At 43.3% G+C, this 144,179-nt stretch overlaps 5 protein-coding genes across 9 annotated transcripts in view; 4 read left to right on the top strand and 1 right to left on the bottom strand.

Moving 5' to 3' along the window:
- The window catches only part of LOC115148800 (homeobox protein cut-like 1), a 253,639-nt gene extending 213,559 nt beyond the window's left edge, over positions 1 to 40,080 (top strand). Inside the window, exons 12-24 of the mRNA XM_029691038.1 lie at positions 926 to 974; positions 1,070 to 1,163; positions 4,929 to 5,714; positions 8,325 to 8,405; positions 11,380 to 11,481; positions 11,915 to 12,004; positions 12,478 to 12,992; positions 13,784 to 14,161; positions 15,917 to 16,076; positions 25,837 to 26,136; positions 32,991 to 33,179; positions 35,193 to 35,496; positions 35,669 to 40,080. Coding sequence (XP_029546898.1) covers positions 926 to 974; positions 1,070 to 1,163; positions 4,929 to 5,714; positions 8,325 to 8,405; positions 11,380 to 11,481; positions 11,915 to 12,004; positions 12,478 to 12,992; positions 13,784 to 14,161; positions 15,917 to 16,076; positions 25,837 to 26,136; positions 32,991 to 33,179; positions 35,193 to 35,496; positions 35,669 to 36,116 — 3,496 coding nt within the window. The 3' untranslated portion in view covers positions 36,117 to 40,080. The remainder of the gene's footprint in view (positions 1 to 925; positions 975 to 1,069; positions 1,164 to 4,928; positions 5,715 to 8,324; positions 8,406 to 11,379; positions 11,482 to 11,914; positions 12,005 to 12,477; positions 12,993 to 13,783; positions 14,162 to 15,916; positions 16,077 to 25,836; positions 26,137 to 32,990; positions 33,180 to 35,192; positions 35,497 to 35,668) is intronic.
- Positions 40,081 to 62,391: 22,311 nt separating this feature from the next.
- Positions 62,392 to 77,412, top strand: LOC115148799 (SH2B adapter protein 2). Its single transcript, XM_029691037.1, has 9 exons — positions 62,392 to 62,736; positions 69,208 to 69,934; positions 70,224 to 70,325; positions 72,578 to 72,669; positions 72,946 to 73,031; positions 73,124 to 73,270; positions 73,364 to 73,560; positions 73,943 to 74,114; positions 75,519 to 77,412. The coding sequence occupies exons 2-9, from the start codon at positions 69,443 to 69,445 to the stop codon at positions 75,839 to 75,841; spliced, it is 1,611 nt and encodes a 536-aa protein (XP_029546897.1). The 5' UTR covers positions 62,392 to 62,736; positions 69,208 to 69,442; the 3' UTR covers positions 75,842 to 77,412.
- Positions 77,413 to 79,441: 2,029 nt separating this feature from the next.
- LOC115148798 (uncharacterized) lies at positions 79,442 to 82,216 on the bottom strand. The gene has a single exon (XM_029691036.1). The coding sequence runs from the start codon at positions 82,198 to 82,200 to the stop codon at positions 81,022 to 81,024; it is 1,179 nt and encodes a 392-aa protein (XP_029546896.1). The 5' UTR covers positions 82,201 to 82,216; the 3' UTR covers positions 79,442 to 81,021.
- Positions 82,217 to 82,968: 752 nt separating this feature from the next.
- Positions 82,969 to 126,966, top strand: LOC115148797 (syntaxin-1A). Of its 5 annotated transcripts, none has more exons than XM_029691032.1 (10): positions 82,969 to 82,981; positions 99,019 to 99,096; positions 101,767 to 101,866; positions 105,634 to 105,708; positions 110,600 to 110,673; positions 110,806 to 110,914; positions 124,549 to 124,622; positions 124,840 to 124,977; positions 125,124 to 125,234; positions 125,445 to 126,966. In XM_029691032.1, exons 2-10 carry the CDS (start codon positions 99,058 to 99,060, stop codon positions 125,709 to 125,711), a joined length of 987 nt encoding a protein of 328 aa, XP_029546892.1. In that variant the 5' UTR covers positions 82,969 to 82,981; positions 99,019 to 99,057; the 3' UTR covers positions 125,712 to 126,966. The 5 variants fall into 5 exon arrangements, with proteins under 5 accessions (XP_029546892.1, XP_029546893.1, XP_029546895.1 ...); XM_029691033.1 differs by lacking the exon at positions 82,969 to 82,981 and adding an exon at positions 91,008 to 91,155 and having other exon boundaries at positions 126,601 to 126,966; XM_029691035.1 differs by lacking the exon at positions 82,969 to 82,981 and adding an exon at positions 91,008 to 91,155 and having other exon boundaries at positions 125,895 to 126,966.
- A 15,554-nt stretch (positions 126,967 to 142,520) lies between these two features.
- LOC115148796 (BTB/POZ domain-containing protein KCTD7-like) overlaps positions 142,521 to 144,179 on the top strand; it is a 15,098-nt gene continuing 13,439 nt past the window's right edge. The window contains exon 1 of the mRNA XM_029691028.1: positions 142,521 to 142,835. Within this exon, the coding sequence (XP_029546888.1) occupies positions 142,674 to 142,835 (162 nt within the window). The 5' untranslated portion in view covers positions 142,521 to 142,673. The remainder of the gene's footprint in view (positions 142,836 to 144,179) is intronic.

Raw genomic sequence — 144,179 nt, 5'->3', positions numbered from 1 at the left:
GCTCAGTAAATTATATTTGTTAATATAAAAAAGGTTGAATAAACCAAGGAAATCTGTTATGATAAATGTCATTTTTAATCTTCACTCATTAACAACATTCATGTCCTTAGCTTTATTGCGGCGTATTTCGTTTTTTTTATGGCAGTGGCTTGTATAAGCTCTAGCGTTTCTGGTCTGGCATCTCAAGACGGTGAACAGTTTCTTCCGTTGTTTGGTGTTGTGCTGTGTGTTATCTCTGTCCAAGCCAGTAACAAGAAGGCTGACTATGTTAAGTTTGGCCGATAAGATAATTGCCCATGTTTAGGGAACTGGGGCGTTGTCTTGCCAGGATTTAACAATCTCTCCGCTCATCTGAGGAAGGGGCCGTCTGGACATTAATTTGGTGACTGGATTTTCAGGCATTATTTTCCCAATTGGAAAAAGTCCTAAAGGTAGTATCAGTGAATGGTTCTGTTTGTGAGAGTTTTTCGAGCCACTATGATGGTCAGCCAAAGAGCGGTTTGTGTGAATGTGTATTGATAGCCCGTCTGGAATCCCAAAGGGAAGCATTCCTCTCCTAATAGGACCAAAGTGTCTTTATTTGCCTCCCAACCTTTTCATAGACGCTTTTTCCTTTATAGATAATATCGCCTGGAATCCAATTGGCACCCAGCACATGATTGAATAACCCATTTTAATTACTATGACTGGCTCTAAGGATTTCATTGCATTATCAGATTTCGATGGTCAGAGAGGAGTGAAGGACTTGTATTGAGCCGACTCTCTTTGTGACATATCGCTTTGCCACTGCCTGTCGCTGATTTAGATATTCTGTGGGGCTGGTAGCAGATATATTTCAGTCCTATGGTGCTGTGTCTATTTGTGATCTCCTTTTTGTAGTGGGTGCAGTAATCAAGTGGTCCATTTTGCCTTGTTCACTTCACAGTTTCCGCAAGTCCGTAGAGTTCAGCTCTTCAAACTGCTCTTCAACACAGGTATGGAGGCTGAATGTTGCATTTGATTTGGATTTGAACAATATTTAGACAGTATATCTTATCAAAACAATGTTTAACAATGTACTCTGTGTCAGGACTCTAAGAAGCCTCTGCAGTTGTTGTTGGAGAAGAGTCGAGGCCTGCATTCTGAGAGCTCCTCCCTGCGCCTGAACAACAGTGAGCTGAGTAGTGAGTCTTTCAAGCCACCAACACACGCGTACACAGATACACACATACACAGACACACACATACACTGACATGCATATGCACATGCACGTATAGGATTTATGAAGGTGACTTATCAATCAGACATCTGCTGTGGACTATGTAGTGTTTCTTTGCAACCTGGGAACTTGCCAACTGACATTAGTGTTCCCTGTTAGTGAGCATTTCTCCTTTGCCAAAATAATCCATCCACTTGACTGGTGTGGCATATCAAGAAGCAGATTAAACAGCATGATCATTACACAGGTGCACCTTATGCTGGGGACAATAAAAGGCCACTCTAAAATGTGCAATGCCACAGATGTCTCCAAGTTTTGAGGGAGCGTGCAATTGGCATGCTGACTGCAGGAATGTCCACGAGAGCTGTTGCCAGAGAATTGAATGTTAATTTCTCTACCATAAGCCACCTCCAACCGTCGTTTTAGAGAATTTGGCAGTACGTCCAACCGGCCTCACAACCGCAGACCACATGTAACCATGCCAGCCCAGGTCCTCCACATCCGGCTTCTTCATCACCTGGAAAGCTGATGAAATTGAGTAGTATTTCGTGGAGAAAAACTCATTCTGATTGGCTGGGCCTGGCTACCAAGAGGGAGGGCCTTCCCAGGAGGCCGTCAGCAACAACAGTAATTGTGTGATGGCGGGGATGCCAGGTTGCTCTAGATACCCTCAACGGCACAGCTTGGAGAGCTAAATAATACACCTTATAGATGAAGACTCTTCTTTGAGTCATCTAAGTGCATTGACACGAGTTCCCTTTGTCTTTTTTTGTCTTACTTATGTTGCACCTACCCCAGATGTTACTGAATGTATCCAGAGTAGTTTCAGATTTTGATATTAACAAATGCGGCGCAAAAGTACAGTAAATGTAAAATGCGCATAAAATCAACAGTGTAATGTCTGGATTTAGTCTTGTCTGGTGAACTCTAATCATTTTCCCATGATCTCCAAATTGTTCCTTTTCACTTTCTACCAGGGTTATGCATTTCATATTTATTCTGTTAAAAAAAACATTTCAATTAGCCCTATAGGCCAATTTCCACAAGTGTAAAGGGTTAACCAGTATCAGAACAGTCGATCACATATCAGCAGATTTTTGTTGTTGTTGTGATATACATGTAGACACAACCACGAAGTCAATTCCTGGTGTGACCTGCCCTCTGTCAAGGTCTTATTCACAGGCTGGAACAGAACAGGCCCTTAAGCACTGATAGAGTTGTTTACAAAGAGATGGCTGGTGTTTTGTTGAACTCATTGAGCCTAATTCAGTGATACACAGAGCCCTAGTATTCCACCTTTGATCTATGATCCCTTATCGTCCTCTCTTGTCACGACATGCCAGCTCTTTGAACCGCATACCCCATATTCAGTGGCCTTACACAGACCCATAGACGTACACTAATAAACTCACAAACTTAATGGCTTTTTTCATCTGTTAAGTCTCCTTGTCTACAATCCTGAGACTGAAGGATATCTGTCACAAAGCGCTTTTTGATAGTGTACACATTGTCTGAGCTGAATTTACCCCAGACCAGACTGTAATGGGGAGAAAAAGTACATCTTAGCCTTCATGGGCCTGTGCCTCTGTGTGTGTGCCAGGGTGCTTCAAACTTAAAAGGACACACTCCTTTTGTTTCTTTACTCTGTCAGTTGCCTAGAGGGGTTATAGACAGGAAGTCCAGTAGTCAAACAGGAAGCAGCGCCAGCTATCTCCGCCAGCAAAAGAAGAGACTGTTAGACTCAAATCAAAGACAGTTATCTCTCTTGGAGCATTTTCTTTTCTACAAGTATAGAGACACACTTCTAAAGAATGTGTCAACTGTTTCCATTGGCACACTCCCACATTTGATACAAAGAAAACAAATATCTGTCTGGCCCGTTAATGTATAATAGATTTGAATTGAAGGGTTCGATGCAGACAGTCTGCTCACACCATTAAGATTGAAGTGCTGCTGCTTCCTCAGCGCGGTACTCGTCTTGTCTGGCTTCTCAATTTATCTCATTCAGAGAATCAGCCCTTTAAACATGGGGATTTGAGAGAAACTGTAACATTTTCTGTGATACATTTCAACAGGATCACTTTCTGAAGTTCCTTGTTATCTCCATTTCTCTAAACGCCTTGACTTTACATCTGCTACCCAACTGCTTAGACTGGGGATGAAAAGATTGGGGACTTATAGGTCCTTGGTGTACAATACCAACCTTTTGGTACTAGTTTTACACCAGCTGGTGATCAGTTTGCCTTTTTTGAGTTGAAGAAAAGTGTCTTCCACTTTGGAGAGCTTTAGCTTTCTGTCCTAATTTACCACAGTATTCTCTTTTAAAATCTCTCCCTAAACTCCAAGATTTGTCCTCTCCAAAAAATGACCTAACCACACCACAGGCTAGGGGTCTCTAACCACACCACAGGCTAGGGGTCTCTAACCACACCACAGGCTAGGGGTCTCTAACCACACCACAGGCTAGGGGTCTCTAACCACACCACAGGCTAGGGGTCTCTAACCACACCACAGGCTAGGGGTCTCTAACCACACCACAGGCTAGGGGTCTCTAACCACACCACAGGCTAGGGGTCTCTAACCACACCACAGGCTAGGGGTCTCTAACCACACCACAGGCTAGGGGTCTCTAACTAGACAAACAGGTACCGACCCCTGCTTGTGTTTGGAGGCTACATCTCATCTTTACGGGTTAAGGTCAGTTTGCTTGCTTCCCAGGGCTGTTTGGGTAGTGCATCTGTGACAACACAGATTGCAGTTGCGTGTCGGGGGGTTGGGGAGTGGAGGGGCAGAGTGCAGCCCACCCTGGGCGAGGAGAAGGGGGCCACTGGAGGTCAGACGCTGGTGGAGACAAAGTGATCCAGTATGCTAATGAAGCCCCGTTAGTCTCTCCTACCAATGTGCCCTTTACCACTCGGTCGCTCTGGAAATGTCATCCCAATTGGCTTCGGCTCTCCTCCCTCCCCCGCCCTCGAAAATGAAGCATTTCATTTGTATTCCTAATGGGATCTCTCGTTGTCCTACCAGATCATATCTGTGAAACCAAAGGTGCTGTTTGGCTACAGGTCGGACCGGCATCTTACTTGGTTACTTCCCAATGTGATTTTGGATTAATTCATGTTAATGATTGTAAAATGTTATCAGTTTCATGAGAATAACTAAATGTTATGTGCCTGATGATCATGGTCTCTTTTGCAATGGTGTTGGGCCTATGGCTATACCTGACATTCATCAAAGCGCACAAGGAAAAGTACCTAAAGAGCAATTATTGCTTGGCAGCCATTGTTTATCATTGCTGTATAGTAAGTTTTGCTACTGTCCCGACACTCTGATGAACACACCACTGATGTTAACCCACCATGAAATATGCGAATCCCAACTCTACCTTTAGTGAGTGGTGGCCTGGAGATGGTGAGATGCAGTGGCAGGTTAAAGGAGGATAGGCAGGGCATACACCACACAGCAGGTAAGCTAGGCACCTTTGCCTGTGTCCATATCCTGGGACATGCCTGCCAGATGCTTCCCTTCACTACTGCTCAGTGTCCCTTTCCACAGCCAGAAGCCCAACTGGCAAATACACACACTCCATCAGTGCCTCTCCACTCTAATGTTATGCTACTCCACTGGAGTACACTGCACCCCCCAGTCTAGATATTTAGTTTTTTATTTTGGACTTTGTTGACGCCACATGATGTATTGATCTGTGTCATGTTTTGTCTGGTTACACAGGTTTGAGAGAGCGAAAGGTCAAAGAGTCATCAGAGGGACAACAGCGTCTTTGCACCACACCCATGGGCACCAACTTGAAGGGCTCCCCTCCCCCTCCCTCCTCTCAGCTCCTCCTGCGCACTGGCTCAGGTGGTTCCTCCGACACCACCCCTGTCACTGCCGCCAATGGCACACACCACTTCTCGCCCACGAGTGGCGGGCTGGGGGGGCAGGACTTCTTCAGCCCCTCCTCTCTGGCGTCGGCGGGCACCGCTTTCCCCCTGGGGGGCAAGGTGGTGCTCAACTCCCTGCTGCAGCGCCAGCTCATGCAGACCTTTTACTCCAAAGCCCTGCAGGACTCAGTGTCCGCCTCCGGCCAGGCCCTGCTCTTCTCCCCTTCCAACTACCCCACCCATAACTCCCTTTCAGCCAGCCCCCTACCACCCCATCAGTCTTTGCAGTCGCAATCCCAGCACCCGTCAGCGGGCAGCCCGGATGTCAACGGCCTAGCCCCCTCGCCCAGCCAGTCAGAAGGGGCGGGGAGCGTCTCGGAAGGCGAAGACATGGACACGTCTGAGATAGCGCGTCAGGTCAAGGAGCAGCTGATCAAGCACAACATCGGGCAGAGGATCTTTGGCCACTACGTGCTGGGGTTGTCCCAGGGCTCGGTCAGTGAGATACTGGCCAGGCCCAAGCCCTGGAACAAGCTGACGATCCGGGGCAAGGAGCCCTTCCACAAGATGAGGCAGTTCCTGTCCGACGAGCAGAACATTCTGGCACTGCGCAGTATCCAGGGGAGGCAGAGAGGTGAGACTGACGGAAATGTATACACACACTTCACACATCAACTGCTCTCTCACACACACACACACACACACACACACACACACACACACACACACACACACACACACACACATAGCTGAGCACATCACATATACACATTTATTTTAGTGATGTCTCTGCCTCCAGGTGCTTTGCATCACACATCAAGTTCCAATTCCTAGGTGAGATATTTCTGATGAGTATAGAACGGTAACCTCGTAATTACCAGACTGATTACCACTGATTCCATTCATGTAACCTCGAGAGATTAGGTGGCTTGCGAGGCTAGTAGAACGGCCCCAGGTTCAGGCAGGTGTTCTGTTTCTGTGTTACAGTAGCTTCAGTATGGTCATGCTCTGCTATCCCAGAAATATATGTACTCAATGGGAAAATTGGTGCTGAATGGTACATTGAATGTTGTCAGACACACTGATGCTATTCAGATTAGCAAAAGACAAACTTCAGAACGTCCCCGTTCAATGTGATCCTCAGTTAGTGCACGACCCTAACCTTAAACCTTTGACCTCACAAACGGGAGCATTTTTGGTCACTGGTGGTAGCGCTGTCTCTTTAACAGACCTTTAGACGTCCCCCCCCATACTTCAGCAGTGTGGCCATAGCCCGGGCCCTTGATGAATGGACAGCGATCTTTATCGCTCCTGTCGCCAGTCATGTCGCCTGCTAAAATGCCCAGATTAACCTCGCAGACATGTTTCCTTTCCGTTGTTATCGTCTTTCGCCTGTCGTCATAGCAACCGTCCCAGGAATCAAACCCAGTAGAGGGAGGGAGCATTTACAAGCTAGTCTATCAAGATGTCATCGTCGCACGCGCCACTCAGGATTCCATCACTTAGCGCTGTCGGCCCACTGCTTTTTGCTATTGATTTTGTTACCGTCTTAAATGGCACATTGCCGCTTGCTGCTTGGGAATGCAGCCTGTACTGTTGAGTCAGTGAGTGGGAGGCAAGCTGATCCCGTCAGATTGCAGAGAAAGATCTGTCTGAATAGGCTCAAACAGCAGTCAATAACATGCATGTCTGGACAGGCAGTGGTGCAGAGGGGTGTGTAGTGTGTTTGTGTGTACTGTGTGTTTGTGCCAGTCATGCAGAACAGAATGTTCTGAGGATAGTGCTTTAAGTCTTTGAAAAAAGCATGCCCCACAGTAGTGACAGTACACATGGCGACTCAGACTGTAGCTGCACCCCCCTGCTGCAAAGCCCTCATTCTTCACCCCAAACTGCTCATAATGCGGACACTTTCACAAGCAATTACGTCAAATTTGAGACAGATTAAAACGCAAACCTGTACATTGGGTTCCTATTAAATGACTCCATATTTCTCCTCTTTGCTCTCTCTTTTTCCTTCTGCCCCCCCCCCCCCCCCCTGTAAATCTCTCGATCTCTTTGTATCCATCCCTCTGGCTGTGTCTGTTTCTCTGCTCTCCCTCTCTTTCTGTCTCTGGGTGAGGAACTGATACATTTGGAGCTTGGTGCTCAGTCAGTAGCGTCACAAGGCAAGATGAGAGCTGCTGCCGTCAGCAGCCCTGGACGAGAGCGATGCGAAACAGACGGGGTATTAGGAAACATGACCGCAGTCAAGACTCTCCGCGTTAAACGGCACAGGCCCACTTGGCAGTCAGGGCAGGGGTGATGTGAAAGTTTGCGCTCGGGCGAAATTTGTTCCCCTCTGTGTTAAAGCAGAGTAGTGAGTGTAGATGAATGTGCACACTGTTGCTCTGAACTCTTGTCTATTGTACTTGTTTGGACGGGCTTCAAGGAGTTGGTCTGGCAGCAAGCACCAAACCTGTCGGCCCAGGGGAGAAGTCTAACAGAAGTTTAATAGAATCATGCTGGGGAGAAATGTAATGTGGTTCTTATGCGCTGTAGCTAGTAGTTCTGTTCCGTTTCAATCATTTATGTTCTCAATAACTGAACCCACAACTCACGGTCCAGTGAGTCCAAATCCCCATCAATGTCTGTTCTCGAATATGTGGAGAGTTTGACATGTGGGTTTCAATGGTAGAACATGTGGGTTGACTCAAGGGTTCTCAGAAGGCAGTTTAAGACCGTGTAGAGTGGTCTTCAATCCACTTTTGTTTCTGGCTGTTTGACAATAAGATACTGTTGCCTACTACTGTGTGTATTACTTTAGCCGAAGTGCTAACAAAGAGCATGTGTGCGTTTCCAGGCATTGTATTCTGACATACTGAGCCATATGGCTTCTAGCTATATTTGCGTTCTTAAGTAAGTCACTTAAAGGTTTTGTCCTTGTTGAATTGGTTTTGCCCAAATGTTAGGGTTTTTGCTCAGATGACTAGATGTTGAGGAGTTGGCCTAGTAACTGTAGATCTATAGCTCTATATAGCTAAGGCCCTGACTACCACCACCATATCCTGTCTCAATTTGAGTAGAATGAAGCTGCTCCTAGACACTGATCAATTGTCAATTTTGCGTTTTCACTCTAATGGTTAACGGTTCGGATTTGGGGAGAGTAAGCTGATCTTAGATCTGTGCCTAGGGGTTATATCCACCTCCATGTGGCAGTTCAGGGTTCTGACACTTATCTTATCTGTCGCCACTTGTTTTCCAACAGAGAACCCAGGCCAGAACCTGAACAGAGTGTTTCAGGAGGTTCCGAAGCGAAGAACCGGCTCCGAAGGCTCCTCGAGGCCAGGTCTGTTCTTTGCCTTCCCTATCGTGGTTGGTTTAGTGTTTTGGTCGGCTTTTATGTTGTACAATTTGTTGTGTCAGTTAGCCATTGTCAAAGTCACTCTACCACTTCTGGCCTGGAGTCTGGTTGAAAATAGAGGGAGGAGGTTGATGTTTACCCTAACCACTGATACAGGGTCAGATATTTTTTCTTCCCCATTAAGGGGTTGGTTTATCTGATCCTAGATCTGTGGTTAAGGACACATTCTACCTCAGGCAGAAAAACGGGATTAGGCAAACGTGAAGGGGGTTATAAAGGCACCCTTTCGACGCATAGGGTGCGTCTTAAAACGTTCAGTCCAAACCAGCCCACGCAAACTCTCCCTGTCTGACATCAGGGCGAAACCTCATTTGTATAATTTAGGCTTTAAAAAGCTCCTTTATATGCTTTGCTATGTACTTTCCCCAAACCCAGGCCTTATGAAAATGGCCAAGGGTGTGGTGCTTACATGCAGTTTGGCACTTCGGAAGGCCACATACACAATCATTTTCAACCCCCTTTTCTTCACAGGCGGTGGTGGCCTTGACAAAACTGTAAAACTTTAAAAACAGAGGTCCTTAGAAAAACATAACATCCTCTCCCCATGACCCAGCAGCTGTGCCTGTACACCACCATGGTTGTGCGTGTGTGTATATCACTGTGTATGTGTGTGAGTTAGAACGTGCTGGGAGGGGCTTACGGAGTCCCCCATCCTTGCCCTGTCTGACCCCTTTTTTGTCATGATTTACTTCCAGTTCACCCCCTGTACCCAGCTGCTCCCCCCCTCACTCACACACATGAGCGAGCGCGACCTTGCCCAATTACTCTGACCACTCACTCAGGACAAATGAGAGCGAGGAAGCTGGGAAGCTCGGGAGCCACGTTTGTCAGGCCCCTCCATGTTTAACTCCAAACAGCAATTAGCCCTCACTTCTGAAGCCCATCCAAAACACCAGGTCTTGTGTTTCTTATGGAGTCTGTCCAAAGTCTGTTTTCCATTGTTGCGTAGGGTAGCTGGCTGGCTGGCTGCTGGAAGTGTTCTGTTCAGCGCTCATGAGGAACATGTGTAGCCGTGGCCTCTTGTGTTAACAGGATTGAGCTGTGTTGTAAAGGGAGCCCCCAGGGGAGTATTGCCAGCAGACACACACACACTGGTGCTGTTGCCAGGGTGAGCCATGGCGGTTTGATGTCAGAACTCACTGAAGGAGAAGGTTCAACATCACCTTGGGTTCCTTTTAGACAGGAGACAGTCAGTAGACTCAAACTTCAGACTTTTTTACTGGATATTTATTGGAAAAGGAGCACTTTTCTCTAACTCGAACATTCAGCTTTAAATTTCACTGGCTATGTTATGACTGTGAACCTGTGACATACTGTAGTCAGACTCAAAAAAGTAAAATACTAGCAACATAGGGCCTTCGGAAAGTATTCAGACCCCTTGACTTTTTCCACATTTTGTTACGTTACAGCCTTATTCTAAAATGTCTTAAATATTTTTTTCCCTCATCACTCTACACACAATACCCCATAATGACAAAGCAAACAAGACATTTCTGCTAATTTATACAAAATAAAAACTGAAATATCACATTTACAGAAGTACTTTGTTGAAGCATCTTTGGCAGCAATTACAGCATCTAGTCTTCTTGGGTATGACGCTACAAGCTTGGCACACCTGTATTTGGGGAGTTTCTCACATTCTTCTCTGAAGATCCTCTCAAGCTCTGTCAGGTTGCTATTTTCAGGTCTCTCCAGAGATGTTCGATCGGGCTCTGGCTGGGCCACTCAAGGACATTAAGAGACTTTTCTCGAAGCCACTCCTGCGTTGTCTTGGCTGTGTGCTTAGGGTCATTGTCCTGTTGGAAAGTGAGCGCTCTGTAGTAGGTTTTCATCAAGGATCTCTCTGCCTCGATCCTGACTAGTCTCCCAGTCCCTGCCGCTTAAAAACATCCCCACAGCATGATGCTGCCACCACCATGCTTCACCATAGGGATGGTGCCAGGTTTCCTCCAGACGTGATGCTTGGAATTCAGGCAAAGAGTTCAATCTTGGTTTCATCAGACCAGAGAATCTTGTTTCTTGTGCCTTTTACTGAGGAGTGGCTTCCATCTGGCCACTCTACCATAAAGGCCTGATTGGTGGAGTGCTGTAGAGATGGTTGTCCTTCTGGAATGTTCTCCCATCTCCACAGAGGAACTCTGGAGCTCTGTCAGAGTGACCATCGGCTTCTTGGTCACCTCCCTGACCAAGACCCTTCTCCCTTGATTGCTCAGTTTGGCCGAGTGGCCAGCTCTAGGAAGAGTCTTAGTGGTTCCAAATGTCTTCCATTTAAGAATGATGGAGGCCACTGTGTTCTTGGGGACCTTCAATGCTGCAGAAATGTTTTGGTTCCCTTCCCCAGATCTGTTTCGACACAATCCTGTCTTGGAGCTCTACGGACAATTCCTTCGAACTTATGGCTTGGTTTTTTTCTCTGACATGCACTGTCAACTGTGAGACCTTATATAGACAGGTGTGTGCCTTTCCAAATCATGTCCAATCAATTACATTTACAACAGGTCAACTCCAGTTAAGTTGTAGAAACATCTCAAGGATGATCAATGGAAACAGGATATATCTGAGCTCAATTTCGAGTCTCATAGCAAAGGGTCTGAATACTTATGTAAATAATGTATTTCTGTTTTTATTTTTTATACATTTGCAAAAATGTCTAAAAGCCTGTTTTTGCTTTGTCGTTATGGGGTATTGTGTGTAGATTGCTGAGGATTTTTTTTATTTTTTTAAACAATTTTAGAGTAAGGATGCAATGTAACAAAATGTGGAAAAAGTCAAGGGGTCTGAATACCTTCCGAAGGTACTGTATATTAATTACCCAAAGGTTTTATCACCCCCGTTGCCTCCTGCCATCCCTCCCTTCGGTACAATCCATTGACCCCTGACCTTTTTTGCCCTTCCCTAGGTAACATCACCACGCGGATCCGCACCTCGGAGAGTGGCTCAGATGAGGCCATCAAGTCCATCCTGGAACAGGCCAAGAGAGAGCTGCAGGTTCAGAAGGCTGGTGAGTGGCTGCTCTCTCTCTGACAGACACTACTCTACAGCAGGGGCTGGTTATTGATAGAGCTAAAATAATTGACCTCAACCCAACTTCAACCCTGCTGTATAGTTGTCTGATGCTTCTTGTCTGACCCCCAGCCCTCATACCACACTGCATGACCCTTGTACATAAATGATAGGGATGGTGGGTATTTGCAGTATAAAGAGTTTCCTTCCCAGTGTTTTGACCTCATACAGCCCGTAAAGTGGATGAACATACAGTAGGATGTGATGTGGTTGACTCAAGCTTTCCCCATTTTGTATCTTATTGGTCATACAATTATTCCTAAATTGCTAATGCCAAACAGTGCTAGTGAGTGCCCCATACACTGCCTTTAGAATGTCTAAGAGATGTCCCTCGTGCTAACCCCCTCTTGACGCCGTGCCACCCACTACAGATGGTGTGGAGGACAGACAGCGACGACAGACAGGTTACCCCCGAGGCATGGGCAACTATTTTGCAAAATATGCACAAAGTCTCAGACTCGGTGAGGAATGGATTTAACCTTACACACTGTGTGGCCCCACACCGGGAATATACAAACCAAATACAGACTGCAAGACCACCTTTTTCTGTCAGGGAGGGAGAAAACATTTCCCTGACCATCCATGTCTTAAATCTAAGGGATATGATTCTACTAGGGAGCAGTTATTTTCGCCTCAAACACATTATAAAGACGAATGTGGCTGTATTGAAATTCTTAAGTGATGGACTGTTATTGTATAAATTATCAAGCACTTAGAATATGTTTATAAGACTTCGTAAGAAATCCCTTCTTTTCAAATGTTACGTTTTCCTTTTGTTTTGAACTTCAGACATCAAACAGAAAATCCAAAACCTCACAGAATTCTTCTCTACTTCAAATAGTGTGGCCATGGAGCGTCATCTGTGGTTGAGTGCAGATGGCGTTCGTAGCCTTGTCTGATGACGTCTGTCTATCCTCTCTGTCTCTGCCTGCAGTAGACTCGTCCCAGCCCCCTCCCTCGTCCAGCATTGGTGGTGGTGGAGGTGGTATCGGCTCAGGCGGATCCTCCAGTTCAGACGAGACCATCCGCTCCATCCTAGAGCAGGCCAGGAGAGAGATGGAGGCCCAGCAGGCCGCCCTGGAGCCCATCCTCAAGGCATCCTCCATGGGCCCCTCCGACCTGGCCCTGCTCTCCCCCAAACTCCTGGGCGCGCCAATCCTCCCGGCCTCCTACTCGCCCCTGGCCCTCTCCCTCAAGAAGCCCTCCATCCCCCCAACCTCCTCTCCCTCGCCCTCCTCCCTCCTGGATTTCCACTCTGCCATGGTGAAGAAGGAGGCAGGAGAGGTGGTGGGAGAAGGCGGGGGAGGAGGAGGGTTGCTAATGGATGGTGGGACCAAGCAGGGGCGAGGCTCCTGGAGGGATCAATGGTGGAGCAGTATGCACCCCGGGGGGCAGGGAGCCACGGCTAGCCTGAATGACGATGCGCGTAGTCAGGAGGACAGTAAGGAGGTACAGTAACATTAATACCACACACACTCTCTGCCTTCATGACCTCTCTCTCACCTCTGAACCATGGTGTCCCCCACAATGTTCAAAATGTTTTGAGAATGTGTCATATCATTAGAACTCATCACTGTTCTACACTCAAGGCTCATTCCCTCTGATGGAACATATACATGCTGTTTGTGTAAGTTGTTAGCTACTTCTCCTTAAACTGCTGAGATTTGTTATGCACTACTGTCGTTTTTGTTGGTTGCCATCACTCAAATCAGCTTCTGTGTACACAGCCCTTGTGCAACTGAAATGTATCTGGAAAGTCGTATTAGAAGACAAACAGAAGGCCATTGTCTATGTTCATCTGTAGCGTCCAGCTTCTCCGACAGGACGAGGTGCTCGTAGTGCGTATGTGTGTGTGTGAGGTCCATGTCAACACCACAAACCGGATATTAGGCTCGCAGCTCTCAGAGGCAGAACATGGCCTAACCCAGCAACTCATGGGAGCTACGTTTCTTCACAACATTGAAATCATCGCCATACTCTCTCCCCCCTATCTTTTGCTCCACATACCCTCCCTGGATCCATTCAATGACAGTGGCTGTGTCCTACTCCTTTATGGGGGGAAGAGAAGCCACCTACCTTCCACTCATGCCTATTCATAGCCAGCGACAGCCTGACACTGGCGTTAGAGGGTGGCGCCCTCCCTCCACAGTGACTGTGCCGTTAGCAATTAGCTGTTAGCCTTTAGTGGCCAGCCCCATCCCCACTTCCCCACTGACTGTGCCTCTCTGTGTCTCCGCCAGAAGCCTCCCCGGCTGGCCGGCTCGTCCTCGGTGCTGGCACCGTCCTCCGTCTCCATCTCCTCCTTGGACTACTGGAAGGACTGGCCCCGGGCCGAGTCCCCGTACTCCCAGGCCAGCTCTGAGCCTGGCGGGGGCACCAAAACCCAGGGGCCCAGCCGTGCCGACACACCCCAGAGCAGTCTCTCTCCCCTAAGCTTGGGGCCTCTGGGGTCCCTGTTGACCCCCGCAGCCAAACAAGCCAAGCCTGTGGTGGTGCCGCTCACTCCTGAGCAGTACGAGTTCTACATGTACCAAGAGGTGGACACGGCCGAGCTCACGCAGCAGGTCAAAGACAAGCTGGCCAAGAACGGCATCTGCCAGCGCATCTTTGGAGAGAAGGTGTGCAAGACACAGACCGCCCTACCGCCCCATACCCGTGTCCTTATACTGCCTAATATACCCATCCTGCGCCAGTATAGTGTCAACTCACATCCCCCCCCTGTAATACTGCTCCCCTTCCCTCTCTCCCTTCCTGTCATTTCCGCCCAACTGCCTTCCACCCTCAGTCAGCACATTTGAAAACTGGGTGTACTATGCTAGCTCAGCTCTCTGTTATAGTGTGTTTGCTTAATGAATCCATTCATACGTGTGTAAATAGATTTGTGTGTAAACAGGAAACCGTCACCTTTGACATAAAACATATGTGATCCTCTAAGCTTCAGTTGTCACATCCATTTAAAACACATCCAAGCCTGTGTCTCTCTCAGCAGTCAGCTAGTTAATAGTGTTGGGCTGCCAACCAGGATTCCACCAACAAAAACTCCTTTCTACACCCTGTTGGTACAGATGGTGTCAGGGTGTACAGATCTCAGTGGTTTGAAGGAATAAGTGCATGATCTCAATGCATGTGTGTTTTGTAATTGGGTGATTACATGCCAGCATGTCCCCAAAATATTTTTGGTATCACAGATTGTTCTGGCAATTCTCAGATAAAAAAAACATTTTTATGGGGTGTGTTTAACATGTGTTTTACATTTGTAACACCATTTTTGTAGGGGATATCATGACAAAAGTCAAAAGGCCATTCTAGGACCTTTTTATACCTATACATGCCTCCTGTAAGACCCTATGATCTGTGAACAGTACATGATACAGACATCTTGGTGTCATTATACTCCTTATAGCATGCTCTAACATATGGAGTATGTCTATATATGAAATAAAATGTTCACATGAATTTATTCAACATTAAGAATATTCATATCTCAAAACTCTATTTTTTGATTTGTCTTATTTATAAACATATTGTTTGTAACAATACACTCTTCAAACACATCACATTTCCAGAATGACTCTCTGCTACTGTTAATGATATGACCCATTTTATACGTCGAAATGACATTATAGGTCATTAACCAATCACAGCCATCCTGTAGGATTGCACATTCAGCAAATCACCAGCAGAGGGAGTTGGCTTTGAACCCATTTTCCCATTCACTGTGTTGGTGGTGGTGATAAAATGTATCATAACTTTAAAAGTAGCAGAAAGCCCACTCTGGAAATGTACTTGTAGATTATATTGTTTAAAACAATATGTATAAAAATGAAGTCAAAAAAGGGTGCTTTTGAGATATTCATATTTATAGTTTTAATGTTGGATAAATTCATGAGTAACTTTGTATTTCAGAATGTAACAATATTCCATAATTTAGCGCTCACTATTATGAGAATGTTGACACCAAGGGGTCGTCTATGTCATGTACGGTTCACGGATCATTGGGTCTTACCACTTTCATCATGATTTTCTCAAAAATTCTGTTACAAATATAAAAAGCGTATAAAAACATCCTTCATCCCAGTAAAGTTTCTATGTGAGAATTTCCAGAACGAATATATTTTTGGGCCATGCTGGCATGGAATCGACCAATTGTCGATATGTAATGTGCAGTAAGGACAATTGTTTCAACTTTCTTTTTAACTCTATCCTTTTGTTTGATTACTGTAGCTAATATTATGCTTTATTCTGGCATGTGTTCTGAGCAGTATAGTTACACATTAGTGTTGTTTTACTGTGATGGTGTGCTCAGGTATATTAAAATATTTATTGACTGACGTGTATGTGTGTCTGTCTGTGTGTGTGCGTGCATGTTACAGGTGCTGGGCCTGTCTCAGGGTAGTGTGAGCGACATGCTGTCCAGGCCCAAGCCCTGGAGCAAGTTGACCCAGAAGGGCCGGGAGCCCTTCATCCGCATGCAGCTCTGGCTCAACGGAGAGCTGGGCCAGAATGTCCTGCCTTTACAGGGCCAGCCACAAGGTAAACACACACACACACTGGACATGCACACCAGGCATACACACACACTGCTAGAATGTACTGCACCTACAGGGCCGACCACAAGGTACATGTGTACACAGAAGAAGGAAGCCTGTACAGAATTTAAAAAATCCAAATCATGCGTTGCAACAAGAAACGAAAGTATACAGAACAAAAATATTAACACAACATTTAAAGTGTTGGTCCCATGTTTCATGAGCTGAAATAAAAGATCCCAGAAATGTTCCATCGGCACAAAAAGCTTATTTCTCAAAAATATTGTGCACACATTTGTTTACATTCCTGTTTAGTGAGCATTTCTCCTTTGCCAAGATAATCCATTCACCTGATAGGTGTGCCATATCAAGAAGCTGATTAAACAGCGTGATCATTACACAGGTGCACCTTGTGCTGGGGACAATGAAAGGACACACAACACAATGCCACAGATGTATCAAGTTTTGAGGGAGCGTGCAATTGGCATGCTGACTATAGGAATGTCCACCAGAGCAGTTGGCAGAGAATTGAATGTTAATTTCTCTACCATAAGCCACCTCCAACGTCATTCTCACAGAGAATTTGGCAGTATGTCCATCCGGCCTCACAACCGCAGACCACGGGTACGGCTTCATGTGGGCGAGCAGTTTGCTGATGTCAACGTTGTGAACAGAGTGCCCCATGGTGGGTTTATGGTATGGGGCAGGCATAAGCTACGGACAACAAACACAGCTGCATTTTTTTGATGGCAATTTGAATGCACAGAGATACCGTGACGAGACACAATCCTGTCTCGAAGCTCTACGGACAATTCCTTCAACCTCATGACTTGGTTTTTGCTCTGACATACACTGTCAACTGTGGGACCTTATATAGACAGGTGTGCCTTTCCAAATCATGTCCAATCAATTGAATTTACCACAGGTGGACTCCAATCAAGTTGTAGAAACATCTCAAGGATGATCAATGGAAACAGGAAGCACCTGAGCTCAATTTTGAGTCTCATCGCAAAAGGTCTGAATACCTATGTTAATAAGGTTTGCAGAACATTTGCACATATTTCTAAAAACCTGTTTTCATTTTGTCATTATGGGGTATTGTGTGTAGATTGATGACGGAAACAATGAATTTAATCAATTTTAGAATAAGGCTGAAACGTAACAAAATGTGGAAAAATTGAAGGGGTCTGAATACTTTCCGAATGCACTGTATCTGTGACCAACAGATGCATATCTGTATTCCCAGTCATTTGAAATCCATAGATAAGGGGCTAATGAATTTATTTCAATTGACTGATTTCCTTATATGAACTGCAACTCAGTAATATCTTTGAAATTGTTGCATGTTGGGTTAATATTGTTCAGTGTAATGCTGTGAACAATGTGACAAAGCAGTTAACAACTTGTATTCAGAACAAAAAGCTATGTTTGGGGCAAATCCAACACAACACATTACTGAGTCCTACTCTCCATATTTTCAAGCATAGTGGTGGCTGCTTCATTTTATGGGTATGCTTGTAATCGTTAACGTTTTGAGATGATGCCGCGGGACTTAAAGGTAATGTGTGGTTTAGTATGTTACCCTGCGTCACTGCTTCATTGCTCCAGACCACCTCAAGAGGGAGTTAGAGTGCTATTATGCTTTTGGGTACAGTGTAAAGGGTTGGTCTCAAGGCGCTAAGGTGTCTCTCACCGAATGAATGGGCGATATAAACCAAATAGAAACTTAGAATTCTCCACGACTTCACAATTGAATTTGAATTAACTGAATGATGAGGCTGAAGAGGAAGAGGGTGATTCAATTTAGAACAATAGTGTAAGAATTGCTATTCCTCTGTCCCGCACACACACCCAAAAAAATACACATATTGTTTTGTTTCTACTTGGTCAGAAGAAGCTGTAACTAGACTGTAGCATATTACTTACTAAAACTGTTACTCTAAGGTTTTTATTCTAAGTGAAATTAAAATGTTAATTTATATTCCACGATATTCTTAAAATATATGTGTTGACTGAATATAGGCAGCCAGTGATGTCTGCTAAATAAACAAGCTGATGGCGCAGTCATATAGCCTCGGCTACTAGGCACAGATAAAATACAACTCAAAAAAAGGTTTCACATATTTTCAAGAACTAATCTATTTAATTGATTTGTTTTATTTATTACATTTACTTGTGGAATGTTACCGAACAGATAACAACAATAGAAAGAAGCGTCTGGTAGAGCATGGAGTGAAAGGGCATCGTACTGTAAGTACGCCACAACGCTGTTGGCCAGGTGGAAATAGTTTAGCAGCCTTTCCAATACATTTCAATAGAAAAGATGCCATCCACCCTTGATGTCAATGTCAGATTTTTATTTTCGTTGAATCTCCGTTAGGATATTGGTTAGGCTACAATTAGGCTGTGGAAATGTTAGGATTATTTTACTCTTCACTCACAGTCGTTTCGTAGCCTGTGTGTGTGTCCCAGTGTGTGATCTGATTGATGGCCACTGAGAGCAGGGAGAGCCTCTGTCCTTGCCCACCGATTAAATTCTCCCCGGCTGCTGTCCTTGTATTGAAATGAAAATCTTTTCTAGCTTTTATTCCCTGTCTGGAGCATTGGGCTTAAGCACAGAGAGGGACTCATCCATCAGCCAGGGGTGTGTGTGAACTTGTCCGTCAGGCCTCCCCACAGTCATCTGTCTGTGTCCACCTCCTGACACCACCGTCACACACACATACCTACTCTCATACATACTGTAAACGCACACACACCACATACAGTACGCTCTCTCTGTTGCCTTTCTAACTCACTCTCAAACTCTCCTTGTTCCCAGTCTCAATTTTGATGCAAAAAACTGTCCCAGGAGCCGTTATCTGATTGGTTAAGGTTTGGAATGGGTCACGAAGAGCTGATCCAAGTCTGCTTTCAGAACTGAAAGAAACCGATGCCTCTTACCCAGACTCTTTAAAACTAGCCTAAAATACATCTTTATCAAACGCAATAAATCATTTCAGCTAGATTCAATAAACCGTCTCATTTCGATACAACATTAAAAGGACTAGTGCAAGACTTAGCAACACCATTGAAATCAAAGGCCTGTGGCCTCCACTAATTTCTCATTAGCCAAAGAGTGATAACGTATGTGCTAGGGTGAGGGGGTTTATGGGTAACGCCGCCATCCCGTCTGAGCTAGTGAGTCCCGACTGGTCGGAGCTGGAGCTAGCTACCACAGGGATTCTAATTATGACTAGCTAATTAAAGAGCGGGCGCTAGGGAAGTGATGACTGCTAAAAGACAGCCAGGAAGACCCAAGGACATTGTTGTTGCCAGCCACCGTGTTGGTGTTGTTATTGTCCCCAGGTTGATGCGAATAAAGCTACTGGCTAATCAAATTTGGGGCCTCTTTTGCATCGCTGACCCTTGGTAGATCAGTTAAAATGGCACTGGGGTTTTTAACGAAGATGATGAGCTTTTTTTATGCAAAGTCTTTGTGGCTTTTCAAACTAGGTTAAGAGGCAATGAAGAAAGTGTTTTAAGTGTTGGTAAAGATAAGAAAGAGAACTCTTTCCGTTCAAAATCCAAGCCTCTTTTGAACTTGCAAGCTCTTTTCTCGACCGTTGCTGTTTTGTCGGGCCGGTCACCTCGGGGAGTCTTCCAGAGAGACAGTGAGATTACTATCCCAGAATGCTGCAGTGCCCAGTGTGTCAGGGTAGATCTGGAGTCGTCATGGCAGCTTTCTGCTGAGCAACACACAGCGACCCGCTCCACATGACGGCGAATGGACGCGACATGAGCTTAGCCAGCCTGGTGTTTGTGGTGTGTGTGTGTCTGGACTCGTCCTGTGTAAACACATATCATAGCCGCGATAAAGACTGACAGTGAGTGGTTTTTGGACTTTGACTAAACCTGACTTAATTTACCAAATCTTCGAAAAAGACCATACACTGCACCCCCAATCCACAGTATCTGTAGAACCATACCTCACACTGATACATCTATAGATACACAACATGGATAAATATTTCCATCCACATATGCACCACCAGCATGTACGCACTTCATACACTCCGAATCTGGTAAAGGTTGATCTTTTTATAGCGTGCCAGCGCTAGCTAAGCTGACGCCAGCTCATTTGTGGTGATGAAGTGGCACCAGAGGATAGTCAGCCACGCCTCTTAATGAGCATCTAATGTGAGGGAGCACCATGCCCTGTTTCCAGAGCTGTCACACCTTCTAGATGAGAGGAGGGGAAGCGGCTCGATGACAAACACACACAGGCCAGGGATGAGGGGGAGGCAAAGGGGGATCAGGATGAGGAGGGAGGGCATTGTGGGGGGTTGGCGCTCTCTCTCCCGAGGGCCTCCCGCAGCTGTTGTAATCAATTACAGCATCAGAACACTGATGTATGATAATTACTATGAGCCCCCCCCCCTCCCCCCCACGCTCTCTCCTCCCAGACAGACCCCCTCCCCCTCGCAGACGAGCACACACACACATTCATACGCACGCACACACACCGACTTATAAACACACACACACACAGCCTCTCTGCTGTGCAGGGCTACATCACCCCCCACCTCTTACATATATACACACACACACCCCTCTCTGTCGGCACCGGGGCAGAGGCATGATGAATTACATTTACTGGCTGTCCTACATTAAGTACCCTTTCTCCATCATTTTCACCACAAATTAGCCACGACAATATATAGATTAAAGAGACTTTAGAACCGAAGAGGGAGATCGGGAACGCAGGGAGGGAGAAAGGGAAAGAGAGAGAGAGAGAGAGAGAGAGAGGAAGGGAGAGAAGATCAGAAATTAATGGCTTTTAAAATGGGCCGTAGATTAGATAGAAATGTAAATGTCAGCTTGCCTGTCTGCTTAATCCAGGGCTGGCCAGAAAATGTCAAAGTACATGATGTTCTTGGGATGGGGTTTAATGGGACACTTGTTAGATATGGAGCAGGGCAAGCAGACAGGGCAGGGGAGGGGAAGGCATTTCCTGGAATAAGAGGAGAATCCCATATATTCTGTCACACACACACTCTCCCCAATAGATACACCCACAGACAAACACAATCAAAACACTTAATCGCACACACATTCTCACACACAAACACACACACTCTCAGGCAATCATGGCAGTGGGGCCCAAAGTGTGTTAAAAAAAAGTCCCATTTGGTGGAATATGTGACTAGCCGGTGTAATGGGCCAGGCTTTAGAAGCCCATAATGCATCTCTCACAGGACATTGTCCCAATCTGTGTCTCTGAGCTCTGGCAGAGGGGAGGCCACACAGCCCTGTTAAATAGGACAGCCCAGATGGATGGAAGAGAAAGAGATGGAGGGAGAGAAAGAACAGAAAGAGGGAGAGACGGCTCCATTGTTTATTTACTTCATCCAAATGTATTCTCAGGAACGCATATGGAATGGACTGTAAAAACACTGTGGGAGCACTGTAAAAGTACCCTCTAAAAGCTGTGAAAAGTGATCAAAAGCTTTTAAAACTACCACAAGGCCATATTGTGTTAGTTTATACCTCATTGTGTAGGAGTATGTTAGTGTGTGTCAGTGTATGCTCTTCACCAAGCACATATAACGTCCTCACTGCCCCTCATTAGAACACAGCACAGTTTGCCCAGCTATAAGTAGCCCTCCCCAGGGGTGTGTGTGGAAGCTACATACAGAATACACACCCTCCAGGTGTGTGTGTGTGTGTGTATGTGTGTATGTGTGTATGTGTGTGTGTGTGTGTGTGTGTGTGTGTGTGTGTGTGTGTGTGTGTGTTAGGTGAAGTGTTCCCTTCCCCCTCATCTGTCTCTGCTCATCCTTTCCCCTCAGTGCTAACATGCCCTCACTCTGTCAGGAACACAGATAGATTCACTGGGAAGGGAAACATGAAGGTGCCAGCTTTATCCCGGACACTAACCAAGGGTCATATGACTACCGTGTTGCATGTTCAACGTTATTTCCAAACGCTTTGTCCGTATATCGGAGTTGAGTGTTACCTCATACAGATATTTGATCTAAAAATGTAGTTTGGGGCGAAATGTAGTGCTGCATTTGCATATGCAAATGTTTATATATATCTAGTGTAGGCATACATTGGTATTTAAATTGGTGCCACGGTACAGTATCTTTGGAACTAAAAGCCTTTGGTTGCAGTTGAACAGGGCCAGTCATGGAACAATGTGTTTATCTAAAAGCCAGTGAAAGCCGTTTTAGGTATTTTTAGTGTCACCAGTGTCAGAGTTAAAAGCAGCAAGCAGCTGTACATCCAGATGCAGCTATCTCTCTCTTTCTCTCTCTCCCTCATCCGCTCTACTATCAATCCATCTTCTGGCGTGAAGACAAAACAGAGTGCCCTGTGAGGGAAAGCAGAAAACATTGCCCCCTCTTTCCTCCCTCCCTCCCTCCCTCCCTCCCTCCCTCCCTCCCTCCCCCATTGCAATGTCCCCCTGGGGGCCACTGGGGTAGTGACATGGCTGGGCTGTGGGTCACTGGCACCATGTCACAGGACAACCTGTCATGTGGAGAACCCCACCCATCCCTAGTCCTCCCTCCCCTGTCCCCCTCTCGTCCCCCTCGCGCCACGCTGCCAGATAAAATGTCACCAGTAGGCTTAGCAAGCCGGGCGGGAGATGCGAGCTGACTGCTTCCCTCCTCCACACACCCAGACACACACCCACATACTCCCCCCTCAGCTGTTTCCCCCAGCACGGCAGGGAGGTAATCACTAGTGACGGCTCCCCTCGGCTGCTCACTTTAGGGCCGCAGCCAGCCGCGCACACACAGAGACACACAGCTCATGCACATACCCTCACACAAATACGCATAACATGCACACGCACACGCACCCTCACACTCACCCCGCACATACGCGTGCTCACCACACAAACACAGCATACACATACCCCACACACGCACACATACACCCTGCCACACAGGGTGGGCAGAGAGAGGGAAGGAGGGAGAATGGAGAAAGAGAGAGCGGGAGCTTCATTTGGAGCCTCTGACTCATCAAAATAAGTCATTGTTTTCCCAGACTTCAGAAATCATTTTAGCAAACAACTGAAGCCTCCCTCCTGGCCTCGGCTGGGGATAACTGATGAGTTGTCCCTCCTGTGCTGTGCTGTCAGCCAGGCACAATGTAGTGTAGGCCCTCTCACTGTAGGATGATGTCTGTCTGCTCTATCCGCTATCCCTCTCCACAGAGCAGGACAGGAGAAAGTCCTAGTATCGTGCGCACACACACACACACACATACAGTTTAGGTCGGAAGTTTACATACACTTAGGTTGGAGTCATTAAAACTCGTTTTTCAACCACTCCACAAATTTCTTGTTAACAAACTATAGTTTTGGCAAGTTGATTGGGACATCTACTTAATTTTTCCAACAATTGTTTACAGACAGATTATTTCACTTATAATTCACTGTATCACAATTCCAGTGGGTCAGAAGTTTACATACACTAAGTTGACTGTGCCTTTAAACAGCTTAGAAAATTCCCAAAAATGATGTCATGGCTTTAGAAGCTTCTGAAAGGCTAATTGACATCATTTGAGTCAATTGGAGGTGTACCTCTGGATGTTTTCAAGGCCTACCTTCAAACTCAGTGCCTCTTTGCTTGACATCATGGGAAAATCAAAAGAAATCAGCCAAGACCTCAGAAAAAAAACTGTAGACCTCCACAAGTCTGGTTCATCCTTGGGAGCAATTTCCAAATGCCTGAAGGTACCACGTTCATCTGTACAAACAGTCGTATGCAAGTATAAACACCATGGGACCACGCAGCCGTCATACTGCTCAGGAAGGAGACACGTTCTGTCTCCTAGAGATGAACGTAGTTTGGTGCAAAAAGTGCAAATCATTCCCAGAACAACAGCAAAGGACCTTGTGAAGATGCTGGAGGAAATGGGTACGAAAGTATCTATATCCACAGTAAAACGAGTCCTATATCGACATAACCTGAAAGGCCGTTCAGCAAGGAAGAAGCCACTGCTCCAAAACCGCCATAAAAAAAGTCAGACTACAGTTTGCAACTGCACATGGGGACAAAGATCGTACTTTTTGGATAAATGTCCTCTGGTCTGATGAAAAATATAACTGTTTGGCCATAATGTCCATTGTTATGTTTGGAGGAAAAAGGGGGAGGCTTGCAAGCCGAGGAACACCATTCCAACCGTGAAGCACGGGGGTGGCAGCATCATGTTGTGGGGGTGCTTTGTTGCAGGAGGGACTGGTGCACTTCACAAAATAGATGGCATTATGAGGGAGGAAAATGATGTGGATATATTGAAGCAACATCTCAAGACATCAGTCAGGAAGTTAAAGCTTGGTCGCAAATGAGTCTTCCAAATGGACAATGACCCCAAGCATACTTCCAAAGTTGTGGTAAAATGGCTTAAGGACAACAAAGTCAAGGTATTGGAGAGGCCATCACAAAGCCCTGACCTCAATCCTATAGAAAATTTGTGGGGAGAACTGAAAAAGCGTGTGTGAGCAAGGAGGCTTACAAACCTGACTCAGTTACACCAGCTCTGTCAGGAGGAATGGGCCAAAATTCACCCAACTTATTGTGGGACGCTTGTGGAAGGCTACCTGAAAGAAAAGTTTGACCCAAGTTAAACAATTTAAAGGCAATGTTACCAAATACTAATTGAGTGTATGTAAATGTCTGACCCACTGGGAATGTGATGAAAGAAATCAAATATTAAATAAATCTTTCTCTCTACTATTATTCTGACATTTCACATTCTTAAAATAAAAGTGTTGATCCTAATTGACCTAAAACAGGGAGTTTTTACTAGGATTAAATGTCAGGAATTGGGAAAAACTGAGTTGAAATGTATTTGGCTAAGGTGTATGTAAACTTCCAACTTCAACTGTAGCTACACACACGTCAGGGTACACAACTTCTTTCCTTTTTGTAGTCACGGGCCTAGGAGTGCCAAGACGAGCGTGTTGGACATGCTCACATCATCAGCTCTGAAATGTGACAGACAAGTCCATTTTAATTCACGTCAGATGTTTTGTGTTCAAGTTGATTTACTGTAAAGCACGCTGCTTGAACAGAATCATAAATCTCACTCAGAACGCATACAGCCAACACGTACACACGTATCTGATCTACTGACGGGCGCTTTCCCGTCGATGCAACTCAACGTGCACTTTTCCTACTGAGGCGGCGCAGAGGAAGAAAATTGCACATGCGGTGATTTTCTACTCAACTGCTCCACGTTCTCTCTCCCTCCTCTCTCTCTCTCTCTCTCCCCCCCTCTCTGTTCATATCTGACAGACTGCTGTCTCATGGGGAGAGTTGATTGTCCGTGCAATGGGCCATCACACAGCCATTGGGTAGAGGGGGGGGAGTGGGAGAGGGAGCTGGTAGAGATGACAGAATCACAGCGACAAGTTAGCGCCAATCATTCTGTCTGTGTGCATGCTGGAATGACTGCTTGTTTGACGGAGCATTGGAGTAGAGTACATGTAGCCCATAGAGTTAGCTAGAGATTAGCTGACAGACAGAATGAGTAGTAATGTTGTAGGGGCACTAGTGTAGTTGTTGGAAATACAGTAAAAACCTCATCATACTGAGTTGCTTGTGATTAGAGAATAACTTGGGTCCCAATTCAATCAATTGCAGATTGAGAGTCCCCCCTCCTAAGGGTTAAAATGTGCAAATTTTGAGTGTCCCCCAAAAAATTAAGTTGTCTGTTTTTAACTGCCTGTCTCTCTCTGACCCTTGGTTCTTTCTCTCATGTCTCCACAGAAAACACCCCAAAGACCTCAGCCAGCTGCAGCCCGGCCCCGGAGTCCCCCCTCAGCTCAGCCGAGGAGTCCGTGAAGAGCCTTGGGGAGCAGGGGGGAGGAGGAGGGGGATGTGGAGGAGGATCATCCCATGTCCCCCCCAGGGAGCCCAGCGAGCCCTCTGAGTCCCAGCCCGGCACGCCACTGCCCGTCCCCGGCCACTCAGGTCTCAGCATCCAGGAGATGGTGGCCATGTCCCCGGAGCTGGACACCTACGTCATCACCAAGAAGGTCAAGGAGGTGCTGACCGACAACAACCTCGGTGAGTTGGAGTGGCGTTATCATACCACTCTGGTCTTGTCTTTCAACAGTCACTCCTTCAAGTCTTCTTTTCTAATTGATCAGCACAATAAAGCATTCAGTTCCCCCCCTTCTCCCCCGAGCTGTGCAACTCGCCTTATTCACCTCGTCTGCTACTAATGTGTCTAGCACCCACCTGGGTGATGCTACGGCAGCCATTTTGTGCCAGAGCATTCACCGGTGACCACACATGAGCTATCGCAGTGGAGAGGTGAGGAGTGATTGTTACATTGTGCCAATGCTACTGTGTACTGCTCACCAAGAAGCACAAACTCCTAACAAGCTTTTCTCCCCTCCCACTGATGATAATTAGTTTAGATTAGAGTTGCAACACATTAAACTAATAATGTTGTGCTGGGTTCGGTGCATGTGTCATCATTTTACACAGTATCTCCGCTCCAGAACGGGGAAATGCTCTTTACCCCACCAGCGTCACACTGGGCTGCCAAGGCAGACAGGATTAAACCAGTTGCCATGTTCCACAAGCTGGCCAGCTAGCTCGTTAGTCGTTCCCTCAGCTAAAATTAACCAGCCCAACTATCAACTCACACAGCAAAAGAACAGAGAGCACAGTTTACACACTGTCCTGGGAGGACCCAAATCTGGAGCCAGCTCCTATCACAGTCTGTGTAGCAGCACTACTGGGATGTGGTTGTGCTTCAAGACTAAGTGTTTCCTGGTTAGCCTCTGAGCCAGTTGGATAACTTGGGTCACTTATCTGTTGAACATTGAGTTACAGTATGGTCGATACTATCAGATGATACTAGCCAGATTAATATTGGGACAAAGCCTGGTTGTCATAGGGCTGCACTCCACCTCGTTCCCAGACCTCTCAATTAGCCCCACAGAGAAGAGCTCCCTCCATCTGTTCCCTAGACCTAGCCACAGCTCACCTCCTCCTCCTCTCCCCTGTCAGGGCAGTGAGGCGGCCAGGGCCAGTGATGGATGGTGTCATTTAGCAGCTCCCTTCAGCCAAACTCCCATGTCTGTCAACTACTGTAGCACTGCACCCTTTTGGCTGGGTTGTTGTAAAATGCAATGTTTTCACTTCCTCACCTGAATATTTAAAGGTAATACAAATAGTAATGTGTATAGCCTAGTCACTCTTCTACCTTATATAGTTCACTCCTTGATATCGGTAAGGCAATCAACAATGTAGGTATCCATTTTGGTGTGGCACTCTATTGGGGGAATTAGGAGCATGATTTCTTAGCTTTGTAATTCACATGTTTTGAGATTCACACCGACACCGATGATGCACACAGCCAAATCAGATTTGTTTTATAGGACTCGAAGTGGTGCGTGCAAATGTGGCCAATCATTGTGATTTTTTTCTTTCGCACACATTTTAGGAAATATGGGCACAAAGGATGCCTCTCAATGAACATGTTTGCACCTGCTGCTTGTACCCAAATCTAATCTTTTTTAGTGGCACATTATATTAGCTGGTGGTCAATAATGTATTTTCTTTGGTCCTTTGATTTATGGCGTTGGAATTGTGTGATTTGATTTAGACCTTAATGGTTCATTAAGAATAGATGAACACGTTTACCCCTTGTACTTGACTTTACTTTCATACACAGGCTGAGCTCCACAGGGCTGCTGTGTGCATCACTGCATCCAATTGCAATAAGAACAGGGCTTGAGGTGTGTGTGTGTGTCTGTGTGTAATGTTTCTGTGTGTGTGTGTACTATAAGAGAGAATGTGTGTGTTCGGCGCAAAACAAAGCCCTGTCGGAGTCAGTGAGAGAAGGGAATGGTGAAGCAGCCCTTCCATCTCCGTGCAACACACACGCACATACCCCAAGAGATTCTCTCAGCGGGACTGGCGTCACCTGTTCTGTCTCCCAGCCTCATGCTGTCTACTCATCCACTTCTCTTCCCTTTAGAGGAACTGCTCCCCAAATCCCAGCGCCTTTCAGTAGCGCTTCACATCTCTGCCTCTCTCTCACCGCCACGCTGCCTGCGTTTGTTCAGCTGCCCCAACGCTCAGCTCCCCGGCATGAAACACTGTGAGAAGCACAGTGAAGAGCAACACCACCCTCCCTCCTCGCTGCCAAAGGCATGTTTGAGGGGTCCCCTGGGACATAGTGTGCTGAAATGTAGCTCCACAGCGCTCTGTGTGAGAGCTCGCCAGCTTTGAAGCCTTTCAAGAACCTGAGGTTCTGCTGTGGTGAATGTTTATGCTGCGAACCGAGAGAGAGGCCTCGGTTGTTGTTTTTTATTTATTTATGTGAATCCAGTCCTTTTTTTTAATGCCTTTAAAACAACTCAGGCACTCAAACGCAAGTCAAAGACTATTTAAACTGTCTCTTCTCTGATTGAAGTCAGCCACAGTTGCAACAGACTAAACGCTGCCAACTTCTGATGGCAAGTTTTCAATGCTGCCCTGCCCTGTACCTTGGAAACTTAAAGGACATGTAATGTTGATGCGTGTTCGTGCGTGGAATTCAAGTTTATTCCAATAGCAAGCAAAATGAAAAAAAGGTGAATTAAATGTTGAATGTTGACAATAGCTTTCCAGATAACATTTTTGTAATGTTACCCGTATTATTACCCTAATATTTCAGTGTCCAGTTTTCTGTTAGTTAGGGGAGCATTCTAACTACCGTAAATTCCGGACTATAAGCCGCAACTTTTTTCCCAGGCTTTGAACCTCGCCGCTTAAACAATGCTAATATATGGATTTTTCCCGCTTTCAATTTTTTATTTTTTTTTAAACACATTCTGTGACGTGCTCAGTTTTTTTGGCGGCATGAAGCTTTCATTAGACCAATGAAATTGCCGAACGGGTTAAGGTCAAACAACTTTTTTGTTTACTGTTTAGATTAAATCGAGCGCTCTCAAACTTCCCATCATTCTGATTACGGTAGTCAATTTGTCACCCTCATCATGGCAAAGACACGGAGAAATGCATATGATGCAGCTTTCAAGTTGAAGGCGATTGATCTGGCTGTTGGAAAAGGAAATAGAGCTGCTGCACGGGAGCTTGGTCTTAATGAGTCGATGATAAGACGTTGGAAACAGCAGCGTGAGGAATTGACTCAGTGCAAAAAGACAACTAAAGCTTACTGCTAATTTTTTATTTTTTGTTACAAGCCGTGTTTCGTTAAAGCCTATTTATTTTTGTTACAAGCCGTGTTTCGTTAAAGCCTGTGTAAAGTTAATTTGTTTCAATGTACCGGTAGGCACCTGCGGCTTATAGACATGTGCGGCTTATTTATGTTCAAAATAATATTTTTTTTTTAATTCAGTGGGTGCGGCTTATCTTCAGGTGCGCTTAATAGTCTGGAAATTACGGTATGTTTGCAAAAACCTTAAGATAACGTGTTTTGGTGTTAAAGTTAGGAGAACATTCCCTTAAAGTTAAGCAGAACTTATCTACACTGAACAAAAATATAAACTGAACATGTAAAGTGTTCATGAGCTGAAATAAAAAATCCCAGAAATGTTGTTTACATCCCTGTTAGTGAGCATTTCTCCTTTGCCAAGATAATCCATCCACCTCACAGGTGTGGTATATCAAGAATCTGATTAAACAGCATGATCTTTACACAGGTGCACCTTGTGCTGGGGACAATGAAAGGCCACTTTAAAATGGGCAGTTTTGTCACACAACACATAAAGCCCTTTAGTGGGGAAAAACTAATTCTGATTTGGTGGGCCTGGCACCCCAGTGGGTGAGTCTGTGCCCTCCAAGACCCACCCATGGCTTCACCCTTGCCCAGTCATGTGAAATCTATAGATTAGGGCCTAATGAATTTATTTAAATTGACTGTGTTTATATTTTTGTTCAGTATGGAACGTGGTTGCAATGTTCTCAGAATACAATATGACATTAAAATACACTGCTCAAAAAAATAAAGGGAACACTTAAACAACACAATGTAACTCCAAGTCAATCACACTTCTGTGAAATCAAACTGTCCACTTAGGAAGCAACACTGATTGACAATAAATTTCACATGCTGTTGTGCAAATGGAATAGACAACAGGTGGAAATTATAGGCAATTAGCAAGACTCCCCCAATAAAGGAGTGGTTCTGCAGGTGGTGACCACAGACCACTTCTCAGTTCCTATGCTTCCTGGCTGATGTTTTGGTCACTTTTGAATGCTGGCGGTGCTTTCACTCTAGTGGTAGCATGAGATGGAGTCTACAACCCACACAAGTGGCTCAGGTAGTGCAGCTCATCGAGGATGGCACATCAATGCGAGCTGTGGCAGGAAGGTTTGCTGTGTCTGTCAGCGTAGTGTCTAGAGCATGGAGGCGCTACCAGGAGACAGGCCAGTACATCAGGAGACGTGGAGGAGGCCGTAGGAGGGCAACAACCCAGCAGCAGGACCGCTACCTCCGCCTTTGTGCAAGGAGGAGCAGGAGGAGCACTGCCAGAGCCCTGCAAAATGACCTCCAGCAGGCCACAAATGCGCATGTGTCTGCTCAAACGGTCAGAAACAGACTCCATGAGGGTGGTATGAGGGCCCGACGTCCACAGGTGGGGGTTGTGCTTACAGCCCAACACCGTGCAGGACGTTTGGCATTTGCCAGAGAACACCAAGATTGGCAAATTCGCCACTGGCGCCCTGTGCTCTTCACAGATGAAAGCAGGTTCACACTGAGCACATGTGACAGAGTCTGGAGACGCCGTGGAGAATGTTCTGCTGCCTGCAACATCCTCCAGCATGACCGGTTTGGCAGTGGGTCAGTCATGGTGTGGGGTGGCATTTCTTTGGGGGGCCGCACAGCCCTCCACGTGCGGCCCCCTCCATTAGGTACCGAGATGAGATCCTCAGATCCCTTGTGAGACCATATGCTGGTGCGGTTGGCCCTGGGTTCCTCCTAATGCAAGACAATGCTAGACCTCATGTGGCTGGAGTGTGTCAGCAGTTCCTGCAAGAGGAAGGCATTGATGCTATGGACTGGCCCGCCCGTTCCCCAGACCTGAATCCAATTGAGCACATCTGGAACATCATGTCTCGCTCCATCCACCAACGCCACGTTGCACCACAGACTGTCCAGAAGTTGGCAGATGCTTTAGTCCAGGTCTGGGAGGAGATCCCTCAGGAGACCATCCGCCACCTCATCAGGAGCATGCCCAGGCGTTGTAGGGAGGTCATACAGGCACGTGGAGGCCACACACACTACTGAGCCTCATTTTGACTTATTTTAAGGACATTACATCAAAGTTGGATCAGCCTGTAGTGTGGTTGTCCACTTTAATTTTGAGTGTGACTCCAAATCCAGACCTCCCATGGGTTGATAAATTGGATTTCCATTGATTATTTTTCTGTGATTTTGTTGTCAGCACATTCAACTATGTAAAGAAAAAAGCATTTAATAAGATTATTTCATTCATTCAGATCTAGGATGTGTTATTTTAGTGTTTATTTTTTTGAGCAGTGTATATTGCTATGAATGTGAGAGTAGGGTGACTCCCCTAGTAGGTATCGAACCCCTAACCACTGTGCCAACAAAGGATGGACCAGTATATTTAGGCTCTGTCCAGAAGTAACCCCTAACAACTTGATAGGTGTAAGCAATAGGGTAAATGCATTTAAAAAATCTCAGCTCTGTTAAAAGTACACTCAAGGAAATAATTTATTGATCATAGTGATTCAGGAGTCATTAAAACAGGTTAATATACCCCACCAACCTTAAACAACTATACAGAAAGCCCTTCAGTTGTTGAAATGGGCTAAATCAATGATGAGAAGAGTCAGATGAACTTATGCATGATACGGACATGGTGGCATAGCAGGAAGATCAGAGTACCGTGAACCTAGAGGTTGTGAGTTCAAATCCCTGGTGAGGACATGTTGAATAATAATTACTGTATAAATGAACATGCACAATGTAATTATGTATGTCACATATGGAAGTTGAAAACACTATGTTAAAAGCACTGTGTGTGTGAGTATCCCTAACATTGCCAACAGACAAAGAGCTGTGATTGGATCAGTGGTTCTCAGGGCCTTGATTGGCTCTGCAAAGGTAACAAGACGTGATGTGTAATAAATGTTTCTTTGGACACATAATTGAACAATTTGTGTTTGGTGGGATATTAGTGGAATATTCTCCTAACCCTCAGAAAACACATGGGCCTCCCGAGTGGTGCAGCGGTCTAAGGCACTGCATCGCAGGGCTTGAGGTGTCACTACAGACCCGGTTTCGATCCCAGCCTGTGTCACAGCCGGCTGTGACCGGGAGACCCCTGAGGCAGCGCACAATTGGCACAGTGTCGTTCGGGTTAGGGGAGGGTTTGGCCAGCTGGGCTGTCCTTGTCCCATCGCACTCTCGCGACTCCTTGTGGCGGGGTGGGTCGGACGCCTGCAAGCTGACTTCGGTCGCCTGTTGTACGGTGTTTCCTCCGACACATTGGTGCGGCTGGCTTCTGTGTTAAACTCGCAGTGTGTCAAGAAGCAGTGCGGCTTGGCAGGATCGTGTTTTGCAGGACGCATGGCTCTCGACCTTCACCTCTCCTGAGTCCGTACGGAAGTTGCAGCGATGAGACAAGACTAACTTCCATTTGGATATGAAAAAGGTGTAAAAGTTTTAAATAATTCAATAAAATGAAAAACAACTGGACACATGAATGCTTGTTGTTAACTGGGTCATGCCCTAATTATCATCCTTTTTATAAGTGATTTCAGGCACTGTTTAAGAGTTGTACGCTCTTCTTACAAATATTGCTCTATCCATACTTCAGGCGACGTGCTCTACTGATTCTAGTTGCCTTCCAGTGACTTTCCCCCTCTGTCCTTCTCTGAGTTGTGAATCTAACCCCCTCCTCTCTTTCTCTTTCTGACCCCCCCCCCAGGTCAGCGTCTGTTTGGGGAAACCATCCTGGGTCTTACTCAGGGCTCTGTGTCTGACCTGCTGGCGAGGCCCAAGCCCTGGCACAAGCTCAGCCTGAAGGGACGCGAGCCCTTCGTCCGCATGCAGCTCTGGCTCCAGGATCCGCGCAACGTGGAGAAACTCATGGACATGAAACGCATGGAGAAGAAAGGTACTCCTTTTTTCCTTTCCATCCCTCTTTCCTCCATCTCTGTTTCTTTTTACCTCCCTCCCTACCTCACCTCTGTAACCTAGCACTTATCCTTTTACACAGTATGGACAGTATGGCATTTTCTCCGCCTGGCACTCTGAAAGGCAGAATTTGTGCCACGTTGTCCTTGGATGGGATTTAGAGTTAGGCATGAGTCTGTCCTTCATGTCCTTGCTTTCAAGACAGAGACTAGGATAGAGAGAACACTGATGTAGCTACAAGCTAGCTACCTCCATAGGCCATGTTTTTACCCACCAACATCTGTCCCTGCACCCCTCCCTGGGAGTGTACCATCCCTCAAGGCCGCCAGGCAACCGTCCTAAACACTCTGTGGGGCTTGAAGTAGAGAATAAAGTAAAACAAGATGGCAAGAGAGAACGAGATGGAGTGAGAGGACGAGCTAGCGAACAAGGGGGAGGGACGGAGAGGAAGAAGAGCATGGGGGGGCATTTCTGATTGCTCTTTTTCCTCCTCTAATAGCCCAGATGTGTCCCCGGGCTGCCGAGTCAAACAGCACATGCCCAGTGCTCCTGGTTAAAAAGAAAAGGGGGTGGAGACGTGTGTGTGTGTGTGTGTGTGTGTGTGTGTGTGTGTGTGTGTGTGTGTGTGTGTCGGAGGGGTGGGGGATATGTGTTTCTCGGCGCTGTCGAGATCAATCTGGGCACGAGACGTCAACGCTCTCATCAGACATGACGGGCCCCAGTCTCTCCGGGGCCTGCTTATTCAAAGTCCAATGCACTCATCAGAGCCCTCTTTTCTCCCCTTCCCGCTCTCCACTCCTCCTCCTCCTCTCCATAAGCAAAGTGAACATTCTTGGAGTGATTAGGCCATTAACACTTCTCCCGGGGTAAAAGTGGCATATATTGGTCCTCCGTTGGGGCTGGGGCTGATGCTAGGCTGGTTATGAGTCAAAGCCCAGTCTGGCGAAGTGTGTTGGGTAGCGTTACCGTAGCGAAGCACGGAGGATAACTGCAGGGAGACTCCTCATTAGCCTGCTAACGCTACGGCCTGGATGTTCTTTTCCCTGCCTAACCCCCCGACCAGGCGACAGGGACTTCTGCTCATAACACAGCTAGGGCTACGGGGTTTTGCACTCTGTATGCGTGATGATAATGATGTGTGTTTTATATAGTGCTTTTTTGTTAGGTCTAAAAGCACTTAAAATTGTGTGGTCAAATGATAGGGCAGCTGATATGGATGGCTATTAAGGCGTAATGGAAGCTCTGTTTCCCCTTAACAGATTATCTTGGATAAGCTTAACACTAACCCAGTCCTCTCCTCACTATAACCATTTTGGAGGTAAAAAAACAAACAAGGCTGACCTATCGCCACTTAAGTAAACTCGTCATACATCTCAAGCTTAAGGGTAACAGGTTAGCCAATAGCCATTAACCATTAGCATGTTGAAGCTAGCATCTTAAATGTACAGTCATGGAGCCTTTTGTTTAGATTATTAAGTGTTGCTGCTATATATACATGAAGACGTCTCATAAATCTTGTTTATATTTTGGTCCGTAATGTGACTTATCTGTTACTTCCATGTCACACATGCCATGTGAACATGTTTAAACGTATCAAGCAGGTCTCAAGAGGAGTCGAACAGTCAATTTCCTCTTTCAATTGTTCTTTATGGTAGGGAATCTGTCTCCTGAGCAATGTGTATGGTAATACTGCCCCCTGGTGGCAACGTTTATCTTTGATTTTGTGACTCTTGTATTAGTGTATTTAGCTACACCTGTGAACCTTATAAAAGATCATATCCACATTTGTTGAATGCTGTAATATTTCAGTTGCTGTGGACAGATATCATGTTGTCATGTTGCTTGTGTGAATTTAAAGCGGAATTGAAAGCCCTGTCAGGCAAGTCTACATGGAGTTTACATGGCATCCTCGTACTATAGTTAACCCTTCCATCTCTCTCTGTAGAGGGCTCATATATTTTCAACCCTTTGCCCTCCCGTCTCTCCCCGCCAGCGTACATGAAGCGGCGCCACAGCTCTGTGAGCGAGAGCCAGACGGCGGACAGTGGGGGCCTGTCAGGGGGAGACTTCAGCCAGGGGGGCAGCCCCCAGCACGGCCTCGGCCACCACCTGCACCAGCAGCAGCCTCCCCAGCAGCACCTGAAGAAGGCCCGTGTGGTGCTGGCCCCTGAGGAGAAGGAGGCCCTGAAGAGGGCCTACCAGCAGAAGCCCTACCCCTCGCCCAAGACCATTGAGGAGCTGGCCTCACAGCTCAACCTCAAAACCAGCACCGTCATCAACTGGTTCCACAACTATAGGTGGGTGGAGAGGAACAGGGGGAGAAGGCTGGGAATAGATGCAGACCTGGGTCTAAATAGTTTTTTATTTTATTCCAAATACTTGCTTTTTGCTGTGTTGATGTCAGCTCTGTGTCTGTGTCTGACTGAGGGATGTTGGGGTTCCTCTGCTCTCTTTCTCTCTGGCCTCCAGGTCTCGTATCCGACGGGAGCTTTTCATCGAGGAGATCCAGCGAGGTGAGGGCGGCTCCCCGTCCACCAGGGCGGGCAAGGCCAGTGAGGGCGACAGCTGTGACGGTACCGAGTCAGATGGCACGGTGGAGGGCACACGCCCCGGCCACGAGCACCACCCGGCCTCAGAAGGCGAGGGAGGGTCCGACCACAGAGACGAGGGCACCACGTCAGCCACCGGCAGCAACGCTGCAGGTACCAGCGGCCACCACAAGGGTGGCGCCCTGGACAGCCTGTTCAGCTTCCCCGAGAGCACCCATGTTTCCTCTGCGTCTGTGGCCACCACCACTGCTGCCCGCAACCCCCGCGACAGCAGCCTGCGCAAGAAGAAAGCCGCCAACCTCAATAATATCATCCACCGCCTGGAGAAGGCTGCCGGTAAAGACGAGCCCCACGAGTGGGAGTTCTGATACGGTACCCCCTGCTGCTGGGGAGAGAGAGAGTTACTATTTTTCTAGTGCCCTGACTGCACAGTTCCAAGGCCAAGACTGGAGCAGTGCTGCCAGAGAAGAACTGGCATCTTTTACGAGTTTTCATATCAAAGAGGGTTCATAGATTTTTTTCAAGAAGCGAAACAACAGCAACAACCTGGCTTTGTTTGGAGATAAAGCACTTAACAGCCCTGCTGGCCACAGGGCCCTGACACCACCGGCCAAAGGTGCGAAAGAGACGAAAGACTTGCGCTACTCACAAAGAAGCGTCACTCCACAGGAGGAAACTCACGAGAAGCAATTATGTGTTTTATTTGTGTGTGTGTGTGTGTGTGTGTGTGTGTGTGTGTGTGTGTGTGTGTGTGTGTGTGTGTGTGTGTGTGTTTCCCTTTGAGAGATTTATTCACCACCTCAAAGTTTTTCTAACCTTGTTCGCTCAGTGAGTTTTCACATCTAGTAGACTAACTGTTACAATGTTTTCCCTTTTTTCTGTTTTCTAAGAGGTTCTTTCTCCTCATAACTCCATTGCAGTTCTTTGGCTATCTGATAGGATCGTCAAACAAAAAAAGAGAATGAAAAGCCAAGCATTTAGAAAATTAGTCTGTAGGAGAGGAGAACCCTTTCCCAAGCAATGTTCCTTTCTGTGCCCCAAAAGTTGCCATGTAATGGCACTGGAACTCTTAATATGCTATGGACTCTATTGAGAAAATAATTAACATTTTTATCAAATTACTTTTCTCCGCTGAGAAAGAAAAATAAACTTTATAGCAATTTGGTTGCCAGTAAGAGATTGCACAGTCGGTCGACTTTAAACAATGCTATTTCAGATTCCTAAATATTTGGGAAGGGTAAAATCTGAAGTGAAATACTCATTATCAGTTGAAAGGAACTTTGAAAAAAAAGTATCACTTTAATTCACAGTTTTTCAACGTACAACATAAAATGCAACGGTCATGTCAGGAAAAAGGAAAAATCTGAAAAACATCTTGTGGTAGCTTACTTTGTGTTCTTTCTCGTGAGTGATCTAGAAGCTCTTTGATAAGTAGTGTACATTTCTTTCATAGCTTTAACTGACTTCCGGGGGACGCCATTTTGGTGGCACCGGGAGCTTTTGTTTAATACACTCCATTTTAGGCCAAAATCAGGTTTGAGAAAAAAAGAAAATAAACAAAAAAGTTGTATACAAGTTCATGGAGAAAAAAAACAATTTCAGTCTAGATATTAAAAAAAAAAGAAAAAAAATTGCGAACTTGCTTTTTAACCTATTTTAACCACAAAAACCACACTATTAAGACCTCAGAACCAGGGTGTACAGTAGAGCCGACGGCCGCTGCACTTCACAGCCTGGCCCTCGGATGGGGAGGCTTGCGTTTCATTGGGTGAAAAAGCCAGGAGATGCACAGCTCACTTTACTGTATATTCCAAGCATCTGGCTCTTTTGCTCTCAACTCTTTACCTACGGTTGTGTGTATATATGTACATTGTATAAAGAAAGACAAGAAACCCCAGCTGTTACGTGTCGGTCCTCACATGCGGTGCACTACGAGTCTGAGGAAGAGATGGACTCTCCTCTGCTTGTGTGTTCCCATACAGAGCTACAAGACTGACCTGGTCATGGTCAACCAGTCACACGTCCCTCCTTTAAAACCCTTTGACATATATTCTCCACAGGCTGCCATGTTGTGTTGCTCAGAGGTCAAATGTACGAAACAGTGCCAAGGCTTAGTAGAGATATTTCAAGGTCCATTTTTACTAATTGAATAACCAATACCAAACGTTCTATCCACAGTACTGTCGATGTGACATCCCCCATCCAATTTGGTTGTCTCTTTCAAAGTCAAGCTGATTCTCCCACCAATCTTGATGCGCTCACTCCTTATATTATGACCAGTTTTATGATCAATTCATGACTGTTACGTAGCATCTCCATTCTCCACTGGTCACAACAAGTCCTCTTACCTTCAGCTGTAACTCTTGGCCTGCCCCATGTGAATATATCTCAGAGGTTAAGATCACTTGACACGGGTCAATGGAAGAAAACAAAGACATTAGTTTTATACTTAACCCTCAACCCACCCTCCCTTCCTCAGATATGGTAGAACAATAGCCCCCCCCCCCGCACACATCGCAACCTCTTCCCTTTTCCCCCTTTTCCTCCTCCTATGCCACAAGCTCACAGTGCCTGCCCGCCCACTGCCTCTCCCTGTGTGTTTGAGTGTGTGAGAGCACACACGTACGTGTACTTAAGTAGGTGTGTGTGATTTTGTATCCACGTACCGTAAGAAGGGGGTGTGAGGGTGTGAGCGAGGACTAGCTTCCCTGCTCTGCCATACACACCCTTGAGTGTGTGTGTGTGTGTGTGTGTCTGTGTGTGTTTTATAAGTCTGTGTGGCTTTGATTTGTATATACCTGCACACACGTAGAGTGCACAACTGCCACCCTTTGTTTCTTCTAAGCTGTTTTCTAAATTATACGGCTTACGGCATAGCAGACTCACAAATACAGTAGGTCCCCTTTATTGCCATATTAAAGACGAGCAGTAGATCACTTCAACATAAAGTTTTTTTGTTTCATGTTTTTGTTATGCTTATTTATAGGTGCTGTATTTGACATTTTAATGTCTTATTTGATTTCTGTTCATTATTGTTGTTGTTATTAATGTATGGAAGGGACTATAAGGGGTCATATAATATTTTTTTTGACTGATAGACTGCCGGCAGTATTGGGTTATATGTACGAGATTTAGTTGTCATACATGTATATTTAGTGATCTTTGAAGACGTTTTGACAGTGTCATTTATGTTGTTTGAGCTGAAATGGGAGAGCAACCCGACAACGTCGTCTACAGCATTATGGTGCATTCACCGTTCATGATTTGATGAGTCTCTGCATTTCTATTTTCCTCTTTCATTTCATCAAGCATGATTGAAATCAGGTTGACTTATATTCTATTTTGTACATTTTCCGTGTATTACTGAACCCAGCACAGGACGGAAGTTGTGGTGGGGCTCAAGAACCAGTAGCATCTGAAGGCCTGGAACTGCTGTCCTTTGGCATCACCTCTGAATCTGACATTTATCTTAAGATTTCCTAGTTTTGTTTGAGATGCATAAAGTCAGGTAGATTTGATCCAAAATAAGCAGTGATCACATCACTATACATGTGCTTAGATCCAGCAGGAGTTTGACTTTGGCATTTTGTGAAGGTCTTACTACTATGTACACCGACTATTTAGAAGATTCATATTTCCTCAATTATTATTTGCTAAATATAGGTTTAGTTCCTTCAAACAAAAAAAAATGATCAAATGACATTTTTATACTAACAATAACACAAACAGGTGTGTAAAGCACAAGCACTACTGACCAAAAACCTCTTTAAAAAGGGGGGAAGGCAACTTTACCTTAAAAGATTTAATTGCACGCTCATGAATATTTTCTATGCCGTTCTGACTTTACAATAAGTTTAGTCTTTAAAGAGATTATTGGATACTTTTTCAATTGTGAGCATTTGGAACACAATTGGGTCCTGAATGGTTACTGCTCAGCTGCCCCTCCTACAGCGAAGCTGGTGGTGATTGGATCACCTCTGGAGGGGAGTGATGTTAGCACACTGTTAAACAGCCCTGTGTCCTGCATGGTTCCAAACCACGCTCCCTCAAGTGACACACTGCCAGTCTGGCCAAGCCACAGCAGTCCCTATCAGCTGCTTACACTTTTCTACTGAATTTCATTGAAAAAATGTGATCAATTGAACAAAAACTAAAAAAATCAAGGAGTGTTGATCTTTTGATAAAAGCACAAGTACATCGACAAGTTTAAGCAAAAAATATTTATATATAATGGCTTTTGACACGTAAAGCTTAAATTGATCATACCCAAAAACATTACCTTTCAAAAAATGTATTGATCTTTTAGCACTATTAAAGAGACATCTTAGCACTTAACCGTCTGCAAGCCTTTTCCTTCAGTCTATATTTTCATAGGATTGCCTTTGCCTTAAAGTGATCCAGACCGAACTGTTGCTATTCTTTTCAGGATTGCTCTTAAACGAATGCAGTAAGCTGGCTCGGTCTCTTGGACTGAAGTCTTGTGCCCATCGCGTCGTCGTTCTCATGAGACTTTTCATCACTGTTCTCCAAGTCTTGTGCAGGCACCACATGGAAACAAGCAATCATTTTGATTGGTCTCCCACATGCTGCGTCTTCAACGCAGCTGTTGACATCTGTAGCAAAGTTGTTTTGTTTGGAAATACTTCACTGCTGTTGAACAAAGGGGGAGCCAGTTCTGTGACTGTCTACAGTCCTGGGCTGGCTCCTCCAGAGGTGATGCCAAGGCAGACTCTTGTAGGCCACAGATTTAGTAGGAGGTCCACAATCAAAAGCCCCCACGCAGATAGTTGGTATGGCCCTCATTTAAGAACGATGCAGGCTTGAGTGTCTGGTAGAGGCACTAATGGAGTTGATCAACGGTATGCGAGGGTCCCAGAGGGATTTCACTTTGATACTATTACTAACATGTCAAGTTGTGCTGTCATGATGTCAACTGTTCCCAGCTATTGCCCGGTTAGAACAGGTGACATACATGACAGGCAGTGCTTTTTGATTGGGAGTTGAGTTTGTGTGGATTTGTTTTCCTTTATCTGTTTCTCATTTGATGCTAATTGAAGATTTGAACAGGAGTTCTCTCACTTTTCTCCCCAAATCATGTTCTGCTGTCAGTCATTTTGGAAACATTGCATGTATACTGAACAAAAATATAAAGGCAACATGCAACAATTTCAAAGACTATACTGAGGTACAGTTCATATAAGGAAATCAGTCAATTTAAATAAATGAATTCGGTCCTAATCTATAGATTTCATGACTGGGCATGGGTGCAGCCATGGGTGGGCCTTTGAGGGCATAGGCCCACCCACTTGGCAGCCAGGCCCACCCACTGGGGAGCCAGGCCCAGCCAATCAGAATGAGTTTTTCCCCACAAAAGGGCTTTATTACAGACCGAAATTGTCCTCAACACCCACACCTCCCCCTCAGGCGATCCCGCAGGTGAAGAAGCCGAATGTGGAGTTAGCGGGCTGGCATGGTTACATGTGGTCTGCTGTTGTGAGTCCGTTTGGATGCACTGCCAAATTCTCTAAAACAACATTGGAGGCAGCTTATGGTAGACAAATTAACATTCTCTGGCAACAGCACTGGTGGACATACCTGCAGTCAGCATGCCAATTGCACGCTCCCTCAAAACTTGAGACATCTCTGGCATTGTGTTGTGTGATAACAACTGCACATTTTAAAGTGGCCTTTTATTGTCCCCAGCACAAGGTGCACCTGTGTAATGATCATGCTGTTAAATCAGATTCTTGATAGGCCACACCTGTCAGGTGGATGGATTATCTTTGCAGCTGAGAAATGCTCACTAACAGGGGTTTAAACAAATTTGTGTACAACATTTGAGAGAAATAAGCTTTTTGTGCGAATGGAACATTTCTGGGATTTTTTTATTTCAGCTCATGGGACCAACATATTACATGTTGTATTTATATTTTTGTTCAGTGTAGTTTGGTCTTTTGGCCCAGAGGGAAATGTTTTTGATCAACCATCATGAACTTTAATTGGATTTTATTATTCATAGGTCAATGTGTTTTGGATTATTATTTTATCGTGATCATTAAAGGGGGGTTGTGCACTCTGAGCTAATGGAAGTCGTTCTGGTTGTAGTAGAAGCAAAAGTGCTTGAATGAGTTTTTACCTTTTCCCAGTTTTCAAACCGTCTGAACGTCATTGGTTGTTGTTGATGTGTACCACACCTCTTTTCCCCGTAGGTTTGGTTCACATATATGACATTGCTTTGTCAGACTCCAGTATTCAAGGACACAATGCTCCTAAAGGCCACAGTCATGGAAATAATGCTGATTACAAAGGCACAGAACATAGACAAGGACTGATATAACACACCAATGCATGAGCAATACAACTTCTGAAAGAGGACCAAATCAGGCTTGACTACCTGTCTGTGAGTTATTGTCTATCACATGTCCATGTAAAGATCATATAGAACAGGCTACTCTTATCAGTCACAAGTTAATAAAGTGTTTATGTTGTAGGGAGTCCAAGAGCTAGAGGTCGATCCTCTTTTCTCTTCTGTTCATGTGTATATTTCTGCTATTGACAGGGAAAGGTTTTCTTTAAGTGTTGGTCAGTTTTGTAGACACAGAGTTGTTCTGTAGCTTTCTGAATGAATGGGTTAGATTCTGAGTATCATGAAGAATTAGGGGATGGGATTTCAGTGGAACCCTGGAGGAAGCACCCAAAGCTACACTGGTTTATACAGTACAATAGGGCATTTTGCATGTGTTTGTGCAGTTATTTTGTGCTACAATTCCCTTCTGTGTTTTCATGTTATTTTTCTGTTGCTAAGAAAAACACAGTTCGTTCCATTCGAGTCCAATGTTCAGTTAATCAGTGTATAATTTGTTGCAGAATCTATACGATTCTTTTGGACGAATTTCAGGAATTTGCCCTTTGCAAATATTTTTCTATAGAACTAAAGCAGATTGCTATCAATATTATATACACTGTCATATAAAATTGTACAGATGAAATATATCCTTATAGCAAGTTGTTAAGCATTACAATGGGTTTGTTTTTTGTTATTACTGTCACCGTATTGGTAGTTCTCTCTGTAGGGTTTGTGTCCATTAGGATTTAAATATTTTCTTTTTATATTAGGACTATGAAAACCTCACACTTCTGTAAGATCGACTACAAGGATTGTTGCAGAAGTTTTAGCATTAGCCAGCGTTGGTCTCATGGTGTTTGTGTGTCATTAATTCACATTTCTAATATGACCCTTCAATCATTTCATAACCTTGCGGTATTTGTGAGACAAACTTTAACCTAGTACACATTAAGACCAATGCCTTGATTCTCATAGAAGCATATACAGAATCATATAATGTCATTGTACATCACCATCCCCAATCTATACTTACTTTTATTTATACTATATACACTCCTTTTGCCTTATTGGATCTCCTTATTCAATGTCAAGAGCCACTGGTAGTGACAAAAGATTTTTGACAATGTTTGCCAAAAGTTTGATGAAAATCTGAATTTATTTGCTTTTGATTTGCCTTCCCATTTTTATTGAAGATTTGATTTGAACATGAATACGTTTCATTCTTACTCTCGTATCTTTTTGTTTGTGTTTAGTCTCAGAAGTCAGCCAGGGACAGTAGGCTTATTGTGATTGTGAGGATTCAGAAGTGGCATGTGAATAGAGTTTGGATGCCAGTGACGTTGGAAATGGAGACTATAATAATGGTCAACAACAACAGCATTAATCATGTCATATTCAATTTGGATTATGTAAGTAAGGTTCATAATACTCTATGCATTACAGGTCAACCAATGTCCATTGAATCCATCACTCAGTGGTAGTTGACATATAAGTTACAATGAATAACTAACTATATGATACATTGACTAACTGTTTTTTGTGTTCCATGGGTTTTGAACCATTCTCCATGGGTTTTGAACCATTCGCCATGGGTTTTGAACCATTCTCCATGGGTTTTGAACCAACTCATTTGGCTCCCTATAGTTGACAACCAATATTGTGTTTTTTGAAAGATGCGTTTTTAGAGCTTTAGTGAAGGAATCATGGTAGAACTACATCACCCACGGTCCTTTGCTGCTACCTTGCTGTCTAGTCAAATGAGAAGATGTTTTGATGGCATTGTCTAAGACCTATATAAGATGGGTGTCTATGGAGTCCCCTCCCTAAGTTCAGATCTGTCTCCATACTCACATTTACATGCTCCCAAAGCTTCAACTGACTGTATGAATTTAGAACCAGACAAAATGTTTCTAAACTGCTGAAGTCATCAAGTTTGTCTTGGTTTCTCAACTCCTATTCACCTTTGTTTAGCCATGTGCTATATCCGAGTCTAAGATAATTGATTTTGTTGTCGTATAATCTGATTCTCATTGACTAATTTAGTTCAGAACAAAGCTAGCCATACTCGCCAATGGTTTTGGCTCCTCGCCTTTACTATTAATTGCCCTACCAGGTTTATAAGCAACCTTCCTTTATTTTCAGCTGATGAGTTTGAAACTGGGACTCTACTTTTACCAAGCATGTGGAGAAGTCTGAGAGTGCGTGTGCCCACTCTCTCCTTCAAAGTGCCAGAGGTCTCCAACTTTCTTGTGTTTGGTCAGGCTGCCATCTCACTATCAGTTTATCTACTGTAATGTCGAGTTGCTGACTTTCAGTACATTGTATATAACATCTGATTATACATAGGTCATGTTGTTGGTCAACTGTCATTCAATAGCAGAACTTGAGAATGCCTGTTAAACTATACCGCTGTTTCCCAACTCCAGTCATCGAGGACCTCCAACAGTACCCATCTTTGTTGTCGTCCTGGACAAGCACACCTGATTAAACTTGTCTACTAATCATCAAGCCCTCAATGAAGTTAATCTACAACAGAAATGTGTGCTGTTAGGTGTACTCGAGGAGTTGGGAAACACTGCTATAGACACTTGATTTTCGGAAATAACTGAGACAAACAGGTTTTTTGTTTGTTTGCGTTTCCTTAAATGGGTGGAAGAAGATCAAGATTTTATACCGTATTGTTTGATTCTTTTTCCACAGCTGGAGAGAACTTTAAGTCCCTTGAATGATATGTTTATTGCAGAGCTCTTGTTTTGGCAAAATAAATGCCAGTGTGATTGGAGACCTGAGTTGTACAGATATGGCTTCCATAGACATTTGATTTGTGCAATTTCATTTATTTTTGAAGGTTATGTGATTAGTTTTTTTAAACCAAACTTCACATTGAAGCTACCCTATGTTGCAAAATAAATGTTAAAAATCCCCAAAAAGTGTCTTTCTCAACGAAGAGTTGGCACTTCCAACTGAAGAGTTACAGCGCAATTCACTTTTTCTCCAACACTTAACTTTTGAATTCTAGCTTGACATGGGGTAAAATGACACCCGGTGGGGATTTAGGCATTCATATGACGTTGCGTGTGTATATGTGTGTGGCGCATTGAGCGGCTCTTATGCAGTTAAGGGCTGTAGTTTCCTTATCTTTTAGTTTGTGTCCTCTCTTTTACTGACTGCTTTTGAAGTGAGGAACACTCCCACCATCTCAGCTGGTCTAATTGTGTCTCTCTCAAAGCTCAGGTGGAAACTACTTTTAGCAGAGTCCTTGTCACTATCACTGGCCACAACAGTGCTCTTCCTCCCCCTCTTCAGTCCAGAGAGAGGTGTAGCTAGTTGCTGTCCGCTGATATATTTTTCTATGACGTGATTCTAGGCCTCATGATCATTGGCAATGAGAGGGTGACTCTTCCTTCACAGAAAAACATGTATCTCTTCCAGTTTCAGTTGTTCTCTCGTTTGTTGTTTTCATCTGGTTCCTTTTTATTTGGTCATTTAAGTCATGTAGTCTGTTCTCAGCACTGTAAGACAGTCCCTATAGAATATGGAGAGGCAATATCACTGTATGAAACTCACAATGTATTATTGTTGTTATTATTATTGTTATTATTATTCACTAGCACCCTAGGTGTGATAATTGAAGTAAATATCTTTTATACAAACACAAAGTTGGTGTGGTGTCTTTTTTTGCTATAATATTACTCTGTCTTTGTTCGGTCTGTTGCATGTTATTAACAGGTATAAACAGTTTTACATACAGTGCATTCGGGAAAGTATTCAGACCCCTTGACTTTTTCCACTTTGTTATTCTAAAATTGATTAAATAAAAAATGTTTCTCATCAATCTACACACAATATCCCACAATGACAAAGTGAAAACAGGTTTTTAGACATTTTTACAAATGTGTGTGTATATATATATTTTTTATTTTTTATTATTACCTTATTTACATTAGTATTCAGACCCTTTGCTATGAGAATTGAAATTGAGCTCAGGCGCATCCTGTTTCCGTTCATCATCCTTGATGAATGGAACTGGCCCAATGCTCTAACCACTAGGCTACCTGCCACCCTATATAAAGGCAAAAAGGCAATATTTGAACAAAGTATGAGCCTTTATTAATAATCTACTGGAGAACCATTTTGGGTTGAAGTATAATTTATGTATGAGTGAAGCTTTTAGTGAGAGGTTTAATGCTTTATTATTTAATAATTTAGCCCCCTAAACTCATATTCATATAAATAGGCATGTTTAATTTTGTCTGGCTTTGCATTCCAATATTTTTTTGCTCATATGCTTTAAAAAAACTAGTGGAGTAGGCAGTGCCATTAGTAAGTCAACTGTGATAGGAGTTAATAAAATACCATTAATAGACAAGTATTTACCTCTCCATGGTTGCAGAATCTTATCTATTTTTGCAAACTTTCTATTGAAGTTGGTTATGGTAAGTTAATTTATATGTTTTGAGATATGAATACCAAGTATGTCTACTTCACAATCTGTCTATTTAATTGGTAAACCAGGGGCGCAATTTTCACTGTCATTGATACAAAACGAGGCGACCGTGTGCTTTAGGACCATGCGGACCCCACCGAGCAGTCGGGTAGGCGGTTTGGAGTGTTTATCCAACTGGATAAAAAAATATTTAAAAAATATGTCCCCCCCACTTCTAAAACCAAAGTTGAACCCCTGTGGTAAACTATAAGGTAGTGTAAACATTGTCTTTTAATGATCCAATACGCATTATAGTACACTTGTCATAATTAGGTTTTAGTCCAGAGGCTATAAAAGTGATCAAGATCTTCATTGAGACAGTGCAGGGATCCAGACTTAAGAAAAAAACTTGAGTAACTCCTGGATACAGTGGGGGAAAAAAGTATTTGATCCCCTGCTGATTTTGTACGTTTGCCCACTAACAAAGAAATGATCAGTCTATACTTTTAATGGTAGGTTTATTTGAACAGTGAGAGACAGAATAACAACAAAAAATCCAGAAAAACGCATGTCCAAAATGTTATAAATTGATTTGCATTTTAATGAGGGAAAAAAAGTATTTGACCCCTCTAAATCAGAAAGATTTCTGGCTCCCAGGTGTCTTTTATACAGGTAACAAGCTGAGATTAGGAGCACTCCCTTTAAGAGTGTGCTCCTAATCTCAGCTCGTTACCTATATAAAAGACACCTGGGAGCCAGAAATCTTTCTGATTTAGAGGGGTCAAATACTTTTTTTCCCTCATTAAAATGCAAATCAATTTATAACATTTTGGACTTGCGTTTTTCTGGATTTTTTGTTGTTATTCTGTCTCTCACTGTTCAAATAAACCTACCATTAAAAGTATAGACTGATCATTTCTTTGTTAGTGGGCAAACGTACAAAATCAGCAGGGGATCAAATACTTTTTCCCCTCACTGTACATTTTACTTACAATCGACACTGACATAGTCATGGCACGATAGCAAAGAAGCTGTGCAGTACTGACAATCTAGAGCGAGTAATCATGTAAAACCCTCTCTCCACCCACACACGTTGTTTTTATTCCAGGCTGTTTTACACAGTCCTATATCACTAGGATCAAGAATATAAGGATAGCGTATATAGCTCATGTACAAATGTAATTTACTTCTCACTAAGAGAAGTACTTCCATAGGCCAGTTATCGTGTTGGCTCTGCCGTTAACGTTTTAATCAGTTTAACCCAGTGTTAACCAGCCAGCTGGAAAGACTTGAGTAAATAAGGAATACAAAACATATTTAAAGCAGGTGTTCCCACACAGGTGTGGTTCTTGAGTTAATTAAGCAATTAACATCCCATCATGCTTAGGGTCATTATTATTTTGGCTAACCATGGCTAGAAGAAGATATCTCAGTGAATATGAAAGAGTGGAATAGGGGGGTTTAAAAGTTGAAAGAGTGGAATAAAGGAGAATATGGGGTTTAAAAGTTGAAAGAGTGGAATAAAGGAGAATATGGGGTTTAAAAGTTGAAAGAGTTGAATAAAGGAGAAAATGGGGTTTAAAAGTTGTGTCATTCTCAGTCACCAGATCTCAACTGAATTGAACACTTGTGGGAGATTCTGGAGCAGGCCTGAGACAGCGTTTTCAAACACCAACAAAAAACAAATGATAGAAGTTCTCATGAAAGACTGGTGTCACATCCTTCAAATAGAGTTCCAGACACTAGTAGAATCTATGTCAAGGTGCATTGAAGCTGTGCTGGCGGCTCGTGGCCCAACACCCTATTAAGACACTATGTTGGCGTTTCTTTATTTTGGCAGTTCCATTTATATGTGGCAGTTAGAGCTGCACATTGCTCTTTGCCACAGACTTTGGCACAAATGCGTATTGCTATAAAGTAGAAAATGCTGACGTACTTAATTATGTTCAATCACTATGACCTTGACCTTTTGTCAATATTCCAGCAGTCTGAATTGGATTTTCTGAGATGAAAAAATATGTATCTCATCATCTACTCAATTATTTTTTTTAAGGTTTGGCTCAAATATGCACAATTAAATGGCCTAGGACCCAGTGAAGCATTAAATCATTGGTGACCTGTGCCCAGAAGTTGAGAAATGTATCTTTCTCTCATTTGGATTGCCGACCCCTGGTTTAGAAGGTAGAACTGAAGGACTATGGGGCTGAGGGAACAAGGGGCTGAGGGAACAAGGGGCTGAGGGAACTGAGGGAACAAGGGGCTGAGGGAACAAGGGGCTGAGGGAACTGAGGGAACAAGGGGCTGAGGGAACTGAGGGAACAAGGGGCTGAGGGAACAAGGGGCTGAGGGAACATGGGCTGAGGGAACTGAGGGAACATGGGGCTGAGGGAACATGGGGCTGAGGGAACTGAGGGAACATGGGGCTGAGGGAACTGAGGGAACATGGGGCTGAGGGAACTGAGGGAACATGGGGCTGAGGGAACTGAGGGAACATGGGGCTGAGGGAACATAGGGAACATGGGGCTGAGGGAACTGAGGGAACATAGGGAACATGGGGCTGAGGGAACTGAGGGAACATGGGGCTGAGGGAACTGAGGAAACATGAGGCTGAGGGAACTGAGGGAACATGGAGCTGAAGGAACATAAGGAACATGGGGCTGAGGGAACTGAGGGAACATGGGGCTGAGGAAACTGAGGGAACATAGGGAACATGGAGCTGAAGGAACATAGGGAACATGGGGCTGAGGGAACTGAGGAACATGGGGCTGAGGGAACTGAGGGAACATGGGGCTGAGGAAACTGAGGGAACATGGGGCCGAGGAAACTGAGGGAACATGGGGCCGAGGGAACATGGGGCCGAGGGGGCCGAGGGAACATGGGGCCGAGGGAACATGGGGCCGAGGGGGCCGAGGGAACATGGGGCCGAGGGAACATGGGGAACATGGGGCCTGGGGAACATGGGGCCGAGGGAACATGGGGAACATGGGGCCGGGGGAACATGGGGAACATGGGGTCGGGGGAACATGGGAACATGGGGCCGGGGGAACATGGGAACATGGGGCCGGGGGCCATGGGGAACATGGGGCCGGGGGAACATGGGGAACATGGGGCCGGGGGAACATGGGGAACATGGGGCCGGGGGAACATGGGGCCGAGGGTACTGAGGGAACATGGGGCCCGAGGGTACTGAGGGAACATGGGGCCCGAGGGTACTGAGGGAACATGGGGCTGAGGGAACATGGGGCTGAGGGAACATAGGGAACATGGGGCTGAGGGAACAGAGGGAACATGGGGCTGAGGGAAAATAGTGTAAGGGGGCTGAGGCAACTGAGGGAACATGGGCTGGGGGAACTGAGGGAACATGGTGCTGAGGGAACAGAGGGAACATGGTGCTGAGGGAACAGAGGGAACATGGGGCTGAGGGAACAGAGGGAACATGGGGCTGAGGGAACAGAGGGAACATGGGGCTGAGGGAAAATAGTGTAAGGGGGCTGAGGGAACTGAGGGAACATGGGCTGAGGGAACAAGGGGCTGAGGGAACTGAGGGAACGTGGGCTGAGGGAACTGAGGGAACGTGGGGCTGAGGGACCTGCGGGAACGTGGGGCTGAGGGACCTGCGGGAACGTGGGGCTGAGGGACCTGCGGGAACGTGGGGCTGAGGGAACATGGAACTGAGGGAACATGGGGCTGAGGGAACTGAGGGAACATGGGGCTGAGGGAACTGAGGGAACATGGAACTGAGGGAACATGGGGCTGAGGGAACTGAGGGAACATGGGGCTGAGGGAACTGAGGGAACATGGGGCTGAGGGATCTGAGGGAACATGGGGCTGAGGAAACTGAGGGAACATGGGGCTGAGGAAACTGAGGGAACATGGGGCTGAGGAAACTGAGGGAACATGGGGCTGAGGAAACTGAGGGAACATGGGGCTGAGGGAACTGAAGGAACATAGGGAACATGGGGCTGAGGGAACATAGGGAACATGGGGCTGAGGGAACTGAGGGAACATGGGGCTGAGGGAACTGAGGGAACATGGGGCTGAGGGAACTGAGGGAACATGGGGCTGAGGGAACTGAGGGAACATAGGGAACATGGAGCTGAAGGAACATAGGGAACATGGGGCTGAGGGAACATAGGGAACATGGGGCTGAGGGAACTGAGGGAACATGAGGCTGAGGGAACATGGGGCTGAGGGAACTGAGGGAACATGGGGCTGAGGGATCTGAGGGAACATGGGGCTGAGGAAACTGAGGGAACATGGGGCTGAGGAAACTGAGGGAACATGGGGCTGAGGGAACTGAGGGAACATGGGGCTGAGGGAGCTGAGGGAACATAGGGAACATGGAGCTGAAGGAACATAGGGAACATGGGGCTGAGGGAACTGAGGGAACATGGGGCTGAGGGAACTGAGGGAACATGGGGCTGAGGGAACTGAGGGAACATGGGGCTGAGGGAACTGAGGGAACATGGGGCTGAGGGAACTGAGGGAACATGGGGCTGAGGAAAATGAGGGAACATGGCGCCGAGGGGGCCGAGGGAACATGGGGCCGAGGGAACATGGGGCCGAGGGAACATGGGGCCGTGGGAACATGGGGAACATGGGGCCTGGGGAACACGGGGAACATGGGGCCGAGGGAACACGGGGAACATGGGGCCGGGGGAACACGGGGAACATGGGGCCGAGGGAACACGGGGAACATGGGGCCGGGGGAACACGGGGAACATGGGGCCGGGGGAACACGGGGAAAATGGGGCCGGGGGAACACGGGGAACATGGGGCCGGAGGAACACGGTGAACATGGGGCCGAGGGTACTGAGGGAACATGGGGCCGAGGGTACTGGGGGAACATGGGGCCGAGGGAACATGGGGCCGAGGGTACTGGGGGAACATGGGGCCGAGGGAACATGGGGCCGAGGGAACATGGGGCCGAGGGAACATAGGGAACATGGGGCCGAGGGAACAGAGGGAACATGGGGCTGAGGGAACAGAGGGAACATGGGGCTGAGGGAAAATAGTGTAAGGGGGCTGAGGGAACTGAGGGAACATGGGCTGGGGGAACTGAGGGAACATGGTGCTGAGGGAACTGAGGGAACATGGGGCTGAGGGAACTGAGGGAACATGGGGCTAAGGGAACTGAGGGAACATGGGGCTGAGGGAACTGAGGGAACATGGGGCTGAGGGAACTGAGGGAACATGGGGCTGAGGGAACTGAGGGAACATGGGGCTGAGGGAACTGAGGGAACATGGGGCTGAGGGAACTGAGGGAACATGGGGAACATGGAGCTGAAGGAATATAGGGAACATGGGGCTGAAGGAACAGAGGGAACATGGGGCTGAAGGAACAGAGGGAACATGGGGCTGAGGGAACAGAGGGAACATGGGGCTGAGGGAACAGAGGGAACATGGGGCTGAGGGAACAGAGGGAACATGGGGCTGAGGGAACAGAGGGAACATGGGGCTGAGGGAACAGAGGGAACATGGGGCTGAGGGAACAGAGGGAACATGGGGCTGAGGGAACATGGGGCTGAGGAAACACAGGGAACGTGGGGCTGAGGAAACACAGAGAACGTGGGGCTGAGGGAACACAGGGAACGTGGGGCTGAGGGAACACAGGGAACGTGGGGCTGAGGGAACACAGGGAACGTGGGGCTGAGGGAACACAGGGAACGTGGGGCTGAGGGAACACAGGGAACGTGGGGCTGAGGGAACACAGGGAACGTGGGGCTGAGGGAACATAGGTAACGTGGGGCTGAGGGAACTGAGGGAACGTGGGGCTGAGGGAACATGGGGCTGAGGGAACTGAGGGAACATGGGGCTGAGGGAACTGAGGGAACATGGGGCTGAGGGAACATGGGGCCGAGGGAACTGAGGGAACATGGGGCTGAGGAAACTGAGGGAACATGGGGCTGAGGGAACATGGGGCTGAGGAAACTGAGGGAACATGGGGCTGAGGAAACTGAGGGAACATGGGGCTGAGGGAACTGAGGGAACATGGGGCTGAGGGAACTGAGGGAACATGGGGCTGAGGGAACTGAGGGAACATGGGGCTGAGGGAACTGAGGGAACATGGGGCTGAGGGAACTGAGGGAACATAGGGAACATGGAGCTGAGGGAACTGAGGGAACATGGGAACATGGAGCTTGAAGGAACATAGGGAACATGGGGCTGAGGGAACTGAGGGAACATGGGGCCGAGGGAACTGAGGGAACATGGGACCGAGGGGGCCGAGGGAACAAGGGGCCGAGGGAACCGAGGGAGCACGGGGCCGAGGGAACCGAGGGAGCACGGGGCCGAGGGAACCGAGGGAGCACGGGGCCGAGGGAACCGAGGGAGCACGGGGCCGGGGGTACCGAGGGAACACGGGGCCGGGGGAACATGGGGAACACGGGGCCGGGGGAACATGGGGAACACGGGGCCGGGGGAACATGGGGAACACGGGGTCGAGGGTACTGAGGGAACACGGGGCCGAGGGTACTGAGGGAACACGGGAACATGGGGAACATGGGGCCGAGGGAACATGGGGCCGAGGGAACATGGGGAACATGGGGCCGAGGGAACATGGGGAACATGGGGCCGAGGGAACATGGGGAACATGGGGCCGAGGGAATATAGGGTAAGGGGGCTGAGGGAACATAGACATGGTCCCATGTCATGTGAGGGGTTTGACTGAAGCTACAAAAGGTGTTTCCAAATAATCTACTTGGCATGTTTAGTCTTAAAACTCCACAGCTGTCCACCCTAGAAACTATACGCAATAAAACTGACTGTGACCTCAGCTTATTACACAGCACAGTATGTTACACATGGGTTACTAATGGTACATATGTATTCCTTCACATGTAACTCAACCATCTGTTTCCCAACAACACAGGAAGTAACATCTGTGATGTGCTTAATGAGCCTTGGTGACCCTTGACCTATTCCTCCTCTCCTGGTCCTGTGGGTCTATTGACGACAGGAGATGGTAGTGAAGGTCTCCATATACAGGAAGTAGTCTAAAGACTGCTGGATTATTCATAGATTCTCTTGAAGACCCTTCAACTATGTCTAGCATTTACCATCAAATCACCGAGCTGACAAGATAAAAATCTGCCATTCTCCCTCTGAGCAAGGCAGTTAACCCACTGTTCCCCGGGCCCCGAAGACATGGATGTCGATTTAAGGCAGCCCTCCGCACCACTATGATTCAGAGGGGTTGGGTTAAATGCGGATGAGACATTTTAGTTTAATGCATTTAGTTGTACAACTGACTAGGTATCCCCCTTTCCCTTTTACCATCAATCTACATAACGATAGCAGTACTCTTGTCATAGTTAGTAGGTCTACTGTAAGTCGCTCTGGATAAAAATGTAAATGTATCCCACTCACAACAACTTAAATTGCGAAGAGTCGTGAAAGTTACATAGGGATCGGTTCCGGCAAACAAATGAGGTACAAACTAAACCAGCGTCAATATGGTATATTTTCATGATGGCATATTTATGTTTGCATAACTGTCCAATTTGCCTCCAGTGCTACTGTAGCAGTTTGGATTTCCATCTCCACAGACAGATCTGGTTTCCTCATGGATCAAGGAGAGCTCTAATTTCTGTGCTGTGAATGGGTCTCTGTGTGACAGACTGGGCTGCATAACATCAGGAGTCTGGGGTTGCATCACTATCAGTGAGAGCCTTCAGTACATCATTACAGACACACACAGCCTCCCTGGGTGCACCCACCATCTCACTCAGGGTACTGTCCACACAGATCTGGGACCGGCTATTTAAGTTGCTGATTCAAATTCGGCCTGAAGGACCGTGCAAAGAGTGACATCTTGTAAGGGTGGTCTCCGAAAGGGGTCTCGGTTTCAGAAGCTCAATCCCAACCAATTGTTTGGAAAACTGTCCTTGGATCAGCTTGTAAAGGTTTGTCTTACCTCACACTTTCAAAACTGTTTGTTTCATTGTACCAAATATCAATTTAGTAGGTACACTGTAGGTTTGTAATATCATGAAAACAGGTAAATTGATAACAAAATATATAAAGTAGTCTATAGTAGCCATCATAATAACATGGATTTGGTCACTGGGAATCATTGTGTTCGTTCAAAGGCAAAAGGTAGTAGGTCTAAAGCAATGATGTTATACACCAACACAACATACAGGATCAGTGAAGGATGAGGTTGAGCTGGCTTGATCATTCAATATGCAGCCAGCAGAGAGCACTGTAGTACCATTTCAGGGTTATTCTCATTAGCTTGGTGACTATCCAATTTGCGACACATTTTCATGCGAATACTCTAAAATCGGCATAAAACAAAATGCGCATTTTCCCATCAGAGATGTTTCCATCAAACTGACTTTTTGCGGATAAAAGGCTGAGCGTGATGACATAGTGCACATAAAAAGTGAAAGGGGTTTCCATCGCTTTTTCAACTCTACTGTTGGTTTTGTCACCAAATCCGTTGCATTAAATAGCATGTGCCCACTGGTCTTGGCACATGCGCTCTAGCCAACAACTCGCATATACAGTGCGGGCAACCTACCTATATTATGAGATTATTCTGGGCAAGAGCGATATTATTTGTCAAGCGGCTGCCAAGCATCGATCATCTTGTCACCAGAATAAGACCTAAAATATTTATTGGAAAGGAGCATCAAACTCATCACCTTGCACACTCACCACCCTGTGAAGTTCTTCACAATTTATTTAATCTGTAGCCTAATAAACTGTATGCTTTTGCTTTCCCGTGTCGTAGTGGGAGGACCACACAACATATCATAGCGTGACACCAAGTTTACTTCGATATCATAGGCGTTTCCACAGAAATTACTTTCATAATTAATTTGACCGACTCAAAAATAACCCACCATGTCGAATATCGGTATTTATAAAATTGTACAGGAATTTCATTTTCCCATCTTCATGACTTATTTAATGGGCCAGGTAATTCATCAGCATGAAATGGTTGGATGGAAACCTGGTTACTGTCACACAGTTGTAAAATTATTTTCATAAATAAACTCAGCAAAAAAAGAAACTTCCTCTCACTGTCAACTGCGTTTATTTTCAGCAAACTTAACATGTGTAAATATTTGTATGAACATAACAAGATTCAACAACTGAGACGTAAACTGAATAAGTTCAACAGACATGTGATGAACAGAAATTGAATAATGTGTCCCTGAACAAAGGGGGGGTCAAAATCAAAAGTAAGTCAATATCTGGTGTGGCCACCAGCTGCGTTAAGTACTGCAGTGCATCTCCTCCTCATGGACTGCACCAGATTTGCCAGTTCTTGCTGTGAGATGTTGCCCCACTCTTCCACCAAGGCACCTGCGGGTTCGTGGACATTTCTGGGGGGATTGACCCTAGCCCTCACCCTCCAATCCAACAGGTCCCAGACGTGCTCAATGGGATTGAGATCCGAGCTCTTCGCTGGTCATGACAGAACACTGACATTCCTGTCTTGCAGGAAATCACGCACAGAATGAGCAGTATGGCTGGTGGCATTGTCATGCTGGAGGGTCATGTCAGGATGAGCCTGCAGGAAGGGTACCACATGAGGGAGGAGGATGTCTTCCCTGTAACGCACAGCGTTGAGATTGCCTGCAATGACAACAAGCTCAGTACGATGATGCTGTGACACACCGCCCCAGACCATGACAGACCCTCCACCTCCAAATCAATCCCGTTCCAGAGTACAGGCCTCGGTGTAACGCTCATTCCTTCGACTATAAACGCGAATCCAACCATCACCCCTGGTGAGACAGAACCGCGACTCATCAGTGAAGAGCTCTTTTTCCAGTCCTGTCTGGTCCAGCGACCAGTTTGTGCCCATAGGCGACGTTGTTGCCGGTGATGTCTGGTGAGGACCTGCCTTACAACAGGCCTACAAGCCCTCAGTCCAGCCTCTCTCAGCCTATTGCGGACAGTCTGAGCACTGATGGGGGGATTGTGCGTTCCTGGTGTAACTCGGGTAGTTGTTGTTGCCATCCTGTACCTGTCCCGCAGGTGTGATTTTCTGATGTACCGATCCTGTGCAAGTGTTGTTACACGTGGTCTGCCACTACGAGGACAATCAGCTGTCCATCTTGTCTCCCTGTAGCGCTGTCTTAGGCGTCTCACAGTACGGACATTGCAATGTATTGCATTTGGCCACATCTGCAGTCCTCATGCCTCCTTGCAGCATGCCTAAGGCACGTGCACGCAGATGAGCAGGGACCTTGGCCATCTTTCTTTTGGTGTTTTCAGAGTCAGTAGAAAGGCCTCTTTAGTGTCCCAAATTGCCTACCGTCTGTAAGCTGTTAGTGTCTTAACGACCGTTCCACAGGTGCATGTTCATTAAGTGTTTATGGTTCATTGAGCAAGCATGGGAAACGGTGTTTAAACCCTTTACAATGAAGATCTGTGAAGTTATTTGGATTTTTATGATTTATCTTTGAAAGACAGGGTCACGAAAAAGGGACATTTCTTTTTTTACTAAATTTATATGATGCATTCACTTTGCTTTGTCTCCCACCGGTTGTACAGTTGAGAGCTGCAAATGTAAAGATCCACTAATCAAGAGAAAGTTCAGATAGACCTAATTGATCTCCTTCTGCCTCAAAATCTGAAGATAAACTTCTAGAGCCAAAATATTAATGTTACAATGGAACTCTTAAAATATGTTTTAATCTTTTGAGGCCATATATCTTGTAATATGTCATGGTTATTTGTCATGGTTATTTGTTCACATTGGACTCTGAGCTGATTTGTTTGACAGAATCCTGAACATATTTCGATTAGTATCAACAAACAAAATAAAGCTCCCCCAATGTTCCCATAAGAGATAAAAATAGCAGCTTTCCTCACATTGGCCCCACTAGCTCCCCAGGCAAATACAGACCAAAAAAATCCAGGGTCAACTTTCTGTTTAGCCTCTGCACAACATTGATACATTTGTTACATTGATATTAATCTCTGTTGAACATGTCTGAGGATACAACTCAGACTTGTGCTGTGCATTATCTGTCCATGTCTGCATTACAGTAGACGCAGACGGTAAATGTCTGCATTACACATGTTTGAGGGTAAATAGAAGATCTATATATAGAGGATCTACAGTATATACAGTACAGTACATTCGGAAAGTATTCAGAACCCTTACATTTTTTTCACATTTTGTTATGCTACAGCCTTATTCTCAAATGTATTAAACTGTTTTTGTCCCTCAACAATCTAAACACAATACCCCATAACGACAAAGCAAAAACAGAGCCAAAATATTTTTCTGCAAATGTATAAAATAAAGAAAAACGGAAATATCACATTTACATAAGTATTCAGACCCTTTACTCAATACTTTATTGAAGCAGCTTTAGAAGTGATTACAGCCTCAAGTCTTCTTGGGCACACCTGTATTTGGGGAGTTTCTCCCATTCCTCTCTGCAGATTCTCTCAAGCTCTGTCAGGTTGGATGGGGAGAGTTGCTGAACAGCTATTTTCAGGTCTCTTACGAGATGTTCGATCGGGTTCAAGTCCGGGCTCTGGCTGGGACACTCAAGGACATTCAGAGACTTGTCCCGAAGCCACTCCTGCATTGTCTTGGCTGTGTGCTTAGGGTCGTTGTCCTGTTGGAAGGTGAACCTTCGTCCCAGTCTGATGTCCTGAGTGCTCTGGAGAAGGTTTTCATCAAGGATCTCTCTGTATTTTGCTCCATTCATCTTTTGATCCTGACTAGTCTCCCAGTCCCTGCCGCTGAAAAATATCCCCACAGCATGATGCTGCCACCACCATGCTTCACCGTAGGGTTGGTGCCAGGTTTCCTCCTGACGTGACTATTGGCATTCAGGCTAAAGAGTTCAATCTTGGTTTCATCAGTCCAGAGAATCTTGTTTCTCATGGTCTGAGTCCTTTAGGTGCCTTTTGGCAAACTCCAAGCGGCTGTCATGTGCCTTTTACTGAGGAGGGACTTCCGTCTGGCCACTCTACCATAAAGGCCTGATTGGTGGAGTGCTGCAGATATGCTTGTCCTTCTGGAAGGTTCTCCCATCTCCACAGAGGAACTCTGGAGCTCTGTCAGAGATACCATTGGTTCTTGGTCACCTCCCTGACCAAGGCCCTTCTCCCCTAAATGTTCAGTTTAGCCGGACAGCCAGCTCTAGGAAGAGTCTTGGTGGTTCCAAACTTCTTCCATTTAAGAATGATGGAGTCCACTGTGTTCTTGGGGACCTTCAATGTTGCAGAACTTTTTTGGTACCCTTCCCCAGATCTGTGCCTCGACACAATCCTGTCTCGGAACTCTACGGACAATTCCTTGGATCTCATGGCTTGGTTTCTGCTCTGACATGCACTGTCAACAGTGGGACTTATATAGGCAGGTGTGTGCTTTCCAAATCATGTCCAATCAATTTAATTTACGTAAATAAGCTATTTCTGTTTTTTATTTGAAATACATTTGAAAACATTTCTAAAAACCAATTTTTACTTTATCTTTACAGGGTATTGTGTGTAGATTGAGAATTTGTATTTATTTAATCAATTTCAGAATATGGCTGTAATGTAACAAAATGTGGAAAAAGTCAAAGGGTCTGAATACTTTCCGATTGCACTGTAGGGCTTTATGGGAGTTTCTCTTTCATTCAGTGGTCTGTCATGTGTTCTCCAATGCTCACCATCTCTGTTTTTTGCATCAGTGTTTTCCGAGGTGCAGATTTGATTGTTTTCTTACATGTTCAGTGGGTTCCAATTCAATTGCAACATGACAATCCTTATCTATTTTGTTTGTTGCACCTGGGTTTCTGAAGTACTGTATTGATGTTTAAATTCTTCCAATTCAATTATAACATGACAATCCTCTTCTTTTCTGTTGCCAAATTCATAGCATCTCCTCGGCTTCCCAGCATACACGCACTTGGTCACAGCTCGCCCTTTTGGAGCATACTTTGGCGTTTCCATGGGAACAGTACAATGTGAAAATGCCATGCTGAGAAGTGAGAACTTACCTCACGAACGACGCCATATGATGTCTTTAGAACACACCACCCTGATTCCTCGTCAAGGCAGTTTGGCTACAGCCACATCATGTGACAAAGGCCACCCAATAAACCTCATACCCGTGACGGTGTTGTAGCCATGTCTAATCAAACAATGATGGGTGGTGCCTGAAGATCGGGCGGCACAATGGCAGGCCTCAATGTAGCCTGTATGTACTGTTGACTTCCCCATCAGCAGTCCTCTCCTCTGATACGTATACACAGAAACAAGCAGTGACCCCCGAGCTCTTTTCTTTTTCCGCCTTTCACCATGCATCCTTTATTTGCATCATGATTGTTTTTGACAGAACCTGTCAGTTGGTCTCTTTGCCAGATGTCTGTCTGACTGACCTCCATCTGGTGTGTGGACACACATTGGCAAGGCAACACAAAGGGTTAATGATACCCAGCCTAGTGTGCCAGGTCGATCTCACAGGCAACCCACATAATGACAGCCACGCAGCTAATAACACAAGATTGGCATATGGGAAGTAAGTTATTATCATAGCAACATTCAACTTCAAAGCCTTTGTGGCTGGGGGCAGGAGTGTGTGTGTGCGTGTGGGTGTTTGTACGTGTGCGTGGGTGCATGTCTGCCTCTGCACTGAACCTTCTCATGTGGTGTTCCTGTGCCCGTAAGTGGAGACAGCTTGGAGTAATTATTCTGCCCAACTGGCAAAGCATGCTTGATGCTGATAACATGGCTGAAGTTGGGAGGCTGGGCTGTTCTGTGATCTGGATCTCCTAAACTGCTTATTGACTTGTTTTACAGGGACCTTTCACAAAACATTGACTTCAACACATTGGTGCTCTATAAAAATAGAAGTTGAAGGTTTTATGTAGCTACATAGGAAACACCCACTGCAGTCTTGGTTCCGAGGGGTTTCTTCTCTAATCTTTTACTACAGTGCTGTGAACGATATAACATTAGTCTTGATTACATTAGTCTTGATGTGCTGTGTGATGTAAGCTGTATGGTGGGAGGATTGATTGAGTCCAGATGCTGCCGATGATGCCAAGGGGTAGATTGGACAAGGTTGAGATAATGTTAAGATTGTGTTGAGATTGTGTTGAGACAGGGTTCTGCGTAATATGGACTGTGTTACCTGTCTGGGCGACTGTCAGGCTGTGCTGGATGCGGGGGGAGATCTCAGCTCCGATAGGGCCTCTGCTCTCAGGCCTCCAGCTCTCCCTTAGTCTCTGTGACTTCCTTCTTCCCTTCCTCCACTCTTCTTTCTTTCTTCATTGCGTGTCAGTCCACTGGTGGCTTTATCACTCCATGTCAGTCTGGGCTCTTCAGCACGCAACCTTTGCTGTCAGCCGTACCTGTCACAACTATGCTCCACAGTTTAGATTAGAATGGTTGAGAAAACATGACTGGGGGCTTGGTGCCTTGTCAGATCCTCAACAGTCCACATTCCCTTTCAGTTCACCAGATTGATGCTCAAGTCAAATCAAGTGATCCTTCATTATCCAATGAAGGGACATTACTTTGGCTGCTGGTTCTCATCCAAATAGACCAAATGGATCTCAGCGATCAATTGTCTTCTTTTACGTCTTTGAATGAAAGACTTGTTTTGAGTACCACATGATCTTAGCAGAGGTCCTTGCTCTATACCCCAATGTCTGCCCTGTATTCTGCTGTTTTGCGGGTCTCCATTCCCTAAGTAATATGTGAAATGATTTGTTCTGCCTCGCGTGGATAAAAATAGCCAGTGGAATAGGTTTCACTGCTGACGGAGCGTTGCTGTTGGATGTGCAGCACTGTTTAGTGTCCGATGAATGTCTTCCCTATTACTGAGGTTCAGCTCTGAGGTCATTAGCACAATATTGCTCTGTGGAGAGCACAGAGTATGAGGCTGTGCTCAACTGTGTTGAAGAGCCCAAAGCTCACAGAAGTCACTGTGACATTAAAACAGGAAGCGGTGCTGACCCAGTGAGACAGAGGAGCATCCTTCTCTGAGAGGCTAAATGACCCGCTCCTCTCCCCTGCCCTCTACCCCCCACCCCCCCCCCCCCCGCACATACGACTCATGGGATGGGATGCTGTTTATCCACCAGTAAGAAGGCTTGCTTCCCTAGCCACTGTGTGTGTCTGTGATTTACTTGTGTGTGTGTGCGTGCGTGCGTGCGTGCGTGTGTGTGTGTTTAATAATACTTTTTCCCAAAGTCTCTGAGGCCATTAGAGAGCTAATAGCCTAACAACTTGTGGCATTCTTTCACATGACATTCCTTTGTAATGCCAATACTCTGTTTTATCCTACTTCGATTGAGCAGTGTGAAAAGGCCTATAGACAATGTAATAGAGTTATGAGTTGAAACAGTGCCTAATGTAAGACTAGTGTAAGTGGTCTTCCTTTGCGTTTACCAAAACAAGTAAGTAGGCTCTGTCTAATATAGGCTACATGTAGCCTAGTTTTCTCGTAATGTAAGGGGTTTCAAATACTTACATACAATCTGTAATCATTTTTGTGTATATTTTTGTGTGGAAGTACGAAGTGGGCTAAAACTCTGGTTTTGTTGAGCTATGTAGACTAGAGCCAAAACTTCATCTTGTTTCCTTTAATGGACCAGTACAGTCAAAAACGTGATTTCCTGTGTTTTATATATATTTCCACACTATGAGGATGGAATAATATTGTGAAAATTATGATAATGCCCTTTTAGTATAAGAGCTGTTTGAAAAGACCTGACATTTCTGCCTGTTTTGGTGGGATGGAGTTTTGGCCTGCCTGGTGACATCACTAGGTGGTAAATTAGTCAACAGACCAATAGGAAACAGAGTTCCAAAACTCTCTGCCAATAACAGCTAGTTTTCAGTTTTCCCCTCCCCACTCAGACCACTCCCAGACAGTCCTAGCAAAATTCTTGTTTGAGAAATTGCTCATGCTATGAAGATATTTTTGTTTCTTTTTGACCATTTTATTTTCAAACAATCACAGTAGGGTACTTAACTGTTACCCAGAAATGATTTGATATTGAGATTTAAAAAAATGACTGCATTGGACCTTTAAACAAGGCGGCTTTGATCAGACTACCCACGCTGTGCGGCGCGCGCTAGTGTCTGTTCACTTTTGATGGAAGGGGGACACGTTGAAGTAGCTATAGGCTTCCATAGAAATGATATTTTTGTGACTGATAATCCATTTCCTAACCTGTCGTAATTCGTTAAATAAGAGGACAAAGACAGACAATGCTGCGAGTATACTGCCGATTATAAGGTAAGCGTTCATTGATAGAGTTAATTATAATTACCCATCTGAGTTAATTAACGGTATAACCTATACTGTAGGTAGTAATTACATTACCGATTAAAACGTGACTGATTTAATTTTGATTAAATATGCGTCTGTTTTGTCCTCGAGCTCGCAGTGGAAATGCAATTGATTTATGTATGGCTTTTGAAGTGCCGCTCGTATTGCGAGTGTTTCCCCCAAATGAACTCGCTCAGAAGCGTCTATTACCGCATTATGAATCCCTCAAGGGTTCAACTGTGGGACATGTAACAGAAAAAATCATATAGACAAGGTTTTTAAAATGATATATGAAAGTAAACTGAATGTGAAACGGTGAATTTACTATGAACTCATCGGTGTTGGTCTATGCATCATCCATCCATGACGCTACATAGCCACCATCAGTCGTTGTCACACTACTTATAAAGGCTATAGGCCGATTTATAAAGTCTTCATAAGCACTACATGGTCTAAATGCTTCATGTATCATTTATAAACAGAAAAGTAAAATAAAGTGTGAAAATTTGGCATAAGCATTTTCCGTAAGAATGTTTTCTGAAGCATATAGGATTTCTTAGGGGTTTATGCCTTAAAACATGGTTCGTTTTGGACTGATGTTTTAAAGTTCTGGCAGGATTCAAAACAGAATTTATGCAGAACATGATACATTCTGTTTTCTTGGCATATAAATAACACCACTTAAAATGTGTGAACAGACAACCTATTCCATAGATATCCAAGAGGTCTGGGTCTTTATGGCACAGGAGGTAGTGTGGTTGTGTTTTAACAAAGAATCATGCTCCTCATTTTTGAACATTTGAACATCTTGGCCATGTACTGTTATAATCTCCACCCGACACAGCCAGAAGAGGACTGGCCACTCCTCAGAGACTGGGTCCTCTCTAGGTTTCTTCCTAGGTTTTGGCCTTTCTAGGGAGTTTTTCCTAGCCACCGTGCTTCTACACCTGCATTGCTTGCTGTCTGGGGTTTTAGGCTGGGTTTCTGTACAGCACTTTGAGGTATCAGCTGATGTAAGAAGGGCTATATAAATACATTTGATTTGAATCGCTGGTTCAACCCCCACTCCAGATATTCCACTTCAGTTGCTACATTCTGATTGACTCACTTCAATTCTATGAATGTTCAAAATTCCCCTCCTTCCCTTTGTTTTTCATAACTCTTATCTTTGGGACACAAAAATGTCAGAGTCATGATGATATGATATGAGAGACAGTTAAGCCATAACATTCCATATCTCTACTGTTATATTATGCATGAGAACTTCATCTACCAGTCAATACATGTTTGGTATGCTTTGCCATTGATGTTGGTGAAAGCCTTGTCGTCTCGATCTGAGTGGAATGTTTTTGTTTCATTCAGGCCAGTGTTTGCCTAAGTTACATTCATGAATTGGATTTTGGATCTGCCTCAAAGCCACATTGGCCATGTATCTAATTGGATGCTGTTGAAAATTCTATTTCTCTGTGTGTGTTTTGGTGATGCAGTTATGTTATGTTTATGATTGTTTAATTCTGTCCTCTGTGCAAAACGTGTTTTGTGTGTGTGTGAGGGAGTTTTAGTTTGCTTAGTGAAATTGCATGCGTGTGTGTTTGGTTATGCTCACTTATTTGTATGGGCATTTATGTTTGTGTGTGTGTGTGTGTGTGTGTGTGTGTGTGTGTGTGTGTGTGTGTGTGTGTGTGTGTGTGTGTGTGTGTGTGTGTGTGTGTGTGTGTGTGTGTGTGTGTGTGTGTGTGTGTGTTTGGCCAGCTGCTTTTCTGTGTGTGGGTGGAGGGCTGTCAGAGGTCTGAGCCACTTACAGTTACTTCCTGTCTCTGCATAACGTTGTATAAGAGAGGGGGCGCTGGTCAGGAGTGATCATGTTTCTCCTCTCAATTCACACACACACACACACACACACACACACACAAACTGTGCTGCAGGCATGAAAATCATCTGCTCAATAACATAAATTAATGATCTTTTTCCCAACCAGAACTGTATAGGTAATGGACTGCCATAGGAATTGCCATGAAAGAACCTAGAAAATGGCCTCTGACTCACTGTCATTAGCAGAAATGTCACTGAAAATATGACAGAAACAGCACTAGAAATGTGCAGGAAATGTAGGGGCAGAAGTCACTGATGCCAAATTGGACTCACCCCATAGAGAATGTCCATGGTTTGTAAAGCTGAGGGGCCCATTGGATTTCTCCACACTAACTAGGGAAGTTAGAGAGGCATGTGCTCAATGTCCCTTTGGGCCCTCATATACTCTCTCAGGTTTGGCACAACGTTCATTAAATGTTGAGATGTCAGATGTGCTCTGCTGATTTTTTGGGGAGAAAATGACTCAATATTCCTTGTCAAGTTCCTCGAAAATAGAGGAAGGGGAAGTTGTATTAGATGAGCATTTCAGATCTGGGTGGATATTAAACACCTAGTTTAAAATCTAAAAGATATTCGAATATGTATTCTTGACTGTGAAGTGAAAATGTTAGTTTGAATAACAATTCTATTTTTGTCCTGAGGTCCTATGAGTACAGATTCAGTAAGCTGTGTGGGTATCTGCCATCTTAACTCAGGTCAGAGAGAGAGTGTATGGAATGTGCATAATGGTATCTAGGGACCCATTGGCATCGCAGCCAATGGTTGATGGGATTCTTTAACTTTGTCTTTTGAAGCGGAAATAACACCAACTGGTAAGAGAATCTGCATTGGACTGTATCAGTGGACGCAGAGCGGGAATCTGAGTGATAAAAGAAAATATGCAGAAATAAGATAGAAAGTTGGTACTTTTAAAAATTCTGATAAGGTAGAAACCTAGTTACATTCTAATTTAATCTGTTGCGCATTGAGTTTTAAACTCCACAAAAAGTAATCAAACCATACCAGAGACTAATGTGGTTGGGATTCACACCAATTCCCATTTTTCCCTACGCATGTAGCTGCTTTCCTTGGTCCCAATTCCAATTAACCAGCCATAAATTTGAAGATTGTTGCTCATATAGTGAGGACCTGGCAGTTAACCTTCTCACATTAAGCTTCTCACACTATCCTTCTGTTAGTAATGGTTTTAAATGCCATATCTGGCTAGTCACTCACCCTCACTCATCAAATCAAACTTTATTTGTCACATGCGCCGAATACAAGTGTAGACCTTACCGTGAAATGCTTACTTACAAGCCCTTAACCAACAGTGCCGTTCAAGAAGAGTTAAGAAAGTATTTACCAAATAAACTAAAGTAAAAAGTTACACAATAACGTAACAAACAACGCAAAAGAACAAAACAAAAAAAACGATCCCTATTGGCACTGTATAAATTGACTTAAAAATGCATCCCTCCTAAATCCTTCCATGACAATGTAGCTTGTTCTGTTCCAAACCAAGTGGCGAGGCTGCAGTTGGGCTGAAACACAGACTCCTGATTGGCTTTAAGGGACCACAGATAGATGAAAGCATTGGGTGGTCCTTGCTTTCACTTATTCAATCACATCCCACTGGGCACATCACCTCATTTCAATGTGGACAATTGGGTAATATTAAGTTTTGACATTGATCAATGAGATTTACAAACTATATTCATTCACCTACTCAAAAAGACAGTCAAAAGTTAGTTGAATTTCCAACTATCTAAGCACAAGATACATCTCCTTCAAATGTTGATATTTGGTTGCATTGACAACCAAACACAATTCAATATCACTTTTGAAAAACAAAAATACAATGTGAACTGTTAGATACTACTGCCCTGTTAGAGCTAGGAACACAAGCATTTCGCTACACCCGCAATAACATCTGCTAAATGTATGTATGTGACCAATAACATCTGTTAAATGTATGTATGTGACCAATAACATCTGCTAAATGTGTGTATGTGACCAATAACATCTGCTAAATGTATGTATGTGACCAATAACATCTGCTAAATGTATGTATGTGACCAATAACATCTGCTAAATGTATGTATGTGACCAATAACATCTGCTAAATGTATGTATGTGACCAATAACATTTGATTTGATAAATAGCCTATTAACTTGTTAACAAATTTTATATTGGATTCACGTCTCCACCTCAACCAAAAATAAAAGTTAAGGAATGGAACTAAGCCATTAAGTTAATAAGTATCATTACATTTTGAATCAACCAGAGCTTGAAACCCTAGGCGAATTGTATTGTCTATTTTTAGTTGAATTCTTGGTTGAATTTGAACAATAGCTGTTGATGACTTTCCAAATGCTATATAGGCCTAAATAGCATCATTGATGATATATGAGTGATAAAGTATGGTCACATTTAATTTGCACTATTAAGCCTACCCTTTTGGAAAGACTTTGATAGCAACAGTGAATCTATTTCGTTTTTTAAGTGGAGATCTCTGTCTCAACAATCATTCTCACGATAGCACATTGGTAATAGTCTGTGACAACTATCATAGCTAAGCAAGGCTTGTTTAAAATGGGAGATCAGTGTCGTTGTAGGTAGATCGATTCTCCTGTAGGAGGTGCTGCCCAGCCTATTGTTTTTATTCAGATAGTGGATATAACATTGAAGATCTGACGTTATTTTTGAAATTGACATTTGGTTACCATGATGCCATCATCGTGGGGTAGAAATGTCACCCTCAAAATTAACAGTTTACGTTGATGACTTTTTTTCAAATCCAATGTATTTTCCACGCCACAATACATTGACAAATTACGTTGAAACAACGTTGATTCAACCAGTTTGTGCCCAGTGGGATACTTGTACTTGAACAGGGCCTTGAGTGAATGAGGACACATTTGATGAGCATCTCAAGCAATGAGACGATGCATTTTGTTATAACATTTTGCAATTTGATAATATTCCACTTCACTGTGTTATCTTCCAATGATGGATCTTTGATCAGGTGACTATATAATGTTTTTTTCCCCCCAGACAATTTACATTTCCTGGAAGGCGACACTGTATTCATACATTATTCAGACATAGGAACCAGCATAGAAGTAGTGATCAAACCTAACTCATACCTCAGTCTCATAATGATGGATGTTCACTGTGACAATATCACACACACACACACAGAGAGAGTTGGGGGAATGAACCCAAACAAAAACTCTACGAAATGTAAGAACATCAACATGGGTGATATGGAGGATGGTCTATTTATTCATCCATAATAATTAAATAAAATATGTTTGACTGCAGCTCTATCTACTATTGAAAAGCATCCCTTATCCTTGAATAACAGGAGAATCTCCAGACTCATCATAATGTACTGAGTTTGCGACCACACATATCCAGTGAATTACTGTATCTCTGCCAGAATGACAATAAAACTGCTAACACAGACGAATTCTGTGATAACTGTCGTTTTGTGCAGGGTTGGCAGTGACAATGGGGGGGTTGTAGTTTCTTCCTGCCCATGGTGACAGGGCCCCTCACTAGCGTTTGTCACCATTTTTTTTTAAAGACCATCTCGTCGTGACAGGCACAGCCATTAGAAGATAATTAGGCTGAAATCTCCCTTCGCTCGTCATAAAAGTCCAATCAGTAGAGACGTTGATTCAATGTGAGGCGGCCAGCTGCCCAGGCCTGATCGTCTAGCCCATCTAGCCCCGGCCCTGATACCATTAATTGGACCTCTTTAATATTTATGGATCATCTTTAAGATAAGGAGATATGTATTTCTCTCCTGCTGAGCCCTTATTTCAAAGGATGGCTGTTCAGTGCTAGGTGATAACCCCCTGCCCTTGTGCCTGAGAGAAATCTTCTCACATTTTGGCAGCTTATCTGCTAGGCTGCAGACGAGAGCACAGCATGTGTACAATTACAGACTTGGACCTCCTTCATTGAAGACAATGTGAAATAGCAAATAGGTAATTTTCTTTCTCGAAAAAGTCAGCAAATGTTAGTATAACGTCAGCGTTAAGGAGTAGTCTTACTCTGGCCTCCCTCCTACTTGGGCCTCCTATCCTTTTTTCCAATCTCTTTTTTCTCTCTGTTCAAAGCTTCATTAAACTTTGAAGCTGCATATTTCCCTTCCCGGCCCCCACTGCCAAAGGGCAGTGGTGCATGTGTCTAAATGGTCAGGAGGAACCAGATAAGGTGTACTTGCAGTTTGCTTCTCCCAAAAAAAGCATAATTTTATATTTAGCAAAAAACCTATCAGTTGAAAGTGATATTCAAACCAGGGCTTGTATCGGACCGGTACACAGTCTTGTATTGATTGTAGTCAGTCATTGTTAGGGTATTGATGAGGATCATGTTACAGTCTCCCACATGAGACAGGGAGTGTCACATGTTTTTGTTTGAGATTAGGATTTTAGGATAGGCCGTCATCAGGTAGGAGGGGATGTAAAATGGAGGTGTCTCTATAACAGCACACCAGAGTATCCACTATGAAATATTGAGGCTATCCTAAAATACAACTCAGCTCCCTCATCTCTTCTGACCTTCTCTATCCACAGATCTCACCAGCCGAATGCACTGAGGAGGACTTAGAGCAGGATTGAGTGAGGAGGAACTCTCTCAGTTCTGTACTCAGGATTATTGGGTGTGGTTTAGGGCAGAGCTGACTTAGCCAATCAAACCTGAGGAAGTTCCCCTGACAGCCTGCTGTCCTAAGGGGGTGACTGTTAGGCCTGCTTGCACCTACAGTATTCCTCTGATCCACTGGGCCCTCCAGCCGCTCCCTGGTCTCTGATGGAGGGCAGCCCAGAGAAGCAGAAGCCCAGCCCGCGACACCGGCCCAAACCCAGGGGCCCCTCCACACTGACTCTGGGCCAGTCCCGCAGCACAGAGGACCTATCTGAGGGCCTCCCCAGGGCCAACTTCAGGAAGGGCTTCTCCCTACGTAACGTCAGCCTGTGTGTGGTGGACGGGGTCCGGGACATGCTCCAGAGGAGCCGAGGAGCCTCTCCAGAACCCCGCTGCAGGCTCAACGGGGATACGGGAGGGTGTTGGAGTCCCCGCCTGCTGCGTATGCCCCGGGGATCCCGCTGTGCTGCCCTGAGGCCCCTGCCAGCTGAAGTGCAGAGGGAAGGAGCCCTGCGTTACATGGTGGCAGACGACTCACACAGCATGGGCAGCAATGCTCAGTGGCAGAAGTGTCGTCTGCTGCTGAGGAGGATGAGAGAAGGAGGGGTCACTGAAGGGGAGGGGGGCTTCCTGCTGGAGTTCTATGTGCCTCCCAAGGTAGGTTCCCTGGTCCGCGCAGAAGTTGGCTAGAGCTTTGATTGGTTATCTCAAACTGTGAGAAAGGCACAAAGCAGAACCAATCACTAAAAAAGCACATCCTCTTCATTATCAACACATCGTTCCAACATCATCAACATAGCCTTTCCAGACTCTGAAGTCAGGAGGACTTCAAGTTAGGTGTCAGCCACTAGTGAACTATATGAATTTTGGTCAAACTACCAGTGAAAAATAGATTTCCATCAGTGATGCATTGCTAACTTTAACTTGTCTTTTCTCTCTGACCCAGTCGTCCAAGCCCAAATTGAGTGTTCCTCTGACAGCCGTCATGGAGGTGCGGACCACCATGCCCCTGGAGATGCCAGACAGGGACAACACCTTTGTCCTCAAGGTCAGCTTTACTTGTAATGTCAGTACATTTTTATCACAAGTGTACAGTTGAAGTCGGAAGTTCACATACACTTAGGTTAGAGTCATTAAAACTTGTTTTTCAACCACTCCACAAATGTCTTGTTAACAAACTATAGTTTTGGCAAGTCGGTTAGTACATCTACTTTGTGCATGACACAAAGTAATTTTTCCAGCAATTGTTTACAGACAGATAATTTCATTTATAATTTACTGTATCACAATTCCAGTGGGTCAGAAGTTTACATACACTAAGTTGACTGTGCCTTTAAACAGCTTGGAAAATTCCAGAAAATGATGTCATGGCTTTATAGAAGCTTCTGATAGCCTAATTGACATCATTTGAGTCAATTGGAGGTGTACCTGTGGATGTATTTCAAGGCCTACCTTCAAACTCAGTGCCTCTTTGCTTGACATCATGGAAAAATCCAAAGAAATCAGCCAAGACCTCAGAAACAAATTGTAGATCTCCACAAGTCTGGTTCATCCTTGGGAGCAATTTCCAAACGCCTGAAGGTACCACGTTCATCTGTACAAACAATAGTACGCAAGTATAAACACCATGGGACCCCGCAGCCGTCATACAGCTCAGGAAGGAGACGCGTTCTGTCTCCTAGAGATGAACGTACTTTGGTACGAAAAGTGCAAATCAATCCCAGAACAACAGCAAAGGACTTTGTGAAGATGCTGGAGGAAACAGGTACAAAAGATTCTATATCCACAGTGAAACGAGTCCTATATCGACAATACCTGAAAGGCTGCTCAGCAAGGAAGAAGCCACTCCAAAACCGCCATAAAAAAGCAAGACCACGGTTTGCAACTGCACATGGGGACAAAGATTGTACTTTTTGGAGAAATGTCCTCTGGTCCGATGAAACAAAAATAGAACTGTTTGGCCATAATGACCATCGTTGTGTTTGGAGGAAAAAGGGGGAGGCTTGCATACCGAAGAACACCATCCCAACCGTGAAGCACGGAGTTGGAGGCATCATGTTGTGGGGGTGCTTTGCTGCAGGGGGGACTGGTGCACTTCACAAAATAGATGGAATCATGACGGAGGACAATGATGTGGATATACTGAAGCAACATCTCAAGACATCAGTCAGGAAGTTAAAGCTTGGTCGCAAATGGGTCTTCCAGATGGACAATGACCCCAAGCATACTTCCAAAGTTGTGGCAAATTGGCATAAGGACAACAAAGTCAAGGTATTGGAGTGGGCATCACAAAGCCCTGACCTCAATCCTGTAGAACATTTGTGGGCAGAACTGAAAAAGTGTGTGCGAGCAAAGAATCCTACAAACCTGACTCAGTTATACCAGCTCTGTCAGGAGGAATGGGCCAAAATTCACCCAACTTATTGTGGGAAGCTTGTGGGAGGCTACCTGAAACATTTGACCCAAGTTAAACAATTTAAAGGCAATGCTACAAAATACTAATTGAGTGTATGTAAACTTCTGACCCACTGGGAATGTGAAGAAATAAATTAAAGCTGAGATAAATCATTATCTCTACTATTATTCTGACATTTCACATTCTTAAAATAAAGTGGTGATCCTAACTGAACTAAAACAGGGAATTTTTACTGGGATTAAATGTCAGGAATTGTGAAAAACTGAGTTTAAATGTATTTGGCTAAGGTGTATGTAAACTTCTGACTTCAACTGTATGTAGGCGTTATGACATAACAGTCAGGGTTACCAAATGCTCTGTATGATGCAGATTTGCATAATGAACCGAACAGTGAATGACAGGCTGAGTACAGTGTCTATGTAGTTAATATAGTCCCTCACTCTGTATACACTTGTCAAACACGTCTTTTGTAGTAATCCATGTCAATGCTTTGTGCAGAGTGAGTGATAAATATACAGAGGTGCAGTTGACAGAGAGACAAATAGTCGGCTGAGGTAAACCACAGACCATATTGTTCAGCTAAGCTCTTGTCAGTAGGCCAAAACAGGTTTCTAATATGGTACCATCAAGATATGTTCTGCTACATTCACTCAGCTATAGGTTGGCCTATATATAGTATATATTGAAATGATCTTATATTCGTCAGTAACCTTCAGCCCTGTAAGAACTACGTTTGATAGATACATTTGTGCTGTATTATAGAACTTAACCATCTATATCATTTGGTTTCTTTATACTCCTATCCAATACTCTCATATCTACACAAGTGTCTAGTTGATTTGGAATGTGCTAATATTGTGCCTAATCCGATGCTTGTGTTGCAGGTGGAGAATGGAGGAGAATACATCCTGGAGACTTTAGACTCCCTTCAGAAACACTCCTGGGTGGCTGACATTCAGGACTGCATAGACCCGGGGTAAAGAAAAATACCATTACACTCGCTTCTCTGTGATCTAAGGGTGAATCTTAATGAAGTCTAAAGTGCAAGTAGATTCCTTCCCTTCTCTCTGTTCCTGCACTGATGTGAAAGCAAAATCCCGGTGGGCAACCACGATATTGCTTTCATCTACCCTGTCTTTTCAGATTGACAGAAGACTATTGAGGTGTACCCCATATAGATGATTTTATGCAGTAACAATCAAACCCGTTCCTTCTCATCCCGTTTTAATGTGTTTATGTCTTCTCTGTGCAGGGACAGTGGAGATGACATTGAGCTGACGTCTTGTCCTCATGGCCAGTTCCCCTCGGTGTCCACCTGTAACTGTGAGCTCACGGCTAGTGAGTATTTATTCACTTTAATTGGTAATGGTAACTCAGCATCTGACTGTATAGGGTAACTTTCTCTCCATGCTCTCTCTATGTCCACCCAGACATACCCAAGACCCCTCAGCACCGTGCTGGTCCCTGTGGCCCCTCAGGGCCCCGCTTTCGGACCCTGTTGGCCTCCCCTTTGCACCCCACCCATGTCCCCCTAGAACGCTTCCTCCAGTCACTGGAGTCCAACAGGCCTGGAGCAGGTAATGGCCAGCTCTCTATGTGGAAAGGCTGGAAAGGCTGTTTTTTGCTACGACAATATTGTGATAAAAGGTTATTATGCTTCTCACCCGTAGGTGAAGGAACACCCCACTCTGAGATGGACACCTCTCTGACCTGCTACCCATGGTTCCACGGTACACTGTCTCGAGTGAGTGCTGCTCAGCTGGTGTTGGTGGGCGGAGCCCGGAGCCATGGGCTCTTTGTGATTCGCCAGAGCGAGACGCGCCTGGGAGAATACGTCCTCACCTTCAACTTCCAGGGCAAAGCCAAGGTAAACTCAGACGCAACCTGGTTCCAAACTAGTCTCTTTATCTGGCCGGCTGCCCATTCACTCAGGGTTCCCCTTTGCGTCACAAGGGCAAAATCTGTCTGTATTTGTCATAGCCCTGCACATGTAAACCACATGCTTCCTCTGCTGAGTATTGGCCATATGGCCTTGATTCATTAAAACAATTATTCCCCCAAAGATTCCCTTGTATTCCCCTGCTAGTTCACCCAAATGTATCTAATCTTATGGACACATGAAAGTAGTCTAGCAACGACCCAAGATGTGTGTGTTTACTAAGCTACAGCTTAGCATTAGCATTGTTGAACGCAAACCAATGGTAATGGTAGAAATACCTAACAGCATGCCTCTACCTCCCTGTGAACAGCACCTGCGTCTGTCTGTGGACTCTCAGGGCCAGTGCCATGTGCACCACCTGTGGTTCCAGAGCGTGGGGGACATGCTGCAGCACTTCCACTGCCACCCCATTCCGTTGGAGTCCCGCGGGGCTGCAGATGTCACGCTGCGATGCTACGTCCAGACACAGCGCAGCCGCCCAGGTAACACGTGGACTAATGCTGTCTTACTGTTTGAGATATGTAAAATGTAGGCTATTATGATGATAATAATGTCCAACATGTCTAGTGCCCAAAAACAATCCCTGCATTCCTTGGTTCCTGACCCATATCTAACCTCTCATCTTAAATGTGTTCAGTCAAGCATTTACATTATCGAAGCTAAAAAAAGGGTTTTCAAAGAAAAAGTCGTTTCAAGCTGACAAAGGAGTCTTTTAGGAAAGATCCACTGGACCAGGCAAGCATAAGGAATTGAGGATCACTCTTCCAGGCTGATGTATTTTTGATGATTCGCCACAAGGGAAGGGAGAGGCGAAAGAGACAAAGGGCACTTTTAGTTGTCCTAATCCCCTTTTCTCTGTTCCTCCCTCTGTAGGATTACCTTCTTTACTCAGTGCTGCTCTCTCTTCCCTCACCTGCTCCAAATGTGGCCAATCCTCTCACTGTGGCCAGTACTCAATTGTCATACTTGAGTAAAAGTAATTATACCTTAATAGAAAATGACTCAAGTAAAAGTGAAAGTCACCCAGTAAAATACTACCTCTGTAAAAGTCAAAGTATTTGTTTCAAATATACTTAAGTATCAAAAGTGAATGCTAAAATGTACATGAGTATCAAAAGTAAAAGTATAAACCATTTCAAATTCCTTATAACCAGACGGCGCAATTTTATTTCTTTTTTATTGACGGATAGCCAGGGGCACACTCCAACACTCAGACATAATTTACAAACGAAGCATTTGAGTTTAGTGAGTCCGCCAGATCAGAGGCAGTAGGGATGATCAAGTGTGTGAATTGGACCATTTTCCTGTCAAAATGCAACGAGTACTTTTGGGTGTCAGGGAAAATGAATGGAGTAAAAAGTACATTATTTTCTTTAGGAATGTAGTGGAGTAAAAGTAAATGTGGTCAAAACTATAAATAGTAAAGTACAGATACCCCCAAAAACAACTTCAGTAAAAATACTTTAAAGTACTACTTAAGTACTTTACACCACTGGTAACCCCTCTTAGTGCCAGCCTTTCTGAATTAATTTGGTCTCTCCTGTTTTGATTTCTACTGAAATATCCTCCTTCACAAATCCTTCCCTATGGATCACTAAAACCAGTCCTCTTGATTTGTTTTTATCTTAAGATGTTATTTTGTACTATTACCCCCTGAATATAGAACATCATATTATTGTAACTGCAATTTCTGACTTGATGCTGCTGTGCTCCAAGCTAGATCTATGGTAGCCTGATCCACCATCCTGACCACTTGCGTTTTATTTTAGTTTCACAACAGAATGTAAGCTTGCGAGATCAGGATTGTCGAACAAGGTTAGATCTATGGTGCATTTGTCTGTGTGTTTCAAACATGTCTCGTGTATCCGTTGGGTTCCTCTTTGCAGAGCTCTGTATGTCTCGGATGTCCACCCCTACCAGAGAGCCTGGCTGTCGGAACGGCCTCCACCAATCGGCACAATTCTTTCCCGGAGTCTTGCAGCCAGTTGGTGGATCTGTGGACTCTCCTCTCCCCCCCAGTTCCCCTGCTCTATCCCGCATCCTGCCTCCCTTCCCCAGACTAGAGGATGGGGGTGGTGGTGGCTTACTGAGTCGCAGTGGCAGCATAGAGCATCTTCTACCGCCCTCTGGTGGCTCAGCTGATGAACAGCAGGAGACTGAGGGAGCACAAAGAACAAGAGCAGTGGAGAACCAGTACTCTCTCTACTGAGGAACCTTGACGTCATCTATGACTCTGACAGCATCAGGATCAGATATCTGTTTTGTCAAATGGATTTTGCAGGTGGTGGAACAGGTTTGGAGAGCATTTACGCACAAAATATATTGATGAATAAAAACAATACAGTGGTTTGAGTCATCCTGAAAGTTGAAAGTTTAATCCCTGAAATATTGGATGGTGGAAAAAAAGTGTACAACAGGGGTTGAACAAGTCCTATAAATCTACCCTAATCCTCACTAATCATGGAACTGTATGACAACAGTCCAGTCGTAGTGAACTGTGCGCCAGGCTCCAGGTTTAACCTGCTACGTGTGGTCTGAGTCCCATAATGATTCAAATAGGCTACATGTCCCAAATTATTCCACAACGTTAGCCTAATATGACCCACTAATGCTAGCGGCCCTCAGGAAACACACGGACGTGACAGAGTAAAGAAAGGTAAACAGAATGAAATGGAATGATGCCAAATGTAAGCTACAAGAAAACAAACACTAAAGTGACACTTATAAATGTATCTGGGTATTACTGACAGTGGCTCCTGATAGAGGCTAATATTTAACATGATACACATTGTAAAAGAAAATGGAGAAAAGCCCAGGTGTAAGCTTAAACATTCTAAAACATTCTAAAGCGCATACATCAACTCAGCAGGTTCAGACCTACAGAAGCTTGGGTCTCCAAATTTCATCCATACAATTTATGAGGGCACAATTAAAATGTTGATTAATGGCACAGCTATTTATAGCCTATTTCACTGTGGAAAAGAGGCCGTAAATCATGTCATGTTGATGTGATTTTCAGTTTGCTTCCATATGGCTGGTTTCACATTCGTCTCCAGGGATCATAAGGAAAAATCATCTAAAACAATTGCTGTGTATTTACAATCCCCTTCTCCAAACGTATTACTCATTTACCTAGCTCTTATCAATAGTACTTAACAAGTTATACATTACAGTGAATGGAGAAAGCTGTTATTTCTATCGGGAAATATTGTTATTTCTAATCGCTCAACCTTATTCATGGTTTCCTCGCCACACCATTTCTTAGACCTCCCCCTCGAATGAATAGCATGCTATTCTCATGCTTAAGTTCAAGGTAAGAACACATAGAGCTAAAAGTGCCTAAAAAGGAAGTAACGTTCCATTTACGCACGTTTAACTCTGGTCAGAATCGGGTAGGAATGGATGGGGACGTGCAGTGAACTTGAGATAACGACTTGTGGTAGTTGCCAATGTCATGGAATCTCAGAGCTAACACATGACAAGGAAGAAGAGGATGATACACCCCAGTGGATGGAACTGTTATATTCAACCTCCTCTTCATCCCTCCCAGATCTCAGTCATCCCCTTTGATCAAAAGACTGTGGCCCCATGTCTGTACCATAATAAATTGATTCTCTAGTGAGTTTCATAAATCCCTTGGCCCCATGGAGTATTACCATTAGTCAACAGGGAGCAATATTCATTTGTAATAAAAACATTCTTACAGAAATGCCGCTGTGCTTGCTACTATGACATGTTGGTGTACCTACCTGAATAAAATTGTATCAAATGCAAAAGAAATGTAAAGGCCCAGTGCAGTCAAAAATGTGATTTTCCTGTGTTGTATATACAGTGCATACGGAAAGTAGTCAGACTCCTTGACTTTTTCCACATTTTGTTACGTTACTGCCTTATTCTAAAATTGATTAAATTGTTGTTTTTTTTACTCCAGTCCCCCAAGTTATAGACTGCTCTCTCTGCTTCCGCACGGCAAGCAGTACCGGAGTGCCAAGTTTAGATCCAAAATAACACCTAGTTTTCAGGTTACATACCCCTCCCATCAGGCTTGTCCAATTAGGCCTCTCACTCAGACCACTCCGACAGTCCTAGCAAAATTCTTGCTTGAATAATTGCTCTTACCTAAGAAGCTATTTTTGTTTCTTTTTGACCATTTTAATTGAAAACAATCAATCATAGTATGGTACTTGAATTCTGACCCAGAAATTATCCAATTGGAGACAGATTTATGTGAATAGTTTAAAATCCACATAAAAACAATATGCACATTTTCCCACCAGAGAGGTGTTAACATCAAATTGACTTGTTGCAGATAAAAGCCTGTGCGTGATGACGTAGTGCACATAAAAATCCATTTTGTGGTTAAATTCTCATGTACCAAAAAAAAGGGTTTCAATCGCATTTTCAACTCTACTGATGATTTTCTCACAAAAAAAATAGCGTTATATAGCAAGTGTGCCCACTCTGGTATTGGCAAGTGCACTAGAGTGTACGTATAACTTACATGATAAGATTATATGGACAAAAGAGTGATAAATATATAAAAAATATTACGGCAGCCAAGCATCGATTATCATGTCACCAGAATAAGACCCTAGATATTTATTGGAAAGGAGCATCAAACTCATCACCTTACACTTTCACCACCCTGTGAAGTTCTTCATAATTTATTTCATCTGTAGTTTAATAAACTGCATGCTTTCCCGATGAGTCGTAGTGGTAAGACCACACAATATGTCATCGCGTGACTCCAACTTTACTTCGGTATGATGGTTATTATATCAATATTTGTGCAAAAAAGCATTTCCAACGACATTTCTCGTATAATTCATTTTACGACACAAAAAGATCTCACCTTGTTTAGTGTATTTTGTTTTGCCGACATTTGGAAGTTTTACTGAAAAAAATGTTTGTTTCCATCAGGCCTTTCATTAAAAAAAATGATCTGACATGTACTTTACGCACATAAAAGTTTGGAAACCTGGTTATTGAGATAAAATGGCTGCATATGACCTTTAAATAAATTTTGTCCCCTCTAATTCAATTAAGATCCTGTAGGAGACATCTGGTGGTAAAAATATTAGACTACACTACACTAACCAAACACTTATTATTATTCCCCATACTTTAAAGTTCTGTCTTTTAAAATGTATATTTACAAGAACATCAATGCATTGCCGTTGGGATAATTCTAACTCTACTGCCTCTGTAAATTTGCTAACTATAATATTTTGTATATATACATTAAAGCGACCTCAAAAGTAGTGTAGATTAGTTCATCAAACATGAATAGGACTACATTTTGAAGTCTGAAAATGTCTGACTCACATTGGTCACGTGCATCTCTATTAGACTGAATTGTAGGGCCGGGACGATACCAGTATCGCGATATTCGTTATTATCGTGGCAAGAAAACAAAACACGAAGCAGATTTCTTCTTTAGGAAAACAGTCCTAATGTTCAAAACAAACATCATTGTTGTCATCCAGAGTCACATGTATTTATTTCCCAAGCTTATAGCACACCAAATTTTACATACAGCAGGTTTTTAAAAAAAAAAGAAGGGTCTGCTTCATGTTTTAATTTGCCATATTTTTTCCATATTGCAATACTCGTATCATCCCGGCCTTACTGAATTGATGCATCTGCAGGAGAGTAAATAAACACAAATTATTCTGAACTGTGTAGTACCCATTTTTGTACGGTTCTACAACAATGGAAAGTCCTGTGCTGCTGTAACCCTTATGATTAACCCTCTTTGTATTCAGTATTGTATCAATACTGACGCATGCTAATAAAGACCCAAGTGACATTTATTTTTCATGTGCTTCCATAAGCACACTTTTTAAATCATTTATTCATCTTAAATACATTAAAAGTGTTGAGGCAGGGAAAATGACATGAGATTGGCCATACGTGTTCTTACATCAAATATCTTAAAGGCACATTTCAACTAATCTACTGTACACAAAGTTATCTTGTCTCTTACTGATCTTAGGTTACATGTTATTATTTCTGTACAGGAGCCCAGTACGGTGGCCCACCTAGTGCCCTTCAGTGCACTAGTCCGTTGCAGGAGTCTCATCTAAACTGAATTACCAAACGTTTTCTCAAAAGCACCTTTTCACCCAGCTACAACTGCTGCTCAGCTGGCTGACACCTAGCTCTCAAACTCGAGGCGGCATTCTGCTTTATCCCTACAGGTCCCAACCATTTGCTTCGCCCACGACTGCCTCATGTGAAATACAATTCAGACACTGTTTCAACGTTTAGAACCGTCAATAATCATGGCTTGCGATACGGTTTTCGAAACATATGGCCCATATCCTTCATCAGTGAGAAAGAATCCTTCAAATAAAAAATATACTTACCTATAGCAGTTTTGCACAGATCCATACATCTATGGGTGCCTCCATCCGACGAAATTAAACTTCTACTACACTTCCCGAGTTACGCTTACGCACAGGTGTTCAGAGCATGCTAGAGCGCTAATAGATAGCTTCCGTCTGTTTTCCGTAAACAAGCGCTGTAACATGGAGATATGCCTGTGTGGGAACCCTAATCTTATCAAGGTGTGTATCAATTTAACCTTTTAGTTTTTTAAAGTATTTCTCGCTGATATGAAAGGTCCTTATGCTTCCAAAACCGTATCGGAAGCGATGCGTGTTAATGTTCAGACCGAGCAGCGGGGATCTTAACAAAACTCCCCCTACAGAAGACGCCTTCGTCCAATGACTTATGTGTAATGTAATGGAACTGAGAGTCATGATCAGGAGCTATCTGATGCCAAGGTCCAGACTTGTGCAACCAGGTATCATCGACTTACTTCCCACACTTAAAACTGTGCTCATGACATAAAATTCACTTTTCACAACTTTTTAAAAGCCAAGTTGAATCATAGCACCATATTGAACGTTCGCCTAATTAACCATTGCACCGTTCTGCAATTCATTCAACACTGCAGAATCAATCGAAACTGCAATATAGGCCTAAACCAATATGCTTCGGTTCCGCACTGCATCACTTCCTACATCAAACTTCCAACAATTTCCATTTTAAATAAATATTTATATTTTCTAGTGAACGATATGCAAACACACACATGGTACAGTGCAGTCTTGTGATTGTGGAACAGCTCAACCCAAAGCACCAGTAATCACTCAATCATCAGCATCTATTACATCTATTACAGTATTATTATTGACCTATATTCTTAGGTAAAACAGCTTTCATTAGGCCATCTGGATACAGCAAGAATGGAACAGATGGAAACCAATCAAGGGTGTGTCAAGCTGGCACAAGGTTACCATTGCACTCAGCCTTCCCATATAAATCCTATAGTGTGGATGAAAAGAATACCCTCCTATGCTTGTCCAGCGTCAGCTTGCAAAATCAATTTCCTCCCCGTTTCAAGTTGACCAGAATAGACACTGCTATTATGACCAACACTCCCACAGCCATCTCCATCATCTTGCCCATCTCCTGGTCTTTGATGGCCTCTTTCTTCCTCATAATCTCCTCCTTCCTAACTCGCAGCTCCTCCTCTCTCAGGAGCTGGGATTTATAGTGGGATTTGATGAAGTTGTCAAAGTCGAAAATGTTCTTGCTGTCTATCCCCAAGGCGGACGTCTGGCGTGCCTCCCTCGTTGGCTGAGATGAGGAGCTCTTGGTGTCCTTCGCGGAAGGTTTGCTCGCTCCAGTAACGTCTCCCTGACTCAGAATGCCTCGGTCGTATTTCTTCCTCAGCCCCTTGTTGCCCAACACGTTGTAGGCCTCGCTGATGTCGGAGAAGCGGTTCGTAGCCTCCTCACTGCCTGCATTCTTATCTGGGTGGTAGACGAAAGACTGCTTGTAGTAAGCCGTCTTGATCTGAGCTTGCGTGGCGGTTGGAGACACCTCGAGGATTTCATAATATGCCGTTCTGCTTTTATATAGGGGCTCAGACATGTTGCCGTTGCCATAAGCTCTCACAAATAACTGCTCATGAGACTGCCGCAAACTAAAGCTCGACTCTCTGATGGCAAATCGCACCATACACAGAGATCTTCTCTGCTCGCGCCTGGTTTGAGTTATGGTGGCCGTCACGAGACCATTTCTTATCCAGCTTGAAGCTCTAGAGGCAATAACATGGACCTGTGTGTCGGCCAGGTGAGGTGAACTGAGATAAAACCACCTTGAAGCACTATCGAGTACTCTTATATCCTCACTGTCTGACAAGTTATTCCTCCATGCAGAACCAAACTGTAATACCCCCTCACCGCATTTTGATATAAGGTCGTGGCAAAATCCAATCTTAAATCCACCGTCGGTGAGTCTGCTGAGGGACCTTGAGTTCTCAGTTCTTAAAGTCTCATCAGGAATTCCGAGAGACGGCAACCGTGTCCAGTTGCCGGGCCGGGCTGTATTATCATGGTCATTTTGAGCTTCGCCAGACCGATATTCTGTCAGCAAGCTTGTGGCTTGTATTGCGCCTTTAGCTTGGTTGCCCTCAATCCTCAGAGGCAACTGTTGATATGTGTTTTGAAGAATTCTGTAGGCTCCATTACTAAGTTTCAGTCTGACCTCCGCCATGTTGCAAGGAGCTAATAATAACATTTCCGGTTACAGCAACGGGCCAATAAAAACCTTGGTACTTGGAAAGCGCACAGAAAGTAGCCAATCAAATGTGAGAAACATGTTTGAGACTCATCACTGCGTTACGTCATGGTAATTACGCAACATTTTGTTTGTAGGGTATCTGTACTTTACTGTTGTATTTATATTTTTTACAACTTTTACTTTTATTTCACTCCTAAAGAAAATAATGTACTTCTTACTCCGTACATTTTCCCTGACATCCAAAGTAGGCTACTCGTTACATTTGTTTATGCTTAGCAGGACAGGGAAACTGTCAAATTCACACGAACATCCCTGGTCGTCTCTACTGCCTCTGATCTGACGGACTCACTAACACACATGCTTCGTTTGTATGTCGAAGTGTTGGAGTGTGCCCCTGGCTATCTATCAATTTAAAAAACACCAAAATTGTGCCGTCTGGTTTGCTTAATATAATGCACTTTAAATGATTTATAATTGTACTTTTAATACTTAGGTATATTTTAGCAATTACATTTAGTCTACTTTGAATACTAAGTACATTTAAAACCAAATACTTTTAGACTAACACTCAAGTAGTATTTTACTGGGTGACTTTCACTTTTACTTGAGTCATTTTCTATCAAGTTATTTTTCTTTTTGACAATTGGGTACTTTTTCCACTACTGGTTTCTATGTGTTTGATGCAATTCCATTTGCTCCGTTCCAGCCATCATTATGAGCCTTCCTCCCTTCAGCAGCCTCCACTGCTCTACAGGTACACTACAGACACAGACAAACGCTCTCTTATATTTCTCTCTGACCCCTTTTTCTCAGGTCTCCCCTCACTCTTTGGTCTTTCTTTCTGGCCTCTCTTGTCTCTCTATCTAGTCTTTGACTTCTCCCTGAGCAGATGATCTTGTCTCTCGCCTTTGTTAGTCTTTGACTCCTCTCTATATGTGTAGGATAAATATAAGCACCCACCTCATTATTATATTACATGTGGTGATTCCTCATGAAAGCAGGACAAAATAATACCATGATTTTTTGGGATTTTCAGGAAATGTAATTTATAGAATGTTCCTTTGGAGGAAGGATTGTTGACACACACTCTCTGACGTATTTATTTGGACAGTGAGGCTAAAACGTTTCATTTGGCTCTATACTGCAGCACTTTGGATTTGAGAGCAAGGGTATTTTCATTCATATCTGTTTTACCATTTAGAAATGAAAGCACTATGTATCTAGTTCCTCCATTTAAAGGTGACATACACTACCGTTCAAAAGTTTGGGGTCACTTAGAAATGTCCTTGTTTTAGATGAAAACATACATGAAATGAGTTGCAAAATGAATAGGAAATATAGTCAAGAAGTTGACAAGGTTATAAATAATGATTTTTAATTGAAATAATAATTGTGTCCTTCAAACCTTTCTTCGTCAAAGAATCCTCCATTTGCAGCAATTACAGCCTTGCAGACCTTTGGAATTCTAGTTGTCAATTTGTTGAGGTAATCGGAAGTGATTTCACCTCATGCTTCCTGAAGCACCTCCCACAAGTTGGACTGGCTTGATGGGCACTTCTTACGTACCATACGGTCAAGCTGCTCCGACAACAGCTCACTAGGGTTGAGATCCGGTGATTGTGCTGGCCACTCCATTATAGACAGAATACCAGCTGACTGCTTCTTCCCTAAATATTTCTTGCATATTTTGGAGCTGTGCTTTGGGTCATTGTCCTGTTGTAGAAGAAAATTGGCTCCAATTAAGCGCCGTCCACATGGCATGGCGTTGCAAAATGGAGTGATAGTCTTCCTTCTTCAAGATCCCATTTACCCTGTACAAATCTCCCACTTTACCACCACCAAAGCACTCCCAGATCATCACATTGCCTCCACCATGGTTGACAGATGGTGTCAAGCACTCCTCCAGCATCTTTTCTGCGTCTCACGAATGTTCTTCTTTGTGATCCGAACACCTCAAACTTAGATTCGTCTGTCCATAACACTTTTTTCCAATCTGCCCCTGTCCAGTGTCTGTGTTCTTTTGCCCATCTTATTCTTTTCTTTTAATTGGCCAGTCTGAGATATGGCTTTTTCTTTGCAACTCTGCCTAGAAGGCCAGCATCCCGGAGTCGCCTCTTCACTATTAACTTTGAGTCTAGTGTTGCATGGGTACTATTTAATGAAGCTGCCAGTTAAGGACTTGTGAGGTGTCTGTTTCTTAAACTAGACACTCTAATGTACATTTTACGTTTACATTTTAGTCATTTAGCAGACGCTCTTATCCAGAGCGACTTACAGTAGTAAATGCATACATTGCATTCATTTTTTTTTCGTACTGTGGGAATCGAACCCCCGTGGGAATCGAACCCATAACCCTGGCGTTGCAAACACCATGCTGGCGTTGCAAACACCATGCTCTACCAACTGGAGCCACAGGGAAGGCCAATGTACTTGTCCTCTTGCTCAGTTGTGCACCGGGGCCTCCCACTCCTCTTTCTATTCTGGTTAGGGCCAGTTTGCGCTGTTCTGTGAAGGGAGTACACCTTGTTGTATGAGATCTTCAGTTTCTTGACAATTTCACGCATGGAATAGCCTTCATTTCTCAGAACAAGAATAGACTGACGAGTTTCAGAATACGTTCTTTGTTTCTGGGCATTTTGAGCCTGTAATCGAACCCACAAATGCTGATGCTCCAGATACTCAACTAGTGTAAAGAATGACAGTTTTATTGCTTCTTTAATCAGAACAACAGTTTTCAGCTGTGCTAACATAATTGCAAAAGGGTTTTCTAATGATCAATTAGCCTTTTCAAATGATCAACTTGGATTAGCTAACACAACATGCCATTGGAACACAGGAGTGATGGTTGCTGATGATGGGCCTATGTACGCCTATGTAGATATTCCATGCAAAATCAGCCGTTTCCAGCTACAATAGTAATTTACAACAATAACAATGTCTACACTGTATTTCGATCAATTTGATGTTAGTTTAATGGACAAAAAATGACATTGCTAAGTGACCCCAAACTTTTGAACGGTAGTGTAAGTATTTGGACAAATTCCCTTATGTATTAAAGTAGTCAAACGTTTAGTATTTGGTCCCATATTGCTAGCACGGAGTGCCTATATCAAGCTTCTGACTCTACAAACCTGTTGGATGCATTTGCAGTTTTTGTTTTGGTTGTGTTTCGGGTTATGTTGTGCCCAGTAGAAATTAATGATAAATAATGTATTGTGTCATTTTGGAGTCACTTTTTGTAATTAAGAATGTAATTTGTTTCTGAACACTTCTTCATTAATGTGGATGCTACCATGAGTACGGATAATTATGAATAATGATAAGTGAAAGTTAGAGGCACAAAGATCATACCACCATGACATGCTAATGTAACAGTGTAGGTTCCGTTCCTCTCTTCGCCCCAACCTGGGCTCGAACCAGGGACCCTCTGCACACATCAACAACTGACACCCCACGAAGCATCGTTACCCATCGCGCCACAAAAGCCGCGCAAGGGGAAACCCTACTTCAAGTCTCAGAGCGAGTGACGTCACTGATTGAAACGCTATTAGCGCGCACCACCGCTAACTAACTAGCCATTTCACATCGGTTACACTAACCTCTCACGATATTTATGCCTCTGTAACTTTCAGGATTAATTCATGATTATCCATAATCATGGTAGCATCCACATTAATGTAGAAGTATTCAGAAAAATATATTCCATTCTTATTTACAACAAAAGTGACTCCAAAATGACACAATACATTATTTACCATTAATTTCTATTTATTTTTTATTTTTTTATTTCACCTTTTATTTAACCAGGTAGGCCAGTTGAGAACCAGATCTCATTTACAACTGCGACCTGGCCAAGATAAAGCAAAGCAGTGTGACGCAAACAACACAGAGTTACACATGGGATAAACAAACGTACAGTCAATAAGACAATAGAAAAATCTATATACAGTGTGTGCAAATGTAGTAAGATTAGGGAGGTAAGGCAATAAATAGGCCATAGTGGCGAAATAATTACAATTTAGCATTAACACTGGAGTGATAGATGTGCAGAAGATGAATGTGCAAGTAGAGATACTGGGGTGCACAGGAGCAAAAAAATAAATAACAATATGGGGATGAGGTAGTGGGGTGGGATATTTACAGATGGGCTGTGTACAGGTGCAATGATCGGTAAGCTGCTCTGACAGCTGATGCTTAAAGTTAGTGAGGGAGATATAAGACTTCAGCTTCAGTGATTTTTGCAATTTGTTCCAGTCATTGGCAGCAGAGAACTGGAAGGAAAGGCAGCCAAAGTAGGAGTTGGCTTTGGGGATGACCAGTGAAATATACCTGCTGGAGCGCGTGCTACGGGTGGGTGCTGCTATGGTGACCAGTGAGCTGAGATAAGGTGGGGGTTTACCTAGCAAAGACTTATAGATGACCTGCAGCCAGTGGGTTTGGCGACGAATATGAAGCGAGGGCCAGCCAACGAGAGCATGCAGGTCGCAGTGGTGGACAGTATATGGGGCTTTGGTGACAAAATGGATGGCACTGTGATAGACTGCATCCAATTTGCTGAGTAGAGTGTTGGAGGCTATTTTGTAAAAGACATCGCCAAAGTCAAGGATCGGTGGGATGGTCAGTTTTACGAGGGTAAGTTTGGCAGCATGAGTGAAGGATGCTTTGTTGTGAAATAGGAAGCCGATTCTAGATTTAATTTTGGATTGGAGATGCTTAATGTGAGTCTGGAAGGAGAGTTTACAGTCTAACCAGACACCTAGGTATTTGTAGTTGTCCACATATTCTAAGTCAGAACTGTCCAGAGTCGTGATGCTCGACGGGCGGGCAGGTGTGAGCAGCATGCATTTAGTTTTACTTGCATTTAAGAGCAGTTGGAGGCCACGGAAGGAGAGTTGTATGGCATTGAAGCTCGTCTGGAGGTTTGTTAACACAGTGTCCAAAGAAGGGCCAGAAGTATACAGAATGGTGTCGTCTGTGTAGAGGTGGATCAGAGAATCAACAGCAACAAGAGCGACATCATTGATGTATGCAGAGAAAAGAGTCCCGAGAATTTAACCCTGTAGCACACCCATAGAGACTGCCAGAGGTCCGGACAACAGGCCCTCCGATTTGACACACTGAACTCTATCAGAGAAGTAGTTGGTGAACCAGGCGAGGCAGTCATTTGAGAAACCAAGGCTGTTGAGTCTGCTGATAAGAATGCGGTGATTGACAGAGTCAAAAGCCTTGGCTAGGTTGATTTGCAACAATTGCGGCAAATAATTTTAGAAAGAGAGGGTCCAGATTGTCTAGCCCAGCTGATTTGTAGGGGTCCAGATTTTGCAGCTCTTTCTTAACATCAGCTATCTGGATTTGGGTGAAGGAGAAATGGGGGAGGCTTGGGAAAGTTGCTGTGGGGGGTGTAGAGCTGTTGACCGGGGTAGGGGTAGCCAGGTCTAAATTATATTGGGCACAATATAATCTGAAACAACCAAAACAAACAGCAAATGCATCCAACAAATTTGTAGAGTGACAAGCTTGATGTTGCCATTGCGTCCTAAGAATATAGGACCAAATACTAAACTTTTGACTACTACACTACCACATTTGTCCAAATACTTATGACACCTTCAAATGGGTACTAGATGCATAAAGTGCTTTAATTTCTAAGCGGTAAACAGATTTGTATGGAAATACTCTCAAAACCAAATGTGACATTCTGTACTGTTGCCTCATATGAAACATTTGATGTCAAATCCAAAATGCTGGAGTATAGAGCCAAATTAAAAGTTTACGCTTCACTGTCCAAATAAATACATATGGGAGTGTACAGTATATTAGACATTTATATCTAAAACATAATTGCGAAATGATGATTCAATGTTGGCATATTTATGACATTATGGTCTTACCCAAGTCTCCTTTAAGACTCCATAATGTTTCATCTCTAGGTGCTACACTGCAAACATTGGTGTCATATGAAGCTTTTTTAATGTATTTATTTATTTCACATTTATTTAACCAGGTAGGCCAGTTGAGAACAAGTTCTTATTTACAACTGTGCCATGGCCAAGATAAAGCAAAGCAGTACGACACAAACAACAACACAGAGTTACACATGGAATAAACAAACATACAGTCAATAATACAATAGAAAAAGTCTATATACAGTGTGTGCAAATGAGGTAGGATAAGGGAGGTAAGGCAATTAATAGGCCATAGTGGCGAAATGATTACAATATAGCAATTAAACACTGGAGTGATAGATGTGCAGAAGATGAGTGTGCAAGTAGTGATACTGGGGTGCAAATATTACCGCTTGCTCTGTAATATTAGTAGTATTTTGTTTTCAATAAAACATTTCTTACATTACTTTATGAATATAGAGAAATATATAAACATGAATATGGAAAATATGTATTTTTAATTATTATTATATGGCTCATTTTTCAATATATTGTTGAACAGGCATATAAAAAATCCAGAGTTATGGCCCATTTAAAACAGAGAAATTGGCATAGTAGGCAATAGACGGGTGGGTTGTTTAGCAACAAAACCGATGTGTGCACGACCCTTGGGGCAAAACAGTAGGGGTTGGCTTTAATAGAATCAAAGAATTGTTGACAACATTTAAACGATATTTCCCCTCCAAATGTTTATTTAAATAATTAGCACTTACCTCTCAAATACATTGTTACAGATGTTGGGTTAGCTAGCTAGCAAATTTGAGCCATAATGTATGAGCATAGACGTGACATGAGTCAAAACACCTCAAAATAAGACATGATATCAATAACAAAATACAACGAGCTGAAACGAGCCATCTACTCTCTCTCTCAGGACGGTATGAACAAGCTCCTGTTTGACAGCTGGATCCTAATCAGGTCCTTGGATTAGACCTTCAGACCCACTCCCAGACACTGGGCCTCTGGGCAATCATGTTTGGAGAGCTCCTGGACCATTTAATGGTCCTTCTAATTTTCTCAAACTTCCATGCCATAGAGTACAGCCTCCAGAGTCCTGGAAAGCTCATAGGCACCAGGGAGGTAGAGTTTGATGAAGCCCAGTTTAGGGCTAAGATTCAGGGCTACCTGACCTACTGGAGGGGTGATAGGGAGCCTCAGGGAGTGGATGTGGAGGAGGCCTGGAAGGGCAAGAAGTGTCCCTATGAGGATAGCAGTAACTGGAGTAGGGATATAGGCCACAGGGGCTGGTGATGGTTAATAAGTGAGCCAAGTTGGAGGGTCCCAAGTCTGATGGTCGAATTTGGATGCGTCCAGTTTGGAAAGTCCAAAGTCGAATGGCCCCAAGTTGGATAGTCCACTTTGGAGTCCCAAATCGGAGGATAGTGTGAAGTTTGTTTGGTTGAAGAAGGTTATTCCATTGCCCTAAGGTGCAAGCTTAATTAGCAATATTAACATTTGGTTTATTTAGAGATAAGTGGGATATTTCAGTAGTTGCAATAACCACTTATAGGTATATATTCCTTTTTGTAACTATCGAAATATCAAATCAAATGTGATTTGTCACATTCCGAATACAACAGGTGTAGACCTTACAGTGAAATGCTTACTTACAAGCCCTAACCAACAATGCAGTTTAAAAATGTTTAAAATCCATACAGAAATAAGAATAAGAAATAAAAGTAACAAATAATTAAAGAGCATCAGTAAAATAACAATAGTGACGCTATATACAGGGGTACCGGTACAGAGTCAATGTGCAGGGGCACCGGTTAGTTATTAAAGAGACTATGCATAGATAATAACAGAGAGTAGCGGGGGAGGGGGGGAAGAGACGACAATGCAAATAGTCTGGTTAGCCATTTGATTAGATGTTCAGGAGTCTTATGGCTTGGGGGTAGAAGCTGTTTAGAAGCATTTTGGAGCTAGACTTGGTGCTCCGGTACCGCTGGCCATGCGGTAACAGAGAAAACAGTTTATGACTAGGGTGGCTGGAGTCTTTGACAATTTTTGGACCTTCCACTGACACTTCCTGGTGTGGAGGTCCTGGATGGCAGGAAGCTTGGCCCCAATGATGTACTGGGCCGTACGCACTACCCTCTGTAGTGCCTTGTGGTCGGAGGCCGAGCAGTTGCCATACCAGGCAGTGTTAAAACCAGTCAGGATGCTCTCGATGGTGCAGCTGTAAAACCTTTTGAGGATTTGGGGACCCATGCCAAATCTTTTCAGTCTCCTGAGGGGGAATAGGTTTTGTCGTGCCCTCTTCACGACTGTCTTGGTGTGCTTGGACCATGTTAGTTTGTTGGGGATGTGGACACCAAGGAAGTTCTGTACAGTATGTTCACTTTTTGTAAACGTTTCTAACTTACCATGAAATACAATATAAGAAATTAATTCAAGGATGAGTCTGACATTTATATTGTCTGAGATGTTTCTAAGGAATCACAGAGTCAAACCATGCATATGAGGCGTCAACTAAACTGCAGTTATGTCCTCCACCAGGTGGAGCTAGTGTGTAAAACATAGATATGTTTTTTTAAAGCGATAATAATTCTGATAATATATGAACTGTTCCCAAAACAGTAATTTTGAATGCCAGTTTTTATTCTTCATAATCTGGAAGGGAGGCCTATTTAACATGTGTCTGCCATATTGTAGTCTGTACCATGCAATGTGTTTCTCTTTTAATCCTGAAAGCGAGTTTTTCGTGATATTCATCTCTGCGAAAAGAATTACGATTTTTTTTGTTGAAGTGACATTTCTAATACATTGATGTCAAGAAAATTCATGACATTTTGTGCCTCGAGATTATCGCGCGCTCTCGATTGATCTACACCCCTTGCGCGCGCCCGCCGCTCTCTTCACGGAAAATAAAATAAAAACCCTGACTCGAGAGTACTGATATAAGGAGCATCAACCTAGTTGTAGGAACAAGTGGAAAAGTTGTCAATTCACGATGAAGGACCGTACACACGAGCTAAGGGTGGTAAGTGATTATATTTGTAATTCTACTCACTATATTTGAGACCCCAGAAGCAAACGGTGGTTATTCGGAGGGGTTGGGCGGAAGGTGCGCCTCACTTATTTCTTGGGAGTTGGAAAGCAGCTGTTTTAGAGTAGAACATCTTTTAAAAAAGTATTTACTGTCATTTCATAACAATGGTGTACATTTCTGGGGATCCGTTTTGCTAAGTAGGCTATCAAGGTAAAAGTTGTTCCACACGTCCATATGGAAACGCAACCTGTGAGAGGACGGTGAAAACATTGGCACCCGTCAGGTGTCGTAGAATGTTGTCCATTAATAGAATAGTTGTTGTACATTATCTTTATATGGGAATTGTTCATAAACGCGCGAGTGAAACTTTTTTTTCCCCCCAATGTGATTTAACTTGTAGTCTAGCTAGTGTGCCAAATTATTAATGAATTTGCTTCTAGCTTCAGCCCTATAGGAAAACGGTGTATTAACTATTATTTTATTAACTTGCCTTCTCCGAATGTATAGTGCTTTACTTTCCCCCTTAATTCCACAGGCTAGTTGTATTTTATCGGATACGCTATATCCAAGTGTATATTAACGATCTTGAGTCAATTAACATCTCAGTGAAACCTTACTAACATTATAAATCACGTTAATCTTCGGAAAGAATTCAGACCCCTTGACTTTTTCAACATTTTGTTACGTTACAGCCTTATTCTAAAATGGATTACATACAAAAAAAATCGTCAGGATTCTACACACAATACCCCATAATGATAAAGCGAAAGATTTTTCGAAATCTTTGCAAATGTATTAAAAATAAAAACAGAAACCATATTTAAGTAACTATTCAGACCCTTTGTTTTTATTGATCATCATTGAGATGTTTCTACAATTTGATTAGAGTCCACCTGTGGTAAATTCAATTGATTGGACATGATTTGGAAAGGCACACGACTGTCTAAAAAAGGTCCCACTGTTGACAATGCATGTAACAGCAAAACCAAGCCATGAGGTACAAGGAATTGTCCATAGAGCTCTGAGACAGGATTGTGTCGAGGCACAGATCTGGGGAAGGGTACCAATAAATGTCTGCAGCATTGAAGGTCCCCAAGAACACAGTGGCCTCCATCATTCTTAAATGGAAGAAGTTTGGAATCACCAAGACTCTTCCTAGAGCTGGCCGCCTGGCCAAGCTGAGCAATCGGGGGAGAAGGGCCTTGGTCAGGGAGGTGACCAAGAACCCGATGGTCACTCTGACAGAGCGCCAGAGTTCATCTGTGGAGATGGGAGAACCTTCCAGAAGCCCAAGCATATCTGCAGCACTCCAACAATCAGGCCTTTATGGTAGAGTGGCCAGATGGAAGCCACTCCTCAGTAAAAGCACATGACAGCCTGCTTGGAGTTTGCCAAAAGGCACCTAAAGGACTCTCGGACCATGAGAAACAAGATTCTCTGGTCTGATGAAACCAAGATTGAACTCTTTGGCCTGAATGCCAAGCGTCACGTCTGGAGGAAACCTGGCACCATCCCTACGGTGGAGCATGATGTTGGTAGCATCATGCTGTGGGGATGTTTTTCAGCAGCAGGGACTGGGAGACTAGTCAGGAACGATGCAAAGATGAATGGAGCAAAGTACAGAAAGATCCTTGATGAAAACCTGCTCAAGACCTCAGACTGGGGGGGGGGCGAAGATTCACCTTCCAACACGACCACAACCCTAAGCACACAGCCAAGACAATGCAGGAGTGGCTTCGGGACAAGTCTCTGAATGTCTTTGAGTGGCCCAGCCAGAGGCCGGACATGATCCCGATCCAACATCTTTGAAAATACTTATAAATGGCTGTGCAGCAACGTTCCCCATCCAACCTGACAGAGCTTGAGTGGATCTGCAGAGAAGAATGGGAGAAACTCCCCAAATACAGGTGTGCCAAGCTTGTAGCGTCATACCCAAGAAGACTCAAGGCTGTAGTCGCTGCCAAAGGGGCTTCAACAAAGTTCTGAGTAAAGGTCTGAATACTTATCTAAATGTTATATTTCCATTTTTGTAAAAGAAAATTACCTGTTTTTGCTTTGTGATTATGGGCTATTGTGTGTAGATTGAGGGGATTTAATCCATTTTAGAATAAGGCTGTCACGTCACATTGTGGAAAAAGTCAAGGGGTCTGAATACTTTCCGAAGGCACTGTATCTCTTTAGCGCTCCCTCTCTATCTCACACACACAGCGGGGGAAAAGGGGGCATTCCTCAGTTCTCAGAGGAGCTGCGTTAGCATCTGTGGATGACAGTCGACACCTGGTTACTCCCCGAGAGGTACCACACTGACCAATCACAGTTCGTCTCACATGAGTGATATCCCAAATGTAATCTAGGAATGGTTTCACAGAGAATCAAGATTTTTCTTCTTATAGATGAGGCCAATTTGTTACATACACTACATGGCCAAAAGACACCCCTTCAAATTAGTGGATTCAGCTATTTCAGCCACACCCGTTGCTGACAGGTGTATAAAATCGAGCACACAGCCATGCAATCTCCGTTGACAAACATTGGCAGAAGAATGGCCTGTACTGAAGAGCTCAGTGACTTTCAATGTGGCACTATCAAAGGATGCCACCTTTACAACAAGTCAGTTTGTCAAATTGCTCCCCTGCTAGAGATGCTCCTGTCAACTGTAAGGGCTGTTATTGTGAAGTGGAAACATCTAGGAGCAAGAATGGCTCAGCCACGAAGTGGTAGGGCACACAAGCTCACAAAACGGGACCGCCGAGTTTTGTAGTGCGTAAAAATCATCTGTCCTCGTTTGCAACACTCACTACCGAGTTCCAAACTCCCTCTGGAAGCAACTTCAGCACAATAACTGTTTGTCGGGAACTTAATGAAATGGGTTTCCATGGCCGAGCAGCTGCACACAAGCCTAAGATCACCATGCTCAATGCCAAGCATCGGCTGGAGTGGTGTAAAGCTTGCTGCCATTGGAGCAGTGAACTTTGGAGCAGTGGAAATGAGTTCTCTGGAGTGATGAATCGCGCTTCACCATCTGGCAGTCCAATGGACAAATCTGGGTTTAGCGGATGCCAGAAGATCCATACTTTCCTGAATGCATAGTGCCAACTGTAAAGTTTGGTGGAGGACGAATAATGGTTTGGGGCTGTTTTTCATGGTTTGGGCTAGGCCCCTTAGTTCCAGTGAAGTGAAATCTTAACGCTACAGAATACAATAACATTCTAGACGATTCTGTGCTTCCAACTTTGTGGTAACAGTTTGGGGAAGGCCCTTTCCTGTTGCAGCATGACAATGCCTCATGTACAAAGCAAGGTCCATACAGAAATGATTTATTGAGATTGGTGTGGAAGAACTTGACTGGTCTGCACAGAGGCCTGACTTGCACTCAATCAAACACCTTTGGGATGACTTGGAAGGCCGACTGCGAGCCAGGCCTAATCGCCCAACATCAGTGCACGACCTCACTAATGCTCTTGTGGCTGAATGGAAGCAAGTCCCCTCAGCAATGTTCCAAAATCGAGTGGAAAGCCTTCCCAGAAGAGTGAAGGCTGTTATAGCAGCAAAGGGGGGACCAACTCTATATTAATGCCCATGATTTTAGAATGAGATGTTCGACAAGCAGTTGTCCACATACTTTTGGTAATGCAGTGTATGACTGCCCAGTCATTGTTAAACCTCTACTTTAAGTTCAAATCCATTTCAGGCTCCACAGCTTGCTGCTATTAAAACAGCCATTTCACACTGGAATGTCATGCTGCGGAGGGTGATATTTCCTCTCATATTCAGTGCAATAATGAGTTGCAGTCATTGTCCAATGTTCTGTGGTGCTGAATTTCAACAGTTTGTGATTCTGTCACTGTCCATGGTGCTGACATATCAGCTGTTAGATTGGTTTGTTTACATCAGGCATTTTACATGTGACAGTCACCACAATACATTTTTCAGACATCAAAAGTGGTCTAATGGTGAGATCCACTTCCTAAGCCACCTGTTGAGTAGATCCAGCTACACCTCAATCCCTAATTAGTTTCATCTTCCCAAATTATGCAGTGTCTAATTTCATCTTTACTCAATGTTGCTTCTGAGTTGTTCAGTGTAGGAAGACATGCTGTGGCTCTATGTGCGTGGATTCTGGAGATGACTGCTACGAATTGAATTAGCTGTTTTTGAGACCATAAGAAGCCAATGGAATTGGTCATAGAGGGTTTTGTTTATTCAGATCCTGTAGCCCGCCAATGGGGCTATGCATTATTAACACCTTTGCCATGCCCTGCATGCATCTGACTGGATATGGGGTCTGAGAAAAAACCTGGTGTCAGTGTGGAATCATCACAGGCATTTGATTCATCACACAGGCATTTGATTCATCACACAGGCATTTGATTCATCACACAGGCATTTGATTCATCACACAGGCATTTGATTCATCACACAGGCATTTGATTCAAAAAGTGTACTGCATGGGTGGATATATTGGTTTGTATGTTATCCAATAGGGCTGGGAATTGCCAAGGACCTCACGATACTTTGATGGCGATACGATATGAATACTACTGTTCAAAAGTTTGGGGTCACTTAGAAATGTTCATGTTTTTGAAAGAAAAGCACTTTTTGTCCATTTAAAATAACATCAAATTGATCAGAAATACAGTGTAGACATTGCTAATATTGTAAATGACTATTGTAGCTGGAAATGGCTGATTTTTTTTTTTGATTTTTATTTAATTTTTTAAAATGGAATATCTACATAGGCGTACAGAGCTATGACACTTCTTTTAATGTTATTGATGGTTCCTTTTGACCACTTGAAATATTATGTAACACGTGACAGCATTGACGGCTTTCTCTGAGTGTGATAATGAGTGTGCAGATGGAGCTGGAGTTGGAGTGAGTCGGCAGAACGGCGGTCGTGAGAAGGCATGTCCTCCCTCACCATAGAGGGGGGGGGGGGGCTCTGTGGAGTGGTCCCCCCTCTTTCTCTCACCCTCCCTTGTGTGTGTGTGAGGAGGGTGTTTGCATGTTTGTGGGTTTTTTGTGTCGTGGAACGTGTAGGCTAATGGAGATAATGTGGTGTCAGTGTGGGCTGATGGCTGTAATGACTATGGTGTAGCAGCATGTAGCCAGGAACCCTTGTCTCCCTTCCTGTGCCCTCCCACAGCATATGTGTAGGAGCAGGATGAGTGTGTGACGGTGAAAACGCTCCCCCACTACTTCCATGGGGACTATTAGGTTCATCATCAACCTCCACCTCTCTTGATGTCAACCATCAAATGTCCTATTTTTTTTATTTATTGTGAAACAAAGAATCACATCTGTGCTTTACAAGTACTCAGACCTTGATTACATTTTGAATATTTTATTATGAAATACATACCTTGTAAAAATCTCACAAACCTACATTTTGTTGAGGAAAAATTATTCAGTTAATGGAAAGTTACATTAGACTTATTAGTTTGTTACAATAATGAGTAAAATCTAAATCCGATATGCTCCTAGAATAGCATGGTTTACAATGGTATCAATAGCCTGTTTCTGCTAATTGCATTTTGCTCCCAAGTATATTTTCATCCTATTTGCTGGATATCTTTGGAATGATATAATTTGATCTGTCTTCATCTGGTTTCCTGCTTGTTCACTAGCCTTGATGTCTGCTATTGCAGACGTCTCTAATCCTGGCATGCCAGGCTAGCTTTAAGGCAATATTTACGAAGGCTAATTTCATTCTGTGGCTGGCTAATGCTTCTCTAGAGGCCAAAGGTAAGTGGGAATGGGTGATCAGTGAAAGAAAATGGGTATGGATAGAAAAACGTATTGCCTGATTCAAGCTGTTGAGGTAGCAAAGGCTCTAGTGTTGATAAATTAGCATTTCCCACCCATGTATACCAACATCGTCATTGAGCCATCTTCAATCACAAGGGCCTGACTGAGTACGTATGCGACATGTCATACAGTGCATTCGGAAAGTATTCAGACCCCTTGAATTTTTCCACATTTTGTTACGTTACTGCCTTATTCTAAAATGGATTACAGTTTTTTTCTCACCTTATCAATCTACACACAATATCCCATATTGACAAACAGGTTTTTAGAAATTGTTGCAAATGTATTAAAAATAAAAAACATATGCAAATGTGATAAGTATTCAGACCCTTTACTCAGTACTTTGTTGAAACACCTTTTGACAGCGATTACAGCCTCGAGTCTTCTTGGGTATGATGCTACAAGTTTCGCACACCTGTATTTGGGGAGTTTCTCCCATGGGATGGTGCCAGGTTTCCTCCAGATGTGACGCATTCAGGCCAAATAGTTCAATCTTGGTCTCATCAGACCAGAGAGTCTTGTTTCTCATGGTCTGAGAGTCCTTTAGGTGCCTTTTGGCAAACTCCAAGCAGGCTGTCATGTGCCTTTTACTGAGTGGCTTCCGTCTGGCCACTCTCCACCAATCAGGCCTTTACGGTAGTGCTGCAGAGATGGTTGTCCTTCTGGAAGGGTGAGCTCTGTCAGAGTGACCATCGAGTTTTTGGTCACCTCCCTGACAAAGTAAAAGACAAACTGAATTTAAGCACGGGCAGCGCACATAGAATCAAATCAAATTTATTTATATAGCCCTTCGTACATCAGCTGAAATCTCAAAGTGCTGTACAGAAACCCAGCCTAAAACCCCAAACAGCAAGCAATGCATGTGAAAGAAGCACGGTGGCTGGGAAAAACTCCCTAGGAAAAACTCCTGAGAAAGGCCAAAAACCTAGGAAGAAACCTAGAGAGGAACCAGGCTATGAGGGGTGGCCAGTCCTCTTCTGGCTGTGCCGGGTGGATATTATAACAGAACATGGTCAAGATGTTAAAATGTTCGTAAATGACCAGCATGGTCAAATAATAATAATCATAGTAATTGTCGAGGGTGCAACAAGCACGTCCGGTGAACAGGTCAGGGTTCCGTAGCCGCAGGCAGAACAGTTGAAACTGGAGCAGCAGCATGGCCAGGTGGACTGGGGACAGCAAGGAGTCATCATGCCAGGTAGTCCTGAGGCATGGTCCTAGGGCTCAGGTCCTCCGAGAGAAAGAAAGAAAGAGCGAAAGAGAGAATTAGAGAGAGCATATTTACATTCACACAGGACACCGGATAAGACAAGAGAATACTCCAGATGTAACAGACTGACCCTAGCACCCCGACACAAACTACTGCAGCTTAAATACTGGAGGCTGAGACAGGAGGGATCAGAAGAGAAGTGGTAGAACAAATCTACCACTTCTTAGACTTGCTTTCAATTAGAATGACCGATCAATAACTCACATATCTATGTGAATTTCGTCAGGTCGCCCCAAAAGTTACATATTGCATCTTTAAGATGAATGCACTAACTGTAAGTCGCTCTAGATAAGAGTAATTCAATGTATGAGATGTGACAGAGACAGCATACAGGGGAGGTGAACCCTGACCCTGTGTCCACGTCCTGAACCTCCCCAAGGACCCCCTCTGATAGAGGAATTAAACATTCATGCTTTTAAGGACTCATTGCATCCATCACCAGCTGCCAAGGTCTATGTGATAAGGATAGCACTTCCTTCACGGATCCCCCCAGAGAGAGCCCTCCTTCCCTGATTTCGCCTTCTTTTTGGGGATCAATCAGATCTTTTGTCATCACAGGCGTCTTTTTCTATGGCTGCAAATAATTATTTTGCTTTGTTGTTGACGTTAGATTAACTAGTAGAGTTGCACTAGGCATGACAAATGTGGAAGTTGCCAGTTAATTTTTTTTAATTCGGTTTTCAGGCTCTTTGCAGATGGTCTTTGATGCATTTTCTACATCCACATTTGAAAATGTTTTCATTTCTGTTAATATTGCCTTGTCTATGTACCTTTAGGGGAAGGAGACTGAGGAAGAAGATGATGTGGCAGTCAACATGGAAAAAGATCGATTTATGGATGAGTTCTTTGTACAGGTAAGCCCCAGATTTGTGTGAGCGGCGAGTGCTCTGTGTATGTACACCACTGAGATGTACACAGGCACTGCACAGGACAACTAAATCAGAAATTCAATTATACAAAACATTGTTCATCATAGTGCCTTTTTATATCTCTGCTGAATACTTGTAATTTAGCTAAGAGGTCCAATTAGCGTCATCTAAAGTTGCAAAGAAGAAACCTGTATTCGAGGTTAAATAACAATGTGTTGAAGCAACGTTTGGCTTTCCTTCCTCTCCCACCATTTGCATCTTACTCTTTGACACTGTTTTAATCTTAACGTAGACAGCAGCCGACTGTGGGCCATATCGTTTTTTTTTGTTGTTGAGCAACATGTATGTCTCAGTGCTGGCACAGGATCTTATGTCATATGGTCCAGATTTGGTACAAATGTGGGATATGAGCACTAGGGGAGAGTTGGCACTTTGCTTATGGGCAAGTCTAGCATTTTCACAGCGAACATCTGGTTAGGTATGGCAACCAGACCTGGCCTACTTGTGGACCCTAATTTCAAGTGGTAGCTGGGCCAAATGTTCAGTGGTTCTTGTAGATTTGGGGCAGAAAACAAAACTCCTTTAGCATTGGTTTCCGTGGACAGGGAAAAGGCCATGGAAGGTTCTGCCTAGGGCAGCACAATTAATCAAATTCACAATATTTACATGTTCAATATCCGTATTGCACGAGATCCATATCCCATGCAATATTTTGAAATGCATCTCAGCCGCATGTAACGTCCGTTTTCTATAGTTTACTCCGGTTTTTTTCTCTTGCGGCTGCTTCCCACACACACCAGGCCCCGCCCCCTGTCACTCAAGCAGCACAGTTCCTCCTCTGATAGATTCAATATCATACTGCATACCGTTCTGTTGGGTCATATGGAGTCAACCTATTGTTCCAAACAAGAACGATGCTGCATTCCTCTTTGTGTGTTAATATACACTGTAAGTCATTATATTTCTATGATTCCAACACTTTACTCAAGTGTTTTGATCTATATCATGCGTGAAATTGCAATATTTGGTAAAGAAATCACCATTCTATTTGTATTTCTTTGCCCATATCATGCAGCCCTAGTTCAGCCTCACCTTTAAGTGGTGCTGACTCTGAGTTGAGGATTTAATCTGTAATTCAGCTGGAGTTGATCCTGTTTCTAACACTAGCTACTTCCGTAACTGAACAGGCCCTTGTTATGCGTGAAGCAGCGGGGTTGCCATGTTTGTGCTCAGCATTTGAGTTCTGAAGTCGATACATCTCACTGTAGGCAATGTCCTGCGCTCCCAGTTACAGATGTTCAAGCTCCTGCGTCATTACTTCAGACACGTATTCCGCGAGCAGTCTTATTCCAAAGTAAGGGATCAGTCATCAAAGAGCCCATGCCGTATCTAGTAGAGGTCGACCTCTAGTATCTAGATACACATCAAGCCATCAAACATAGGCCTCTATGGGTGCGGGGCTTGGCGCTATCTAAGGACCAGAGAAATTGTCTATCTGTGTTTGATATTAGCATGGTACATACAGCACTGTTCTGAACCTGCTGATTTTGATTAATTTAGCATCTGATTCCTTACCCTCCAACTGGCTTATTCAAACCTCCCCCTTACCTCTCCCATGATGCACCTCTTCCTATGTTCCCAAGACAATGCGCTCTTAATCTGCTTACCTGATGGATAAATCAATACATAAATTGAATTTATCTCTAAGTACAACTTATTTCACAGGGACTGTGATGTATAATAACTTAAATCCCCTCTGCTCTCCTCTCTCTCCATGACTCATTGAAGTCTTCCTGGCATTGCTTCCTCTACTTTAACAGGCATTTTCCCATCAGGCTGCCCACATGCAGTGTCTGAGCTCTCTAACAGCACTTAAATACTACACCATGCTGAGCTGTAGAGGAGCACCATACTCGGCTGAGAATCTCCCTAGTTACCAGGCACTGTGCAGCGTCTGTAGTGGTGAAATATACACATTGACGTAACCAACGTCTCTCTCCTCCAGGAGTGATATATAGACCAGCTCCCTATAGACACACACTGCACGCTGATGACATCACTGAGGCCTATAACTAAGTGTGGTGTGCTGTGATAGGGCTGATATTTTTTCTTTCACCTTTTTTTTAACTAGGCAAGTCATTTAAGAACAAATTGTTATTTACAATGACGGCCAAACCCGGACGACGCTGGGCCAATTGTGCGCCGCCCTATGGGACTCCCAATCACGGCCGGATGTGATACAGCCGGGTTTCGAACCAGGGACTATAGTGAAGCCACATGCACTGAGATGCAGTGCCTTAGACCACTGCACCACTCGGGAGCCAAATTAATGGAATGGGCCCAATACTGTTTGATATATTTATGACAGTTATATTGGGGGCATATCTACACAGAGACTGCATGGGCTACGTCAAGTAAAAAGCTATGTTAGCTTGCCTGTTTTGATTAAGCAATTGGCCTCTAATATGCTAACAGATTTTGTCTCCCCAAATCTGAGTGATATAACACATTTGTACAAACAGAAATCATATTAAGTATAGATGTTATGCTTTTTTAATGGGCTTCTTTCTGGGTCCTACATCATTACCTGGTCTGCTTGTGGATGGCCTCCTCGAGTGGGCTTGTTGTATAATGTCTCCCTATCTGTTGTACTAGGTGGAGGAGATCCGAGGCTTCATTGAGGAGCTCTCAGAGAAGGTGGAGGAGGTGAAGAGACAACACAGCGCCATCTTGGCCGCCCCCAATCCTGACGAAAGTAAGTCACTCTTCTCCTTTACTCTTCCTCCCTGGATGAGAGATGGAACAAGGGAGAGGGAAAAGGTGGGTGGTAACCTCCACAGATCATGAAATGAGATTTTTGCGAAATGGTATCACTGCTATCTGCCTCCTACAGACACACACACAGGTAGTGCAAACTACCTCTGAACCTCTCTTTCATTACAGCCTAGTTATACATCAAGAGTTCTGTTGAGCCCGCATGCTACACTAGCAAGCCCTATGTTACTCTCAACCCGCAATGTATTCTTCTCACACCCCTACTGTTTTCTTATCGGTGATGGCAGCACATGTAATGTGTGAAAAGGAGAGGAGACTCTGAAACACTGCTTGTTAAGTTCAGGAATTTGAGAATTTACTTGTTGAATTGAGGTGGAGAATAGCCCATTATGTGAATGCCCTGGCATGAGGACTTTGGTGTTGTTGGTGTGGAGTGATGTCTACTCACACCGTTTATGGAAGGTCACTCACTCTCTGGAGAGACGTGTGTGTGTGTGTGTGTGTGTGTGTGTGTGTTTGTGTGTGTGTGTGTGTGTGTGTGTGACGCCACACTTACTTTCAATATGCAAGTTAGTGAGTCAATGTGCCACAACTTCATTTTAATTAGTTTATAAATATCCTTCTGTTTTCTTTGGAAGTTGTAATATAATCATTTAATTGCATTGTATACAATAATACATGTAGTTATGCATGGATCCTATTTTTATCTATCAAAAACTATTAAACATGGCCAATTAATTAAGAGATTTCCCTAACAAGCACTAATCTCCTATGCATTCTGGTTGGCCAGACCGGTCTGGCCTTGCAGAGAGGTTCATTTAAGGCTTGAGAAGAACCACTGGGTGTAAGGCGCTGATGGGAAAATAAAAGCATTGATTTGTATTTATATTCATCGACAGACACGTCAAGTGAAATATTAATACATTCTAATTATAGACTACTCACGTTGGGCAATTTTTCCCCTGGGTTGCATTTGGAGATGCAATGTTTCATCTCCCATTAAGTCTTATTAGATGAATATTGGTGTAATTACCAAAGCACTCTAGGTAGCGTAGGGAAGTGTCTGTGTGTTGAATTCACAGTAACACGTATGACATTTCACCGAAGTACAGAGAGAAATGCTTTAATTTGTTGATCTGTTTTGGTGTCATTAGAGAAGTGGCTCCGTTTGAGTATATGGGGAATCAAAGTGAAGCATGTTCTTCAACTGTCACCGAGTATATTTTTTCAACACATTTTCATCACTCAAGGGACACACACACACACACACACACGTCAGATTCAACTCCCCACCCACTCAGCGCTCCAACTAGCATAACATGGATTGTAAGTTCCTTTGAATAAAAGTATCTTATGACCATATTGTTAAGACATTGATTTGAAATGAAAATCTGCACCTCAAAACTCTTTTTTTTTTTTTTAAACACACGCAGTCCATTGGCTACACTATTTGTTTGATGCATAGTGTAATACTCAAGGGCAATGCTACCTTGACTGCTGACTGCTGGCTTGCTGTTGAGAGCCAGTCAGTCAAACCTACACTTTGTGAAACCTGACCCTTCAGCAGATCAATGGAACCCACCTAAACAAGAGGAAGTGTGTTGCATTGATTTGTGTCCACTCTGGAGACACGTTGAGGATGGAGGAAGATGATCCACATAAAATGGAGAGGTAATACTGCTGATCACCTCTCCAGTCTGTAGTCATTCTTTTGTTTTCAGTTAGAGGCCCTAATCCATTGGTGTCAAACATACGGGAGGGGTTGAGTGAAATAAATATCATTCTTTTTTTGAGGGAACACAATCTCAATTGTCATTGAAATGTCTAAAAACGAATAGAAACTGTAGAAATGATCATGGATTTACATGTATACTTCATTCACCCGACCAGCTTGCTAACAGTAATCGAAAAGAGTTCTAGACAGTCAGGGAGCATTGAAAATTCCAAAAGTGACAGTGTGGCCCTTGGGGCAAAATTTGTTTGACACGCCTGCCCTGATCGATAGGGCAGTTGCTACCCTAGCGCTACACAGAGAGAGAAGCATGTGTTCAGTTATTTGATGATATGACGATTTTGGCAATATTTCTTCCAACTTATTGTCTCGTCATGTCGTTTGGATGTATCTAAGCCTTAACACGTCTATGTGCTCCCAGGTCCCTGTCAAAGTAGAGGAAGAACCTGCATCGTTAATGCAGGTTAGAGAAGACCTTTGCCCCCATTAAAGTGCCGCCGACAGTGACACAAACAAGCTCCTCGTCTGCAACAGATGAACTTGACCTCCGTGTTTTGTCACACACTCAGCCTACCCTCGTTGTCAGGGTTACAGCAGGCAGAAATGAGTTGTCAGCGCCCCATTTTTTTTCCTCCCAATTTCGATCTTGTCTCATTGCTGCAACTCCCCAACGGGCTCGGGAGGAGAAGGTTGAGTCATGCGTCCTCTGAAACATGACCCGCCAAACCTCACTTCTTAACACAATGCCCGCTTAACCCGGAAGCCAGCTGCACCAATGTGTCTGAGGAAACACTGTTAAACTGACGACCGAGGTCAGCCTGCAGGTGGCCGGCCAGCCACAAGGAGTCGCTAGAGCACGATGAGCCAAGTAAAGCCCCCCTAGGCCAAACCCTCCCCTAATCCGGACGACGCTGGGCCAATTGTGCACCGCCCTATGGGACTCCCGATCACGGCCTGTTGTGATACAGCCCGGGTTCGACCCGGGTCTGTAACGACGCCCCTAGCACTCCAGCGCCTTAGACCGCTGCGCCACTCAGGAGGCCCCTGCTGCTGCATTCTGATCAGATGCATGATTAGCGAGAAGAGCCAGGGTTCCTCACACATACCATAACAGAGACTGTCTGTTTTATGCACGCACACATGCAAACACACACAGGTATGCACACGACATTCACACACGCCCACTGAAGACAGAGCTGTCTTGGAGCCACAGGGAGCCTCTTTATGTGAATGTCTCTCCTCTCAGCCTCTAGAAGAGGGAAGAAAATCTCCAAACGGGTTGAGTCTGATTTCTACGAATCAGGAGGACTACAAGGAGTGTACAGTATATAAAGAACACAGATCTACACTAACAAGCTATTGTGGGGTCTAGTGGTGGTTTTGGGGCTATCACTCTCCTATTCATAATTGATGAGTGGCTGTGGCTGCCATCCTCTTACTCCAGACATACATTTTAGGAGGAATAAAAACAGAAAAGGAGCTTTACCCACACCGAGCTGAAAACACAGGATATGTGAGAGAAACATGTAGGAACTCAAACCAACATGTTATTTTCACCTATCCAGTCATTGTAGATCATTAGGGTAAGGATACGAGGACAGGGATCCACTTGTTTTGACTATTGAGACCTAGCCCAAAGCTGTATGTGGGGCTTAGAAGTAGGGTGAAATTACCATATCTCTATGTGGGTGGTGTGGTCTGTGCAGCCCACTGAGAAGATGACTGATGCTGGGAGGTGGCTGATGTGGGACAGGACAGGAACAGGAACTAGGTCATCACCACCAAAGCATCCCTGATCTTCCATTTGATGTATTATTTTGGTTTATTTAGGAATCTTTTACCCCTCTCAGGAAGATGTATTAGTGCATTTCAGCATCTGGTGATATGGCTGGGGGTGTTTTGATGTTATTTTCTTTGCTGGAAGAAACGTTTGCTGGAAGAAATTTTATCTAAGAAAAATCGTGTTGATTTTCTTAGATAAAATGGTGATAATTTTTTTTACTCTCTATCAACAGAAACGAAGGCAGAGCTGGAGCAGCTGATGACAGACATAAAGAAGTTTGCGAACAAAGTGCGCTCCAAGTTAAAAAGTATGTTGCAAACACACTCCCCTCTCTACGCTAAATAATGTTGCCGCCTATGGCCAGATTCTCTTAAAAAACCAAACCAGGGCCTCGTTTCCTCGTTACTTCCACATGAGGATGATTGTACCAGATACATTGTTCTTTCTAGACAACTTTTTAAGTGTTACCCAAACAAGCATGTAGAGAGAACGTTCATTGTCTAAGTGCGTCGTTAGACCATGTGTCGATACTGATAGGATTTAAAGAAAAGCAGCGCTGCCCTCGGATCAGCTTTCTCCATTCAAATCTTACCTTAATATTATATTTCACAATAGTGACAATGGATCTAATAAGCTGTATGGAATTGTTTTAATAAAGTCATACCAAGGATCATTTTGCCATTTGATTTAGAATTTTATATTAAAAGAATGATTTGATGAAAAAAGTTTGGTCTTACTGCTATTAGCATGCATTGAATAACAGATTCACTACATGGAACAACAGTCCCCCCCAAAAAAATCTAAAGGAAGTGTGTTCTGAAATGTCTGTCCTATATCTGAGAGATAAGAAAGATGAGGAAACATGTTTATTTTTTAAAATGTATTTAACCCATTATTTTTGCCACTATACAGTCTAAGCCGGGTGTTTCTACTAAACTATATGGAATTGTTTTAAGAAGGTCATATCAAGGATAATTTTGCCATTTGATTTAGAATTTGAAGAAGTATTTTTGAAGTATCAAAAAAATTGTTTTGGGCCTTACTGCTATTAGGTACCGAGATGAGATCCTCAGACCCCTTGTGAGACCATATGCTGGTGCGGTTGGCCCTGGGTTCCTCCTAATGCAAGACAATGCTAGACCTCATGTGGTTGGAGTGTGTCAGCAGTTCCTGCAAGAGGAAGGCATTGATGCTATGGACTGGCCCGCCCGTTCCCCAGACCTGAATCTAATTGAGCACATCTGGGACATCATGTCTCGCTTCATCCACCAACGCTACGTTGCACCACAGACTGTCCAGGAGTTGGCGGATGCTTTAGTCCAGGTCTGGGAGGAGATCCCTCAGGAGACCATCCGCCACCTCATCAGGAGCATGCCCAGGCGTTGTAGGGAGGTCATACAGGCACGTGGAGGCCACACACACTACTGAGCCTCATTTTGACTTGTTTTAAGGACATTACATCAAAGTTGAATCAGCCTGTAGTGTGGTTTTCCACTTTAATTTTGAGTGTGACTCCAAATCCAGACCTCCATGGGTTGATAAATTGGATTTCCATTGATTATTTTTCTGTGATTTTGTTGTCAGCACATTCAACTATATAAAGAAAAAAGTATTTCATAAGATTATTTCTTTCATTCAGATCTAGGATGTGTTGTTTAAGTGTTCCCTTTATTTTTTTGAGCAGTATATATATATATATATATCAGATATTGGACAGACACTTCAAAACAAACTTCCTTTAGATTTTTGGGGGCAGGACTATCTGTTTCATGTAGTGAATATGTTATTCAATGCTATTGTATGGCCTAATAGCAGTCAGGCTACCTCTGGCGAGCACATGGAGGGCTGTGCGGCCCCCCAAAGAAATGCCACCCCACACCATGACTGACCCACCGCCAAACCGGTCATGCTGGAGGATGTTGCAGGCAGCAGAATGTTCTCCACGGCGTCTCCAGACTCTGTCACGTCTGTCGCGTGCTCAGTGTGAACCTGCTTTCATCTGTGAAGAGCACAGGGCGCCAGTGGCGAATTTGGCAATCTTGGTGTTCTCTGGCAAATGCCAAATGTCCTGCATGGTGTTGGGCTGTAAGCACAACCCCCACCTGTGGACGTCGGGCCCTCATACCACCCTCATGGAGTCTGTTTCTGACCGTTTGAGCAGACACATGCACATTTGTGGCCTGCTGGAGGTCATTTTGCAGGGCTCTGGCAGTGCTGCTCCTCCTGCTCCTCCTTGCACAAAGGCGGAGGTAGCGGTCCTGCTGCTGGGTTGTTGCCCTCCTACAGCCTCCTCCACGTCTCCTGATGTACTGGCCTGTCTCCTGGTAGCGCCTCCATGCTCTGGACACTACGCTGACAGACACAGCAAACCTTCTTGCCACAGCTCGCATTGATGTGCCATCCTCGATGAGCTGCACTACCTGAGCCACTTGTGTGGGTTGTAGACTCCGTCTCATGCTACCACTAGAGTGAAAGCACCGCCAGCATTCAAAAGTGACCAAAACATCAGCTAGGAACTGAGAAGTGGTCTATGGTCACCACCTGCAGAACCACTCCTTTATTGGGGGTGTCTTGCTTATTGCCTATAATTTCCACCTGTTGTCTATTCCATTTGCACAACAGCATGTGAAATTTATTGTCAATCAGTGTTGCTTCCTAAGTGGACAGTTTGATTTCACAGAAGTGTGATTGACTTGGAGTTACATTGTGTTGTTTAAGTGTTCCCTTTATTTTTTTGAGCTATATATATATGAAAGATCAGGAACCATTTTAAAATAAAACATTTTTTACATGTGTTTAACACCTTATTTTTTTACCCCCGATCTGACCACCCGTTAGCCTATCCATTGTTACATAATGAAAGGTGTGAAAGCCTATTATAGGTTACTGTTTGTTTCCCTGGTTGAGCTGATTTGGGCCATCAGTTGATTGACAGATGTAGGCCTACTGTAGAACGATAAACTTTCTTCCAGTGTGGATGCTTGTTTACATTTTATAGTTAGGCTATGTATAATTTGTCAGTATACGGTATACTGAACAAAAATATAAACGCAACATGTACAGTCCCCCATGTTTCATGAGCAGAAATAAAATGTCCCAGAAATGTTTCTCAAATTTGTGCGCACATTTGTTTTCATCGCTGTTAGTGAGTATTTTCCCTTTGCCAAGATAATCTATCCACCTGACAGGTGTGGCATTTCAAGAATCTGGTTAAACAGCATGATCATTACATATATGAACCTGGTGCTGGGACAATAAAAGGCCACTCTAAAATGTGCTGTTTTGTCACAATACAATGCCTCAAGATTTGAGGGAGTATGCAATTGGCATGCTGACTGCAGAAATCTCCACCAGAGCTGTTGCCAGAGAATTTGTTCATTACTCTACCATAAAGCCACCTCCAACGTTGTTTTAGAGAATTTGGCAGTACGTCCAACCGGCCTCACAATCGCAGACCACGTGTGACAACACCAGCCTAGGACCTCCACTCTGGCTTCTTCACCTACGAGATAGTCTGAGACCAGCCACCCGGACAGCTGATGAAACTGAGGAATGTAATTATGTCTGTAATGAAGCCCTTTTGTGGTGAAAAACGAATTCTGATTGGCTGGACCTGGCTCCCCAGTGGGTGGGCTTGGCTCCCAAGTGGGTGGGCCTATGCCCTCCCATGGCTGTGCCCCTGCCCAGTCATGTGAAATCCATAGATTGGGGCCTAATTTATTTCAATTGATTGATTTCCTTATATGAACTGTAACTCAGTAAAATTGTTGAAATTGTTGCATTTTGCATTTATATATTTTTTTATATAGTTCTGGTCTTTGGTGTGGATTGAAAGCCTGTATTGTGTCTTTTTAATATTTTATTTCTTAAAGCAGTCAAGATGTTTTATGTATTTGAGGCTATCCAAAGACGATTTCGTTGAGCTGAGACAATTTTCTTTGATGTGTAAATTATCAGACTATTCATTTTACTTCTTGCAAACATTAAAATAAACGCAATTGATTTGAATTAACTTGTGGGCCTAATGTAGACTTAGACTGGTCACTATTTGGCCCAGCACTGGGCGCGAAATAACGAGGCTCGGAGCACGCTGCTAAGACCAGTGCCCTACGGCAGTTCACAATGCTCTAGCAAGGACTATGAATACTGATGATACATAGGCGTGTTGTTTTTAATTATTTTGTTTTAATAAGCCTTCCCCAAACCATAGCCCTAACCTTAACCACTCTGAATTAATGCCTAAACTCTTAACCTTTTAAGTTGTTTCTGTTTTAAGCCTGTAACCACATGGAATTAATGTGTAAAAAATAGACGTTCAGAGGCCCAACTCGGCAGAAAATCTGACTCCCTCCAGCAGATGGTGTTTTTAATTTAATAAAATATTCACCCACCAAGCAAAGTGTTTTTGTATGGAGGTCAGTGAGAGAGTGTCGAATTTGGTCAACAACAAAAAAATGAATGGACTACGTCTCCCATTGTTAGGGCTAAGAGACATGTATCTTGTCAGTATAGCCATCATCTTTTCCGTTCATCCATGAGTCAAAGGGCAGTGGGCCAGAATCGAACCCATGCCAACTCTGGCATATGTGTGTCAGGGTCAGTGGCTGTAACTGCTGGACCACACAGGTATTGATTCTGCCTATTGCTTGCCTTCAACATATAATAAAACAATTGATCTAAAACAACAGATTTTCCCTAACAAAAAATACATCTACCCCCTACAAATATGTAAATGTTTTATAATTCACAAGAGATGCACTGAAGCCTGCATTTAGCCTACATAAAGTACAATGTACAGTAGGTACGGTACTGCATTTTATATACAAACACCACTTCCAGCTGCCCACTAAGCGGCGATTCGAAATATTTATTCAGATATTCAAATCATCCTGCTGCAAGATTACTTTACTCCTGCGATGAAAGGGGTCAGATGAAGATCTAACGATGCATTTTGGCTGCTCTATGAGTGGTTTGGCGCACTTGTAGATGTGCATGGGTTTCAAGAGCCACGTTACTAACGAAGGCTCTGAGAAACACCTTGGCTACTAAAGATCCATCGTAAGAAGGTTCTAACGATGATCTTAACTCTACGAAGGCTCTGGGAAACGAGGCCCAGGTTCTTCATTAATTAGACCTTCTGAATAAATGGTACTGGTAATGGTAGATGAATTATCCTTCTCGCTCTCTGTTCCCTACAGGCATTGAACAGTCCATAGAGCATGAGGAGGCTTTAAGCAGGTCGTCTGCAGATCTGAGGATACGTAAGACACAGGTGGGTTATGCTATATATAGCAGGGACTTTCAAATCTGAGTCTGTCGTTTTCAGGATTGGAGTTGCCATCCCTGCTGTACTGTGTAACTCTAGTGAATCGTGGAAAACTCATCCTGCATCATTCCCTACCAGCATTCCACGTTGTCTCGGAAGTTTGTGGAGGTGATGTCAGAGTATAATGCCACGCAGTCGGACTACCGGGAACGCTGCAAGGGCCGCATCCAAAGACAACTGGAGATTAGTGAGTGTGCTCTGTGTGTGTGTGTTCCTGATATTCTCTTATCAGGAATTGTGATACGATGTTGGACATGATAGCATTACAGAGTACATAGGTACACACCGAATAAATGGGTTCATTTGGTTTTATTTCCCCCGTCCACCATTTTGTTTGTCTATTTTTAACACTGTTTCCACAACACATTTATGTTATACATTCTTAATAATGGCTGGGATTCCTAATGTTTGGTTGAGGTGTAGATGTGTTTGCTAATTTATTAGCTTATATTTATGAAGAATGCATCTGTTCACATGCATAATTCAAGGCCGCGTTTCATGAGTAATGGAAGACAGGTAGATCATGTAAACTTTAGGGCTGTGTAGTCAACTTTGATCAGGACAACCCATTGGTGACCCGTGTGTATGTGTTTTGCAAATGTGTGTGTGTTTCACAGGAGGTTGGTGGAACCTTAATTGGGGAGGATGGGATCGTGGCAATGACTAGAGTGGAATCAGTGGAATGGTATCAAATACATCAAACATGGTTTGATGCCATTCCATTCGCTCTGTTTCAGCCATTATTTTGAGCTGTCCTCTCCTCAGCAGCCTCCACTGGTGTGATTTGCATATGTAATGAGGGCTTTGAGAATCGCCTCATGTTTTAAGACGCTCTTTAAATTGTTTCATCTGTTAGAACCTTGTTTCCGGAAGAGGTGTGTGTGAGAGCGTGCGAGAGTGACTGGGAAATCAAGCCAATGCTTGAGATATTGATCCGGTTAATTTAAAAAGCCATCATGGGAATAGCAGTAAACAAGGTGAGGAGGCCACCGACGTCATTCCAATCTTCTATTTTAATATCCTTTTTTAAATTAATTTCTCCACTCACTCATGCAGTTTAGACTGCGTTTAATAAACCTTGAAGCGATCATCGAAACAGTTTTCCGGTTTTCTCTGGAGGTGTGTGTGTGTGTGTGTGTGTGTGTCGCACTGTAATTCCAGCTCCAGATGACGGTAGTGAGGAGATAACACCCTTAGGGGTTTATTGAGCAGAATATAATATAAACACTGAAGTCACTCAGGCTGGAAGCAAATGACGTGAGGCAGAATGGGGAAAGATTGACTCTGAAGTGATTAGAGATGTAGAGACAAGCTCCTCTTGGGTTCTCCAAAAAGTTTCACTATTGGAGAAGTGTGGGGATACCAAAATAGCTTCTTGTGGTTAGGTGATTCTTCTTTTTCTTGGTCCTTCATCATCTAAAACTCTTACATTAGCATCATGGTGTTATGGCTTATGCTTTTTGCTGCTGTACATGAACGTGTATTGATATTTACAACTTCATATGAATCCAACTGTCAACATTGGTTTGTTCATTTGTCTCAAGAAGTCATGCAATTGCTAGCCTGTGCTTCAAGCCTGCTCCTGGAAAAAGCATGACATAATTTTAATTCGGTTTAATTGACTGTTTCAAACAAGGAATATGTAGATGGGTATCAAAGGGACTCCCCCTCGAAGGTTGAGGTTGATAAAACAGGCATGTGTGCCAGCTTCTGTGACTTCCCTGTCTAAATCCCAGGCCTTCCACAAGATGTGGGTGTGTTTTCATGGCTCCCAGGTGAGCTGCAGGTGTGTTGCAGCCAGGAAGTGCTAGCAGCGCTAAGTCAATATTGAACCAGGCGGAGCATCACACACAACAGAAATCCTGCAGCTGAACCTCCACACACATATATACACACACACACACACACACACACACACACACACACTGCACAGTCATACACAGCCATAAAGCATTATGCATAGCTATAGTGTTATACACAGTCGTAAAGCATTATACATAGCTATAGCATTATACATAGCTATAGAGTGTTATACACAGTCGTAAAGCATTATACATAGCTATAGAGTGTTATACACAGTCATAAAGCATTATACATAGCTATAGAGTGTTATACACAGTCGTAAAGCATTGTAGGCCTACACATCTCACAGGTCTCTTTCCAAAAATTGAGAGAGACGTCCTGGTCAAATAATAATTAAATACGTTTGAGGATCGAAAGGAGCGTTATCAACAACCATAAGACATCATACCAAGCCATAGATTGTTGTACAGTCATAGTGTGTTTATGCATAGTCTACAGGGGTATACACTTTTGTTGATACCTGCAAATACAAGATTCTCTACGGCTGTCAAATTGACCTTTGCTCTATTTGCATCGTCACTACCACATTGTCTGCTCTCCATTGTCATGTGAGGCAGTGTGGGAATCTACCATTTACCTGTGAGTGGGAGGCTGACTAGGCTAGTGGATGAGATGAGGAGGAGGTGGTGTTGATAGCCCTGGGTCCCCGCAGAGTGGAGAGAGAGAATGAGGGGGTGGAACAATGGTTAGCCTCGGTGAACCGATCCATAGTGGAAGTGTGTGCACACACTCATTTACAAATGTACACGAATGTGTATTTACACATGCGCGCACACACACATATACTGTACATACACACTCACACCTCAATCACAACACAATGCAAAAAATGTAGTCTAAGCGTGGGTAAGCACTGGCCGTGTCCTGATTGGGCGCTGGGTTGCCATGCCAGATGTTACTTTTGTCCTTGCCAATCCCGAATAAGTCAATCATGACACTCACTCCTCTCAATGGCAATTAGTGAAAGGGCACACTCATTAATTTAGCTGGACCAAGAGGTAATGCCATGCAGATTAACATGTTGAAAAATATATAATACTGTCACTACCTGCTACCTCTAACCAACCAAGGTTTCTAAATTGACAAATGTGAGAGTTATTCAGCTTTTCTTGAAGGAGTGCTGCACACAGCCCTGAGCCCAAATAGGGAGAGGAAAGAGAGAGGGACTGTTACTGGGTGTGGCTGAGGTCGGATGGATTTAGAAGTGGGAGGACAGAAGGACACTTGGAGGGAGGCAGAGGTCTGTTTTCAGGGTGTTATGTCTGTATGTGTGTATGTGTGCTTGCACAAGTGTGTGTACATGTGTCTTTGTACGCATGTGTGTAGCCATCGCATGTTGTGGCCTTTTTTGTCACTAGCTGCCACGCTAAATCCTCACAGGGTCGGTCACTAAGGTTACAGACTTGAAATATCAGTTTCCCCCTGGATGGAAGAGTGGATTAGGCCCTCCTATTGCTAACTGCTGTCACAAGATAGCCCCAACACATCTCTGTGTTTTGCTAGCAGGCACTTTTCATTGGAAAGCTGTAGAAAGACAGGGAAGCAATGTTGTGTGTGCATGCTTTATTTCAAATAGTAATGGTGTTAACAATCTTAATTCAACCATGATGGAACTCTACAACAGGTTTCTATGGATTCTTGTTTGGATGAATTCAATCACTAAGACACATTTACTGAGTGAAACAAAAAAGTCCATACTGTATTTATCAAATATGGTCTGTGTAATTAATTTGGGCGGTAGCCTAGAGATTAGAGAGGTGGACCGGTTCAAGCCCTGGGCCGGACTAAACACAAAAATGTGAATGCAACTGAACTGGCAGCTAGAAGGCTGCTGGTCTCTAATGTACCATCTCCAGTTGTTGCCCTTGAGCAAGGCACTTAACTACACACAATTACTATCCATCCAGGGGCACTGCACCCCTGCTGACCGTGTGTGTGTGTGTGTGTGTGTGTGTGTGTGTTGGGAAGGGCAGAAGACCAATATCAGTTTTAACCAATGGACAATAAAGTTGTATTCTGTAAGGAATATATAGGGTGTCCAATCAAAATCTTTTGACCAATGGGTAAATATGTTAATTGTGTACATAATCCTCTAAGAAAGCCATTGGTCCAAACCTCATGTCTCTATCATCTGTTCACAATTTATTGGAGTTTTTACCCATGTAGGATGGTCAAAATTAGGGGTGACTAAATCAATGGAGGCCAGAGAAGAACATCTGAAAAAAAATCTGGAAAATAGCATTGCGTCAGCTAGGCTGGATGCTGTGTGAGAATTTATGCTACCTGACAAGTTTACCATTGAAGTCGTCCTTTCATCTCAAATCTGGAGGATATAAAACACTATAGAGGTAAGATAGATATTGATTTTGAGACATGACATGTAGTATTTTCATGTTTTAGTATACACTGTTCAAATTAGATCAAATACAATTGAATTTGGCACATGCGACGAATACAACAAGTGTAGACCTTACCTTGAAATGCTTACTTACAAGCCCTTAACCAACAATGCAGTTTTAAGAAAAATAGTTAAAGTGAAGTTGCTGTTATTTTTCAAAGACTTCATACAAAAATAAGCCTATCTCTGTGAAATATTGTAGTGGAATTATTGTAATGAAAAGGAGAGACTTTTAGATTTCTTCAAAACAATCAAACTTTATTATTTAATTACTGCAGTAATGGAGCTGGGGCTGGATTCACAAAACCTTAAGAAATGTATTCTTAACTGCCATGTTTTCCTTAACTATAGACTTAAGAACAAAGTTAGGCAAAGTTGCTATTCCGCAATAAAGTTATTGGAAATGTTCTTAAGGTTTTTCCTAAGTTTCTTCCTAAGAAAAAAGTTAAGAAGAAATGGGATTCATGAAAATAATGCTTTGGGATATCTTCTTGGAAATGTACTTAACTTTAGGACAGCTAAACCCTTGTCTTGAGACGAATGGATACTTTTGTAAACATGAAGGATTTCTTGCACCACAGACACAGTTGGCTACCGGATATTTAAATACAGCAAGAAAACAAATTAAACGTTCATTATCTAGCTAGCTAGTAATTAGCAATATATTACAATATTCTAGAAGTGTTAAATAGCTAGCGTTATCTCGTCAATTTGCAAAGAAGAACTTGGCTAACTTAGCTAACGTTAACGTCATTAGCTATGTTGTTTGCTGTAATGTCGGGACGCGTTGGCTAGCTAAGGTAGCTACCTAATTTACTGGTTGCGCAGTCCCTCTACCACCATCTCTCCTATCATGGATGACACCTTCTCCTCCAGCTGGTCCACATTAATGGTCTCTCAGTTCCCTTCTTCTTAGCAGCCGACTTGATGTCGGACCACTTTTTTACGGCATTTACGGTCCATTGCCATAGCCCCGACGACAGAGACAGACTCGGCCACTCTTGCCCATCCTCTCTTTGGTGTCTGCAGTGACCCCGCAGTTATCAAGTCTCCCCAACAGCATCCTTTTCCTGGCTGCTATTTCCTCCACCATCACGTCAAGCTCTTGTTTGCTGAAGTTTTTATTGCGCTTTCCTTGGTTATCCATTTTTGATTTTGATGTACAGTAGCTAACGCTAGTCTGGCTATAATGTGTGAAAAATAACGTTTTTTTTGTGTGTATAAGGGGTTCGCGAGCCAACTAAAACATTTTTATTCTCGAGACAAAGCAAAAAAATGTAATAAAATGTAAATATCAACATTTTATTATAGTGGGCCAAATCCTATCATCCCTGTCACATATGCTTATTTATTCATTTCAAGCACGTCACTAATGTCAATGCCACATAAGAAGATATTTACGAAGTTCTTAAGAAAGATATTTACGAAGATCCTAAGAAAACTATGAATTCTTAAGAACATTTTGAGGAATTGCATTTCCGAACTAATGAACTTCTTATTTTTTTTGTCTTAAACCTGTTGAGGATCTTATCCCGATCTTATCCCGGTATTGGGATTCATTGTCATGTGACCATGGCGGGGAATTCAAAACTGCAAGAGTAATCATTTCAAAAAATCAAATAATCAACTATTTTCCTCCATTTGAAAGATATATCTCCTAAATCTAACCACGCTGTCCGATTTTCAGAGGCATTACGGAGAATGCATAAAGTTAGGTTATGTGAGGAGAGTACATTGACAATAGCTGCGTGTAATGTTTAGCCAATTCAAAGAAGGGCATCAACAGACAGAAAACTAGCTAGAATTATGCACTTACCTTTGACAATCTGCATCAGATGACACTCATAGGACATTATGTTATACAATACATGCATTTTTAGTTCCATCAAGTTCATATTTATATCCAAAAACAGCATTTACAGTCGCGGTGAAATTCAGAATTTTTTTCGGCTCGAATGCACCCAGTGAATCCAGCATTACAAATCACGGAATTACTATTCGAAAACATTGGTAAATTATAATATTGTCATTCAAAGAATAATATATTATCATCTCGTAATTGCTACCGAATGGCCAGATCTCAAAATAACTTTACTGGGAAATCACATTTTGCATAAACTGGGTACTATGCTAACAACAATAAGCTATATGCTAAGCTAAGCTAAGCTATACCGTTAGCATTAGCATCATCTAATATCGATAATAACATTCTAAATATCCCCTTACCTTTGATTATCTCCATCAGAAGGTGCTGCCAGAGATCCCAGGTCCAGAACAAATGTGGTTTCTTTTGACAAAGTTCATAATTTATGTCCAAATAGTTAGCGTTCAGTAGGCTCCCACAAAATGAGGTGGGCAGTGTAAAGTCACGTCGAAAAGCTAAAGAAAACCTAGTAAATAATCTATTTACGTTTGTTTAAACATGTCAAACGTTGTTTAGCACTAATCTTTTGTTCCATTTTTAACGTGAAACATCAGTAAACATCAGTAATATTTTCACACAACCTATCAAGTGTCTAGAATAAACGATAATGACAAAGGCACTCTTCTCAGATTCATGCGCAGGCGCAAAAAATGAAGTGATGACGTGTCAACTTGTAAGCTTTCTAATTCGGTCACTATTCATGACAGATGCTTCCAACAACTTTCTAAAGATCGTTGACATCTAGTGGAAGCAGTAGGAGTTGCGAACTGAATCCTTTCTCACTGTGGTATCTTTAAAACAATGACACTAAATAGTACAGTCACAAAATTCTCATTTTTTTTAATCTATTTTTCACAGGTTTTTGCCTGCAATATGAGTTTTGTTATACTTACAGACACCATTCAAACTGTTTTAGAAAATTCAGAGTGTTTTCTATCCGAATGTGTTAATAATATGCATATCCTAGCTTATGAGTTGGTGTAGGAGGCAGTTAAAAATGGGCACATATTTCTTTCAAAATTCTCAATACTGCCCCCGTGGCCCGTAGAGGTTAAGTAGCTTCTTAAGTTTTTTCGTAAGTAATGTTTGTGAATCTGGTCCCTGGTCGGTAATCACCCCTGGAGGTGATCACTGAGAACTCAACGAGCTGGTTTGAGCCACCGCATTTTATAGTAAATTCCATCCTCCTTTAGTCTACATGACACACAACAGATGTATGGAATGGGTCACAAGGTTAAGATTTGTATGAAAGATACTTATAATTCACAAAAACAGTCCTCATTGTGTGTAAAAACAGTCCTGATTGTGTAGAGACCAGTGTCTGGACCCCAACTCCACACAGAAGCCATCTCCCCCTGGTACCCCAGTACAGAAACATTAACTCATGCTCTGGAATGCGGTATCACACAAAGACATGGTAAATCTCCCAGAGGCCCATCCTCAGTAGAACACACACAGATGAGCATTCTAACAGCCCCTTATTCTGTTGCATAAAACAACCATTTGATGCAATAACAGCATTATAACATAATCTTGTAATTTCCCCCATAATGTCAACGGAGCTCTGAGCGTGCTGCAAGCTTTTTATTTCCAAAGCCTTTTACATTTAATTCAGCTGGTGTCATGCTAATTTTGCTATTTGTAAGCCTTGGAAACAACTTGGAAGACACGACCACAAAATGTAAAATCCTCAAAAGTTTTGGCGAGAAAGTTGCACCTCTGTGTCAACAGAAGTCAGTGCTTTGTATCGGATGTATTAGGTTACAAAATCCAACTTTTGGGATATAATGTTAATTATAAACTGGATGGTTCAAACCCTGAATAGCCGTGGTATAGCAGACCGTATACCACAGGTATGACAAAACATTTATTTTTACTGCTCTAATTACGTTGATAACCAGTTTATAATAGCAATAAGGCTCCTCGTGCGTTTGAAATATGGCCAATATACCACGGCTATGTGCTGTGTTCAGGCACTAAGAACAACCCTTAGCCGTGGTATGTTGGCCATTTACCACATCCCCTTGTGCCTTATTGCTTAATGTTACAGTACATGACCAAAGGTTTGTGGGCACCCCTTCAAATTAGTGGATTTAGCTATTTCAGCCACACCCGTTGCTGACAGGTGTATAAAATCGAGCACACAGCCATGCAATCTATATAGACAAACATTGGCAGTAGAATGGCCCATACTGAAGAACTCAGTGACTTTCAACGTGGCACCGTCATAGGATGCCACCTTTCCAACAAGTCAGTTCGTCAAATTTCTGCTCTGCTAGAGCTGCCCCTGTCAACTGTAAGTGCTGTTATTGTATAGTGGAAAAGTCTAGGAGCAACAGCGGCTCAGCCGCGAAGTGGTAAGCCACACAAGCTCACAGAACGGGACCGGCGAGTGCTGAAGCGTGTAGAGCACCAAAATCGTCTGTCCTCGGTTGCAACACTCACTACTGAGTTCCAAACTTTCTCTGAAAGCAACATCAGCACAATAACTGTTCGTCTGGAGCTTCATGAAATGGGTTTCCATGGCCAAGCAGCAGCACACAAGGATAAGATCACCATGCTCAATGCCAAGCATCAGCTAGAGTGGTGTAAAGTTTGCCGCCATTGGACTGTGGAGCAGTGGAAACGCGCTCTCTGAATTGATGAATCGCGCTTCACCATCTGGCAGTCCGACGGACAAATCTGGGTTTGGCGGATGCCAGGAGAACCCTACCTACCCGATTGCATAGTGCCAACTGTAAAGTTTGGTGGAAGAATAATGGTCTGGGGCTGTTTTTCATGGTTCAGGCTCCTTAGTTCCAGTACAGGGTAATCTTAACGCTACAGCATACAATGACATGCTAGATGATTCTGTGCTTCCAAATTTGTGGAAACAGTTTGGGGAAGGCCCTTTCCTGTTTCAGCATGACAATTCCCCCGTGCACAAAGCGAGGTCCATACAGAAATGGTTTGTTGAAATTGATGTGGAAGACCTTGACTGGCCTGCACAGAGACCTGACCTCAAACCCACTAATGCTCTTGTGGCTGAATGTTCCAACATCTAGTTGAAAGCCTTCCCAGAAGAGTGGAGGCTGTTATAGCAGCAAAGGGGAGACCAACTCCATATTAATGCCCATGATTTTGGAATGAGATGTTCAACGAGCAGGTGTCCACATACTTTTAGCCATGTAGTGTACAGTCGAAGTCGGAAGTTTACATACACCTTAGCCAAATACAGTTAAACTCAAGTTTTTCACAATTCATTACATTTTAATCCTAGTAAAAATGACCTGTCTTAGGTCAGTTAGGATCAACACTTTATTGTAAGAATGTGAAATGTCAGAATAATAGTAGAGATAATTATTTCTTTCAGCTTTTATTTCTTTCATCACATTCCCAGTGAGTCAGAAGTTTACATACACTCAATTAGTATTTGGTAGCATTGCCTTTAAATTGTTTAACTTGGGTCAAACGTTTTGGGTAGCCTTCCACAAGCTTCCCAGAATAACTTGGGTGAATTTTGGCCCATTCCTCCTGACAGAGCTGGTGTAACTGAGTCATGTTTGTAGGCCTCCTTGCTCGCATGTGCTTTTTCAGTTCTGCCCACAAATTTTCTATAGGATTGAGGTCAGGGCTTTGTGATGGCCACTCCAATACCTTGACTTTGTTGTCCTTAAGCCATTTTGCCACAACTTTGGAAGTATGCTTGGGGTCATTGTCCATTTGGAAGACCCATTTGCGACCAAGCTTTAACTTCCTGACTGATGTCTTGAGATGTTGCTTCAATATATCCACATCATTTTCCTTCCTCATAATGCCATCTATTTTGTGAAGTGCACCAGTCCCCCCTGCAGCAAAGCACCCCCACAACATGATGCTGCCACCCCCGTGCTTCACAGTTGGGATGGTGTTCTTCAGCTTGCAAGCCTCCCCCTTTTTCCTCCTAACATAATGATGGTCATTATGGCCAAACAGTTCTATTTTTGTTTCATCAGACCAGAGGACATTTCTCCAAAAAGTACGATCTTTGTCCCCATGTGCAGTTGCAAACCGTAGTCTGGCTTTTTTATGGTGGTTTTGGAGTAGTGGCTTCTTCCTTGCTGAGCGGCCTTTCAGGTTATGTCCATATAGGACTCGTTTTACTGTGGCTATAGATACCTTTGTACCTGTTTCCTCCAGCATTTTCACAAGGTCCTTTGCTGTTCTGGGATTGATTTGCACTTTTCACACCAAAGTACGTTCATCTCTATGAGACAGAAAGCATCTCTTTCCTGAGCGGTATGACGTGGTGTCCCATGGTGTTTATACTTGCGTACTATTGTTTGTACAGATGAACGTGGTACCTTCAGGCATTTGGAAATTGCTCCCAAGTATGAACCAGACTTGTGGAGGTCTACAATTCTTTTTCTGAGGTCTTGGCTGATTTATTTTGTTTGTCCCATGATGTCAAGCAACGAGGCACTGAGTTTGAAGGTTGGCCTTGAAATACATCCACAGGTACACCTCCAATTGACTGAAATTATGTCAATTAGCCTATCAGAAGTTTCTAAAGCCATGATATAATTTTCTGGAATTTTCCAAGCTATTTAAAGGCACAGTCAACTTAGTGTATGTAAACTTCTGACCCACTGGAATTGTGATACAGTGAATTATAAGTGAAATAATCTGTCTGTAAACAATTGTTGGAAAAATTACTTGTGTCATGCACAAAATAGATGTCCTAACCGACTTGCCAAAACTATAGTTTGATAACAAGAAATTTGTGGAGTGGTTGAAAAATTAGTTTTAATGACTACAACGTAAGTGTATGTAAACTTCTGCCTTCAACTGTATGTTAGAGAAAGACCCCACTGAACGATTCAGAACATTTGTCTTGGTAAAATGTATTTTATAACATAAGGAAGTGAAATGTCGTTACCAAAGCGCTCTGCACAGAGTGGGTGGACACCCTAGAATATGTTCTATGCAGTTATGAATTCATATATGCTTTTATGAATGCATAGCAAATTTTATAATGTATTTTTATGGGTGTAATTGGAGGCACCATAAACTCATTACACCCAAGTGGTTCATAGAAACTATTACAGTATCTTGCAAAAGTATTCACCCCCTTGGCGTTTTTCCTATTTTGTTGCATTACAACCTGTAATTTAAATTGATATTTATTTGGATTCCATGTAATGGGCATACACAAAATAGTCAAAATTGGAGAAGTGAAATGAAAAAAAATACTTTTTTCAAATAAATTCTAAAAAATAAAAAACGGAAAAGTGGTGCTATGGGGCTATGAGGCCCCTAAATAAGATCTGGTGCAACCAATTACCTTCAGAAGTCACACAGATTGCGCACAGGTGGACTTTATTTAATTAACTAAGTGTCACATGATCTGCCATGTGATCTCAGTATATATACACCTGTTCTGAAAGGCCCCACGGTCTGCAACACCACTAAGCAAGGAGCACCACCAAGCAAGCGGCACCATGAAGACCAAGAAGCTTTCCAAACGGGGACAAAGTTGTGGAGAAGTACAGATCAGGTTTGGGTTATAAAAAAATATCCGCAACTTTGAACATCTCACGGAGCACCATTAAATCCATTGTTAAAAAATTAAAAGAATATGGCTCCACAACAATCCTGCCAAGAGAGTGCCGCCCACCAAAACTCACGGTCCAGGCAAGGAGGGCATTAATCAGAGAGGCAATAAAGAAACCAAATATAACCCTGAAGGAGCTGCAAAGGTCCACAGCGGAGATTGGAGTGTCTGTCCATAGGACCACTTTAAGCCGTACACTCCACAGAACTGGGCTTTACGCAAGAGTGGCCAGAAATAAAGCCATTGCTTAAAGAAATAAAATAAGCAAACACGGTTGGTGTTTGCCAAAAGGCATGTTAGAGACTCCCCAAGAGACTCCCCAAACATATGGAAGAAGGTACTCTGGTCAGATGAGACTAAAATGTAGCTTTTTGGCCATCAAGGAAAACACTATGTCTGGAACAAACCCAACACCTCTCATCACCCAGAGAATACCATCCCTGCTGTGGGGATGTTTTTCATCAGCAGAGACTGGGAAACTGGTCAGATTTGAAGGAATGATGGATGGTGCTAAATACAGGGAAATTCTTGAGGGAAACCTGTTTCAGTCTTCCAGAGATTTGAGACTGGGACGGAGGTTCACCTTCCAACAGGACAATAACCCTAAGCCTACTGCTAAAGCAACACTCAAGTGGTTTAAGGGGAAACATTTTAAATGTCTTGGAATGGCCTAGTCAAAGCCCAGACCTCAATCCAATTGAGAGTCTGTGGTATGACTTAACGATTGCTGTACACCAGCAGGAACCCAAACAACTTGAAGGAGCTGGAGCAGTTTTGCCTCGAAGAATGGGCAAAAATCCCAGTGGCTAGATGTGCCAAGCTTATAGAGACATACCCCAAGAGACTTGTAGCTGTAATTGCTGCAAAAGGTAGCTCTACAAAATATTGACTTTGGGGGGTGAATAGTTATGTTCTGTCTTTTTTGTCTTATTTCTTTCACAAGAAAAAATATTTTACATCTTCAAAATGGTAGGCATGTTGTGTAAATCAAATGATACAACCCCCCCCCCAAAATCTATTTTAATTCCAGGTTTTAAGGCAACAAAATAGGAAAAATGCCAAGGGGGTGAATACTTTCGCAAGGCACTGTATCCATCTTTTCAGCCCCATCTTTGCTTTTTTAAACAGGAAATTTGTGAAATACTGCCTTTGAAACAGACAATGTGTCTCCCACCAGGGGCTGGGTTAGGCAGAGATAGAAGCAGGCAGACAGGCAGATGAGACTAGCATGTGATTAATCCTACGCTGATGCCTCTCTCGCTTCCTCTTTCTTTCTCTCCTAAATCTCGCTCTTTCTCTTTGCGCCTCGTCCTCCCAGACTACTTGCCCGAATGGGGCTATGGGCGCCCACTCTCTGCCATCGTGATGAGTGATGCATCTGTACGCACAAACACACACACACACACACACACTCACACAAAGACAAGTACGCACACACATGTGTTCTTGGATATACAGGACCAGTCAAAAGTTTGGACACACCTAATCATTACAGGGTTTTTCTTTATTTTGACTATTTTCTACATTGTGTAATAATAATTAAGACATCAAAACTATGAGATTACACATATTGAATCATGTTGTAACCAAAAAAAGGTTAAACATATAAAAATATATTTGAGATTCTTCAAAGTAGCCACCCTTTGCCTTGATGACAGCTTTGGACACTCTTGGTTACAAGATGTGTTATTTCATAGTTTTGATGTCTTCACTATTATTCTACAATGTAGAAAATAGTAAATATAATGAAAAACCCTTGAATGAGTAGGTATGCCCAAACGTTTGACTGGTACTGTATAGTACACACAGACATACAAAGACATACTGTATACTTGTGCGTGCACACACACACAGATCATCCCTGAGGATACTAATTTAGCCTGTCACAATGACATTTGGTCTGTCTTCATCAGTTACAGTTAGCCATTACCAGTTTGATAACTTTATGAGGTTTATTGCTGTTTCAGAATGTATAGTCTTCTATTGTGCTGGAAATACTCAATTGCTGTTGGTTATAGGTTGGTTATTGGAGACCAACTCTATGGATTGTCTTTGTTATTGTAGCTGGTAGGAACACAACTAATGAGGAACTGGAGAGCATGCTGGAGAGTGACAACCCTGCCATCTTCACATCAGGGGTGAGTGACCACACATACACACTTACAAGTAGCCTATACACAAACAAGAACATGCAAGTGTCTGAGATAATCATACACAGTACAATCATCTAGCAGATGAGCTTTCTCTGTTGGCGAGGTGTGGCATACCAAATGAGTATGCCACACCTACAAGGGGGAGAACTTGTGTGTGGGTATGAGTGTGTGATGACACAAACTGTGTCTCTGTCTCTCCTAGATCATCATGGACTCCAACATCACCCAGCAGGCCATGAATGAGATTGAGACGAGACACACTGAGATCATCAAGCTGGAGAACAGCATCAGAGAACTTCACGACATGTTCATGGACATGGCCATGCTGGTGGAGAGCCAGGTTGGAGTCTATACACACTGACTGGCCAACACACAACAATGAAGACTACACACATACCAATTAGAAAACCCACGACAATGAAATCCCTCTCTTTCTGTTTCCTGCTCCTCCGTTCACCTTCACCTTCTCTCTCTCTCTTTTTTCAGGGGGAGATGATAGATCGTATAGAGTACAACGTGGAGCACTCAGTGGACTATGTAGAGAGGGCCGTGTCTGACACCAAGAAGGCAGTAAAGTACCAGAGTAAAGCCAGGAGGGTAAGTCAAATACTAACTGTCAATGTGACCTGATGCGAGTGTTATCGTTAGATATGACATAGATGCTACGTGGCATGACGTTGATGTGAGGTAAGTTGACGTCAGGTGGCTTGGTCAGCTGTGCATGTCTTTCCCAAAATAAATAAAAGATTCAGTGAGAGATAATTGACTCAGGCCCATAGGTGTCTGTCTCTCTCTCTCTCCATTCAGTGGTTCAACGAGAAGATTGTCACACAGCATACATTACATTTTAGATGTCTCGTCCACCCCCTTGTGTCTGAACAGACACAGTGCAGGATGGGATGGGACCCTGCTCACATAGAAGTGATGCTTATAAAGTTGTTGTCTGTGCAATGGGGAACAGTGCCTGTCCCTTCATATTGGTCACACAGCCCTCTCCCAGCTCCTAACCAGACAAAACATTGGACCCACAAACCCACTTTTAAAGTGAATATGTCACATATTGACATCAATTGATCTCGGGAGACCCCCGTGGAAAAAGATACTATTAATTTCACCTCTTCTGTTTTGCTCATCTCCTGTAGTAAATAAATCTGCATCTAGTGTTATAGGTGGGTAAATTAAACAGTCACAAATAAAGGTGCACAAACTGTTTACTTGGATTTACCCTCCACTACCCTCAACCCCTTTTCAACCCAGGCAAACCATGCATGACCTTATGTGACATGGTCTCATTGAAGTCCATGTGTCTATATACCCTCAACACTGCTGCTGTGACAGAACAGCATGAATCTCCCCAAGCCTACTGCTGTCTGCTGGGTTACATCTATTATTCAACTGTCTCTTCTACACACACTGTAGAACTTACCATTAGGCACAGATCTAGGACCATCTTACTCTCACCAACTCCTGAGCATTGCTATCAGAGAGAAAATGTGAAACTGACGTAAGACCAGCGGATAGGCCGGGTAAACTTCATCAGACTCCTCCCGAATGACAGGCTGTACAATATTGCCACCACTTGGTCAGATAATAGTACAGCAGGTCAAGGTTGAGAGAAGTTGCAATTTAAACAGACAATTAAAGTATGACTCTAATACAAAGCTCATATATAGAGAATAAAACCCTATTCCAATACATGAACATACTTTCAAAATGTATCTGTTTGCTTAAGGCTGTGAAATGCTGGGGCATGTGTGTATTTCCTAGCAATGTCAGTGTGTAAGCATGCCCGTGTGTGTTTTACCTGTTGCACATAACTGTGTTGTTGGCAATATGGTTAGTAGTATTTCTGACAATAACATTTTCTTGACATTTTGGTAACGCCATTTCCCCCTCTACTCTTTCATGCTGCCTGGAATCCTTGTTTTATTTCTATTGACATAATGCAATAATGGTCATGCAGAAGAAAATAATGATTATTATATGTTGTGTGGTGCTTGGTATTGTTATTGCCTCCAGTGTTGGTGGAAGTTTAGCATAGAAGACACATTATACACATATAGACGCACACACACAAATAAAAGATAGACAGTGTACAGGGCAGGTGTATTCGTTATGCATGAGTGTCTCTTGTAAATAATGTGGTTCTAAACGTCTTATTGATTGTTGAATGTTTTACAGTGACATTTAAAATGTATTTGGGGTCTGATTGTAACTGGGAGCGGGTCATTAGTGTTTTTGACAACAGTACTGTAACTCTTACATTCCAATTGAAAATAACTCTTTATATTTTGTATGTCCAAATAAATGGCCTCTTTTGATGAGTGAAGTCAGCGTTTTCTGATTGATTTGTCTGACCAATACTTGGTCAATACAACGATCTAGCTATCTATAACCAGAAAATGACATTTCCGAAAGAAAATGTGTGTGCTTGCTTGTCTTGAAATATTTATGGTGGTGAAATCGTCATAACCCTGCCCTCTGATTAGTCCCTTCATAACATCGTCATAACCCTACGCTCAGATTGGTCCCTTCGTAATAACATTGTCATAACCCTGCTCTGTGATTGGTCCCTTCATGATGACATCATCATAACCCTGCTTTCTGAATGGTTCCTTAGTAATGACATCGTCATAACTGCTCTCTGATAGATCCCTTCATAATGACATCATCATCATAACCCTCCTTTCTGATTGGTCCCTTCCTAATTACATCGTTATAACCCTGCTTTCTGATTGGTCCCTTCATAGTGACATCGTCATAACCACGTTTTCTTGAATTTGATGATATAATCTTGAATCCCATTCAAAAACAGTACGTAACATGATCCAGGAAGTAGGCTGGACTTTTATAGTGTATTGAGTGTAGCACATTATATTTATAGACACCTGGCTGTGTCATTATGCTATCACTCACTATCTCCTCTCCCAGCGGCCATGGATCTGTGTGAATGACTCAGTGTGACCTGTTTGTTCTGTCCCTCACTCTGTAGCACACTGGATATGTTCCTACATCAATCTACACACAGTACCCCATAATGACAAAGCGAAAACTGTTTTTTTTAAATGTTTTGAAATGTATTACAAATAAATAAGTATTCAAACCCTTTTGCGATGAGACTCGAAATTTAGCTCATGTGCATCCTGTTTCCATTGATCATTCTTGAGATGTTTCTACAACTTGATTGGAGTCCACCTGTGGTAGGTTAAATTGATTTGTACATGATTTGGAAATGCACACACCTGTCCATATAAGGTCCCATAGTTGACAGTGCATGTCAGAGCAAAATGAGTGCATGTCGAGCCATGAGGTCAAAGGAATTGTCCGTAGAGCTCCGAGACAGGATTGTGTCGAGGCACAGATCTGGGGAAGGGTACCAAAAAATGTCTGCAGCATTGAAGGTCCCCAAGAACACAGTGGCCTCCATCATTCTTAAATGGAAGAAGTTTGGAACCACCAAGACTCTTCCTAGAGCTGGCCGCCCGGCCAAACTGAGCAGTCGATGGATTAGGGCCTTGGTCTGGGAGGTGACCAAGAACCCGATGGTCACTCTGACAGAGCTCCAGAGTTCCTTTGTGGAGATGGGAGAACCTTCCAGAAGGACAACCATCTCTGCAGCACTCCACAAATCAGGCCTTTATGGTAGAGTGGCCAGATGGAAGCTACTCCTCAATAAAAGGCATGACAGCCTACTTGGAGTTTGCCAAAAGGCACTTAAATGACTCTCAGACCATGGGGAAACAAGATTCTCTGGTCTGTTGAAACCAAGATTGAACACTTTGGCCTGAATGCCAAGCGTCACGTCTGGAGGAAACCTGGCACCATCCCTACGGTGAAGCATGGTGGTGGCTGTATCGTGCTGTGGGGATGTTTTTCTGCGGCAGGGACTGGGAGACTAATTCTATCCTCCTGATTCCTGCTTACAAGTTCAAATTAAAGCAGGAAGCACCCGTGACTAGATCAATAAAAAAGTTGATGACGATTACCAATTGTTATGAAAACTTTAAAATCGGCCCCAATTAATCGACCATGCCGATTAATCGGTCGACCTCTAGTACCTACCCCAACCAGAAGCCATGGAGCTAAAGGCTAGAGCTGCCGCTTTCAAGGAGCAGGACTCAAACCCGGAAGCTTATAAGAAATCCCGCTATGCCCTCCGACAAACTATCGAACAGGCAAAGCGTCAATACAGGATTAAGATCGAATCGTACTACACCGGCTCTGACGCTCGTCGGATGTGGCAGGGCTTGCAAACCATTACAGACAACAAGGGGAAGCACAGCCGAGAGCTGCCCAGTGACACAAACCTACCAGATGAGCTAAACTGCTTCTACGCTCGCTTCGAGGCAAATAACACTGAAGCATGCATGAGAGCACCAGCTGTTCCTGAAGACTGTGTGATCATGCTCTCCGCAGTCAATGTGAGTAAGACCTTTAAACAGGTCAATATTCACAAGGTCACAGGAACAAGAACACTAAGGTAACCTGCCTAAACGACTACCAACCCGTAGCACTCACGTCTGTAGCCATGAAGTGCCTTGAAAGGCTGGTCATGGCTCACATCAACACCATCATCCCAGAAATCCTAGACCCACTCCAAGTTGCATACCGCCCCAAAAGATCCAAAGATGATGCAATCTGTATTGCACTCCACACTGCCCTTTCCCCCATGGACAAAAGGAACACCTATGTTAGAATGCTATTCATTGACTATAGCTCAGCATTCCAACACCATCATTAAATTTGCAGATGACACCACAGTGGTAGGCCTGATCAACAACAAGACAGCCAATAGGGAGGAGGTCAGAGACCTGGCCGTGTGGTGCCAGGACTACAACCTCTCCCTCAACGTGATCAAGACAAAGGAGGTGATTGTGGACTACAGGAAAAAGAGGACCGAGCACGCCCCCATTCTCATCGATGGGACTGCAGTGGAGCAGGTTGAGAGCTTCAAGTTCCTTGGTGTCCACATCACCAACAAACTAACATGGTCCAAGCACACCAAGACAGTCGTGAAGGAGGACATGACAAAACCTATTCCCCCTCAGGAGACTGAAAAGATTTGGCCAGGGTCCTCATCCTCAAAAGGTTCTACAGATGCACCATCGAGAGCATCATGACTGGTTTGGCAACTGCTTGACCTCCAACCAAAGGCGCTACAGAGGGTAAGCTTCCTGCCATCCAGGCCCTCTATACCAGGCGGTGTCAGAGGAAGGCCCTAAAAATTGTCTCTAGCCAGACTCCAGCCACCCTTGCATGGCAAACGGTACCGGAGCGCCAAGTCTAGGTCCTAGAGGGTTCTAAACAGCTTCTACCCCCAAGCCAATAACACTCCTGAACATCTAGTCAAATGGCTACCCAGACTATTTGCAGTGCCCCCCCCCCCCCCACCCCCTCTTTACACCACTTCTACTACTCTGTTGTCATCTATGCATAGTCACTTTAATAACTCTACCTACATGTACATATTACCTTAAATAGCCGGTGTCCCCGCACATTGACTCTGTATCGGTACCCTCCTGTATATAGTCTCGCTATTGTTATTTCACTGTTGCTCTTTAATTACTTGTTACTTTTATCTCATATTCTTATCTGTATTTTTTTTGACTGCGTTGTTGGTTATTCGGCGCATGTGACTAATAAAATTTGATTTGATTTGGGACAAGTCTCTGAATGTCCTTGAGTGGTCCTGCCAGAGCCTGGACTTGAACCTGAACAAACATCTCTGGAGAGGTCTGAAAATAGCTGTGCAACGACGCTCCCCATCCAACCTGACAGAGCTTGAGAGGATCTGCAGAGAAGAATAGGAGAAACTTCCCAAATACAGGTGTGCCTAAGAAGACTTGAGGCTGTAATCGCTTCCAAAGCTGCTTCAATAAAGTACAGATTAAAAGGTCTGAATACTTACAGTTGAAGTCGTAAGTTTACATACACTTAGGTTGGAGTCATTAAAACTTGTTTTTCAACCACTCCACAAATTTCTTGTTAACAAACTACAGTTTTGGCAAGTCGGTTAGGACATCTACTTTGTGCATGACACAAAGTCATTTTTCCAACAATTGTTTACAGACAGATTATTTCACTAATAATTCACTGTCTCACAATTCCAGTGGGTCAGAAGTTTACATACACTAAGTTGACTGTGCCTTTTAAACAGCTTGGAAAATTCCAGAAAATGATGTCATGGCTTTAGAAGCTTCTGACAGGCTAATTCAAATCAAATCAAATGTATTTATATAGCCCTTCTTACATCAGCTGATATCACAAAGTGCTGTACAGAAACCCAGCCTAAAACCCCAAACAGCAAGCAATGCAGGTGTAGAAGCATGGTGGCTTGGAAAAACTCCCTAGAAAGGCCAAAACCTAGGAAGAAACCTAGAGAGGAACCAGGCTATGAGGGGTGGCCAGTCCTCTTCTGGCTGTGCCGGGTGGAGATTATAACAGCACATGGCCTAGATGTTCAAATGTTCATAAATGACCAGCATTGTCAAATAATAATAATCATAGTAGTTGTCGAGGGTGCAACAAGTCAGTAACACGAGTAAGTGTCAGTTGGCTTTTTCATAGCCGATCTTTGAGAGTATCTCTACCGCTCCTGCTGTCTCTAGAGAGTTGAAACCAATTGACATAATTGACATCATTTGAGTCAATTGGAGGTGTACCTGTAGATGTATTTCAAGGCCTACCTTCAAACTCAGTGGCTCTTTGCTTGACATCATGGGAAAATCAAAAGAAATTAGCCAAGACCTCAGAAGAAGAACAATAGTACGCAAGTATAAACACCATGGGACCACGCAGCCGTCATACCGCTCAGGAAGGAGACGCGTTCTGTCTCGTAGAGATGAACGTACTTTGGTGCGAAAAGTGCAAATCAATCCCAGAACAACAGCAAATGACCTTGTGAAGATGCTGGAGGAAATAGGTACAAAGTATCTATATTCACAGTAAAACGAGTCCTATATCGACATAACCTGAAAGGTCGCTCAGCAAGGAAGAAGCCACTACTCCAAAATCGCCATAAAAAAGCCAGACTACAGTTTACAACTGCACATGGGGACAAAGATCGTACTTTTTGGATAAATGTCCTCTGGTCTGATGAAACAAAAATAGAACTGTTTGGCCATAATGACCATCATTATGTTTGGAGGAAAAAGGGGGAGGCTTGCAAGCCGAAGAACACCATCCCAACCGTGAAGCACGGGGGTGGCAGCATCATGTTGTGGGGGTGCTTTGCTGCAGGAGGAACTGGTGCACTTCACAAAATAGATGGATGGCATCATAAGGAAGGACATTTATGTGGATATATTGAAGCACCATCTCAAGACATCAGTCAGGAAGTTAAAGCTTGGTTGCAAATGGGTCTTCCAAATGGACAATGACCCCAAGCATACTTCCAAAGTTGTGGCAAAATGGCTTAAGGACAACAAAGTAAAGGTATTAGAGTAGCCATCACAAAGCCCTGACCTCAATCCCATAGAAAATGTGTGGGCAGAACTGAAAAAGCGTATGCGAGCAAGGAGGCCTACAAACCTGTTACACCAGCTCTGTCAGGAGGAATGGGCCAAAATTCACCCAACTTATTGTGGGAAGCTTGTGGAAGGCTACCTGAAACGTTTGACCCAAGTTAAACAATTGAAAGGCAATGCTACCAAATACTAATTGAGTGTATGTAAACTTCTGACGCACTTGGAATGTGATGAAAGAAGTAAAAGCTGAGAAAAATCATTCTCTACTATTATTCTGACATTTCACATTCTTAAAATAAAGTGGTGATCATAACACAGGGAATTTTTACTAGGATTAAATGTCAAGAATTGTGAAAAACTGAGTTTAAATGCATTTGGCTAAGGTGTATGTAAACTTCCGACTTCAAATGTATGTAAATGTGATATTTCCATTTTTATCTTATAAATGTACAAAAATGTCTCCACCTGTGTTTGCTTTGTCATTATGGGATATTTTGTGTAGGGGAAAATTGAATCCATTTTAGAATAAGGCTGTAACGTAACAAAAAGTGAAGGTGTCTGAATATGTTCTGAATGCACTGTATATAGCACTGCCACTGCACTCATAAGGGAGGTGGTACCCTGGTACATGGTTGGGAGAAGAAAAATACACTGAAAAGATTATGGGGATGCTGTAGTTGTCACTGACTACAGACGTATGGCCAGATGTAGGCTATGAAGTATTTGCACTAGGTGCAGGGTTTGCATCAAAGGGTATAACACATATAAAGTAGAAAATCCATAATAGATTTTTAAGTCTTGTAAATGAAGACATGCTTTAGCTTTGTCTTTGGTCTGTTATCCTCAACTGAAATAAGCACTTAGTAAATGTGGCCTTTAGGGCGCAGAGTAGGCTAATGATAGTAGTAGGCCTAGACAAGAAGATTGCCTTCATTTATATGCTAGTGAAGATAATAGGCTGACTGAGTAATGACTTGCCTTAAAATCCCTTGTCTGTTGATGCTCACAAGTGGTGCAATTTAAATGGTGTTTTAATTGGATAAGGAAATGAAGAGCAGTGTTCAAGCCACTGTGTGTCAACCATAGAGGGATACTATTTCTATGGTGTCAACTTTGGGAGTGAACATTTGTCACTACGGCCTGCTGAGTCAATACTTGCAGCTGTGAACTGACACTATGATGTTCACATTAATCACTATGAATGTACACTGTTAGCATATTATGTGGAACACGGGGGATTTTATTATCTGATTCAATGATAAAAGGGTTCCCCTTCAAATTGAACAGGTAATCACATTTGCGATGAAGATGATTCAAAACAAGTTCAATTAAATTCACATGAAACATGTTAATGCATAAAGCTAAATAATAATTGGTGAACAATACAAATAAATAATTTGTGTTGGTCATATTTTACAGTGCAGTTATGCCACATGCATTGCATAATCATCCAATTTGGAACAAAGGTAACATGTACTTACATATCAAGGGATTACTTTGTAGGTGCGTAGAAAAAACTGGTGAACAGTTCGGAGAAAAGAAGATACTGCACTCGCAAACTATTACTTGGTTATTTTGTCACAAAGATACTTTTGCAAAGTAAATAACCAATACTTTGCTAAATCAACAAGTGATACTTTGATAGTGCAGTAACTCATTTTTATTGAACTGTTGGGAACTAACTATTCATTGGAATAGAGCACTGTCAGATCAATTCAACTGTTAAATGTTAGATCTGCAGTTACTGTGCAATGCTAAGTGAAAATGCACATACAGTGAGGGGAAAAATATTTAATCCCCTGCTGATTTTGTACGTTTGCCCACTGACAAAGAAATGATCAGTCTATAATTTTAATGGTAGGTTTATTTGAACAGTGAGAGACAAAATAACAACAACAAAAATCCAGAAAACGCATGTCAAAAATGTTATAAAATGATTTGCATTTTAATGAGGGAAATAAGTATTTGACCCCTCTGCAAAAAAATAACTTAGTACTTGGTGGCAAAACCCTTGTTGGCAATCAGAGGTCAGACGTTTCTTGTAGTTGGCCACCAGGTTTGCACACATCTCAGAAGGGATTTTGTCCCACTCCTCTTTGCAGATCTTCTCCAAGTCATTAAGGTTTCGAGGCTGACGTTTGGCAACTCGAACCTTCAGCTCCCTCTACAGATTTTCTATGGGATTAAGGTCTGGAGACTGGCTAGGCCACTCCAGGACCTTAATGTGCTTCTTCTTGAGCCACTCCTTTGTTGCCTTGGCAGTGTGTTTTGGGTCATTGTCATGCTGGAATACCCATCCACGACCCATTTTCAATGCCCTGGCTGAGGGAAGGAGGTTCTCACCCAAGATTTGACGATACATGGCCCCGTCCATCGTCCCTTTGATGCAGTGAAGTTGTCCTGTCCCCTTAGCAGAAAAACACCCCCAAAGCGTAATGTTTCCACCTCCATGTTTGACGGTGGAGATGGTGTTCTTGGGGTCATAAGCAGCATTCCTCCTCCTCCAAACACGGCGAGTTGAGTTGATGCCAAAGAGCTCCATTTTGATCTCATCTGACCACAACACTTTCACCCAGTTGTCCTCTGAATCATTCAGATGTTCATTGGCAAACTTCAGACAGGCATGTATATGTGCTTTCTTGAGCAGGGGGCCCATGTAGTTCTGGGCTGATTCCTCACCGTTCTCATGATCATTGCAACTCCACGAGGTGAGATCTTGCATGGAGCCCCAGGCCAAGGGAGATTGACAGTTATTTTGTGTTTTTTCCATTTGCGAATAATCGCACCAACTGTTGTCACCTTCTCACCAAGGTGCTTGGTGATGGTCTTGTAGCCCATTCCAGCCTTGTGTAGGTCTACAATCTTGTCCCTGACATCCTTGGAGAGTTCTTTGGTCTTGGCCATGGTGGAGAGTTTGGAATTTGATTGATTGATTGCTTCTGTGGACAGGTGTCTTTTATACAGGTAACAAACTGAGATTAGGAGCACTCCCTTTAAGAGTGTGCTCCTAATCTCAGCTCGTTACCTGTACAAAAGACACCAGGGAGCCAGAAATCTTTCTGATTGAGATGGGGTCAAATACTTATTTCCCTCATTAAAATGCAAATCAATTTATAACATTTTTGACATGCGTTTTTCTGGACTTTTTTGTTGTTATTCTGTCTCTCACTGTTCAAATAAACCTACCATTAAAATTATAACTGATCATTTCTTTGTCAGTAGGCAAACGTACAAAATCATCAGGGGATCAAATACTTTTTCCCTCACTGTATTAGATCACCTATTGTATCATTTTTTTGCTATTTACTAGTTAATTTATTGTTTGATACGCTTACTGTTTTTAAAGAGATTACAGGACATTCCATCTGGCTAGGAACACAGGGGAACATTTCCTCTAGAGGGATGTTGTCTGCACTGAATAATTAGGTCAACAAATACACAGAAGGCCTTGGTGGTAAATCAGCCGGTGCAGAGTCGCTATACTGTACCCAGCAGGTCTTTGAGGGGGTCAGCCTCAACCCACTTCACTGCACACACTGATGATGCTATTCAATCAAATCCACTAGCCAGGAGAATCTGAGGTATAAGGTATGTATTATGTTTTTCCACTGCAAGAAGCATGTAAGGGAAGTGCTTTGTTAGTGTGGCTTTCCCATGAGCAGCACTCGAAGATCCAAGGAGCAGATCTGTCGCTGTAATCAGTTATGTTTGGGGCTCACCTAGCCAATTCATCTAATATTTGATGTTAGGATATAAGGCAAGAATGATAAAAAATGTAACAGGAAATAAAAGTATTTATTAGATTTTAAAAATTCTGTAGAAAAACATTGTAAAAATATATATATATTTAGTTTGTATATATATTTATTCTATATTAAGCATTCTTGTGAAAAATATAGATATTTCATTTGTTTAAAAATACCGTACATTAAGACATTTAATTATGAAGCCTTGGTCAAAAGGCATGTAGTAAGTAAGAGACTCTCTGGGTGGCACCTCCAGGTCTTTCAGGAGAGGGTCAAGAGTCAGACACTGTGGAGATAAAAAATAAGTCAAAATAAGTATATTGTAGCCAACGTTTATCTGGTTTCTCCCCTGGTGAGGGGTCAAATGTCAGACTAACCTTTTTCTCTCATCCATATTGGCTACACCTGGGGGTCAAGCTCACTGTAGACATTTGTGTCTCTTTCCTGGAGTCGTATGAGAAACCTCTCACTGGCTGTGTCGCCTTTCCTGCGCACACTATCAATAAGTTGGCGAGCCTTATCCGCCCTCAGCATGTTGTTCTCCTTTATCTCCTCCATCTCTCCATCGTTCAGCACCATGTCTTCTAAGAGGTCATCCATCAGTTGGTGCAGAATGGTCTTTGACACCTTTTCAATGAATTTGGTCCTCATTTCACGCAGCTGCTGAGCTGTTGACATTAGAATTTTGGAAATGTTGGTAGGCCTATAGTGTGTGTATATATATATATATATTTTTTACACCTTTATTTAACTAGGCAAGTCAGTTAAGAACACATTCTTATTTTCAATGACGGCCTAGGAACGGAGGGTTAACTGCCTTGTTCAGGGGCAGAACGACAGATTTTTACCTTGTCAGCTTGGGGATTCAATCTTGCAACCTTACGGTTAACTAGTCCAACGCTCTAACCACCTGCTTTACATTGCACTCCATGAGGAGCCTGCCTGTTATGCGAATGCAGTAAGAAGCCAAGGTAAGTTGCTAGCTAGCATTAAACTTACCTTTATAAAAAACAATCAATCAATCATAATCACTAGTTAACTACACATGGTTGATGATATTACTAGTTTATCTAGCCTGGCCCTGCGTTGCATATAATCAATGCGGTGCGCATTCGCGAAAAAGGACTGTCATTGCTCCAACGTGTACCTAACCATAAACATCAATGTCTTTCTTAAAATCAATACACAAGTATATATTTTTAAACCTGCATATTTAGCTAAAAGAAATCCAGGTTAGCAGGCAATATTAACCAGGTGAAATTGTGTCACTTCTTTTGCGTTCATTGCACGCAGAGTCAGGGTATATGCAACAGTTTGGGCCGCCTGGCTCGTTGCGAACTAATTTGCCTGAATTCTACGTAATTATGACATAACAGTGAAGGTTGTACAATGTAACAGGAATATTTAGATTTAGAGATGCCACCCGTTAGATAAAATACGTAACGGTTCCGTATTTCACTGAAAGAAAAAAACGTTTTGTTTTCGAGATGATAGTTTCCGGATTCGACCATATTAATGACCTAAGGCTCATATTTCTGTGTTTATTATATTATAATTAAGTCTATGATTTGATAGAGCAGTCTGACTGAGCGGTGGTAGGCACCAGCAGGCTCGTAAGCATTCATTCAAACAGCACTTTCGTGCGTTTTGCCAGCAGCTCTTCGCAATGCTTCAAGCATTGCGCTGTTTATGACTTCAAGCCTATCAACTCTCAAGATTAGGCTGGTGTAACCGATGTGAAATGGCTAGCTAGTTAGCGGGGTGCGCGCTAATAGCGTTTCAAACGTCACTCGCTCTGAGACTTAGAGTAGTTGTTCCCCTTGCTCTGCATGGGTAACGCTGCTTCGAAGGTGGCTGTTGTTGATGTGTTCCTGGTTCGAGCCCTGGTAGGAGCGAGCAGAGGGACGGAAGCTATACTGTTACACTGGCAATACTAAAGTGCCTATAAGAACATCCAATAGTCAAAGGTATATGAAATACAAATCGTATAGAGAGAAATAGTCCTATAATTCCTATAATAACTACAACCTAAAACTTCTTACCTGGGAATATTGAAGACTCACGTTAAAAGGAACCACCAGCTTTCATATGTTCTCATGTTCTGAGCAAGGCACTTAAATGTTAGCTTTCTTACATGGCACATATTGCACTTTTACTTTCTTCTCCAACACTTTGTTTTTGCATTATTTAAACCAAATTGAACATGTTTCATTATTTATTTGAGGCTAAATTGATTTTATTGATGTATTATATTAAGTTAAAATAAGTGTTCATTCAGTATTGTTGTAATTGTCATTATTACAAATAAATGGAGGGGGGAAAAAAAAAAAAATTAAATCGGCCGATTAATCGGTATCGGGGTTTTTGGCCCTCCAATAATCGGTATCAGTATCGGCGTTGAAAAATCACAATCGGTCGACCTCTACTTTCAACTGGTAAATAAATATATAGACTATATTTGTAAACACATATAGTCTTTATACGTTATAGTAGGGGGCCTTCTTGAAATGAGTTAGGAGGAATAACAGACTTGCTCATGACAATGTCTGTCAAGGTTTTGACAGGTAAAAGGTTTTGACACACAATACTGTCTACTGGCATGTCTGACTGTTTTTCACTATTAATAGATCACACTTAACTTTTATGAATATGCAATGTGACACTTATAGGCTACACTCTTGCACAGTATTTTACCTGCCATCGCTGCCAAGGGTGGAACAAAAGTATGATGTAACTTTCTTGATGATCTTCACATTTGTTTATCCTGCTAAAATCTTTGTAGTTCCAACCTTATTGTTCGTTGCAAACAGTGGGTTTATTGCAGATCTACGATCAGTTTATCCGAACTTTAATATGTATAGTTGAGAAAATAAACAGACTTTTCTAACCACCGGAACCGCACCCTAGTAGTAGGCTTGGCATACATACTTCCTGATTTTCCTCACATGCACTTGCGCAAAAGCCTGGTGAATGTGAAACCGAAAGTACGCAATAGGCCAACGGCTGGCAGCGAGCAATAGTAATGGCGTCTTTTTCTAAGCATTAACGGAGTCGATCTCCGCCATGGCTTGTTGGGCAAAATCTATTGAAAATGAATGGAGCTTTTGTAGGGTTTTGGGATATACGCAGAAAATAAGGTCTGTGGTAGACACAGGCTTAGGAGATCTTATACGTTTTGTTCTATGAGATAATCTTCGTCAGCTAACGTCACATTTTGTGAATTTTTAAGCATTTATATAATAAAAAAAGGTTTAATTCATAAAGGTCGTGTTAACTGACTGATATGATCTCATAGAACAAAACGTATAAGATCTCATTAGCCTGTGTTAACCTCAGACCTTATTTTCAAGCGTTTATTCCATAACACTATTCTTTCCCCATTAATTTGGCCCTTAGGAATGGGCGAACGAACCAGAGGTAAATAATTTCCGGGTTTAGGACTTTAAACTGGCGAGCTCGGAGACAAGACTATGGAGCGAGATACCTGCCAAAAGGTTGAACGTACATAACGTTAGGATCGTAAGAAAAATCCATATGTAAATTGTTAGGATCATAATGAAAGCCATGTGTGAAACATGAAACGTAACACTTGAAATTTCATCTGTGAACATACAAACACCATTTTACGATTACAGACTAACATTTTAGGTTTGAACAAATATTATGTTGCAAGCATGTGCATATCTCTGGGTGAGTGGACATCCCCATGCATGCACCATATCAAAATATGACTAATTCAATATTGCACCATCCCATTCTCTGGGCTCTGTCTGTAATCATAACCAGGAGTATCTACCAGGAATAATGAAACATAGAATAATAGATGTTTGGTTAATCTAGGAATTATGTATGACTACTGGAGTCTTTGCCACTGTTTTTTTATTGAACATTTTTATATTTAATGACTCAAAATCCTGCCGACGTATATTCTGTAGGAGGGATTAATATGAATTTAGAATAATTTGACATGATTTATATGAATCGGGTCATGAACATATGGACTTTGGAATGAACAAGGGAGAGGTTAAACGTAGGCTAAATCTGGCATAAACTTATTCCCACATTTTACAGTGGTTGCAGTGGTTTTAGGAAATCTCTGTATAGGCTATTCCCTCCATCGCAACACTGCTGCCCAGTTGAAGAGCTTGTGATCTCCATGCAGCACCACAGCACCATGCACTTCGGAAAAGCACCCCTAAGCCTCAGGAGATACCCTTCTGGAGGCATGCAGCTATAGAGTCATTATACCCTAATGTAGGCCTATTTGCCTACTAGCCAAATAAAGAGCATGCATGATGCGTGCAACTCGTCATTCCAACATTTAATTCATCCTTCAGTCATCCATTGTCATGTGTCTGAGTTGCAATATGAACTAAATAAAAAAGAATAGAACAGTCTTATCCATTTTATTATTAAAATCCATGTATGTATTCAAAATGATCTAAATTCTCCAAAGTTCTTTAGCCTATCACTTTAATAATTCAGTAATTATTTAAGTTTTTAGGCCTATCCAAATAGAAAATAGGCCTTCAACTTGTAGGCATTGCAATTTAGGCTATAATTTTTGGTACTGGTGTCTTGCGGAATAATTTTATAACTCTGTTTTTTCAGTTCTTATTATAGGGCTCCCCTTAAAAAGAGACCCTAGCTCACAGGCCTCTAAATAAATGTTGAACAAAATAGTTTAAAAAGCACATGCAGTGGCTGATAAGGAAAACAGATCTGCCAATAAGAATAGGCTATAGGGGTCCCACATAGTCAAAACTATTTCGCTCAGGACAGGTTATAGCCTCGACTTCATCAATATTTTGTTTTGTCTCATTTATTGATATGGAATAGCCTCTGCGTGATGGGGTTGTGCAATGCAAATAGCCTGCATACAGACCATGCCTATACTACGCCATCTACTGGTATAACGTCATTATTAAATGCAGTTATAAAACAAACTCTAGACTTTTATTTTGGAAATGAAACCGGAAGCTGCAAAGCAACTCTAACGTCTGGCCAAGAGTTGCTTGAATGACTAGCTAACTTTGACTAGCTACGGTCGATTAATGTCCTTTGCAGATGCCACATTACTGACAAATGTGTGTGCCTATAAAAATATCTGTAACCGCGTAAAGGGAGATGTAAGAATTGAACGTGTAAATGTTCATTCATAGTCGGAACATAGGGTTTGTACGTTTACATATCAAATGTAACGTTTATATTTCATGTTTCACGCATGGCTTTTCTTACGATCATAATTTACTTAAGATTTTTTTACGATCCTAACAATACGTACATTCAACCTTTTGGCAGCTGTCTCGCTCCATACAAGACCATCTCCTCATTAGACCCTTTTCCAGTTCATGAGACACTGGCATCAAGCACAGATGCGTGCGACTCTTGGCAGCAGTAAGAAAGCCATCACCATCTGCACCCATTCAACATAGCCTACGTGACTTCTAAAGAAAATATTTTTGGGTTCTCATGCGCTTAGTGATATTTTGATTGTTGCTTGAACAGTTGCTAAGATTATATTTGTTTTTGATCTTTGAAAAATAAGTAATGTAATGACCTGGCTAGATCATAAAGGGGCAATTGTCCAGACAGAGGCTTGAGTTTACGAATTTACGGTTTATTAATCCAACACCAAACACAGGCTACTGTTTGGCCGTAGCCCACGCCAAATAAATGAAAGATACCCTATAAACCTCTTGTGAAGACCAGACGTAAGAGAGAGAACAATGGGTAAACATGGTCTTAACTTGCAATTCGAGGTCCACAGTTGAGTTTGAGAGATATAGAGCATCTCTGATATTATCACGCTTAATTTGTGTTACATTATAGCAGAACTTTGTCGTGCTATCTGGAGCCCGCAAATGTATTATTGAGTTTATTATGCATTTACAATCTTCTTGAAAGGAGTGTTGTTTTTTGTCGGTATAAAATCACGGTTTTCATTGGTTAGTCTCATTTTCAGTGTAACATACGCATAATCGGAATACTTGAAAGGATATAAACTACGAATTAAACGTAGGCTAAGCAACCCATAGGCTATTGTACAGAACACGCTCAGTTGGCGTAACAGTTTGAGGTTCTCGTCGTGCGTAACGTGTGTTTCTCCCTGGAGACAGTTCTACTCCAAGCTGCCTTATTACAATATGTCAGACAGAGGGCGTTAATTGAAGTACACGCAAAGTAGGTAAAGGGGACTATTATCTCATATCATACTGTACATGTCCCTATCAGCTGACACGTACCACCCCTAGGTTGATTAAAGTGTTGTCCTGCCATCCCTTACAATCAAACGTGGATTGTGCTTTATCCTTGGTGATTGATTTGAGTTCACCGGATGCACTGGCCACCCACAGACCTTGTGTGTGTGCATGCAGCAGTATGGATCTGACGAGGCTTCCAATGGAGAACGACTGCCGGTCTCTTTCAACATGTCCAGCCCTTTACCCGTGGCTCCTTCACGGTTAAGGGGGTTCGCTCAGGAGCACTAGCGGGGCGGGGGGCAGTGCCCCTGTGACAACAATTTTGGACCCCCTTTAGGCCCCCCTAAATGTGGAGTATGAAATAATTTTTACATAACTAATTTTTGCTATAGTTCTTTTTTTTACATCCCTTATTAGACAGTGGCAACGCGGAACACTAATTTAACCCACACATTTTCTAGAGGGACGGCTTTAGGCGGAACACAACAATATCGTACCACGTGCAAAACGATACGATAACAATAACGTCTAATGTAACTTGCCCCAGCTTGGCCCCCCCAGTTGAAATGGTCTAGAACCGCCACTGCTCAGAAGAGGCGAGCACTCCCTCAGTCGAGAGTAATGGTGTTTATTTCGGCCGCTAGTGAGGCTGATAAACCAGGCGATGCAATGTCTAGTGCAGGCTCTGTGAAGGGTGATTTCCGAAAGCCATCCACTCCCGCACCGAACCTAAATCTGGGCAAGTCTCTCAGCACCACGTTAAACGCATCGCCATCTCCAGAGGTGAGGAGATGGGCGTTTGTTGTTGTTTATCCAGGGACCTTTGTGACTAAAGCTGCTTAATTAGGATGTGAGTTCAATAGCTATATAAACGTCGCTATCTCTGAGAATCTCATTATCTTTGCACCTTTTCTGTACAATTCAGCATTGTTTTTAGATAGATCAGAAAGAAACTGTAAATTATATGGATCCGTCTCCACAGGCAACGTAAGTACGTCCAGTTCGTTTGAACGCTTGCTACGTTGCGGAACGGTTTGTACTGAACGACCCGTTTCCCCAAAACATTATTGTACGTTCTTGAACAGACTTTGAGATACGTTTGCTACCGTTTGATGTGTGGTGAGGTGTGGCTTGAAGCAATGAGTTACTTATTTAAAGGCCAGTGGCCATGCTGACAGCGTTCCACAACCCTGCCCTGTTTTTCAACTGGTCTTCAGTACAGCACTGTTTCCGTTCAGTTGAACGTTCCAGAACGTAAAAACGTACTGAACGCTGCTCATGTATTTTTCTTCCGGTGTGGTCTTTACCATGATTGGTTCACCACCCACACAGAGGGATAGCCCAATTGGCTCTTATTTTCTGTGACAGCCCCTTACTGGGATTGATCTTTAATCGTGTAAAGGGAAACCCTTGCCTACAGTGTCATGTCTAATGACTGTCACTTTTGATGATGGGACCAATATGTCCGGTCAATATCTGCCTTATGATTATAATATCCTTAGCAGTAATCCCATCCTCTTATTGCTGATACCATGGCGAAGGGCTGTGTCCAGGCTCTCCACGATGCGTCGTGCATAAGAACCGCCCTTAGCCGTGGTATATTGGCCATATACCACACCCCCTCGCTTGTGCCTTATTGCTTAAATATATACCGTAATTTCCGGACTATTAAGCGCACCTGAATATAAGCCCACTGAATTAAAAAAAAATATATATTTTTAACATAAATAAGCCGCACATGTCTATAAGCCGCAGGTGCCTACCGGTACATTGAAACAAATTAACTTTACACAGGCTTTAACGAAACACGGCTTGTAACAAAAATAAATAGGCTTTAACGAAACACGGCTTGTAACAAAAATAAATAGGCTTTAACGAAACACGGCTTGTAACAAAAAATAAAAAATTAGCAGTAAACAGTAGCCTACCAAGAAAGTCATTGGTCACCATCTTCCTCCTCCTGTGCACTGAAACCATCTCCTTCTGTGTCGGAGTTGAATAGCCTCAGAATTGCTTCATCCGATATTGGATCATTTTCATTGTCGCTCTCGTCACTTTCATCCGGAGGCAAATCCCCCGCTGAGTCCTCTTCAACACGCAGCAGTCCAGCCTTTCGAAACCCGTTGA

The sequence above is a fragment of the Salmo trutta genome, chromosome 15 (assembly GCF_901001165.1).
Source record: "Salmo trutta chromosome 15, fSalTru1.1, whole genome shotgun sequence".
Taxonomy (NCBI): Eukaryota; Metazoa; Chordata; class Actinopteri; order Salmoniformes; family Salmonidae; genus Salmo; species Salmo trutta.
Note: the sequence above shows the minus strand (reverse complement) of the source record. Positions and strands in the feature narration are given on the sequence as shown.

Coding starts and splice junctions, on each gene's coding strand:
- LOC115148799 (XM_029691037.1), top strand. CDS start 69,443: ATGGAGGGCAGCCCAGAGAAGCAGAAGCCCAGCCCGCGACACCGGCCC. Junction 72,670..72,945: donor CAGGACTGCATAGACCCGGG/GTAAAGAAAAAT, acceptor TTCTCTGTGCAG/GGACAGTGGAGATGACATTG. Junction 73,032..73,123: donor TAACTGTGAGCTCACGGCTA/GTGAGTATTTAT, acceptor ATGTCCACCCAG/ACATACCCAAGACCCCTCAG.
- LOC115148798 (XM_029691036.1), bottom strand. CDS start 82,200: ATGGCGGAGGTCAGACTGAAACTTAGTAATGGAGCCTACAGAATTCTT.
- LOC115148797 (XM_029691030.1), top strand. CDS start 91,126: ATGAAGGACCGTACACACGAGCTAAGGGTG. Junction 101,867..105,633: donor CGCCCCCAATCCTGACGAAA/GTAAGTCACTCT, acceptor CTCTATCAACAG/AAACGAAGGCAGAGCTGGAG. Junction 105,709..110,599: donor AGTGCGCTCCAAGTTAAAAA/GTATGTTGCAAA, acceptor TGTTCCCTACAG/GCATTGAACAGTCCATAGAG.